Below are 121,896 nucleotides of genomic sequence, written 5' to 3'. Positions count from 1 at the left end.
TTAATAAACTCGTCTTTTATCATGATGCACTTAAATATAATATATGTTTTTAATTTGTTAATGAATAGTTGATGTTATTTATTTTGTCAAAATAATAATAATTGATATTATTATTTTACAATATTTTTTAAGATTATATTCCCACATTTAGTTTTTTAAGAAATGCCTTAGTCTTTGTTAACATTTTTTTGTTTTTGAATATTACTAAGGTGGATTTGTTAAAATCACAGTAAACTAAAGTGATTATGTAAAGCTAACCACAAATTTAAACATAGATCATAGTAGATCTTTGTTAGTTGTTGTATGTAGAGTAGTGATAATAATTAAACATCGTAATTAATATGACAACTATCAAATCATAGAAATGTAAGAAGAAGAAAATAAAATGGTCAACAAAAAGAAAAACGTAAAAGTAACGAATGGCCGAGATGACGCTAACCGTCACAGATCAACGGTACTCAAAGTTATAATACTGTAGTTTCGGATTCACTTTGTTTGTTAAGTAACACAACACAACACAACACAACACAAGAGTGAGAACATAACAGAACAGAACAGAACAGAGTAACAGGCAGACCAGACCCTGTCTCTGTCTTCTTTCTCTCTCTACAACTCTTCTCTTCTTTCTACCTGACTCAGACTCAGACTCAGACTCAGTCTCAGACTCACTCAACAAAATAAAATTCTCTGATTTTATCGTTTTCCTTTCCTTTCACCAGATCTCACTCTTTACAACCGGATCGAATGTCCGCACTCACTCTGATCACAATTTAATTAAATGGGTCAGTGTTACGGGAAAACCGTTCCCGGCGCCGGCAGCCACCGTCAACAAAACACAACCACCATAATTGATGGTGATGGTGACGGCAGTCGTACTCCTCTACCATCCTTCGCCAACGGAATTCCATCTGTCAAGAACACGCCAGCTCGTTCTTCTTCACACGCCAGTCCATGGCCAAGTCCTTACCCTCACGGTGTCAACCCGAGTCCATCGCCAGCTAGGTCCTCCACGCCCAAAAGATTTTTCCGCCGACCGTTTCCGCCGCCTTCTCCGGCGAAGCATATAAGGGAGTCTCTTGCGAAGAGGCTTGGGAAGGCAAAGCCAAAAGAAGGACCAATACCGGAGGAGCATGGTGTGGAAACGGATTCACAGTCGCTTGATAAGAGCTTTGGGTATAGCAAGAATTTTGGAGCTAAGTATGAGTTAGGGAAAGAAGTTGGACGAGGGCATTTTGGTCATACTTGTTCTGCTAGGGCAAAGAAAGGTGATCTCAAAGATCAACCTGTTGCTGTTAAGATCATTTCCAAGTCCAAGGTTACCTTCTACCTTAATCTTTTTTTTTACTTCAATTCTCTATTTCTATGCATATTCATTGTTTGGAGGAGTTGATTCTGATTACTTTCGACTAGTCTGATAACATTTGAAAAATTTAGGTTGATTTTATTTGGCCTTTGAGATTTATGAGATTTTTGAATCTATGAGATTTTTAGGCCATTGTTATCTGCCATTGTAGTTTTCGTATGAATTGTTTCTATGTGGAAATTGAATTGTGTGAACTGATTGGAAAGTTGTCTGGCATTTGCCTTAACAAATTTCCTTCCTTTTTGGAGTTTTGATGTTTGTAACGGACATGTCGCCTGTGGATTCTAAAATTTATTGATTTTGTCGATTGCTGTCGATTCGTAAAATATCATTGATTTTGTCGGTTGCTGTCGACGCATCAAATATCATTGATTTTGTCGGTTGCTGTCGATATGTTAAATATCATCAAGGGATGTAGACATTTGTGGAACATACTATAATTACTGTTCTTCATTAAAATTGACATCAAGACAATTACATGAGTTGTTTCTTTTTCATTCTTCTTGGAAACATATTTATTTATGAAAGTCTTGAGTGTGTATATTAAGGCTGTCAGAATAATTTGCAGACAAGGCGAAAACTCTTCCGATTTTGTTTAAAATAAAAAGTCATGAAGTATCTCGATTTGTAAGCCCAAGTGGATTGACCTAGTGGCACCACACTAGGTCTGAAGTAGAGGGAATGTGCATAGTAATCTCAATTGGAAAGTCCCTGGTTCAAACTCTGACAAATAAAATTTATGTCATGATGTTTGCACAAGTTTCTCCTTTCCTTCTCCCAAAATACAAAAGGAATGTGCTTGCAGTCCCTAGTGAGAGGCTAAAAACACATTTTGTTCAATGCAGAGTCTCAGGTTGAAGAAAATATAAACAGTGAACAAATCAAAACTTACCACTTGTACAAGATTGAAAAAACATACTTAACCTTTTTTGTCTCAACACACGGAACTTCAAAAGCAGTATCATTTTTTTCAAGTCTTCAGCCTTTTGCAATCCCTAGTATAATTCATATTGTGTTTGATTTTAAATATATGTTTTTTTTTTTTTGAATCGGGATTTTAAATATATGTGTTAATGCCAGTGGATACTCTCATGCTATTTTGTCGTTTGCATATTACTCATCTTCTGAATATCTTCAGTTAGTTTCTAGAACCGTTAGGGGAACATATATTTTGTCGTTTGCACGTTGTTTGTCTATTTTATCCCCACGTGCAGAGATACAGTGGTTAAGCTCATTTGTGCTGTAACGGGTTATATGATCGATTCCTTCAGGAGTATCTTTTATTAATTTTCCATTGTTAAAACTTTCTCTGAAAATAGCAAAACGCCTCTTGCTGGAATTGAACTCGTATCATTGCGCCTTGTTTCCAAAAAGATCGTTACCACCGTGCCACAACCAACATTATCAATAATATGACACATAAATTGTACTATAAAATGAAGGAATTTATGCTGTTTGAGCATATCTGTTACCTATTTTTACCCCCTGAAAGGAATTGTTTGAGAATATTACTTAGTTTGTTTATCTCGTACGTTATGAAACATATGTTTGGGAATGTCTTTAACTACATCCTCTATTTGGGCCATAATTAGTCTTATGATATATGCAACTGTAATCATGCTTATTCTTAAGTTTTTCAATATGTTAGATAATTTTTTTGCTGGATCTTATTAAGCTTTATTTGGCAGATGACCTCGGCAATAGCAATTGAAGATGTCCGTAGGGAGGTGAAGCTATTGAAAGCTCTGTCAGGCCATAAGCATCTTATCAAATTTCACGATGCTTGTGAGGATGCCAATAATGTGTACATAGTTATGGAGTATGTCATTCTTTCTTGTTTTCAGAATCTTCTATACTGATACTTTGGTGTAGGGATTGCCAGAGAACTGGATATTTGTTATTTTTAATTTGTACATATTTTTACCTAATGGATGTATTGAACTACAGACTGGGCATTGGTTTTCTTATACCCATCGCTTTTTTGTCAGTCTTCGCAATTTATTTCCAGTTTCATAGTTTTTTGTATCTTTGTGCCGTTTCATTGTCAGATTTTTTACATTAGGTTCAATCACAACTTTTTTATACTCTTAAACATTTTTAAGTATCTACTCAAAATATATTTTGATGGAGGATAATTTATGTTTAGTTATAGTGTAACACCCATCTTCTAATCGTGGTATCCTCATATAGTGATGATTATGTTTTTATTTTCTTATCAGATTGTGTGAAGGTGGGGAGCTTCTTGACCGAATTTTGTCAAGGTTAGTTTTTCTGATAACTGTGATTTCCAAAGAGGGTTTTCTTTGGAACCTTTTATACTAGTAGTTGGTCTTTTTTTTTGTGTGGTGGTTTTTAGCTCAATACACTCTTTTATTTTGGTTGAAAATTGTTCTCTTCTCTTCTAGGGGAGGAAGGTATACCGAGGAGGATGCAAAAGCTATTGTTTTGCAGATTCTAAGTGTAGCTGCCTTTTGTCATCTTCAAGGTGTTGTGCATCGTGACTTGAAGCCTGAGGTTTGTGCATTAAATCTTATTCCCCTTCACAACTTGTATCATCTAGCTCTCATTTTAATCTCATGCATGCTTAATTATATATTGATAAGAATGTAAGAGATTTTGATGATTCTTTGTTCGGTTTTGATTTTACAGAATTTCCTCTTCACTTCAAGAAGTGAAGATGCTGATATGAAGCTTATTGATTTTGGTCTCTCTGACTTCATCAGGCCAGGTTATAAATAGAATGATTCTCAATTTTCATTTCCTTGCAAAATTTCATATTTTTCCTCTAAATAGGTTATTTATGACTGCTGCTTCTTTTCATGCATGCTTTATTAGATGTTAACGGATATAAGTAAACTGAACTTTTCCCTTTGTCCGTGCTGATACGCAGAAGAACGGTTGAATGACATTGTTGGGAGTGCGTATTATGTTGCACCTGAGGTTCTTCACAGGTCTTATAGCGTGGAAGCGGATATATGGAGTATTGGTGTTATTACCTACATCTTATTATGTGGAAGTCGACCATTCTGGGCACGAACCGAGTCTGGAATCTTTCGTACAGTTCTCAGAGCTGATCCTAACTTCGATGATTTACCTTGGCCATCTGTGTCTCCAGAGGGAAAGGACTTTGTCAAAAGGCTCCTAAACAAGGACTACAGGAAAAGAATGACTGCCGCTCAAGCTCTAAGTAAGTTTTCCTATCAATTTAGACTAGTATGGCCATTGTTATATGATGCATGATATTTTTTATTGATCATCATGAAATTCTCAATGTGGTATGTCGCATCAAAGAATAATACTTTGACATTATTATAAAAGATTTTTGGTTGTGGAATTTCACGCTTCAAAGTCCTGCCTCAACGGAATGAAGAAAATAGATCAGTATAATGAAAAACTCATTATATTTGTGTTATGGTAGATATCCGAATATTACTCGGTAGGTTCTATTAGGAATAGTCATAGTGGTAGACTAGTGACAGTTTCATTGCAAATTGAATTTTAAAACTAATTAATGCACACTTGTGTGATTGCAGCTCACCCGTGGTTGAGGGATGAAAGTCGTCCGATCCCTTTAGATATATTAATTTATAAGTTGGTGAAGTCTTATCTTCACGCGACACCATTCAAACGTGCAGCTGTGAAGGTATTATTTATTTCATTTCCTAGAATATGCTCACACTGATATGAACTTAGGGGTGTTTATGATATCATTGGTTTAAGAAAATGTGCTATTTATATTACTTGTTTTCACCATTAAATGCAAAACGTTACTTTTGAAAAGAAAAAAAAATATCTGTACTGGAAACAGTGAAAATAATTTCTCACTGATTTTTGTACAATATTTGAAATTAGGATACAAAAATAAAGTAATATCTTTGTATTAAAAGTGAAATATATGAAATGAAAACAGAAAACTTAGAGCCTGTTTAAAACACTTCTCAAAAACTCTTCTTTAGTTTTTTAAAACTTGAAAATTAAAAACTTGTTTGCTAAACTATTTTTAAAATTACAGTTTTGGAAACTGTTTTAAATTTTTTAGTTTTGGGGACTAAAAAACTATAACATGTAAAAGGATAACCATTGTGAAAAGAGCACTTGTATATTTCAAAAACTGAAAACAAAAACTATTTCAAACAGGCCCTTATTCTAGGAATTTTGTTTTCATTTTCAATTTAATATTTCGGCTATAATTAGGATTGTAGATTAGGCGGGGGATAATCCACTAGTTAGAGATAGAAGGAAATGAAGGAGAAGTTAAACCATTTAGAATAATCTGATTTGAATGGTATGTCATTAGAGATGATTAATAAGAAGACATTGTGTTGTCATTTAGATGTGACCGACCCCACCCCCATAATTTGTGCACATTCATTTTATGATTTTGAAATTAGAGGATTGTTTGTCGATATTGATTTATTTATTTACTGCACTGGATCCATACTCATCTTTTCACTTAATTTATCCAGGCCCTTTCGAAAGCATTGACAGACGATCAGTTGGTGTATCTTAGAGCGCAATTCAGATTGTTGGAACCAAATAGAGATGGGCACGTCTCCCTCGACAACTTCAAAATGGTTATCTTTTGCTTCCCTGTTAAATCTTTTGGTCTTTTTATGGTGGACAAAAATTTCTGTGTTTTGTGTTCGTGGATTGTCATTTCATCGGCACAGCTTACTCACTAAGGGGCGCGCACACACACATACACTTATACACTTTTTTTTCTTTCTTCCTGTTCATATTTATGTGAGTGTGTTCTTTCCTGTTGAGAGTTTGTGTAAACTTTTGTGACTTTTGACCATTGACCGTTATTAATTAGTTTAATATTGAACTTTGTAGGCTCTTGCACGTCATGCAACTGATGCCATGAGGGAATCAAGGGTTCTTGACATCATACACACGGTTAGCCTTTATTGTTACATAATTTGCATGGACAATTTTTTTTTTTTTTTTTAAGGATGCATGTACAAATGTTTATGAGTGCAAGTTTTTCATGAAATTATTCCTATTGAGTCATAACAAGTTACTTATATACCCTAAACTTCTGCTTGTTGTCTTAATATTTTATTGTTTCATCGTTAAACTTATGGGAAACTGATGTACACCTTAGTTCCCTTATTTAACCAAACATATTTCTCTCTTGCTTTGTTAATTAATTTATAGATGGAACCGCTTGCATATAGAAAGATGGATTTTGAAGAATTTTGTGCAGCTGCCACTAGCACATATCAATTGGAGGCACTTGATGGGTGGGAAGATATTGCCTGCGCTGCATTTGAACATTTTGAGAGTGAAGGAAACCGTGTGATATCGATCGAAGAATTAGCAAGAGTAAGTGCTCTAATTTCTCTTCCTAACATAACAATGTACGCCTTTGTTTTCAGGTTTGATTAGGACATACTTTTTTTTTGAGGGAAGGTTTGATTAGGACATACTGTTATGCTGCTCTATGGTTTTTTAAAATATATTATTAATATGGCCACAGGAGCTAAATCTTGGTCCTTCGGCGTATTCAGTTCTCAGAGATTGGATTCGAAATACTGATGGAAAACTTAGTTTACTTGGATATACAAAATTTTTGCATGGCGTGACTCTGCGGAGTTCACTACCAAGACCTCGTTAGTCTTGAGCCCTTTGGCACATAAAGGCGAGAGAAAAGATTTATAGGTTTATTTATAGATTTATAAGGATTATTTTTTTCTTTATTTATTTATCTTTCGGGGTGGCGAAAAGTGGAATGTGTATAAATGAATGTGTTGGCAAATATGAGAAATGTTGAGTAAATTTTATGTTTTTTTTTTTTACAGTAAATTTTATGTTAAAATCCCCTCCTCTTGCCATATTTTGCAGATATATACTCCAATAGGTTTGAGGCTTTGAGCCCATGCTTATTCATTTGTTTGTGAATGCCAAAAATGACTACAAAGGCAAAATTTATGTAATCTGCGTCAATATGTTTTTTTTTTACTGCAATTATCTGGAAAATTAAAACAACTACAACGCCTCTTTAACAAGTGTATTGATATTTATTTTTTTACCAAGAATTGCATTATATGGTTGTGATATGTTAACCAACATTTAACAACCGATAGACTTTCTGATATTAGTGGAAGGATAAGATTTATTGTGGGGTTTATGGCAAAGATGTTGGCAATTAACACAAATCAACATCATGGTTGTTGAGATGTCAAGATGAGATGCTATGATGGCTAACTACAGCAACCTTAAGAGACATTTTTGAAATTTCACAATTTTTATCCTAACCATGTATGTACATGTTGGATTTGGATTTGTGTGCAATGTGACAGCTTGCAGTCAAGTCACATTTAGATAATCCAATTAAGATCGGATTGTCCAGATTTTCTGGACATATTTGATCTTGATCGAGCTGTCTAAATGTGACCGAGTGTATGCAGTTATAAGATCTTGACTGCAAACCACCTCCAAAAAGAACATTGGAAAGAAAACGGTGTTGTTGTTATATGGCGATATTGTAGAGACTATACATACGTGAATTGAATTCAGTGACTCAAAAGAAAGAAACCGTTTTGGCCCTACATTAAAGTCATTTCCTTCTTTTCAATTCTTTCCTTTTCCAAATTGGTAGTGTACCCATTACTCCAATTCCATTTAATGATAACAAATTCTTCAAAAAAAGAAAACAAAGTTAAAAGGAAAAAGAAAAGATTCATCTTTTCTTTCTTTCATTATTATTTATTACGATTTTCTAACAAAATTAGAACAAGTAACTACAATAGCATCATGTAGTTAATTAACATTGTGTCGTCATCATCATCTCATCTCTAACATCACCACTCAACTAACAAAGGAAAAGTAAGAAGAAGAACTAAGAAGGATTTACAACATCACCACCATCATGGTTGATCAGTTCAGATTCTCACTCAGAAACCAAAGCATCCAACATGATGATTGTGATGAAGAGACTTTTCCCTATCAATCAAACCTCTTATGTTTCTGAACTCCTCAACACGACAAGGGATGGTTATGGCTCCTTTATGATCAAAACCATATTCTTCTTCTGCCTCTTTGAGAAGCTGCATGAAGAGTGGATGATTGAAGTAAATCACTGGAACCACGAACCTTTGTTGATCTTCTCCTTGACCAACCTTGATTGCAAGACACCCTTTTGGTACACCTCTAAACTCTTGCTTCTTCCCATGCAGAAGAAATCCTTTGAAACTTCTCTCACCACTTCCCATCTCTGCAACAAAACCAGAAACAAAAACACAAAAAAAGAAAAGAAAAGAGAGAGACAAGTTTTGTGTGTGTGTTGAGTTGAGTGGTTTATGTAGAAAATCTCAAAAGAAAACAAAGTAATAGAGCCACGGATTTAAGGGAGTTGGAAAGTACATGCAGTAGTACATGGTTGATCTCATAACTCAGACAAAAACAAAAACATGGGAAACGCAATTCAAACGCAAAGGACTTTGTAGGGATATATACGACAACTGTGTTGTGTTGTGTGTCAACACTGATTTACTAACTTGGATTCTACACCGTTAGATTATAATCACTTTCATGATCCTAGGCATGTTTTGTGCATGCACTAATTAGGAATCTCCTATGTGTGTGTTAGTGGGTTAGAATCTGATGCAACCTTCACCTTTCCAATGTTACTTTATACCCGTACGATCAAGGACAGATGTGGTCATCATATGAGTCTCTTGCATGTGAATTCTTTAACTATTTTCCAAGTTTTAAATAAATTTTATTTTTACTTTTCATTTTTTCAATATATAAAATTACTTCTTTTAAACAAAATATAAAAAAAAAAATATTTTTTCAACTATAAGTATATTATTATATACCATTTTCTAAAATATTATATTTTACTTTGCATTCATGACGGTAAAAAAGACATCAATATTATTTTAATAAAACTGTCATGTCTTTTGACAACATTATCGTATTTCTTAATGTATGTATAAAAACTTGAAAAGTAAAAATATTTTTTCCAAATGTATGTATAAAAAATTTTAAAAGTAAAAATATTTAAAAAGTTAATTAAGTTTTCCAATTATATCATCTTAGTATATTATTATACACGCTTTTTTATAAAATATTAGTTTACATTTATGACGGTAAAAAACACATTGATATCATTTTAATAAAATCTACATTTCTTTTGACAACATTATTGTATTTCTAAATATACGTATAAAAACTTTAAAGAAAGGTTATTTTTTAAAACCGAAGGAGTAAATTTATTCATCAAAATAACCTTTCTTAAAATATATAGATGAAAATTTTATTTATAGATAATTTTAAAAAAGATACTTTTTTTTATTTGTCAAAAAAAAAGATACTTTTTTTAACATTTATATTATTTCCGAGAAATATCTTAAAAGAGTGATTTATGAGTGGTTACACATATTTTTTAATAAATTATTATCTCCTTTATAAAAAAAATCCATTTTTTTTAATAAAACAACTTTCACAAAAATCCTTTATATCTAACAAATAAAATTTAATAAACTTTAAACAAATATATTTCTCTTTATTCCTAGAATTATATAAAAATAACTTCAAACAAACACATTTTAATAGTATTATATTATCTTTGTCCTCGTGAGCTTAGCTCAGCTGGTAGGGACAATGCACAGTGGCGGAGACACCACCCAGCGATCCCAGGCACTCGCGCAGGCTCAATCGATATTTTCTTTATACTAGGTCCAACCCAATAACCCATTAACTCACTTAAAAAAACAAAAAAATGGGCAAACTCTAACATTTTTCCATTACGCACGCACAACACAACGAAAGCCAGAAAAATGCCCAAACTCTAAAATTTATAGCTTTGCCATTGACAATGCATAATATATGCAAAGTCCGGGTTCAAACCCCCAACCACCACAAAAACTTGTCTTATATTATCCTTAAAACAAATAGTATTATATTATGTTGTGTTATTAATTAATTTATTATATATTTTTCAAGAGTCAAAGCTCAAAATAAGAATGAAGAACTTCCATTGGTTTTTTTTTTTGTAAAATATAATTTTTTTTAACAAGACAAAAATGATATATATATATATATTAACACAACAAAAGTGGTTTAATATGTCTTCGTCCTACTGTGGTTTGTACTAAACGGTATTCCCCTTGCAAGAATATCTGTAAAATAATACTATATTTTTTTTTGAGAGAAACGTGCTTATAGCATTTCATTAATAATGATAGTCTCAATACAAGTGGGTATTTCATAATAAACGGCGGGACTAGCTGAACACGTGGCCTCTCGTGCAAGAGTATGAGCCACGCGTTGGCTTGTCGCCTAACAAACTTCACCCTAGAGTTAGAAAATAAATTGCGAAACAAAGAACGACAGGAAGAAATAATGCAACCAAATTCCGACAAGGTTTTCCTAGTAGACAAGAAGGCATCAACTGTTAATTTAGAGTCTGTTGCAAAGTCCACGTTATCAAACTGCAAATCACTCAACCACTGCAAAGCAGCGTGCAACCCTAAAGCTTCACCCACATCCACCGAAACATAACAGGGATATGTAAAAGTCTTAGCCAAAACAAAAATACCTTCCGAGTCGCGAACACAGACGCCAATACTTGTGCGGTTATGATGAGAAGAGAAAGCCGCGTCGATGTTACATTTATATCTACCTGACAAAGGGGGCTGCCACAAAATTCTGTTGCGTTGATGTGAGGTGGAGGTCCCCATATTCACGTCCATTGCATGCTGAGAAGGCGAATGAGATGCAAGAATATCCGGAGCATTCGCTAATTGCCAGTCTGTAACCATGTTCCTAGCCCGCTCTACAACCACAACACTTGTTTCTGTGACATTGTCCCAAACTCTAAGATTCCGGTGCTTCCATAGACTCCAAATGACGGTTTACAGACGTTGAGATAACTCAGCCGACAAGTTCTCTAATAGAGAGAAAATCGCATCTGTAGCTGAAACAGTATGAGAGAGGGCGTGTTGTATCGAGCCCCAAAGACCGGTCCTGTTCCACACCTGAATAGCAAAAGGACAATCGAAAAAAACATGCAAAAGATCCTCATGAGTAGAGTCACAGCTAGCACAAATAGTAGGACAAACAACACCTTTATCTAACAAACGGACACGGGTCGGTAAACAACCATGACACATGCGCCAAAGTAAATTCTTAACCTTTGGTGGAACTTTGAGGTTCTAAATACCAGACCAGTACCCCGGACGCCATAAATAAGAAGAGTCAATTAACTTCGTTACATACAACCTATAAGCACTACGTACCGAATAACGTTCGTGCCTTTCCGCTTTCCAAATAATTCTATCTTCCTCAACTTGAGAAATGAGTGGCGTGTGAAGTATTTTATGTGCAATATCCGCACTAAACACCTGTCTAACCACCTGTTCATTCCAGCTTTTGTCATACAAATTCATCAGACTATTAATGGTAAAATTATGAACAAAGTGAACACCTGGAATATCACTGCTGATGAACTCCCCATTTAACAACCAAGGTTCGTTAAGAATGGAAATAGTCGCACCTGAGCCTATGCTCCACCGCGCTCCCCCACGTACTATGAATCTAGCACGCATGATACTGCGCCATACATAGCTCGGGTTATGTCCAACAGTAGCCATGAGATAGGAACTAGCCGGGAAATATCGAGCTTTAAAAATTCGAGAAACCAGAGAATTCGGTTCTATAATAAATTTCCATCCTTGTTTCCCTAACATAGCTAAATTAAAGGCAGAGAGGTCCTTGAAACTTATACCTCCATGAATTTTTGGTGCCGACAACTTCTCCCAATTCATCCAATGTATCCCTCGTTGCGTCGTTTTACCATGACCCCACCAAAAAGAGTTCATCATCTTTTCTATGGAGTCAATCAAAGTATTGGGTAGCTGAAAAATACTCATCACATAAGTGGGAATAGCCTGCAAAACAGATTTTATCATTACCTCACGACCCACTTTTGAGAGACACTTACCACTCCAGGAATTAATTTTCTGCCAAACACGATCCTTGATATACGCAAAAGTAGCCTTGCGGTCTTGGCCTATCATAGAAGGTAGACCCAAGTATTTACCTGTTCCCAAAACAACTTGAACACCAAGAATATTAGTAATAGTGATTTTAAGATCGTCAGAATCATTGCGGCTACAATAAATCTCCGATTTTGGCAAACTGATCGCTTGACCCGAGGCTAGCTCATAAGTAGATAAAATATTTTTCATAACATGTGCTTGGTCCTCGTTTTCTTTAAAAAATAGAAAACAATCGTCGGCGAATAAAAGATGAGAAACAGAAGGTGCTTGGCGACAAACGTTTGTTCCCGTAAGAACACCTCTTGTCTCTGCGTCTCTGATAAGCGAAGATAAACCTTCTGCACAAATAATAAACAAATAGGGAGAAAGGGGATCCCCTTGACGGAGACTCCGTCCTGGAATAATAGGGCCAACCTGCTCACCATTAACAAGCACAGAATAGTCGACGGACTCAACACACATACGCATCGAATGAATCCAACGCTGATGAAAGCCCATTTTATTTAAAATAGCCATTAAATAATTCCAATCCATGCGGTCATATGCTTTACTAATATCAAGTTTTAGGGCAACATACCTATCCACCCCGCATGTCTTGGCTTTCATGAAATGTAGAACCTCGATGGCTACCATGGCATTGTCGAGAATGGAACGACCGGGAAAAAAAGCGGATTGGTTGTCAGAGATGCACTGAGATAATACATGCTTCAACCTGTTTGCTAATACTTTAGAAATAATTTTATATAACACATTGCACAGTGCTATTGGCCGCCAATCTTTCATGCTAACCTGCGAAGAACCTTTTGGAATAAGGGCAATATTAGTGATATTTAAATTAGGGGGAAACTGTCCCGTATCTAACCAACCACAACATTCCTTGAAGATGTCATCACTACATAAATTCCAGAAGTGTTGGTAAAAACCCGGACTATATCCGTCAGGACCTGAACATTTGTCCAGATGCACAGAGAAAATAGCATTGCGAAACTCGGCCTTAATGAAAGGTGTCGTATGCATATCATTGTCATTAATAGAGATAGATGGATTAATAACGTCTATGACAGAAGAGAAATCACTATCCTGTTGTTGAAATATATTCACAAAATATTGTCTTGCTACATCTTGCAAACCTTGTGCACTAGTAACTTTATTACCTAAATCATCATCAAGAGAGATTATACGGTTTACCTTTTTTCGTGTTGTTGCCGATGCATGAAAAAACTTTGTATTTCTGTCGCCATCCTTATACCAGTGAGTTTTTGCACGTTGGCGCTAATAGGCATCATCTTGGGACAACAACCGTTACATACGTTTCCTAAGTTCAAACATGCGAACCTGGTCCTCACCAGAAACTTGCAGCCGTGTTTCTTGCATTTGTCTACGACATTCCTCTATGTCATCTTTTAATTTATGGCAATGAGTTTTTCTCTAGATAGACATGTCCTCCGCGCATGACGACAACTTTGGAATAAGAGTATTGTTAGAGTGTACCTGTCAAGAATCAAACACTAAATCCTTAAAACCTGGTTCCAAGTGCCAAGCATTTTCATAACGAAAATGTTTTTTAGGCCGAGGCTTAGGAGAGCATTGCAATTATATAGGATAATGATCAGACGAGGGTGCAACAAGATTTTCCACAGAAGCATTCGGAAACATAGTAAACCAAAGGTTGTTAGCAAGAGCGCGATCCAACCTAATGACATGCTGTCATTACGTAATTTTTAGGACTTATTGTGACATTTTGATAGAGTTCTCATGCAATTTATACTGTTCTGGAGTGCAAAAAGCTGAAATATTGAAGTCTGTTTGAAGGAAATCGCGCCACGCCAATTTCAAGCCGTGCTACGATTTTGGAGAGCAAAGTGCGATTTTGAGACATCAGAGACGGCTAGAAGGGCGATTTCTTCAACCTTTTACCAATTCATGTATGTTTTAATTATTTCATTGATTATGCTATTTGTAAACTCGATTATGAGTAGCTAAATCTCTTAGAGATTAGATCCGAGATGAATCTTTGTAACCATAATTGACACATGTTGCTGTGAAACTCTATTTCGTTTATGAATTCAATTCTAGTTTATTCAATTCAATTGTTCTTAATGCTTTTTATATCTTGATCACATATAACTTGATTTTGTGAGAATGAATTACCACTGACCATGGCTTTCAACTTAGACCTAATTGAATTGTTCTAATAAACAGGGTTAGTCTAGGAATAGATAATCGTTTGTTAGTGATAATAGGTTAACGTTCGGTAAAACCTTCAAGAATTATTAGACCACCTAAGGAATTAGGGGCTGTAGTTTAAGAAGAGGGTCCTAACTCAAGGAATTGATTAGGGCTATTTTGTTAATCATCGTAAACTAGAAGAGGATTCATAACAAATAGGTGCAGTAGACCAATTAGAGGAACTTAGAGGATTCGACGGATCTGATCTCATCTCTCTCCATATTTTCGTAACAAATCTTTATTTTCTGTTTCTTGATTTAATTAAAATCAAACCAAATCTACTGCCTAGTGGCAAAACAAAATAAATTTTACACATCCTATTTTTATAACGCAATTGAATTATTGAAGTTAAAAACAGTCCTCGTGGGATCGATATTTTTACTACTTCGATAGTATTTGGTGCACTTGCCAAACCTCTATCAAGTTTTTGGCGCCGTTGCCGGGGACTGTTGATTATTTTCAACAAGGCAATTATGTTATAATTTAGGGTTTTTGCAATTTAATTTTCTTTCTTTAATTTTTATTTTTCTGTTTCAGTATTCATTTGATTACTCTTTATCGTGCAGCGCTACTAAGGTATTTTGCTGTTTATGCGAGGTAAACAGAGCTCTGACGACTTAGAGTACGATCTGGAAATTGAAAGGACTGCTAGAGCACTTCGGAAAGCTGTCCGGTCGCAAAGGTTAGCTCAGTTCGTTCCACCGGGTGTTCAAGAACAAATACCGGAGCCACTCTCAACTGAATCTGAAACATCTACTTCTCCTAAATCTGCAACTATGGAAGGTGGAGGAGTTGTACCACCGAGACCTAAGCTAGGAGACTACGGGTTAGCCACTCATCGCGGTCAACTGACCCATACTTTTCAACCAGCTAACCCCGTTGCTTTCGACATCAAGACAATTGTCCTCAACGGTTTGAGGGACAAACAATTCGATGGGACTGAAGCTATGAGTCCTCATGAACACTTGAGCCGCTTTGCTGAAACTTGTGAATTTTGTGTGCAACCAGCCACCGTGACTGAAGCACAAAAGAAACTAAGGCTATTTCCTTTCACCTTGACGGGGAGAGCAAAAGATTGGTTGCTAACAATACCAAACGGGACTGTCCAAACATGGGAAGAGTTAGAACTGAAGTTCTTAGAGAAGTATTTCCCTATGTCTAAGTATTGGGAAAAGAAGATGGAGATCTCTAACTTCAAGCAAGGAGAAGGTGAGTCATTATATGATGCTTGGGAGCGATTCAACTTGCTTCTTAAGAGATGCCCTAATCATGAGTTCACCGAGAAACAATACCTCCAAATCTTCACTGAGGGGGTAACACCAAACACTATAATGTTCTTAGATGCTTCCGTGGGAGGTAGTCTCAAGAGCAAAACTGATCATGAAGTCCAGGCTTTGATAGAAAACATGGCTGGAAATGAGTATCGTGCTGAAGCTAAGAAGAAGGAAAGATGAGTGTTTGGGGTGAGTGAACAAACTGCTATCCTTGCTAACCAAGCAGCTATGAACAAACAAATCGAGGCTTTAACTAAGGAGTTTCAAGGCTTCACTTTGGCTCATAAGCAACAACAAGTGGCTGCAATCAAGTGTGATCTATGTGGTGAAGAACATCCCAATGGTGAATGTGTACCAGAAGGATCAAGTGAGGAAGCTAACTACATGGGAGGATATCAAAGGCAAAATCAGTACTACACTCCAGGAATCAACAAGCATCCCAATCTAAGCTACTCGAATAACAACGCTTTGAATTCTTAGATGCTTACTCCTCCTCAACAACAACAAAGAAAGCCATCGGCTCTTGAGGAAACTATGATGAATTTTATGAAGATGACTCAAGGCAACTTCGAAGAGATGAAGAAAAGTCAAGAAGCTAAAAGAAAGAACAATGAAGCTTCTAGGAAGATGCTTGAAACTCAACTGGGGCAATTAGCTAAGAAAGTAAAGGCGGATTCTCAGGTAACACTAAAGACAACCCTAAGAATGAGTCTTGTAATGCTATTGAATTGAGGAGCAAAAAGGTTTTGACACCTTTAGTTCCAAAAGCTCCAAAGAAGGTTGATGATGTAGTTGAGGTGGAGGAGAATGGTGAAGTTGAAAAAAATAATGAGGGTGTAGTTGAAAAAGAAAATGATCATGAAGTAGTTGAAAACGGAAGGAAGAAAAAAATAGAGGGAGAAAAAAGTGAGAAGTTAATTGATGAAGATTCAATCTTGAGGAAGTCGAAGAGTCAAATATTGTAGGATGGAGACAAACCACAAGTTATTCCATCATATGTGAAGCTTCCATACCCCCACCTTTCAAAGAAGAAAGAAAAGGATGAAGGTCAATTCAAGAAGTTCATGCAACTTTTCTCACAACTTCAGGTGAATATTCCTTTCGGTGAAGCTCTTGATCAAATGCCGTTGTATGCTATGTTCATGAAAGACTTGTTGACTAAAAGAAGGAAGCCTAAGGATGATGAGAACATAGCACTTTTTGAGAATTGTAGTGCTATTCTTCAAAAGAAGCTGCCACCTAAACTGAAGGATCCTGGAGCTTTCACTATCCCTTGTTCAATTGGATCGGTAGACATTGGTAGAGCTTTATGTGACTTGGGAGCAAGTATCAACTTGATGCCTCTTTCAATGATGAAGAAGCTTAAGTGTGGGGAACCAAAACCAATAAGAATGACCATTACTTTAGCTGATCGGTCAATCTCTTATCCTTTCGGTGTGCTTGAAGATGTGCTAGTCAAGGTTAATGACTTGGTGTTTCCAGCAGATTTTGTGATCTTAGATATGGCTGAAGATGAAGACATGCCACTCATTCTAGGAAGAGCTTTCCTTGCAACCGGTCGTGCTTTGATTGATGTTGAACGTGGAGAGCTAATGTTGAGGTTCCATAAGGAGCAGGTAGTTTTCAATATCTTTGAGGCAATGAAGCACCAAGATGAGAACCACAAGTGTTACCGGATTGACGTTGTTGAAGAAACAGTCGAAAAGAACTCCCTTGAATCTCAACCTATTCAACCTATGGAAGGAGAAATTGTTAAGCCTATTGAAAGTAAGGAAGTGGCTGAAGATGTTGGGGTAACAGAGTGTGTTAAGCAACTTGAAGCAAGCACAGAACTTATGCAACAACAATCATCAGGAGACATCCTTGACAACAAATATGGGGGATTGGGAACTTGGAACAATATGCCTAAGACTATTTTTACTAATCCTTGTGGTGTATTTGCTTATAAGAAGATCCCCTTTGGAATGCGTAATGGGTCGGCTACTTTTCAATGGTGTATGCTTTCTATCTTCTCCGATACAATAGAAAGAGTTAGGAGGTACTATGACAAAGGGGTGGTAAGGAACAAGCCTTTTGATGAAGCTGTCGATTTAAGGAAGTCTGGTGCACAAAGAACTTTCAAGGGTAAGGAACAAAAGCCGAAACAGTATCGTGAAAGAGGACTCCCAAACAATGAAGAGGGAGAGACATCCACTGATCCTTAGGGATCGTCATCAGTCAAGCTAGTGACGGTAAAGAAGCGCTGGGTGGGAGGCAACCCACTGTTTAATTTTCAGGTATGATTTTATTGCTTTCAAAAAAATAATAAAAACACAAAAATATTTTTCTTTTCTTTTAATACAAGGCAGGAAAGTTTAAAAATTTGTTCAAAATATACCTCTTGCCAAGAAATCATGCAAGGTACTGATGTCTTGCATAATTCTCTCCTCAAAAGCTTTTCAAAAATTCAATGAACTCAGGCATTTTTCAAGAAAGCAAAAATTTTTGGCCTGAGGAAGAAAAACACACTCCCTGTTTCATCAAAATCGCGCCGCTCTGTGTATTTTGGCGTGCCGCGATTTTGAGGAACAGAAAAACACTTCCCCTGTTTTAATGAAATCGCGCCGCGCCTTGTATTTGGCCACAACGCGATTTTGCTTGGAAGCTGCCCATATGTTTCAAAAACTAGCCGTTACAAACCCACCATTTCCCAACCGTTGCAAAAACTAGCCGTTACTAGCCGTTTCAACACAAAATCGCGCCGCGCCTTGCATTTTGGCGTGCCGCGAATTTCACCAAACAGGCCTATAAAACCAGCCTTTTTCACCATTCTTCCCATTCCCATTTTCCTACCGTTACTCTGTCAAAATTTCCCTAGAAACCTAACCACGAAATTCCTTCATTATCATCATCTTTTTCACTTTCTAAACATCATATACCCATAATCATATCACAAATTCATCAATCCAAACTACCATCAAACCACCATCATTCCCAACTTTCCCAAACTTCACAAAACTTTCCTTTCACCATCTTCCCAAACCACAAATGGCCTCCAACCAAAGAAACACCCGCTCAAAGAAAACCACCAACCCCAAACCATCCACAAGCAAATCCAAACGCCCTCGTGCCGCATCCGAACCACCCGAAAACGCCATCCATTTCATCAATGACCAAGCCCAAGAGTTTCATCAATCTATGAAGAGTTTCGAAGTCATAGGGGAGAGGAAGTTTGATTTCACAAAGCTTGTGAAGTATCCTTTCTTTGAGGCTGAATTACGAAGGAGGGGGTGGACAAGGTTGAATGAGATGATCGACGAAGCAAACAACAAAATGGTGATCGTCGAATTCTTTGCAAATGCAAGGGTGTCCGATACACCCTTTCAATCTTTTGTTCGAGGAAAGTATATTGATTTCAGCCCGGATGCTCTCAACGCATAGCTGAATGTTCAAGCACCGGAGGAGTATTGGGTTGAAAAATTGAGGAGAGAGCGATTTGGCATTACAGAGGATACTTTTGATGAGATCATTACAACTATGTGTAGGCCTGGGTCAACTTGGAAAAAGTCCCGGATGCTTACCTATGCGGAGATGTTGCCGATACCCAAGGCGTGGGTGTCCTATTTGGTCCAGACTCTTGAGAGTGCATCTTGCACTTCTGAAATTCCTCTCAAGAGGGTGCTTGCTGCCTATGCCATCATCAAGGAGTACCCTATAGATATTGGCCGCATCTTGGCCAATAGTCTTCATGATCTAGCAACCGAAAACACCACACAATTGGGGCATGGAAGTCTAATTAATTGGTTGTGTGAGAAAGAGTTTGTGCCGGCTTATGATAGTGATCTCAACACCAGCAATATGAAGCCAATCACCGACTCAGTAATGGATGGATTTGTGAAGAAATATGAGGGCTATATGAAGGAGGGAGAGAGGGAGGCAGCAAGGCAACAACAAATGGAGCAAGGAGGGAGTAGTAGCCAAGGGGGTTACGCTCCTCTTCACCCAAAGCTTGAGGAATTCATGCATGTGCAAGCTAATTGGATGAATGAGACTTCAGACCAGCTGTGGGTGAACCGTCCTAGGTTCTCAACTGCGTTTGCTGCGGAGGCTCAATTGCATATGGGTCCGATTAGTGGGTCTTATGAGAGGTTTGGAGGCTCCCGTGAGCGCATGGAGCAATATTTTACACATCAAGAAGAGTATGGTCTGCGCATGAGGAGGGAAATCACTGATGATTTCAATGCCACCGAGCAAGATCAAGGGGATGGCATCTTTGAAGGATTGAGAACACCGGGGGCTGGACACTCGGATGATGACGTGAACATGGGCTGATCTACTGATGGATTAGCATTTTCTGCTTTGTATTTTATTTTCAGTTATTTTTCTTTTTGATTTATTATCTTTATTTTCTTTTAATGTCAAAGTCCATTGAACTTATTTCCCTATTGTAATTACTCCTGCACTTGTTTATTATTAATGAATTTGTTTTGTTTCATGTGACCTATTCCAGTTTAGTAACAGTTGTTTGATGAAACGGTATTCCAAAAGTTCTAAAGGAGGGGTGACTTGATTCAAAGGCGAAGTGTACGGCGTTGCTAGGTAGTCACATACTCCCAGAAATCTCAGCCATAAGGTTCATTGCCAAAATTTGTTTTTCAATTTACTTATATTTAGATTAGTTTTCCATGCAACTACATTTCTAGAACTTGCATTGTTTCTCTATTATTGATTGGTCTTTGTCAATTACACACTGAGGCAAAAGTGCTTGGTCTTGTGAGCCTTTTTGAAGCCTACCCTGTTTTAATTTGTTGAATTTATCCTTTCTTAACCAATTGTGAGCCGGTAGGATTAGAACTTTTTGTTCGGTGACAAACTACATTACAAGCCTAGAGACTTTTAGGACTTGTCCCTTAATGTATTTTCTGAGTTAAGGCATTGTAGAATGTTGCTAAAGATTAAGTTTGGGGTTGCTATTGGAATTTGAAACCAACTAAGTTTGGGGTGGGGGTACTAGAGAATAAGAGAACAAAAATGAAAGAAATATGAAATTGTCATGCAAGATATACACAAAAATGGTGTATAAAAAAAAAAGAAATTGAATGCTGAAAAAGGGACAAAACATTGAAAATCCGAGTAACTTCAAACTCGATTGTCCCTAAATGTTAAAAATATTCTCTAGTACCTTTGCATTGATTGTATTTCCACAAGGTGAATGATTGAAGGATTGAATTTTGTGCTTTAACTTCCGTAGGAATGCCTAACGCAAATTTTGTGTAGCCTACTTATCCAAATATATCCCACCTTTCACCTAAGCCCCGTTATAACCCTAAAGACCTCAAAAGTGTGTAATGATATTGACTTTGATTGATGTTTAGAAACTTTTCAAGCGTATGGTAATATGTAGACCTGCATGTCGACTGGTAGAACCCTATTTCAATTTGATGCGAGGAGTTGTGAATTGGTGGATGCGAACAAGTCAAACTAGCTCATCTTTAGCTAGAAGGAGAATGAACTTTTGGGTACTATCGTTTTTTCAGGTAACTGTTATTTTACTGTCGTTTGTCACTGTTGCAAGCAAATTCCTTAAGGACAAGGAATGGTTTAAGTTTGGGGTTGTGATGACATGCTGTCATTACGTAATTTTTAGGACTTATTGTGATATTTTGATAGAGTTCTCATGCAATTTATACTGTTCTGGAGTGCAAAAAGCTGAAATATTGAAGCCTGTTTGAAGGAAATCGCGCCACGCCAATTTCAAGCCGTGCTACGATTTTGGAGAGCAAAGTGCGATTTTGAGACATCAGAGACGGCTAGAAGGGCGATTTCTTCAACCTTTTACCAATTCATGTATGTTTTAATTATTTCATTGATTATGCTATTTGTAAACTCGATTATGAGTAGCTAAATCTCTTAGAGATTAGATCCGAGATGAATCTTTGTAACCCTAATTGACACATGTTGCTGTGAAACTCTATTTCGTTTATGAATTCAATTCTAGTTTATTCAATTCAATTGTTCTTAATGCTTTTTATATCTTGATCACATATAACTTGATTTTGTGAGAATGAATGACCACTGACCATGGCTTTCAACTTAGACCTAATTGAATTGTTCTAATAAACAGGGTTAGTCTAGGAATAGATAATCGTTTGTTAGTGATAATAGGTTAACGTTCGGTAAAACCTTCAAGAATTATTAGACCACCTAAGGAATTAGGGGCTGTAGTTTAAGAAGTGGGTCCTAACTCAAGGAATTGATTAGGGCTATTTTGTTAATCATCGTAAACTAGAAGAGGATTCATAACAAATAGGTGCAGTAGACCAATTAGGGGAACTTAGAGGATTCGACGGATCTGATCTCATCTCTCTCCATATTTTCGTAACAAATCTTTATTTTCTGTTTCTTGATTTAATTAAAATCAAACCAAATCTACTGCCTAGTGGCAAAACAAAATAAATTTTACACATCCTATTTTTATAACGCAATTGAATTATTGAAGTTAAAAACAGTCCTCGTGGGATCGATATTTTTACTACTTCGATAGTATTTGGTGCACTTGCCAAACCTCTATCATAACCTTTCTTCAACCGCACGTGGTGTGCCAAGACTCTTGAACCAAGTAAACGGATACCCATCGAAAGGTACATCTGACAAACCGGAATCAAGTACTGCATGACAAAAACCGTTCATAAGCCATTGAGGTCTGGTGGTGCGCCCCCTCTTCTCACTTGCATCTAGAATGTCGTTAAAATCACCAAAAATACACCAAGGACCTGCAAAACGATTAGAAAGTTGTCGGAGAAAATTTCAAGCAGCAGTTCTACGACCACCATTCGGGTAACCATAACAACCAGTAATTCTCCAAGCACCAAGAACAGTGTCAATAATTTCAACAGTTATATAATTATTGGAAAAATCAATAAGTTGACAATTAAAAGAATTGCGCCAAAATAAAGCAAGACCCCCGCCTCTACCGGTGCGGTCTACACGAACACAAGAATCGTAACCAAGCAAATAACGTAGTTCTTCAATTTTATTTCGGTGAGCTAGAGTCTCACTTAAGAAAAGGATGTCCGGATTGAAGTGCCGAACTAGGTATTTTAGGTCGGGAATTGCACTCGGGCTACCTACACCCCGGCAATTCCATGCCACTAGATTCATTTACCTAGGCAGGCCTGATCATCAGGACCTGCCATTACATCTTTGTCATCAAATACAAGATTAGAAATTACATTCATTTCAACATCCCCCCATGACTAACATTTGTACCTATTACAATGTTTCACTCATCCCCATCAGCAGCAAATGATGATTCTTCACCATTCTGAAGGGCCAACATTCTCTTCCTTTTCTTCAAATCGGAACCAGTAAAATCATGAGACTCCTCACAACCAGCATTAAGAAACGGACCAGCAGCCAAACCCAGCACAAATTCACCGTCAGACAGCAAGTTTGAGGCTGAATTACCTGTTGAGGAAGAAGGTAAGAGATGCACCTGACAAGAACCACTAGCACCTGAACCGTGTTTAGCCTTTGCAGCAATTTGGGCAGCGAGAACATCATGTTTTATAGCAGTTAATTGACTCTGGACAGCAATCATTCTGTCGTTGAAACTTGGTACAACCTGACCACCATCTGTTGCATTTCGACCAGCAGGAACAACAACATCCTTTGTGTGTCGTGGTACTGAAGCAGGAATAGGGTCCTGTAGCCATCAGTTGGTTGCAGCAGAACCTATCCTTTGAGTAACTAGCTTAAGGTAGGCGCCCCAATTACGAACACCGTCATCAGATTCCAGCTCAAACAATTCTGGGCACACTTTGTCAGTATGTCCCAACAGACCGCACCTGTGACAAAAAACACCCAGCTTTTCATATTTAAAAGTAACCGTAACAAAGGAACCGTTACTAGCACGGACACGCCATTCTTGTTTCAAAGGGACAGTAACATCAATGGCAACACGAATACGCATATAAGAGCTATGGATTGAGTTACGACTATCATAAGACTTAAAGGTACCTAAAAAGCTACCTATACCTTGACCTACTTTCTGTTGGATGAAACCAAAGGGTAAACCGTGGACTTGCACCCAGAAATCAATGTGATTCAGTGGGACAAAACTGGGTACGACACCAGGGGCAATCCGGTCCATGACAATATGAAAGTTATCATACAGCCACGGGCCTTCATCAAGGATGCGTGCAGCATCGACCTTGTGGTGAAATTGGAATAGGTAACGATCAGACACACACTTAGTAATTGTAACTTTCTTGCCTGGCTTCCAAGCACGAGACATACGCTCACTGAAATAGGCGAATTGAATTTCGCGATCAACAAGGACACGACCGATTAGGCAATGTTCGAGAACAACAACGGTTTCTGGCTCAGATGCGAGGTTTATGGTTAAACCCTCCTCTGATAAGGTCAGACCATCGATGTTAAGGTTGTTGGGATCCATGGAAACGGTTTGGAAATAGGAAACGATGAAGAAAGTGACAAGGAAAACTGACAGACCGAAAACAGAAACAAGAAAACGCATACAAGTTTACACAAGAAGACTAGGGTTTGTGAGGGATGACATCAATCTGTGTTGGAGAAGGTATAAATATGCCTGAATAGAAACATCTAGATCATGGATCAGATGAGAATCAACATCTCACAAGATGGATCCGGCCCAGGTGCGGCGGCAGCTCAAAAAAGGGAGGCGCTGGAAACCCTAGCTGAGGAAACCCTAGGAGACAGAGAGAATTATACTATATGATTAGAGCTTTTTCGAATTTGTTTTATTAAATCTAATTATCAAATTTAAGGGTTTAATAGTTATGGTTACAAAATTACAAACAAATATTCAATCATAATATTTTATTATAGTATCATATCATAGTATTATTTTTTTAAAAGAGAATAATTTCTAAAAAAAAAAGAGAGAATAATTTTTAGGTGTTATCATTATAAACCGTTTTGTATTGTCGTATCATATCTAACTTTTTCTTTTGTCAAAAATAAAAGTTAAATATAACCAAGCAATTAGATTTGAGTGGTTAATAAGTTCCACTAATGACAAATTAATTAAAATAATTTGAGTTGGATTTTTGAGTGGAATAATTATTGACTAGACTTTACTTAATTTCTTTTGTTTTTCTTAAAAATTAGACGATTAACACAAAAAATAATAAAGGACAAAAAAAAAAGAGTTAAATACTTTCCCAAAAAAAAAAGAGTTAAATATGATAACCGTCAATTTTTTTTTTTTGAATCATTGTGATGGATTGAAAAGTAATTTTTTTACAATATCAATTAATATAAATTAAATCTTTTTTAATATGGAGTTTAATGGTGGTGGGTTGACGGTCCAAAACAATTTTGCACTCACAACCAATCAAAATATTTAGAATCGTCACATCAATTAATGTTTTTAATTTATTTGGTAATTCAAAATGTTTTTATTTTTTTGGTGGTGGTCGGGGTTCGAACCCCGGACCTTGCATATATTATGCATTGTGCAAAGTTGTTTTTGTACTGACAACTCATCATCATTAAACTCTTTAATATATTTGCAAACACATTTATGTAAAAAGAAAGGGAAATAATTGGTTGTGTAAAAACGATTTCGCACATTATACACATAAATTGTAAATTCTAAAAATTCCGAAAAAAAAAGAGTGGCAAATTCTAAATTAAAATTAAACTCAAGATTCAATGTACTACAAGTACGTTCCTACCTTTTTTGTTTTTGTTTTTGAGGGGTACACTCCTCCTACCTAAAATGTAAATGAAAAGATTATAGGTTATTATCCATTAAAAGATGTAAGAAATTTGAATCAAAAGCTAATGAGTGTTTAATTTTAGTTGATTAAGAATCTGTTAACTGAGGAGTGTTACAAATTGGTCAAAGGAACCGTCCTTTATTTAGAAAAATGATTCTTGAACTGGCGTTCCTTCTTAAACGAGAACCCATCACCTCACGGTGGTATTTGATGAACAATATGAAATGCAAACAAGAATATCTTTTGGGATATCTGTATTCCTATGACTTATATTATTCTAATTTTGAATTCCATATGAAATTTCCATGTTAGATATGCTTTTCTTTTTCGTTTTCTTTTTTTGACTAGACATATGCTTTTTTTCTTTTACAAAAATGTTATACGTATACCATAAATTGTTGACAGGTGCTAAATTTTTATGCATTTAATTAATTAAGTATAAGCAAAAAAATCATGGAAGTCGAGGCTGTATCTAATTCCCACTACATTTGCGGATTGCCTACTCTACTATTTGACCGATTCTTATTATTACGTGGCATTGCGTGCTGGCAATGGCTGAAGCAAAGTCAATAAAGTGAGTATGAAAAAGTTAAGGGAAATGCTAACTGGTGTCCGGGGAACTGGTTAAGAATATTAAAAAAAGAAGTTATATAGTATTTAATGCTTTGAAATTATGTAATTAATATACAACAAGTTAAAAAAAGTCATAAATTACCTTTTTAGTATTCTTAACCAGTTTCCCGAGGCATCGGTTAGCGAGACCCAAAAGTTAAATACCTTTCAATCTTTAAGGAGGGAGGCCATTAGAGCTTTGAAATCGGGTTGGGCTGGGCGGCCCTAGCCTTATAAATCTAAAAATTGATTTTGACATATTAGATTGTTTTTGTGCATAAATAATATTTGTATATATAATTTTGATTCTACTTGAAGTTATAAATTGTATTTTAGATTTATTGTTTAACTCCATTTCAAATGAATATATCCAAATAAACGTTAATTTCCTTTTAACTTACTTTTATATAGAATCAATTTACTTAGGGTCCGTTTGGTTCGAGAGTTTTGGAGGGGAGGAGAGGGGAGGGGAGGGGAGATTTTCAATTTGATGTGTTTGGTTCAATTTTTAGAAGGAGAGGGGAGCAAATCTCTTTAAAATTTTATTACATTGCCATAATTATCCTTAAATTAATTTCAAATCTCAATATTAACCTTGTAACAACTTTTATTATTATTAGATTATATTATTTTCGTAACAATCTTATTATTATTAGGTTATCTTATTCTTGTAACAATTTTTATTATTATATTATCTATCTATCTCTCTTATTTGTTACATGTACAAACCACTGCTACTACTACTTTATTGCTGTCAACAACCATATTATTATTATTATCTTATTTTAATTCAGCTTATTATTACTTGTTGTTTCTTTTTTTTACTGATAATTCACCTATTCATGTCTTGTTGTGCAACATATATGAGCTAGTTTGAGATAAAATAAGCAGCTTAGATGTGTGCTTGTCTTTCGTCGATCTCTGAAATCGTAAAAACAAGTAGTTTCTTTTATTTAATTAAGTTTAAGGGTAAAACGGTAAAATAATTTTAAAATCCCTCCCCCTACCCTCCCCTCCTCTTGCAAACCAAACACATTTTTAATTAAAATATTTCCCCTCCCCTCCCCTCCGTTAAAATCCCTCCTCTCCCCTCCCCTCCCTTCCTAATTCTCGAACCAAACGAACCCTTAAAATCAGTTCTTGTCATCACAAAATCAAACATACACCAAACATGTGTTTGGTTTTACGGTGATAAAAAATTATTGAGTATTACTTTTCCCACCCTAAAGCCTTCTCGCGCGCCCTATTTTTTTGACCAAAATACCCTTTATCCGGATAATATATTCCGGACAATATTCGGAATGTATAATCCGGACCGTTTGAAAATCACCCTGTCTCGTGAGGACTTGCGAAACTTGGGGTTGGTCAGTTGAAATACAATCCGGATAACATAATCCGGACATAACAGATGTATTCCGGAGAAGATATTCCGCACGCCCTGTATTCCGGACACAACCATGGCATGACAGATGTGTTGAAAGGTCATAAAACCGCCGATCGTCTAAACCCAAATGAACGTGTTCACCTTGAAGAGATGGTGGAATCTAATGTTCCTCTGAGGCAAATGCTTACCAACTTAAAGAAGAGGAACCGTACCACTTCAACTACCATCAAACACGTTTATAATGCTACTTACAGATATAGGCGGTCCATTAGGGGTACGAGGAATGACATGCAACATCTCTTGAAGTCTTTGGTTGATAATGGTTACATTTTTCATTGTAGGAAGTATCATGATTCTGATGAAGTCAATGATTTTTTTTTTGGCACATCCAGAGTCTATCAAGTTGTTTAACACTTTCTCCACGATGCTTGTGTTGGATTCCACATACAAGACAAACAAGTATCGTCTTCCATTGCTTGAGTTTGTTGGTAACACCTCTACCAAGAAAACATTCTCCATTGCTTTTGCCTATATGATGTCTGAGAGGCAAGACAATGTTTATTGGGCTCTTGAGAGGTGTCGTGAGATGTTGCACTCCAAAGATCTCTATCCCTAAAGCTACTACTTTGTTGTGCTCATATCACATTGGACAAAATGTGAGAGAAAAGTGTAAAGTGGATTGCAAAGTGACGGATCTCAAAGGCAAGAATGGGCAACCGATTAAGCCTGGTTCGGTTGTGAAGACTGTGATGGCTGCATGGATGGATATTGTGGACTCCGACACGGAGGAAGCATATATTGATAATTGGATCCGGTTCAAAGTTGTATGCGCAAAATTTCCCAAGTTTTTGGATTATGTTGAAAAGACAATTTTGGATCCGGTTAAGGATAAGTTTGTGAGGTTTTGGGTTGACAAACACCTTCATATGGGGAATACTACAACAAACAGAGCTGAATCTGCACACGCTCGGTTGAAAAAGTATCTGAGTAGTAGTATGGGTGATTTGAGCACAAATTGGAAATCCGTTCATGCCATGCTAGAGATGCAACATATCGCAATACATGCTTCGTTTCAGACGAGCATTATCATGCTTGAACATCGGTTCAAAGACAAGGTGTTGTGGTCTAGGTTGATCCGAAACATTTCAAGGGAAGTTTTGCATCATCTCGTAGTGGAGTACAATAAAGCACTTGAAATTGGTACGAATAAATCAAGATGTGGTTGTTTGAGTTTGATCATTTACGGATTACCGGGTGCGTGTATGCTAGCTTTGAAGATCAAGAACGGCACTGCCATTCGTTTGGAAGAAATTCACACCCACTGGAAGAGGTTGGGGTTCGAGTACGAGGTTGACCCGAAGCTTAAAAAAGAAGACATCTCTCTATTGCCAGAATGGGATATTCTCCAGGTATTTTTTCCCAACACTGTGTTAGTTTATGTTCTGCCCAGGATTTCTGTTTCTGTATTCTGTACTGGTGCAATCCGGATTACATAATCCGGACATAACAGATGTATTCCAGATTATGTAATCCGGATAAGTAGCATTTACGCCCCATGCAAGTGCATTTAAGGCTCATGCAAAGGGTGTATCCGGAAGTTCCGGATTATACAATCCGGATTACCCTGTCTATTTCGGATTGTATAATCCGGAAGACACCAGTAGTAACAGAATGGCATGTTTTTGACTGGTTTTCTTCTGACTGTTTTGTTACACATTGTAGGCGCGGTTCAAGGACGTCGATTACAACATGAAAGTGCATTTGAAAGAACAATTCCGGCAATTTGTTTTACCGGAAACCACCTCTATGCGTCCACCGTCAAATAAGGTCACCACCAAAGGAGCTCCAAAGAAAGATAAGCAAAGCATTCGATCGACAAGGCGGTCCCCTTTCCTATGGGAGATTGTTGACTCCCAAGAGCAAGAACCACAGAGTTCACAGACACGGTCAACGGGGACAAGTAGAAAGAGAGCACGGAAAAGCAACATGTCTCCTACTCCTCCTAAGCCAATTCCAAAAAATCCCAAGAAGCCAACACCCGTTGAGGTCCACATACCAAACAAAGACCAAATCCCAATTTGGATGCATGGCTTTATTCAAAAGGTTACGGATGTACCCGGTGATGGCCATTGTGGGTTCCGAGCAGTTGCGGTCCTACGTAACTTGACTGTTGATGATCACATATTAGTCTGGTACAACCTTTACAAAGAGCTTATCGGTGTAGAAAATGGCCGCTATCGGAGGATGATTAATGATGATAGGCGGTATAAAGAGGTCTTGGACGCTCTATCCTACTCCGGTATTGGCAATGCACCACCGGATAAATGGATGACAATGCCGGATATGGGGTTCCTCATCGCACAGAAATTCAACCAAGCGGTTGTTGTGTTGTCCATTGGGAAATCAGAAACCTTTTTCCCTCTATGTGGTCCACCGCCGCCTCCAACTATCGATCCGTAGATATGTCTGGCATATGTGAATGACAACCATTTTATGGCCTTGAAATTGAAGGATGGTTGTCCGATTCCTCCCACTCCTGCTCTATGGAGACAATACCATCGAGAGGATGCAGACACATGGCCTGATAGATATGTCAGTCGTATGGCAGATTATAATGAGCTAAGTCGGGCGGCGGGTGTAGAGGTCATAGAAGATGATGAAGAATTGTACGTTGTTGAAAATCTTGATCCCGATGAGAGGGTTGGTGCTGGACCTGCTCCTGTTGTGAAGGTTGAAGTGGATGATAGTCCCATTGATCTTTCGGCGCCATAGATTAGATATATATCATTAGTTTAGTTGAAATGTATATCATTAGGTGAAATGTGTAATGATATAAATTCAACTCTTTTTTGGTATAATGATATATATATATATATATATATATATATATATATATATATATATATATATATATAATCATTTTTTGAAATAATATTTAAGTTAATTGTCTTTTATACAAACATATATAATGATTTATTGAAAAAAAATGATAAAAACCACAATGACATGAAAATCTGTTTCAGTTCTGTGCACTGATTCATTCCGGATTATATAATCCGGAAATCCCCGAGGGTAATTTTGGAAAAAAATAGGGCGCGTTAGGAAAGTCATAGGGTGGGAAAAGTAATACTCAAAATTATTTGAATGAATTGAATTCATATAATTGATTTTGTTAAATGACTTACGATAAAGAAGGATATTTTTGAGGTATTATTTACTTTGGATCTTGTGCAAGTTTCATAATTTTATTCTTTGCTAAAGAAAACTCAATGGATAGATGAATAACGGAAATGCTAATCTTTTTCGCCTTGATCTAAGGCAATATGAGACTATTTGATGCACGAGAACAATATTCGATACTCATCGCTAAGAGACTAAAGGATTGGGCTTAGGTTTCTACCTAGCGCGTCCATATTCCGATCTCAAGGCCAACACATGGAATTTTGCTCTCCACCCAGCAACTTTTACTCGCACCCTGCACTGCTTCCAAATATACCCTTGCGTTAGTTGAGTCACGCAGCGTGACTTAACTAACGCGCGTTGTATGCAATGCGTGACTTAAGTCACGCACGTTGTAAGCAATGCGTGACTTGTCACGCACGTTGTAAGCAATGCGTGACTTAAGTCACGCACGTTGTAAGCCATGCGTGAGTTAAGTCACGCACGTTGGCCGGTGGTCAGAACTGAAGAACAAACGTTTTTTTGGTCTGTGGTCAATGTTTCAACATTCAATCCACACGTTTTCTACCAAATTTTACATGTTTTTTGACCACATTAATGGTATTTACCACATATACTACCATTTCTACCTATAAATACATCTACATAATGGTATTTACCACATATACTACCATTTCTACCTATAAATACATCTACATATTTCCCTAATTCCTCACACCATCTCACTTTCTCCCCCTCATCACTCTCTCCCTCTATTTCTCTTCTTTCTTCTTTTTCTTTTCAATATTCTCTTTGGGGTAAAAGGTGATCAATTTTCGTCGGGCTAAAATAGTGAGTAGCCGACTTGGGGAAATGATCGACCCTTGGGATAATTTTAAACCTGTTTTTTTAACCGCATAAACTTTTTACCGTGGGTAAAAAGAACTTCGTGTGGTAAAAAAAAACAGCTTTAAATTTAGCCCAAGGGTTGATGATGTATTTTCCCCAAGAAGGCTGCTCACTATTTTACCCCACGAAGATTGTTCACTTTTTACCCCAAGAAGGATAAAATAAGTAGATTTAGTGAATAAGTAGATTACTTTTTATCATATGAATTATTGTAATGTAATTTATGAATTATTAATAAAATGAGAGATTATTTATGCCTCAATTTTGTTCCTTTGTTTTATATTTGTTGTATTTACCTTTATTTATATTTGTATTGTATTTACCTTTATTTATATTTGTATTAATATAAAGAATAATATTGAATCAATAATTTAGAATAAAATTAAGAAAATAATTTAGATTAATGTAAACAAAATAATTTCAAAATAAAGTTAATAAAATAATTTTGAATAAAGTTAATAAAGTTAAGAAAATAACATAATTTGAATAAAGTTAAAATAAACAAAATAATTTCGAATAAGTTAATAAAAATAATTTGAAAAAGTATCCTTGCGCCACTTAACTTGCGTTGCGTAAGTTAACTTGTGCAGAAACTTACACTTGCGCAAGTTAACTAGCGCATGAGCATTTTCGGCATGGCTGCAGGGTGCGAGTAAAAGTTGCTGGGTGGAGAGCAAATTTCCAACACATGACATTTATGAAGTATTGTCCACTTAGTCTTTATGTATACTCATGGTTTTACTTTTTTTAAAAGTGTCTTGGTGGTAGAAAGTATTTGTTCAGAAATTACTATGAATCTGTATGTGAACCACAACAAATATTTTTACTTCAATATAATGGTGGGAAATTGATTGAGTAAACCATCATTTTGTTCATTAAATTTATAAAGCACTATCATCAATTTGTTTCCTAAAATTAAGGAAACTAAATAAAAATAATCAATCTAACTTCTTTATCACGTTAGTACTTGACTCCATTCTAGTGATGCCAACCCGTGAAATTGTGTAGTTTAATTAATTTGAACTAAGAATTAATAAATAATATGACATGGACTCAAATCTTTTTGTTTCGACATAACATGGACTCAAATCTTGGTGAGTGAGAAAAATAGCAACCTAACAAACTCAATCGTATTTGGGTCTAAACTGAACCAACCCATGCAAACTCAATGATGTTTGGATTGGATAGTGGATTTGATATTTTGAACTCGTAAATTCAACCCACTGACATGTCGTACTTTATATATATAAAAATTATCTAAAACACACAATACTTACCATAAATTTACTTTTTTTATTATGTATATAGTTTTTATTAATCGTAAAAATCAAAGGATAAATTTAATTTGAGAGACCTCTTGACACTGTCACTTTTGCCATAAATAATATGCATTTGCTTTTGAACTTGATTCAAATTGTAGAAGAAATTTTAAGCATTGGACGATGTGTCTATTCAAAATAAGTACCAAAATTTACGATTTTTTTACAGGTTAAGTACTACAAATGTGTTAATTGAATTACTTTTTTTATTTGAATTTTAAAATCATTCTTCAGCATGATCGGTGAACCCAACCCAATCTATTGACGATTGAGTTGGTTTGATTCCGTTTTAGTATAAAAAGTATGGATAGAACAATCAATGGAAATCAAAGACAAGTGATTGATTTGGATATTGGGTTTGGTCAAATTCGAGACAACCTAACTTGTAATGTAAACACCTTTAACTCAACCCTCAACCCTCTCAGGAAAAGGAAAGGAAAAAAGAATCAAACATAAAATCAAAATCAAATAAAAAAAGAAAATGATTTATATATTTTTTCTCTATACGACTACATACAGTCATTGACACAAAATTGTTTGGGGAGAAATTGAAGTTGCAAGCTAGAATCTTCATGTTCATTTATTTTCTACCTCATATAGATGATGAATTTGCAGTAGTTAATCAGGACCACTGATATATGCACGAAGAGAAAAAACTTACAAAAATTGTGTATACTACATAAAGTGTTTAATTACAACAAGATAAGGTAGCTAGAGAGATGAAGGTCTGAAGCAGCCAACAAGGTGATGTTGGTATTGGAGGGACTTATAATTATCAATATGAATCATGTGTTGAAGAATATCTTTAAACTCTAGCAATTGACAAGGTATAGTTATAGTACCCTGGTGAGAAAAACCATATTCTTCCTCTGCCTCTTTGAGTAGGTGAAGAAAGAGAGGGTGATTGAGGTAATTCACAGGTACTGTAAATCTTTGTTGCTCTTCACCATGACCTACTTTGATTGCAACGCATCCTTTTGGTATATCTTTTGTGCCAACGGTATGTCTTCTTCCTCCATGACCATGGTGCTGAACTTGCTTGTAGCTTTTGCTGAACATCATAAAGCAAATAATTAAGATAGAGAAGTGGGAAGGTATGCTTGAGAAGAAGAATAAGAATGTAATGGATTGGATGAATGGAAGGTAGAGGAGAGGGGGTATTTATTAAGATGAAGAATAAAAAAGGGAGGTCGAGCGGTGGTGGAAGCTGCATTGATCTTTCGGAGTTAGGAGCTTTTCGAATGTGGCTCAGCGTTGGTGTTCAGGACTGGGAGTTTATTTTTTAGGGGTGTTTTTCTTTGGGGGTGAGTAGTGATGACGGATGGTGTTTGATACCGTTTTTACAGTGGTCGTTTTCGTGAAGGAGTCTGTTTTAGGTGGTGACGTGTATTTTGGTGGGTGTTGTCCTCAGGGGTTGTTTTAGGGTGTTTATTTTCGGGTGTTCTACCTATATACGGCGTCTCTTGTTTGTATTTTCAGTTTCACCGGTCTCTGTTCGTCTTGAGCAGAGATCTGGTTGTTTAATAAAATTTGCTCTTAAAAAAAAACGATAGGATAGGAATAACACAATCAGTATCACTAGCTACGAAAGTTCAACGAAATAAGGCGGCCAAGAGCGTATTGAATTGATTGTTAAAAGTCAAAACAAGTCAGTTCACTTCTAAAACTAAGTCGACAGATCAATGGCTAGTATGACTTGCTCTAAATTCGAGATTACATAGATTATGACTTCAATTTTCTTATTACCCCTCTGTATCAAATTGTATGTCATTTTAGAAAAAAATATTTGTCCCAAATTATATGTCGCTTTATAATACCAATGAAATATTAATGTTACTTTTTCTATTATATCTTTAACTATTTATTACTTTCTCTTATTTCAATATTCCTTCGTTTATCTTTCCCATATAATTTATTAAAGACAATTTTGTAAAACAAATCATAATATCTCTTTCCTAGGGGTGTTCAAAACCGAACCAACCCAATAGAAAAACCGCCAACCAAACCAATCGAAACCGAAACCGCAAAAAACCGCACTTGGTTTGGATGAATTCGGATGACTTTTGCAATGAACCGCGCGGTTCGGTTTGGTTTGCGGTTTGCATCTCAGCAACCGAACCAAACAAACCAAACCGCAAGAATAATGAATATTACTTAAACATGTAATATCTCAATTACATAGCCCAAGAATAATCTCTTTTGATTCGATTTTTCCATTGTTGCACCATCAGATTTTATTCTAATTCCTTTCCATCTTATTCAATTCATTTCCAGTGATGAATTTGTTTCCTTTTCTTCCCAATAATTTGATTCATGCTTATGTTTCTTCTTAATTTTACCTATTTTAATATAAGTTTTACCTAATATTTTATCATGTAAACAACAAATAAAATGTCCTATGTTTATTTTGTAAAAAGTTGGCAATATTATAGTTAATGTAATATTTTTTTTTATCTCATGATAAACCGCACAAACCGAACCAATCCAATCCGCATTGGTTTGGTTTGGATGACTTTTTAAAAATCAACCGAACCGAACCAAACCACATGCTTTTTTATCTCGCGGTTTGGATGACTTTTATGCTCAAAATCGAACCAAACCTCACCGCGAACACCCCTACTCTTTCCCACACAATATTAATTACATTTCTTAATATATGTGAAATGCCCAAAACGTCATACAATTTGGGACGGAGGGAGTAAAAAAAGTTATTCAAAGGAATTTTTACTCTTTTTTGTTTGCTTCCCAATTTCTTTCATCAATATTAAAATTTATTTACACATCGTTGAAATTATCCATAACTAAAATTCACTCAAATTTTAACAAATACATCCTAATTTTAAATTCACTCAAACTTATTCCTCGATTATATATCCTAACCGAGTGTGGTTATGGTGCATAAGGAGATCCTTATGCACCGTGCATAATTGCTTTCTATACCCAACATAATTGCTTTCTACACCCCAAGTGAAAAGAATTATTTGGGGTCAAGCCCACTATAAAATCTATTTATTTGTGGGCCTAATAAAGCCTCATATTATAAATTTTTTCTCAACAATTTATTTATGCAAAATAGCTTATTCGAAATAGTTTATAAATGCAAAACAACTTATTAGAATGATTTTTTAAAAACCGCTTATTCAAAACAACTTATTTATGCAAAACAGCTTATTCCGATTAATTTTAAAAAACAACTTATTCAAAATAGCTTATTTATGCAAAACAGCTTATTCGAAACAACTTATTAGGATCACTTTTTTTAAAACCGCTTATTCAAAACAACTTATTTATACAAAACAGGTTATTTATACAACACAGCTTATTCCGATTTCATTTTAAAAAACAACTTATTCAAAACAACTTATTTATGCAAAACAACATATTTATGCAAAACAACTTATTCAAAACAGCTTATTTATGCAAAACAGCTTATTCGAAACACCTTATTTATACAAAATAGCTTATTTGTGCAAAACAGCTTATTCAAAACAACTTATTTATACAAAACAACTTATTTGTGCAAAACAACTTATTCAAAACAGCTTATTTATACAAAACAACTTATTCCGATTTCATTTTAAAAAACAACTTATTCAAAACAACTTATTTATGCAAATCAACATATTTATGCAAAACAACTTATTCAAAACAGCTTATTTATGCAAAACAGCTTATTCGAAACAACTTATTTATACAAAATAGCTTATTTGTGCAAAACAGCTTATTCAAAACAACTTATTTATACAAAACAGCTTATTTGTGCAAAACAGCTTATTCAAAACAGCTTATTTATACAAAACAACTTATTCCGATTTCATTTTAAAAAACAACCTATTTGTGCAAAACAGCTTATACAAAACAGCTTATTCGAAACAACTTATTTATACAAAATAGCTTATTTGTGCAAAACAGCTTATTCAAAACAACTTATTTATACAAAACAGCTTATTTGTGCAAAACAACTTATTCAAAACAACTTATTTATACAAAACAGATTATTCCGATTTCATTTTTAAAAAAAAACTTATTCAAAACAACTTATTTATGCAAAACAACTTATTCAAAATAGTTTATTTATGCAAAACAGCTTATTTGAAACAACTTATTTATACAAAATAGCTTATTTGTGCAAAACAGCTTATTCAAAACAACTTATTTATACAAAACAGCTTATTTGTGCAAAACAGCTTATACAAAACAGCTTATTCGAAACAACTTATTTATACAAAATAGCTTATTTGTGCAAAACAGCTTATTCGAAACAACTTATTTATACAAAATAGCTTATTTGTGCAAAACAACTTATTCAAAACAGTTTATTTATGCAAAACATCTTATTCGAAACAACTTATTTATACAAAAGAGCTTATTTGTGCAAAACTGCTTATTCAAAACAGCTTATTTATACAAAACAGCTTATTCGAAACAACTTATTTATACAAAATAGCTTATTTGTGCAAAACAGCTTATTCAAAACAACTTATTTATACAAAACAGCTTATTTGTGCAAAACAAGTATTTTGCACAAAATAAGCTGTTTTGAATACGCTTTTTATGAGTTAGAGAGAGAAATGAGTATGGATTATGAGTTTCTTTACTGGAACGTTGTTTAACATGTTATACACTGAAATTATTACTGAAACCATAATTATGGTTTAATGGTTTTGATAATCATGTATGTGAAACCAAGATAATTGTGTAATGGTTTTTAATGAAATTATTGTTGTTAGATGGTTTTGAATAATGATTAAGATGGTATACACTGAAATTATTACTGAAACCATAATTATGGTTTAATGGTTTTGATAGTCTTCTATGAGAAACCAAAATAATTGTCTAATGGTTTTGCTATGGCTATGGTTTCTGTGAGTTGGTTTCAAAACCATTTTGTTGTGGAAATGGTTTCTGTGAGTTGTACTCCAAAACCATTTTGCAGTGAAAATGGTTTCCGTGAGTTAGACTCCAAAACCATTTTGCACTGAAAATGGTTTCCGTGAGTAATGCTAACACCAGATCCGAACCGGATTGATCATAAACAACACAATTCATCACAACATTCTCAATAATTCATCAAATCCGAATTCCAGCTTATACCAACAGATTTCACATCGAAGCATTTCCTACTTCGCAAATAATCGACTGAACAGCTTCGTGAATGTTAATTAAATATAAAATACTCAAGCACAATTAAATTAACAATAAAAAATTACATTATCATGATCCATGTTATGCACTGAAATTATTACTGAAACCATACGTATGGTTTAATGGTTTTGATAGTTTTCAATGTGAAACCAAAATAATTGTCTAATGGTTTTGTAATAAAAAAATTGTGATAAACATTCAAATCATTATTAAGTAACCACTTAATAGTACACACTTATAACCTAATGTGAATTAATCAATAAGTAACCACTTTTTTGTAAAGTCTCGTCATCTCTCTTTTATTTCTTACGTTGTAAAACGAATTTCTGACTTTGTCTAAATATAATTGCGCTTTAATGGTTTTAATAGACTTGTATGTGAAAGAAAAATAATTGTCAAATGCTAAATAAAATAAAAGAATAGTGAAAATTATTATTGACAAATGGTTTTAAATAAAAACTATTACTGAAACCATAAGTGTGGTTTAATGGTTTTGATAGTGTTCTACACGAAACCAAACTAATTGTCTAAAAAATTAAATTGGTTGGATAATTTTTTAACAGCTTGAAGAATTAAAAAACAATGAAAGACTTTTATTGAGAGAATGGACGAGCTGAAAGAAAAGGGTTTTGATGAAATCATTCATAGAACAATATGATAGATTTTGGGATTTAGATATTATTACACAGATTGAGAGAGTGAGGTGTTTGATGAAGAATCAAAAAATTCTTAATTGGTGATGAATTAGTTGTTACCATGTCATTTATACAAAGTGAGTAAGCAACAAACTCTAAACTAACTCATTATCTGTAACACAAGTAATCTCACTTACTAACTTGTTTCTTATCAACCAAGTTATCTAACTAACATTTTTTTAGAGGAAGTTATCTAACTAACATACTAGCTAACTTTGAAAATGGAATCGTGTCTCTATATGCTTTCTTCTACCACGGCCAACTGAATGCTTTCCAGGAGGATCAATTGTTGACCTACTGTCCACCAGCAAATCTCATCTTCAAATCTTTAAATTCATCTTTTGCACCAGCGTGCTTAGCCATTTAGCCTGACATGCAAGAATATAACAGAAGCAATCTCAATAATTAGTAGCAGAAGCAGTTATTACTCTTCTAGATAAAATGACAATTAAAGTATCATTCAGTTCAAATTTCAGCATTTCAACTAGTGTGATAGTTAAGAATATAACAAGTGACATTTACTATGGTAAAGCAGTGAGTGTCTCAAAAGAGTAAGAAAGGAAGAGGGAATTTTAGAACATAGACTTACAATAGAGGCATATGACTTCTTCGACACTTCTTCGATTTGGGAAGCCAATCCAGCTACCTTCTGTGAATCATCAGGAATTTCATCAAGAACCACAGCAACACGAGCTTCCTCTTCTTCAACAGACACTTGCTCATTTTCTGGATTGTAGACGTCTAGTTTTTCCCAATCGCCATCCTCAACAGTCACATATATTTGCTCTGGAACTGGTGTCTCCAGTACAGGAGGATCTGACACTGAAAGAAGGTTGAGGAAATAGGCAACTTAAGTTAACAGATAAAGGAAACAAAAACCGTTAATAAAATCACACCTTATGCATCATATTACCATTGTTAAGAGAGACAGGATTTCTGATATCATGATCGGGTTCTTTGATTTCAATTTCATCAACATATCTGAAAACATCATTCAAAACAAAGTAGCCCTTCTTTTGAGGAGCAAGGAAGAAAGATTGAGTAAATTTCTGCTTAATGCCATCCTTTCCTATCATAAACCCGGTGACGAAGACAGCGACTCCCCCACCAAAAGACTCTTGTGCATCCACATATATGATCTCTGCACTAAGTCTACTATAATCCGATGACTGTATCTTCTTGTCAATTCCCTGCTTGGTGAAATGAAATAAGATTCGTTAAAGTATAAAATTTAGAGATATTAATATTAAGCTCATTGTTTTCAAATTCAACCACTTCTAATACCGAATCCATGTTTATTAGAATCTGAGTTAACAAATGGACATTTTAGAGGATCATACAATGGAAATAAATTAAAAAGGCATCAGCAAGTAATTACAATGGAGATATCAAGAGTAGTAGCTATTAACTCTTCAAGATGAGGTATAGCTGAATTACAATGGAGAAATCATATCCAAGTTCACAAAAATACCATTTTCATTTCATATATACATTAAAACAATATAACTGAATTACAATACAACTTCAATTATATTTTTTAATGGGGGTCTTAAGGATTTGTTGAGGGAATGGAATAAACTGGGTTGTTGAAAGTCTTGATACTTATTGGGGAATAGGAATAGAACTTGGTTCGAATGATTTGACCTTTGTAAATTGCTAGGAAGTTGTATGCAACTAGGCTTCAAGGTAACTGTAATAAACTTATTTTACATACTGAAAGTTTCACAACATTATACTTTCTACAATCTATATAATCACAATCACAACAGGGCCAGATTACAATTAAAAACACTGATTACCAAGTATGACACCAAATCAGAAGCTTTGACATCAGAGTCAAATCCAACGATGCTGACTTGAGTAGTAGTAAGCACTGAATCTTTTACACTTCCTTCTAAATCCATGTTACCAATAATCTGTAAATTCAAAATCACACAAATTGAGATTTCCACTATAAACCATACTTAATATAAAACAATAAGTTAGGTATTTGAAAGGGAATATTTCCATCTTGTAAAGAAAATTCAACAAATCAGTCATCAAACATTCTAAAATTGACAAAGACTATTGAGAGAAAGAGACAGAAGGAGAAAGACACAGAGATATGAAAATTTCTGCAAATTAATTAAAAACCTAGAAATGAAAATCATGTTCCTGAGACAATCACAGCGAATTCTAACTATACAGAAACAAATTGGTACCCAGAAAGGGGAACCCAAAAACATGTCTAAAACAATGTTGAGTCATTGCAGTTGATTTAGCTAATTTTGTTTTGATGTTATACATTGTTAGGGTTATTCATCGTAATAAACATAATGATAGGTAAGAAATAACAAAGAATCTAGAAACAATTTGACAAAAGACAAGAAACAAACCTAGCGTTTTCTTGGCGAAATCAAAGACTGTTAACCTGCATAATACATTGATGAAAATATATAAATACCCAAAATTGAAAACAGAACAAAGTAGCAAATTTAACACCCTTACCAATTCTCAGAAGAAAAAAAAAAGCCCCGTTAAAAAATATGTAAAAGTAGAAAGTGATTTAAGGAAGGAAATGCGGAGGAAGACAGTGGGATTGGAAGTTGAGAATTGACTGATGGGTCAAAGAGCGAAGTGAAGTTTGTTTCGGATTCTGTTGTCTTCTCTTCTTCACTTCACACACGGTTTGAGTGAGTGAGTGTCAATTTTAGTGTGACTTTCAATTACGGCGGTGAACGGTGGTTACCTTGGTGCGAGCTGCTTCCATGGAGTCGGCGCAATCCCGCCGTGAATCAACCGGAAAACGACGTCGGAGTTACGGAGGTTAAGGTGGCGCGCGAGCAAGGTTGAGTCGTATGAGGTAGGAGAAGATTGTGGGGACTGATTGTGGGGTCTGAGGTGAGAACCATAGGATCATTACAAGTGTCCAATTATCTGATGGTTGTGATTAACTTATGCATGGTGCATAAGTTATGGCTTATGCACCATAACTTTAACTTATGCACCATAACTTTTGTCATCCTAACCTATATCACTTTATATTTAACTCATTTTTAATAAAATTTAATTTTTATCACCTCATAAAAAAGTCTACTTTTTTTTGGTGCTTTGTAGTTTGTACAATACGCCACACATTTCCTTCGACGTCATGAAAGAGACAACGTAGCGGTATACTATGTTTTGCACCCACTATTTTTGGCCATTTGTGACATGTGACATTTTCGTGTTCATTTGTGAGCTTATCGGTTTTTTTTTTTTAATATATCTACAACGTAAAATACAATAATATTTAGAATAATTATTAAAGGATGAGCAGGTTACTTTAGGTGACAGTGACCCGGCGTAACTAGTGAAGATTAAAACCTCAATATCATAGTAAGATGAGGAGGATAGATTGATTAGCATGAAAATTTTGGTAAAGGTCATTCGTGTAATCAACATATCCTATTTGGGAGAGAGTACCCTGAAGTCAAGAGGATGATGGCTGCAATATGAATTGCAGCATCACTTCTCATATGGATAATTGCATATGTACAAATTAAATAAAATTAGACAGACATATAATCACACAACGAATAAGATAACATAGAACAAGTTAAGAGAGATGATAAGACAAAGTTCATTAATTATATCAAAGCTAAATTAGCAAAAAACAAATTTCGTAACAAAAATTAGGAGTAAATAGGTAATTATCCCCATGAAATTGTAAGCAGGAGGGACCAAGTTATCATTGTAGTTTTATTATGTTCATTTGAAGTCATGAATTCAATTGTTCTATATAAACTTACAACAAATTACTCTTATACTACATCCCAAACTGAAGAAGAAAGTTAGGGGGATTTATCGCAACATTAACAATTAGCTAACTGTTAATTGTTTGCCTTTAATATCTTTTGAGTCAATGATATATATATATATATATATATATATATATATATATATATATATAAATTTTCAAGTTGGGGGGCATTTTGCACATAAGTGCAAAACTTCAGGGGGGTAATTGCAAAACGTCATGTTGACTAACAGAAGAATTTGACGGAGGGGGTAAATTGATTAACGTTGTGCAATTTCAGAGGAGTAATTGAAGTTTTGTTAATTTCAGGGGGGTAATTGACGAAACTTACAATTTCAGGGGGATAATTGCCTATTTACTTCAAAGATTAGTAACTCTAACAACAATAAATATTTAGTATATATAACATAATTATCAAAAAGAAAATGCTAAATAGCATTAAATGATACATATATGATACTCCATCCGTTTCAAAATGAGTGTTACTTTAGCCAAAAAAAATTGTTTCAAAATGAATGTCACTTTACATTTCCAATACAACTTTAATTTGTTTCTTCCAACTTTACCCTCAATAAATACTTCAACTTTTCTCTCACACAATTTTCAATGCAACTTTAATTTTGTCTTTTTCTTATAAAGTAAGGACAGTTTAGTAAAAGCGCTATATCCAATGATTATTTCATTCCATTTCTTAATCTGTGTGCCAAAGCCTAAAGCGACACTCATTTTGAAACGGAAGGAGTATATCAAACCTAACAAATATGGGATACAAAGTATGTTGGGGAGTTCGTACAGCCAACATGTTAAAGACTTTGATGGGCAAGAGAATTTAATACCATCTCAACTGAAAACCTTGAGACAACGAGTATGTGAGTGAATAACTTATCTATTTAGCTCATTTCTAATCGAGATAAAGCTCGAACAATTCTCACTTAAATTCTAACAAATTACAAATGGAATGTCCATTGAAAACGCCAAAACTAATACCACATAAACTCCCATAACTCAAAAATCCAACATTTAAGGTACACACTCTAAAAAAAAATCCCATAATTCATTACCCTATTATTCACCTACAACATTACCAAGGGTTTTTTAGTTTGAGATGGGAATGGATCCTCTCATGTCACATGAGAGTCCATTGAAAACATGAGATTTAAAGGAGAAATAGAAATATAATTTACAAAAAAAAATGAGATTTAAAGGCAGAGATGTGGATACTTTAGAAAACATTAGAGAAAACAAATGTAGAGGATCCATTTCAGTATCAGACAGTATACAAGATGCTGGATCACATGGAGTATTCTCGTTCATCAGAAAAAGCTATAAAGGCAGGAACTTACAGCACCAGTACAAATCAACCAGCAGCCATGAGAAAGATGAGCAAAAACAGAAGTAGGTTCAACAACAAACACATCAAATCATTAGAATCTATTTAGGACAGTCAAAGCTGGAACCTGTAAAGAAATTACAATTGGCAAGAGAGCTATGGTTGCTATATGATTTTAGAAAAGAAGAGCTCCATGGAAGTCAAAGCAACATATTTCAAGCCAATTATAACCATTTGGCCTCACTGTTTGATGCTCTTAAGAAAGAGCACCAGGCATTGCTATTGCAGTTGGTTCTTAAATTAGACTAATTTGCATTCGATTATTTACTCATTTCATATTAGTGACTAGTTATTAATGTTTGTGATTTCCATATTAGTAAATAGATGCAATGTTGAATGATCGATTGCAAAAGCCAACAACACAAAGTCGGAGATGTACACAACATATGTAGTGAATCAGAAAATGCAGAAAGATCAGTGGTGTTCTCTAGGATGGTGACAGTAGCTTAAGGATAAAATATTTTGGTTTGGAAGATGAAACTGACCTTAGGAACTTGGTTGAAGCCAACCATCTGTTGATTATCAATGGGGTGATTAATTAATAAAACAAGGCCTTAGACGACAAACTCAGCCTATTTAGGGTAATGTATAAGATAATGAATAATCTTTATAAAATCCATTTCAAAATATGAGATGTTAAATCAATTGAGTCTAAATGAACATCTAGTATGATTGTTTAGCAAGACATCATGGTACATCAAGAGCCCTGCATTGTATTGGGCAGAGTAATGAATTTGATTCATACACAAAATAATTGTTGCCTCAAGTTCAGCTTTTATGAGTCGCTGACTTGTTTCTTTTTTCCGTAGTGCTGCATAGCAAACGCAAAGGCCAATATGAGTAGAGGCAACAGGAATTGCAATGTCTTTGCAACAAATCCTGATGATTGATCCCTAACGCTTTGTGCCTGTGTTTGTGTAGATGGTGGCGAATTGTGGTCAACTTTTGTTGGAACGGTGGACGTGTCGACATGGCCAACAAAGTACTTATGCATCATTTCTATTGCAGAGTCACTGTGACCCACGTCTTCAAAATCAACAGTAGCATCCTTCCCTGTAAGAACACATAACTTTATTGTCATAAACCAATCATATTGCTATAGTTTTTTTTGCCACTAGATTGCTAATATATTATGAACCAACCAACAAGGAGAAGTCAATTACCGGTTGTTGAAATTAAAGATTCGTCACCTCCTGGATGATCATCCAAAAATGGGGTCACGTCATACACCTGCAACGCAACAATTGAACACATCTTAAGTATGATCAGTCGATGGATAAGCACATTAGTCCTAAAAGCTTGCAGTTTTATTTAGAATCTTATTAACTGTAGAGAGAAATCAGACGTGGCATGCTTTTTGTGATAAGATATTCAATTTGAAGCTGTCGCATATTTCTTACAGTTAGAAAACAAGGTAAGGAACAAAGGACGAGTATCTCATTCTTTCTAAACTTTCTTTATTCCAGTTCTTTTATTCAATGCAAAGCACTAGAACATGAATTTTTTTATATACTTCAGTTAGCACTAGAACATGAATTTTTTTATATACTTCAGTTAACCATGATATGATCATTCCATTCAGTTTTTTTTTTGGTAGTGGCTGGGGTTTGAACCCTAGACCTTGCATATTTTATGCATTGTCCCAACCAACTGAGCTAAGCTCACGAGGACATTCCATTCAGTCTTCTGATATAGTTTAACAAGGGATGATAAAATTATTAGTCATTTTCCAATTAGAAATCTCTCTTTAGTGCGCTTCAAGATGGAGGCATCTGTAAAGCCCTATATGCCTAATAACAATAGAACCCCTAAAATTGCCAAGACAAATCATTAATGGTTCATTTTTCTCTAAGATGGTATAAAAATAAACATTGAAACAATGAAATAGCAGCAATGGGTGCTAATGATTCAATTTACAAGACATAAGTAAGTAGGTTCATTTTTTTTGGAAAGGGAAGAAGCAGTATCATTCTGAATGGTTGTAGAAGGTTATGCAGCAGTGTCTTCGATTGGATTGAAGACATTGTAGGATTTAAGGACATGAATGACACATTCCAATAAAAAAATTACGAGTATTTATGAAGCACGGACGCAGACACATACACCCGACATGACACTGACACAAACACACGTCGACACAGACAAAATTTAGAGAAAATAACATAATTTAATTAAATGTAATCATAGGTGTCGGTGTCGTGTCAGTGTGGACACGATACATGTCGGACACAGGGACACGCCTTCAAAGTGTGTAACCAAACCGATCATAATTATTTTAAATTATCTCATTATCTTACATCACATAAATGGATGGGTTATAGTCTTGCAGGTTGAATTAGAGAGTGAATATGATCAGCAAAATAGTTTTGGATCTCTTTAAAGAATGAATAAAATCAATTTCACCACTACTTTGACAACTATATCTGAGGTGTTACAAATTTACAATGATGCAACAAGTCTCACACATATTCATTGCATAAAATGTTGTTGAATCCAAAACAGTGATGGATCTATATATGCACATGCAATTGAAAAAACATATAATCAAGCAAGAGAATAAAATGATAAAGAAGAGAGAAAGAGAAAGAGAAGGACCTTTCCATTGATAATAATCCAGCAATCAGTTTTGTTGTTGTGTTTGGCGATCTCATCAAACGTAAATGTTTTAGCATTTGAAGAAGCCATTTGCTGCTAGCTGCTGCCTCTATCACACAATGTATGTATGTAATAATGTATGTCACAGTCACGAAAAACAAAGATCCAAGCGTGTAGGTTGGAACAAAAAGCGCACAAACTTGAAGACAAATTCTTTCCACTTCAAACTACAAACTTCAAAGTGCAAATAACATCTACAACCCCACCAATTATTATTTTAGAGTAAGTACAAAATCAACTATAAAAAATATAAAACTACTCAATTAGAATATGCATAATATTTTTAGAATGAAATTATTTCATGCTGTGTTTAGTTAACTATTTTTTTGTTTAATTAAAATATCAAATATTATATGTAAAATGTATTTATTTTGTTGCTTCAATATAAATATTTTCAAATGACCACATTTACATATTAACTTTTTAAATAATATAAATTTAAAACAATTATTCCTTAAGATTTTATTATTACATTTTTTATGGAACTTCTACATATTATGCTACATTTTAAAAATACCTATTTAGACTTTGATAACAAAAATAATAAATTTACAGAATCATTCTAAAGATTTTTTTATACTTCACCAGATCATGAACTATGTTTGACTTTAATAATAATTACTTCTAAAACAAATTAAACTAATAATGATTTTTTTTTTAGGTGGAATCAATTTAAGTAGGAAAATATTTCAAATTGTTTACTTTATTTTTATTTTTCATCACTCCATCCCATAAAAAGTGTTTTTTTAGTAAATAACATTTGAGATATTTATAAGGATCAAGAACTTATTTCACCCAATGATAAATTATTCATCAAAGGAAAATGCTAAAGGTTGCAAGAAAATACATAGCGACAATTTCACGAGGTTAAAATTCATACCATTGCTTATCGTTTTTTCCACCTAACCTCAGAGTTGAAATTTTGACTTCCTTTAAGAAAAAGACACGTAAGGTTTCGGGATAGATTCAGGAAAAAACTTTTGCTAGATACTAGTAAAAGACCCATGCTTTCGCACGGGTCGCGTAACATTGCGATAGTTATATAAAAAATAATTAAATTTTTAATATTGTAGAATGTTTATAGATATTAAATGAAAGTTATGAGTATCAATATAATGTTTCTATTAAATATTTTCCTTTTGTACATACACAAATTTGTTTTTTTGAAGGAATATATAAAAATTTGTTAAATATTCGAGTCACACCAGTTATTGATTTTATTTGCTTATATATGTGAAAACAAATTTTTATGTAGATATATGGTAAAGTTGATATGATAAAATTTTGAAAAACTAATGACTATTTTCAAAATCAAAATTAATGAAGTGTTTCTATTAAATAAATTTTTATTTGATATGCAAAAGACTGTTCAATGTTTGCACCGCACCCGTTGCAGATTTTATATACTTATATGTGCATAAACAAATTTTTTATACATATATGAAAAAGACAATATATTAAAATTTTAAAAACTAATGCCTATTTTCAAAATCAAAATTAATGTACTGTTTCTATTAAATAACTTTTTATTTTATATGCAAAACATTGTTCAATGTTTGCACCGCACCCGTTCCAAATTTTATGTACTTATATCTGTATAAACAAATTTTTATATACATATATGAGAAAGTCGATATGATAAAATTTTGAAAACTCATGACTATTTTCAAAATATCAACATCAAGGTAGTGTGTCTATTAAATAAATTTTTATTTTATATTTAAAACGACGTTAAATATTTAAACGACACTCGTTGAGCATTTTATATGGATATATACGCAGAAGAAATTTTTTATATACCGATATGTGAAAGTTGTTATGATAAAATTTTGAAAACTCGTGACTGTTTTTAAAATATCAGCATTAATGCAGTGTTTCTATTAATTAAATTTTTTATTTTATATGCAAATCACCATTCAATGTTTGCACCGTCTCCCGTTGAAGATTTTAAATGTTTATATCTTCATAAACAAATTTATATATATATATATATATATATATTTTGGTAGTGTTACAAAGTAACGAGGAAAAAAGAAAAAGAAAAAAAGGGAGAGTCGAAATTAAGTTCCAAGCTTATCTCTCAGGATGAGAGATTCCATGCCAGGCGGATGGCAGTTCCAGTGAGAAGAACACCTTGCATGTGATCCTTCCTTAGCCATAAAGTCTGCACACATATTTTGTTCCCTAAGAACATGCACCAATGTTGTATTCTCATTTCCATGTAAAGCATCTCTAATATGAAGGATGTCAGTAGCATAAGTGTGCAAGGTATGATCACGATCAGCAATAATCAGGTCCACTGCTTCCAAACAATCACTCTCACAAATAATGTTGACATACCCTTTATTACTACAAAAATCAAGACCTATCTGGATAGCACGTAACTCAGCTAATAACGCATCACCTCCAGCTTCATAGTGAGAAAAACCAGCTATCCAATCTCCATCGTGGTTGCGAACAACACCACCGGCACCTAAACAACCAAAATCTTCTAGAAAGCTACCATCAATATTGAGTTTTAGTGTACCTTCCGGTGGGGGGGATCCAATGAACTAAGAGGCGCGATGAGTGTGGGTCCAAACCGAGATTGGGATAGTAAGAAATGCATTCATCATGTAACAAAAAGGTCTTTCGCACCACATCTTGAATGCGCCAATGTTGATCCTCAAAAATAGTATTGTTTCTCCAACACCAAGCATACCATACTCTTGTAACAAATAGAATAGAGGAAGTACCTTTTGTCATCTCATGAAGCCAAGCCTTGACATCCAATTCAGAGAAAAAATTATTATAACGCCCCATATTCAAGCGGAGCCAAAGCTCTTTAGAGTGCGGACAATCTCGTAAACAATGAAGAATATCCTCTATGGGTGAAGAGCAATAGTTGCAGCTTGGAGAAGCCACCATGTTGCAATGATGCCGACGGGCATTAATAGGGAGAGCATTATGAAAACAAAGCCATAGAAAGTGTTGGAGTTTTGCTGGTACTTTAAGGCGCCAAAGCCAATTCATGTTACAATTTACATTCCAATCTCTATTTTGTTGAAGCAGCCAATAATATCCACTCGAGCAATTATATTCACCTTTCTTTGCATGCCTCCAAGTCCTCGCATCTTGAAGTCGTACATCCAAGTTGTTAGGAGCTGGAAGCTGATGAATATAACGAACAATATCGGTTAGTATCATAGTACCAAGACCTTGTAAGTTCCACCTACCATCCTCCCACACATCCTTCAAACACATAAATGAATCGCTGATGTTAACGAATGGAACCAATTGACATAGGGGACCAAGTTGTGTCCAGTCAGTATTTCAAATCGATGAGTCTCCGGAGCCTACACGAAAACCATACCCTGCAGCAAAATTTGTAATGGCATGTTGAATACCACGCCAAGTGATTGAAGGTTTATTATGTTTCTTGTTCATCTATAAAGACGTGTTGCCCATGTATTTATGAGAAAGAACTTTCACCCACAATTTATCTTTATTATGAAGCATGTTCCACACTAACTTACCAAGCAGAGCTAAATTAGTAAGTCTAGCTTCACGAATACCTAGGCCACCAAAGCGTTGAGGGGTTGTAACCATATTCCAATTAACATGATTCCAAGTTCGAGAGTTCCCATCACCCCCCCAAAGAAAACTCCTTGCCATCTTATCTAACCTGTTGCAAACATAAGTAGGAAGATAGTGAAGTTGCATGGTATAAACGGGAATTGCTGTTGTGACAGACTTCACTAGGCATGCTCGTCCTGCTTTATTCAAGATATTTCCTTTCCAAGTAGCTAGTCTTTTTGAAACTTTGTCAACTACGCCATTATATACATCTCGAGAAACTCGACCCTTGACAAGAGGAAAACCAAGGTAGTGTCCTAAATCCGCCACAAATTTAATAGTTGAAATATCTTATATCTCACGCTTTCTTTCCCCTTGAACCATCCTAGAACACATAGCTTTGGACTTTATGGTATTAATCCTTAATCCTGAAGCTGAACAAAACTCCTCCAAGGTATCCATAACCACTTTGACCTGGTCAATACTAGCTTCACAAAACAACATAACATCATCAGCAAAAAGAATATGAGATAATTTTGGGCCACCCTTAGATACCTGTATAGGTTTCCATATTCCACTTAGGGTTTTCTGTTGAATACTAAGAGATAGTTTCTCCATACAAATGACAAACAAGTAAGGGGATAAAGGATCGCCTTGGCGTAGACCTCTAGATGGAGTAAAATGATCAGTTTTAGCACCATTCCAGAGAACACTCAAATTGCTTGATCGAGCACAACTCATGATGAGAGATATAGTTGTCGGGGGGGGAAACCAAAATCATGGAGTGTGAGTTCCAAGAAGTCCCAATTAAGCCTATCATATGCCTTTTCAAGATCAATTTTGAACACAATAGAGCCTTTTTTTGCACGAGAATGATGTATGAAATGAACAACCTCCTGGGCCAGGATGGCATTATCAGTAGTACCTCGACCGGGGATGAAGCTACTTTGAAGAGGACTTATCAGGTCGGCAAGAAACGGTCGCAAACGACTAACCAAAACTTTTGTGATTACCTTAAAAATGACATTACAAAGACTGATGGGTCTAAAATTCTTTAACCTTTGTGGATTACTCTCCTTGGGAATTAGGACAATTAATGTCTCTGCAATTGAAGCGTTAATAGTACCCATATTGAAAGCCGCATGCACAAGATGTCATATGTCATCACCAATTCTTCCCCAAAAATGTTTGAAAAATATGGGTTGGAAGCCATCAGGGCCAGGCACTTTATACGAATTCATACTAAACACGGCTCTCCTCACCTCTTCCTTAAGGACCGATGTTGTAAGAGAATCTCTGCATTGTTCATTTAAACGAGGTATATCATTAACCAATAGAGTATTTGGAGTAGTGGAGTGATCTACCTCAAATAACTGTTTAAAGTAATTTATGGCTTCTGCTTGGAGGATAACATCATCGGTATTCCATTGACCATTTTCAAGAAAGAGACCTTGGATCTTATTGCGCTTTCTCCTCACTAGTGTCTGAGTATGGAAAAAACTCGTGTTACGGTCTCCTAGTTTCACCCAATTCTCCCTCGACTTTTGGTACCAAAGGATCTCTTCCTGTTTCAAAACATCATTATATTCTTTTTGGAGTGATGCTTCAATCATGTTGAGGTGGGTCGAATCAACCGTTTCTAACTTGTGTTGCACCTGCTTTAATTTCTCCGCAAGAGTACCCTTCCTTTTATGAATGTCACCAAACACCTCTTTGTTGAATGTAGTTGCATCGAACCGAACATGCTCAAGACTTGCAGGTACAATATGTTCACCTTTATCCCAAGCTTTATAGACTACCTCTGGAAAATCTTTATGAGTAAGCCAAGCAGCTTGAAAGCGAAAGGGTCGCACACGTTTAGCTGGAACAAAACCGACACCCCTTAAGAGTATAGGGCGATGGTCAAAATAATTTTGTGTCAAGTTTTCTACATAAGCTTCTGGAAAAGTAGTACGCCAAGCACAATCACCAAGGACCCTGTCCAACCTTTTAGCAACCTTTAGAATCCCTCGTTCCTTACGAGTCCAAGTATAAGTACTACCAGTCGCTCCAAGGTCAATAAGATTGCACTGCTCCATCATATTAGAAAATTTCTCGGCTTGTCTAGCTGTAAAGATGCCCCCCTTTATCTCAGAGGGATGAAGGACTTCGTTGAAATCTCCTATCATAACCCAAGGACTCAAAATATCTTCACGAATAGAAATAAGATAATTCCATAATTTTTCACGATTGACTAGTTGAGGGCTACCATAGATAACAGAGCAAAACCACCTATAATTAGCTTTTTTAATGCAAATGGTGACCGCTTGAAAGTAGACATCTATCACAGTAATATCATAATCACAACCTTTACTTTTCAGCACCCAAATACCTCCCGAGTGACCGGCCGCTTCAGAGAGAGTACATATCTCATAACCTAAACGATTCCAAAATAGTGATGCTTTTGAGAAAGGACAATGAGTTTCCATGATAAAAATAAAGAGAGGATGATGTTTTCTTACCAATTCCTTAGCATGTCGGCGACCCTCAAGACTAATAGCACCTCTGATGTTCCAGCTCAAAATAGTAAGATCTTCAAAATTCATGGTAAAACATATATTGTAGCGTGTCCTCTCACAACGAGAGAAAAATCAAAACTCTCACAGCGAGGAGAGAAAAATCAAAACTCTCACAATAAGGGGAGAAAAATCTCTCACAACGAGAGAAAAATCAAAACTCTCACAGTGAGGAGAGAAAAATCAAAACTCTCACAATAAAGAGAGAAAAATCAAAGCTCTCACAACAAGGAGAGAAAAACCGTATTTAATAAAAAAAATATAAGACCTCTGCAACATAAATAAATGCCACCAATCATAAGAAACATAAGCAGCCACCAAATCAACACTTATAGGCAGCAAGCAAATCAAGCACAAGCATCCAATTCATGGAGCAACATGATACAAACTAGAGGGAGAGAGAAACCCTTACCGTAAAAAAATTGAGAAAATATTAATTAGAAAACCAATTTGTTGTTGTATCGATTGTGGCAAGAATTTGAAGCCAACAATCTATCGTAGAAAGCCAACTAATTCAGACTCCATAGCATTGATCGATCACCCCTCAAGGAATTGAAATCGCAATCGCTGACAGGTTAATATGTTTGATCGTTATATATGAAATTATTGCAATCTCACCTGCTTGCGTCCTTGAGAAAGTTGATATGATAAAGTTTTAAAAACACTTGACTATTTTCAAAATATCAACAATAATGTAGCGTGTCTATTAAATAATTTTTTATTTTATATTTAAAACATCGTTAAATCTTTAAACCGCACTCATTGAGGATTTTATTTTCTTATATATGCAGAAGAAAATTTTTATGTACCGATATGTGATAATAGATATGATAAAATTTTGAAAACTCATGACTATTTTCAAAATATCAACATTAATGCAGTGTTTCTATTAATTAAATTTTTATTTTATATGCAAATCACCGTTCAATGTTTGCACCGTCTCCTGTTGAAGATTTTAAATGTTTATATATGCATAATCAAATTTTTATATACATATATGAGAAAGTTGATATGATAAAGTTTTGAAAACTCATGACTATTTTCAAAATATGAACATTAATGTAGCATGTCTATTAAATAGTTTTTTATTTTATATTTAAACATCGTTAAATGTTTAAACCGCACTCATTGAGGATTTTTTATTCTTATATATGCATAAGAAAATTTTTATGTACCGATATGTGATAGTTGATATGATAAAATTTTAAAAATTAACTCATGACTATTTTCAAAATATCAACATTAATAATGCAGTGTTTCTATTAATTAATTTTTTATTTTATATGCAAAACACCCTTCAATATTTGCACCGTCTCATGTTGTACATTTTAAATGTTTATATCTACTGCAACAAATTTCATATACATATATGAGAAAGTCAATATGATAAAATATTGGAAACTAGTGATTATTTTCTTTATGAACAACTATGTAGTGTTTCTATTGAAGAAATTTTTATTTTATATGCAAAACACTACTCAATATTTGTTGGACGAATTAAGGAGATAGTTTTAATAAGAACAATTATGAAATTTATTTGGACTTCAATTTGTATATATTATTAGTAGATCTGTAATTATCCGTAACTAATTTTTTAAAAAATAAATAAATTAGTTCTATAGTTATCCATAATTAATTTTTTTAAAAAAACAAATAAATTAGTTTCATAGTTATCCGTAGAAATTGGTTAGCATTATCCTTAATTAATTTTTTAAAAAACAAATAAATTAAATTTTGCAAAATGACCATTATGCACTTAAAATTAAGGAGATCATGAGTTTTAATAAGGACAATTATAAAATTTTGCTATACTTCAACTTTTATATATTGTTAGTAGATAATAAATAAATTAGTTCTATAGTTATCCATAATTAATTTTTTTTAAAAAACAAATAAATTAGTTTCATAGTTATCCGTAGAAATTGGTTAGCATTATCCTTAATTAATTTTTTAAAAAACAAATAAATTAAATTTTGCAAAATGACCATTATGCACTTAAAATTAAGGAGATCATGAGTTTTAATAAGGACAATTATAAAATTTTGCTATACTTCAACTTTTATATATTGTTAGTAGATAATATTGTTCTTCACCCAAAGTATAAAATAAAACATAGTTTAAGATTTATTTTTCTGTAAATTTGTAACACATTTTTTTCCGAAGGACAATATTGTAAAATATGTCTTTATATCAGAACTTAGTAAAAGAGTTTTTTTTTTTTTTTTTATGAACGGAACTTAGTAAAAGAGTTCTTCATTTCGTTTAGGAAATGAAGAGAATTGTTACTCAAAGAATGAAGTCGAATGGAATAAAAAATATAGTTGATTTTTTTTTTTTTTTTACAAGAACAATCTAGTTGTATTTTAATAAATGGTTTTATTAACGAGTGTCTCTGAAACACTCTTTAAGTATTTTAAATTAAGTAATTATTTTTTAAAAATGTTAAAGTTTTTTAATTTTTTATGTACTGATTACACAAGTCTTAATAAAAAGTTATCATATAAGGTCGTGCCCGGGGCACCAGTTAACATTTCCTTTTAAAAAAAATTATGTTTTCCCATTCACTCCAATTCATTCTACCTTTATACCACCAATTACATACCAGCCGAAAAATGCTAGAGTTCCCGAGAAAAAGCATCCCGACATTTCACTATGGTGTAAATTAATATGTGGGCACCACTTCCTTTTTTCAAGCACCCATGTATTCCTATAAAAAATACCAATCCAACGGCTGCTAGCTGTTCGGGAAGCTTTCGGGATTAACTGTGTCGGGATAAATAGCACAGCTGTTACATACCATAGTTTATCTTACTTTCTGTTCCTGTTTTTTTTCGTTTAATTTAATCAAAAAAAAAAAAATTTGCTGGCTAGGCTACCCAAGCATATGTTGGCCTAAATGAAAGGTCGCTAAAATGAGTCTGGAATATTAATATGCTAAAAATGATAGGTAAGGAATAAAGGCTTAAGTCCCATAGTATTTGAATAATATTACATCAACTTGAACAAAACACAATTTTTTTTCAATCAGAACAAACATATTTTAATTAAGTAACAACATTATTGGAGTTACAAATTTATTTCAAAACATCACTATTTCAATAAACAAATAAGGAGTATATATGAACCATATATCACAAACCACCATCCCCCTCTTAATAGAAAACTAAGGTAGCATCCGGTTAAAGTCATGCATGCATGCATGCATGCATGAGTCCATACATTTATTTTCCACTAATGAAGTGGGGAGAATCTTCAACCTTTATTCCCCATACCATAAGCCAGAAACAGAAAGAACCAACTACGTACAATCAATTCAAACACTATCTTCGAATCAAATATTGCGATCATCAACATGTTCCTTCACATGGTAGCCTTCACCAAATGGCTTCTTTGAGAGAGAAAGACGCACTCCTGGATCATGATGGGAGCAAGAAGCGTGATACAGTAGAGAGTTATTGACACACTGTACATTGCTGTTCATGTATGCAGCCACTGGAATTGAAGATTTTGTTCTTCCTTTGTTATTCTTATCTTTCTTGTTTATTTTTCCTTCATCAGCAGCACTTGAACTCTCTGATTCACCACCATCATCTTTGATTGAGTTCCCCTTCTTGTGAAGATAATTGGGTTGGTGTTTCTTTTGGGATTGAACTAGTTCCATATAAGCTCCTCTGTTTTCCCCTGCAATTGTTATCACTCTCATGCCAGAGTCCTCAGAATCTAAAAACTTTTTCTCCTTGCTGGTTTCTCTTCCTTTCACAGTAATGTGTTTTCCATGATGAGAAGAATTGCTGTGATTTTGAGTCTGCCTATGGAATTCACCATTGCTGTGATTTTGATTCTCCTTATGCAATTCACCATTACCATTGTGTCATGGCTTAGGCACGTCAACAGTTTTCTGAACTAGCACTGCTTTTGGCTCTGCCTCCACTGGTATCTTATTAGAATGTTCTTCACGAGTTTTGAATTGTGAAGGTGGGAGTGTCAAAGGAGAGGGTGGTGAATTAGTGGATCTGGCATTTGGTGAATGCATTGGGCTACGAACGTTCGGTTTAATAGTCTTTGGAGATTGAGTGGGAACCGGAACACGAGAAGTGTTGGGTGTAGTTTTCTCCGGGGAAGAACTGCTTGAATATTGTGTTGTCTTTTGAATAGGAGAAGATGGCATGGAAGATGATGAAGAAGAATTAGGAAACACAACCCTATGAGGTGGAGATGAAGGTGTTTGTTCTGTTTTCTTTTCTTGAGGTTGAGTCTGATTATGGGGTGATGGGGGTGCTGAAGCAGTCCTAAATGTGGGTAGAGACATAGTAGGGCGTGGTTCAGGTGCAGGTGCAGGTGGGGGTGCAGGTGCTGGTGCTGGTGTGGGTGTGGGTGCAGGTGCGGGGCGAATGGAGGTTAAGCGGAACCATGGACGAACCGGGGGTGGGTTAGCCATGGTGTTAAAAATTTGTGAAGAGAAGTTGAAAATGAAATATGAAGGAGACACAAAAATATGGGAGAGGCTGTGTTTTATTTATAGAACCGTTTTCACCTCATAGGAGAAAAGAAGAAAAATGATGAGTCTAAAACACAAGTTGTCGCAGGTAGGAAAAGAAAAAAGGTGAATAGAATAGACCATGAATTGGAGAGATGACCCGTATAAAATTAAAGAAATGGGGAAAGCATCGGATTCAATTGGCACTTCCAGCTGACACAAGCTCACAAAGTAAGATTGGTATCTCATTGGAGTAATTTAAGTTGAATTTTGTTTTGGAACCCACGGTGTTTATAACTTCTATTGTCACAAATACATCTACTTGAATTGAAAAACCTGTCTTGCTTCTTTAAGGATCAAACTTGTGTGAGCAAATACCTAATTTAGTATTTAGAATTGTAAGACGGTATCAATATATATAGTCCTCACATTATCTTTAAAATTGCAAAATATTAATCATATATTTGTAAGGACTGTAATGATATTATGTTCATAATGTGGAGGATAAATTCGACGTGAAGTGAATAATGTCGTCGTGGATATATTTGATAACAGATCCAATAGTTTAAAGGAAAATGTCATATTATTATCTTAAAATATTGATAATGTGAGAGATTAGATACACTCGTACATGACTTTATCTTTATTTAATGTTGTTCTTCCTATTGACTTTGCTTGGTGAGGTAGTGAGGTACCGATGCTTTCTTCTGTTTCCCCTTTTCCTCGCTTTCGTTCTTTTTAAGATGCTTCAGTTCATGGGACTTAACGTACGTAAAAGAGGTCCCAATGATGCAAACTATCCTAATTTCAGCGATACAGAAGAAAAGAACATATCCCATAATGGGAACTTATTTCTTGTCTTTGGTTGGCATCAATTTGTTTCTTTATTGGTCACTAGTACATATAAAATTATGGTTCAATTTGTATCAAAACATCCATCTTTATATTTCAATGGTGCATCTTTTTTTCTTTTATTGTATTTATTTATTTATGATTGAGACAATGATTGAGACTAGAGCTGAAGAACCGAGACTCAAACCCTAGTGAAGAAGAAAATACTAACATACCAACTTTTTCCTATTAAAAAAAATAGGCACCTCACATCTTAACTTTGAAATTGCATTTTTACATTTTCTTTCAGAAAAAAATAAAATAAAATTTAGAATACCACAAACTCAGGAATTCCATGAATATATATGATGCATTTTTATCTTTTGATTAACAGAGATCATAACAGCAAGTTTGTGATCAACGGAAAATATCTAAGGTTACAACTGAGAGCTAAGTAAAGAAGGAAAGTTTGCAAATACTCTCTTCCAAGATACATTAATGAGGTTGGGTCATTCTTGTTCAACATTTCTTACTCAAATGTACACAACAAGAGGCAAGCCTTAAAACAGGGGATGCACACAATCCGTCTCATCTCTATCATTGAACTCGACCCGGATCCATGATGTCCCTTTAATCAAACCTAAACCAAGTTATTAAGGTCGTGTCTAGCCTTGTTTCATGAAAGAAATTAAAACAAAGTTGAAGTGGATCATATTTCTTTGTTTGAGATATAGAGTCGGAGATGGGTTTGGGTTAATATTCATCTTACTCAACCGAATCCTCATACATAATACATGCATGCATATTATTACATTGTCCAGCTTCTTTTAGTAAGGTTATTGAGTTTAACTTTCCTTTATTTACGTCTAAAACATATCCTACATGCAAAATCATGTAGCTTTATATGACATATCTTTCCTTCAAATTTTCAACATAGTTTCAGTGACTTTCAATTTGAGCTGCATCTGAAGTATATACCTATAGAATATTTGACCTTGCTTGATTTAATCTAAATTCTGATAAGTTCCAACAATATTTCTAAACAATTGCCTACCAAATGACAAGGTGCTAGCACCATTCCTTTATGTAATAATTTGAACGTAAGAACATTTTTATTTACTACATTATACAAAAGAATGGTGTAATACAATTATGCAATACTTGACTGACACGCATTATGTTACGAGGTCAAAGGAAAATGCAGAATAGCAAATTTTGCATTTATTGATATTGCCAAATACTGATTTGAAAGTAAAATACCTGGGAACTTACTTACATATGAGAATCATACATTCAAGGCCATTTTGTGAACTCAAACACTTTCCATACAATATCAAGTCCAGTGGGAATCTGCCACACAAAGAGAAGAACATTCAATGTATTCAGAGCAATGTGAAGATTTCTGGCTGTTTCACTGCCTTTCTGCATCGGTGGTACTAGAGCTGCTGCCAGTGCCCATAAGACGGTAATGCCTGTAGGGAAAAATTATCCAAGTGTTATCAATTTTCTTTAAAACCAATACAATTCCCAACTCAGAGAGCTACAAAGATTCCCAACTTCGTCAGATTGAATATATTTCTTATCTTTATCCCAAAATTGGCAATCCCGGATCACATAAAATATTAGTTTGTTGGTACACTACACCGCTATAGCATTGTTATTGCCACTATTTGACAACACTTTGTACTAAATCGAGTATCTCTGAACAATAGGGGTTACTTAAAATTCGGTTACGCTATAGCTACTACTATTTGAAAAAATTGCTTTACCGTAACTACTTTCCATTACATCGACCTCATCTGAGATCTTTCAAAATAGCACAAACACCCCCTCTAATTCTTAAGTACATGCGAACCTCCCTTATTTTTCTCTCAATGTGACATTAACCTCCCTTTTCCTCTAACACCGTTAATCCCCTGTAATCTCTCTCAATTCACAATCATAACCCCCACTTTGGCGCACACAGAGAAAGGTTTTGATACTTCCGTGCACATGGCTTGAAGTTTTTGAATTGATTATCACTTTTCTGAATGGGTTGCTTTGCTAACCCCCTTGTTTAGTCAAGTTATGGATATTAAGAAGAACTTTCTCTCAGGTTTAAGGCATCAAAGTAGTAAAGTGAAGGTTGGGAGTTTTAAGTAACATGGATTGCTTTGCCAACCCACTAATAAGTTCATCTATGTGCTATTTTGTGCCTTAAGATTTAACAAGTTTGTGTTGATTTTCAATCTGTTTCTGTACAATTTGTTCAAACGTTCAAGGCTTTGACGAACATTCTACCTGTCGGTTTCAAACTCTTGGGAAGCTCCTTCTAGATTAAGTACGGCCAATGGTGACCGTGGCACTTTGGGACGAAGACATTTTTACAAGATGACAGGGTATAAATTTAGGGATTTAGTTTTATTTAACAGAAGCAAAAAGGTGTTACCTGTAAATGGAGGTAAGTACATTTAGAAAACAGAGGGGGTGTTTGTGCTGTTTAAAAATGCATCAAGGGAGGTAAGTGTAATTTGCTCTTGAATCAAATGGGAATTTAGTGTTTACCTGCTCCTGCAAATAAATGTGGACCTGGAAATAGCTTTCCTGTCCTTAACCATGTGTTGAGTCCTCCACCAACAGCCTCAAAGACACCAAATCCTAGAAGTATGGATCCAGCATTAAAGTGTTTATCCCTGTATGAACCTTTGATAAGCTCTTTCCTCTCCTGAATATCAGTAACCAACCAACAAATTAGGTACTCATCAGATTCAGCATTTTATGTATAGTTCCTCTCACTAATTACAAACTTAGTATTAAAATCCAGGATACCATAGTTAATGAAACTACCACTGATAAGAAGGCTTGTACTAATGATTCAAATAACACATAAGCTAAATTGCTCATCTAATGATAAAAATCAGTGTCCATTACTTAATCCGAAAAGTCCTTACATCACAAAAAAATAATAATATATATATATATCACCACCAAGAAGCATGCAATAATACATAAAGGGTACTACATACTACTGCTTACCTCAGTAAGTTTCTGGATTTCAAGTTCAACAGGTGATGGCGGTGAAATTTCAAGTGCTTTACCATCAGGGGCGACCGGTGCAGGTTTGAGTTGTTTCTTGAGCTCATTAATATCATTTTGAATAGTCCTAACTCGGCGCCATTGCCACCCCAAATAGCCAGCATATAGAGTATAGAAGAACAAACCACCCAACACAATGGGGTGAATGAGAGCAAATGTTCTTCCTTCAAATATCCCAAACTCTCCACCAACAGCAAGTGCATCCTGTTTCAACAACATTCATATCATGGATTGGTTAGAAAACAAAAGAGTAAAGATATGGATGAAAGAATAGGATGCTTGCTTGCTTGCTTGCCTTGGTATCCAATAAGAATGGAAATGTGATTGCTGTGAGGGATAGAAGAGAAGTTTGTTTGATATTAATTTGATGATCTAATGAAAACTTTAGTGGGGTGGGAGGGACAATATTGAATTTGGATGGAAGTGGAACAACATGTTTTGAGGTTGATTGGCGTGTCTTGATGCTTGAAAGAATGGGAAGCTTGACAAGACTGAGTGTGGAGGCCATACTCTCTGTCTCTGCCTCTGCCTCTGCATACGGGGTTCACAGTCAGGAAGAGGTTGAGGTTGAAGATCCTTCCTACCTCAAAAAGATAAGGTCCATATGTTTTTTTACTGGAGATAAGGTCTTCATGTTTACAAATTATATTCATCTATTTATTTTCACCCTTTTTATCTTCTTTAAATTTAATTTTTTTTTTTAAAGATTAAATTTAAATTCTAAAATCCAAAATATTTGAAACTAGAATATTTTAATCTTTTACTTAAATGTCTTCATTTAGAAATTAGAAGTAATAGTTCAAATTCATAAACTCAATAATAAATCATTCATCTCTAGTGTGAGATATGATGAATTGTTACTCGTTGATATCTCGTAATTTGAACGAAAATCGCCGTATGCACAAACATGAAATGTAACATAAAGAACCTTGGTGCAAGAACAATTGCGAAACCTCAGTGTACCATGTCGCTTAAGAGAATGTTTTTGTAGTTCATGCGAAAAGTATGCTTATCATAATACTTTTTTAAAATTATGTGAGCATTACGAAAACATTTAAAAAAATTTAGCAAATTTATCTAAGCTTCCTAAATCCTCCAGCATATTTTATGAATTCTTCCATATTAGAGAAATTTTCATTTTATGAAGGAAAATAAATCACTCTTTTAAGCTGACAGACTATCCTTCCTTCTCTCTCTTTTTTTTTTTTCTCCCAAGTTTTTTCTCAAAATTCGTCCATCCCCTCCTTCTTCTTTTGAAACTCACAATCCCTAAAGTTAAAACTCTTATATTTTTATTCGACTAGCTCTTCTCGTTCTTCGAACCCTGCTCCTTGTCCATTTTGCTTTCGGGTGCCTGGGAGGTAACTTACAATTCATCCGGCATGACTTGACTGCTTTAATCCCAAAACTTAACTCTATACCATAGCCTAAATCTTTATTCCAAGGTTTTTGATGACTATATCTAGGGCTTCCTTTCAAAAAATAAAAACTATATCTAGGGCTTAAACAAATTTGATATACTTATAATATTTAGATATTTGTAATTTTAGAAAATTTGTTTTGTAACTATTTTAATATTATTAATTTTATTTTGGATCAAAATGAAAATTTTCATTACGTAACCTATTTTGTCAATTTTTTAAACAAGTATCGTTCTTATTATGTGATTTTCGAACCAAGTCATTCAAACACTCAAAGCAGGTCGAGATCAAAATTAAAAATATGTTCATGTCATACTCGAGTCAAACACCAAACTAAAACGATTATTGAGTTTAAGCTAAACAAAATTTGAGTGACAAACTCATTTTCTATATTATATTCTTCTTTAGAGAAATGATATTTGTACAACAACTATGTGACAATTTTTGTGCAACTTTCTCTTTTATACTCATATTATGCTCTCTCTCTCTCTCTCTCTCTCTCTCTCTCTCTCTCTCTCTCTCTCTCTCTCTCTCTCTCTCTCTCTCTCTCTCTCTCTCTCTCTCTCTCTCTCTCTCTCTCTCTCTCTCTTTTGACCAATAAGAAGAGAGAAAAAGATGGTTGAAGTAAAACATGAAAATATTTACATCATACATCGTTACAGTTTTCTAGTTTAATTATATTATTTTTTCTCCTTGCTTGGATGCTTTTTCTCTCACATTAGATCCAACGTCTATACTCTATCCTACGGGTAAGGTACTACAGTGCCCTTATCCGTACTCGAACTCGTACCCTCGTGTGCAACAACTTTAGTGCCCTTCCCCATACTCTATGGGCACCTTAGTGTCCATACCCGCACCCATTACCCGCACTTTAACTGTGAAAAGACAATAAAAATATCAGAATCGAAATAAAATTATGGTTCAAAATATTTTAAATCAATTCATAAAATAATATGAATTGTAGTATTTAACAAAATAAAAACATCCAAATTATCCTTCAAAAATTGTATACCAGCAGGAGGGGCCGGTTATTGTATTAAGTAGTCTTTAGGTTTAGGTTTAAGCTTAAATAGTTAAATAAATAAATTAATTATTAACCGGTCCACAAGTCCTAGCTCAACTGGCAAAATGCCGAAATTGTTAGGCCGGACGCCATGACCGGGGTTCGAACACCGGTACCTCCACTAGTGTGTGTGAGTTTATAATGACTTTACCATTTCATCTATCTACCAAAAAAAAATTAATTATTAACCGAAAATAAATAAATTATTTATCATATTATGTAAATACGTATATGCGGGTTGCGGGGCTGAACAATATAGTACCTTTTTTTTTTGAACAAGCCAAAATGGAATATATTAAATTTCCAAAGGTGATTCATCTCGCACAAGATGTGCAAAAGAGAACACCCAACATAAACAGAGTTTAGTTACAGTCTTACTTCAAAAAATAAAACGAATAACAGAAGAACATAGACAAAAAGCTACACCAGCACACCCATGCATAATAAAGGATGGTGTCCCCAGTCATTATAACTGAAGGCAAAGCTGGGCATATTTGCCTTAAGCCAATTAAAAGACATAATCTTGACCATTTCTGCTAAACGATCCGAAGTCAATAACTTTTGCTGAAAAATCCTGTTATTTCTTTCCTTCCATATAACCCAAACACAAGCATGCCAGATTAATGTCATAAAAGAATGAGTAGACCTCGACAAACCTGCCAACTGATCAAATTGTTGAAAGTGGTCGCCTATTGTAGCTGGAGCAATAAAAGAAATGCCTACCCACCGATAAACATAGTGCTACACTGAACCGAAGACGTCACATTGAAGAATGAGATGAGCTGCAGTCTCAGAACAGCCGCACCCCCCAATGCAAAAAGTGCCATCCTGATGAATAATTCCCATACGAAGAAGGTTATCTCGAGTTGGAAGTCGTTGACGAAGGAGCCTCCAAGTAAACACAGAGACCTTAAGAGGGACTTGCCTTTGCCACACAACGTCGAACATACCCCGTTCTATGGAGTTAACAGATGTTGTAATATAGTACCCTTACCCGTACCCATACCTATTTAAATTTGCGGGTAATACCCAGACCCAAGCTCAGACCAATGAAAGCGGAGTTTTACACTATCCATTGTGGGTATTTTTTGCGGATACCCATCGGGCATGAGTCCAATTGTCAACTCTACTGTCTGGGCATGGCAATGGGGAAGGGTGGGAACAAGTTTTACCTTTTTCGTCCCCATACCCTACTCTTATACACTTACATGTTACCCTACCCATATCCAGCGGGAATGAGAAATCAGATCTCATCCCTGTCCCCGACGGGTTCGGGTATCCCCGCCCCATCCCCATCCCCGCAGTGGATAATTTTTTTAAATAAAAATCAAAGTATTTTACATCCCCGGATGCAATATTGTAATGCATTATCCAGCAAAAAGATGATGGTGATCGATGACTATGGTGAAGGAGAAGAGAGAGGTCGAGAGTGTGAGTTATGGAAGGAGAAAAGAGAGAACTATGATAAATGAGTGTCATCTGAAAGACTGAGACTCTGATTGTGTTAGTGAAATAATTTAGGGTTTATGTTTCTATTTATATAAAAGAGGTAATAAATTAATTTTCTACATTCGGGATGGGTTTGGGTATGGGTTCAAGGTGGGTACCTATACCCCCGTTACCCGTCCCGTACCCGTGTTATAAAATCGGTGAAAACCCAAACCCGTATCCAAACTAAGTCAAAGCGGAAAAAACCCGTCAAATTAGGTTTAGTTCGGACGGATACCCGTGGTTATGAGTTTTGTTGCCATGTCTACTGCTGTCATTGTGGAATGTCGAAGATTATATGTCAAAACTAGCATGATACCCGTGGGTACGCACGGATGAGCGCGTTACACTTTTTTTTTTTTTTTGAGATGCAAGTTGCAACCATGTAAAAATTACAAAATTAAATAGATCTTTGTATTGATATATTAATAAAAATATAGACCAATTATATAAATTATAAAAAAAAAATTGTATTAAATATGAGTAAAAATAAGACATGCGTATTTATTAAAAAAAATAGGTCCCGTATTAATAGAGATTAAAGAGTTCTTTAGTAAGATACTTATTTTGCAGCAAAAAAAGTTTGTAATTTAGTTCCTTAGTCTATGAAAAGTTTAAAAGTTGCAAATTTTAAATTAGACTAAACTATTCTTAGTTATTTTTTAAATTTTTGTTTCTCTTTTATGAGAAAATACCATTTTTAAAAATAATAATTCAATATTCAGTTTTAAGATCGACTAATCTGATTGGTCAAATTTCATCGTCCACTTGCAAGTGGTATTTAAGTCAGTGCAAAACTCTACATAGATTAACCCACAAAAATTAGCACCATGTGAAGAATCAACTCAAATGGGTTATAAGAAATAATCATCTTATTAAACACCATCAAAATACACAAAAGAAAGGGTATGGATTACAATGGGAAAGATCAAAGATGTCAAGCCACAAAAGTTGGGCTGACTTATAACTAAACATGATTGAGAGAGGCCAAGTCTATTATCTAATTATAAAACTTAATGTCTATCAAAAATATAATCTTACCCTTTCTTAATTTTTTGACACATCATCAAAATTATATCCTTTTGTGTCTTTTGCTTCAACCTCCCTCTATTTTTTCTCTTTTAAAAAAAAATTTAAAACAAACTCATTCGATAAAACACACTAACTTAATCTTTTTTAAATAACAAACAAACTTAATCTTTTATTTTCTAATTAGCTATTCTCTAATTATTAAACTTAACGTGTACCAAAAATACAATCTTACCGCTACTTAAGTTTTTGAGTCGTCATCAAAATTATATTCTTTTGTGTCTTTTGCTTCAACCTCCCTCTATATTTTCTCTCTTAACAACAAATTAAAACAAAATCACTTGATAAAACACTCTAACTTAATCTTTTTTTAAAGAACAAACAAACTTAATCTTAATCCCAATCAAAATAAATTTTTCTATAATTCAACTTCTAAATATCTAAAGAGTTAAAAACAATTTACAGTCTATTATCATTCTCTAATTATTAAAGTTAATCTTTCTCTAATTATTAAAGTTGATGTGATTTTGTAACAAAAAATCCATTTTTTTATAGTTGTATCCAAACAAATTAAATTATTTAAAACTTGTGATTTTAATTACAATACCCAAACAAAATAAATCGTGATTTGTATTATAAATTCTTTTAATTAATAGATATCGAAATCTCTTTTATTTTAATTTGTAACAAAATGGGTCCTGAATTGTTTTTTTTAAAGAGGTGGTTTTTATCATGATAAAAAAATCTATAAATTATTGAATGTCGTTTTTTTAATTCATAACAAATTTGTCATATATTTAATTTACATTTACTAAAAATAAACTTTATGTACATGTGATTTTATCTCATCGTGTGTTTCTAATGAAAAAACATTAATAAATACATTTCACTTATGAATAAAACAAAAAATATAGGCGAAACATTTTATACAGATACTTAAAAAAACACGGGAAAAAAAGAGTAAATAAAAAAGAAAAAAGCATAGGACTTTTTTTTGACAAAAAAAGCATAGGACTATTTCTCACTGATACATAATTTTCCATCTAAATTTATTCAATTATATCCAATTAAATGATCACAAATAATATAAATTTGAGAGAGTTACAAAATCTTTCTTATTTATAAATTGTACACGGGGTTAGTATTTATTATGAGAAATACAACTACTTTACATAAAATTACACATCTTCAAGATTAATTTTTTTGTATAAATGATTTTTATACATTTTTTGGTTTATCTTAATATCGTATTATAAAATTATTATTTTTAATCGTTATTCATTATTAATCATTATATCCTTTCAAAGAATGACTATATAAAAACACAAGACAAACATTACTCTCTAATTAATTAGACACTAACTAATATTGTTGTACAAATCATACATCGAACAACAATAAGTCACATATTAATTAGTTAAATTGATTTTTTTTATGTATTGTATCTAGGCATGGCAACAAAACTCATACCTGCGAGTACCCATCTGAACCAAACTCAATTTGACGGTTTTTTCCCCGCTTTGATTCAGTTTGGGTTTTCCCAGATTTCAAAATACGGGTACAGGATGAGTAACAGGGATATAGGTCTACCCACCCCAAATCCATACTCAAACTCGTCCCGAATGTAGAAAATCATTTTATTGCCCCCTTTTATATAAAAAGAAACTCAAAACATAAATCATTTCAGTCACACAATCAGAGTCTCAGTCTATCAAAGACACTCATATCTCAGAGTTCTCTCTATTCTCCATCACCATAGCCATGATCTATGATCGTCATTTCTTTGCAGGAGAATGCATTGCAACATTGCGTCTGAGGCAGTAAAATACTTCTATTTTATTAAAAAAAATTATCCATTGTTGGGATGGGGCGGGGATACCCTAACCCGTCAGAGAAAATGATGATATTCGATTTCTTATCCCCATTGGGTATGGGTAGGGTAGCGGGTATGTATATGGTAGTAGGGTATGGAGACGGGGGAAGGTAAAACATGTCCCCACCCGCCCCATTGCCATGCCTAATTGTATCTTTTTTTTTGGTACAAATATTTTCTAAATAATAGTGGGAGTAATTATAATATACTAATTATAATTTGATATAAGAATTTTGCACGATATAGAGATTTATTGTTTATAAATTCATATTAAAATAAAAAAATGCTAAAAAAATTACAAATATTTTTCAATGATATATGAAAATCACGGGGCTTATTAACGTCCCCGTTATCATTATTGTGATTTTATTATTTATAATATTATCACATATTTTTAGTCTACCACTTTATAATATTTAATAACAACTATTTCAATGTTTTTATTATTATCTTCAGTTTTATGATTAATTTTTTTTCTCTTATTTCTCAATGTAAATAATATTGTAAACACGTTTTGACGGATAAATTGCTATTTAAAGATCCGCCCGTGCGGAGCACGGGCCTGTTGCTAGTTAATTTAAAAAATAACACAGTTGGCTTCAATTTAATAGAGGTGCCTAATTTTAATGTAAAGTACTATAAATACTTATTTAAATAAGCAATTACTATAAATACTCAATGAAAATTAAACGCAGTCAGTGTATTTCAAAGAGTATAGTAGGAAAAATCATATTTATTTGTCTCTCTTTCAACTTTAATTTTTTTTTTTTAAAAATAATCGAAATTTTAGAGTAACTTCTGAATGGATTGGATTATTTGTATTTTTTATATATATTATTAATTAAGGGTTAAGTTTGAGTATCATATGGTTATATTTCCCCTGTTAATTTTTTTAGATTCACACAATAGATTACAATTTATACTTCTTTTATAAAAAAAAAAAAAAACAAATTAAAGTATTACACTTGAACTGATCCTTTAAACCAGGTTTATTTTTGAAATGTTATCATCCTTTTGGAATAAGACTTCATGTTTAAGTAATTTTGTTTTAAAACAAGAGATAAGATTTCAACGCGTAGGATAGAAAAGAAAGAAAGAAAAACAGAAATAACAATAATAATAATGGTATAAAACGAGGAAGAAAGAGAAACAAAACAAAATAGGGTTAAAAGCTAAAACTTAAAAGAGAACAGAAGAAGCGGGGTTGTTTGGTAGCCTCAAAATGCAATTAGAGAGTGAGACAAGGAAAGATTAGAGTAGTAGCATAACAGTACTTCCTTCCCATTCATTCCTATATTCATTCAATTTCATCAATCATGGTTATCTTTATTTGCACCCCCGTATTACTCAAAATCGCCATACTCTTATTCTCAATTTATGCAATACACATGATATTCGAAACAGGTCTTATACACGAGGGAAAGAAACTATGGAGAATCATCGAAGATTGGTTCCACGTGTATCAGGTTTTCCATGTTCCAGAACTAAACGACAACATGCAACACAACACTTTATACAGAAAACTCTCTCTCTACTTTCATTCCCTTCCTTCCCTCCAAGACTCACACTTCAACAACCTCATCACTTCCAATACTAACCAAAACGACGTCGTTCTCTCCCTCTCCCCTAATCAAACCATCCACGATCATTTTCTCGGTGCCACCGTTTCCTGGTTCAACCAAACCCAACCTAACAGAGCCTTCATTCTCAGGATCAGAAAATTCGATAAGCGAAGAATCCTTCGTGCTTATATTCAACACATTCACGCTGTTGTTGACGAAATCGAAAAACAAGGCAATCGCGATTTGCGTCTCTACATCAACGCCGCCGATTTCCGACGGTGGAGATTCGTTCCGTTTACTCATCCTTCCACTTTCGAAACAATCACAATGGAAACCGATCTCAAAAACAGAGTCAAATCCGATCTAGAATCATTCCTCAAAGGTAAACAATACTATCACCGCCTTGGCCGTCTCTGGAAACGGAGCTTCCTTTTATACGGTCCTTCCGGCACTGGAAAATCTAGTTTTCTCGCCGCCATGGCCAATTTTCTCTCCTACGACGTCTACGATATAGACCTATCCAGAATTTCAACCGATTCAGATCTTAAATCCAACCTACTTCAAACAACACCGAAATCAATCATCGTCGTTGAAGATCTTGATCGGTATCTCACTGAGAAATCATCTACAGCAGTAACTTCATCGGGGATATTGAACTTCATGGACGGAATTTGGAGCGGCGAAGAGAGAGTGATGGTGTTCACAATGAACAGCAAAGAGAACGTGGACCCGAATCTACTTCGTCCGGGTCGGGTCGATGTACATATCCATTTTCCACTCTGTGATTTTCCATCGTTCAAAACACTTGCTAGTAACTACCTTGGTGTAAAGGATCATAAACTGTTTCAACAAGTTCAGGAAATATTTGAAAACGGAGCGAGTTTGAGTCCAGCGGAAATCGGTGAGTTGATGATCGCAAATCGGAACTCACCGAGTCGTGCAATTAAATCAGTTATAACTGCGTTGAAAACGGACGGTGATGGAAGAGGGTGTGGATTGATCGAACGGCGAATAGGGAATGAGGGTGATGACGTGGATGAGGGTGCACGTAATACGCGGAAAGCGTACGGGTTTTTCAGATTGAAAGGTCCTAGAAAATGTTCTTCGTCACCAAACAGTGTATTGGCAAGTCCGTTGCGAATTTGCGAGGAATGACTGCGTTGGAGGACACGTGGCGAATGTTCGTTAGTCTTGGGAACAACGCTCAACTTTTTTTCTCAGCATAATTACAAAAGTTATTTGTACAGATTTTAAGTATTTTAGTATTTTTATAGGTACTTATACATTATTGATTCCATTGGATGGATGGATGGATGGATGCAAACACACGTTCAAATTTGTCCTTTGATTTATGTGTGTTTCGCATGGAATATAAATCGGTGGAAATTTGAAATTGAGTGATGGTTACGTAAAAGAATTTGCATAAGCGAAAGAAAATTATTAATTAGAAATGTGCTGATGTGTTTTTTATTTACTATGAAGTTAATCTTTTGATTTTTTTTCTATTGTTGATAGGAAACGCCACCTAATCATGAATTCTGTGAATCATTTATTTTTACATTTTTATGAATGAAATAAGAATCTTTCTTTTTCAAAAGGGCGCATATTACATTGTCACTATGTCACAAAAATCATCATAAAATACCAATATTATGAAGCTCGTATCAATCAAGTTGCAGTTACATACGTTGTTCGAACTTGTCTCTCCCGGTTTCCCTAATTTAAAGCATACATACACCATAGCTGAGTAGTTAGTTGGTCCGCTGCCTATCATCATCGGTATTTAATTTGTTGTATACTTAATCCCCACAGAGCTTGTTGAGGGCAATGCGGTAGCACGGCACACGGCACAATACACATAAGTATAATTCATGTATAAGTATTTTCCCTCAAAAAAAAAAGTATAAGTATTTGTCAATTCATTACATTTTAAATTTAACACTATATAAGCACGTTATACATGCATTTTGAACACAATATATAAAAATCCAACCGTCAGTTAAAAGCAAATTTTAAGATCCAAACCTTTAAACTTTTTCAGTGGGTGAGATCAATCCGCCACACTTCTGATTGCATAGAATCTATTTCCCTCTTCATTGACTATCTTACTTCTCTCCCCATAAATAAAGATACCTAAACAATACTACCATTTTTTGTTTTTGAAGGGAAACAATACCATTTGAATATTGTTTAACCTTGATCGGTATAATATCTTGGTACGTCCTCTCTAAACTCTGCGGTTATTACAAACTAGTTCAACACCCTCCGAAGTCAAACAAGGTTTTCCCATTGCCCAGGAACCAATTGAAGACAAATAACATTTTGTCATGTCACCCATGATTATATTTAATGTTGGACGAAGTTTATGGTAGAAAACAAGCTCTTGAAGTTTATTAAAAAGACAAAAAATTCAAATATGTAAAATTCATTGCTTTAATTCAATCAAAATAACTAAAAGCTCTTTAACTTTGAGCAAGGATCAGATGAAATTAATCTTCATCACCCACACCACATTACACACATTGATAATTACCGAGAATATATATTTTTTTTTTTTAAATATATGTACTTTTCACTCCGCGCTCTCTGACTCTCAACTTCAAAACTAGATCAACAAGAACATGAAGGTACGTTCTTCATTTCAGTAATTTCTAATTCAGAACCTGAAATTATATCTATTTTCGACCCTTTAAGTGTAGCAACATTGTTGTTACTATTATTAGATTCTAACGACCTTTTGGAGACAACCTTATTAATCTCTTCAAGCAATTTGAAAAATGCAGAGTTCACATTTTCACCACTGAACGCTGAAGTCTCAGAGAAAAAGAGGCCCTGATCCTCTGCAAACTCCACAGCATCTTCCGTGTGCACCACTCTTTGGTCCACAAGATCACCTTTGTTACCAATTAGCATGACGACGATGGAGTTGTCGGCGTGTGACCGCAGTTCCTCAATCCATCTAGCTACATGATCAAACGTTTGTCTTTTAGTTATGTCATACACCAGCATGGCCCCTAATGCTCCTCTGTAGTATGCACTTGTAACCGCTCTGTACCTATATTATTATTATATAACATTAGCAACAAAATCATGATAATTTATCCGAGACATGTCTTTTATATTATCATGTGCATGTTTGGTATTTCCATGGATTTGTTGAAATCACCTTGAACCAACATGATTTTGCAAAACCTGTAAATTTTCTTAATGAAAAAACTTATCTAAAAATGATTATTAATGTCATTTTGCTGATTTTTCAATTAGAGAAACATCTAATTGGATGTCAATAAGATAGCTCATTCGGAAATATAAATTAATTAGATGTAACTAAAGTTTTTTTTTTTATAGGCTGAAAGATAAATTATGAATATTTACCTATAAATTAACATAATCAGGCCTTTATTTTTTATATTTTTAGCTTAAGACAATCCATCTGGTTCCTAGTGAAAATTGGTCTTAATAATTCGGACTCGAATCAATAGTTGTTTAAGTCATAAATAGAACTCGAATTGCTCTGATTGATTCGATCTTAACAGAAATTTATTAATCACTTGGGATCAACAACCGGTTGGCTAGTTGTATGTGTTGCATTGCATAACCAAATTTTTTACTAACTAAATCAATTTCATTATTTAACATCCATTAGTACTTTCTACTATTTGAAAACAGATATCTATTTCAAGACAACCCAGATTGGGATTTTGAATACATTGGTTTTGGTAGTTTTTTGGTCTGAAGTTTGTGGGATGGTAAGTAGGAAACTAAATATGGCAATTATAATAGGATTCTTAATGTAGTATTTTTTTTGTCTAAAGTTTGTGGAATTTTCAAGTAAGAAACCAAATATGGCAATTATAGTAAGATTCTTAATGTCAAATTGAGATCACAATAACATTGTTATGCAATAAACTAAAAAAAGTTAAAAGTGATGGACAAGCAAGTAAAACAGAGAGGAAGAAAAGAAACCTTTCTTGGCCAGCAGTATCCCAGATCTGAGCTTTGATGAGTTTACCATTAATTGTGACAGTTCTAGTCTGAAATTCAACTCCAATGGTTGATTTTGAGTCAAAACAGAACTCATTCTTTGCAAACCTTGACAGCATTTGAGTCTTTCCTACTGCTGAGTCACCAATCACAACAACCTTAAACACATAATCTATTTTCTCTTGTGGCCTTTCAGCTTCCACACCATTCATTTCCTGATTCATTTTCTTCGATCAAGATCAAAAACACCTTCAAAGGATGCTAATAATAGTCTCTTCTCTTCCCCGTCAGAACTCAGAAGATATATTAGTAGAAAAGGAGAAATTAATAAAGTAAAGAAAAAGGAAAAGGAAAAGGGTTGAAAGAAAACATGAACTGGACAACAACAACAACCGGTGTTGAATTAGAATTACCAGTGTGAAAGAATTCTCCCCCTTTAATTTAATTTAATTTAATTTAATGCTTTACCAACTCAAGTGTAGTAGTACAATATATTATAGTATAATATAGAGATATTATTGTTTGCATATCATATTATTATTGCCTTTATATAGAATATAGATTACTAATCAAAATTTGTAGTGGTTATGATGCTTTGCAAGGGGATTGAAAATTGTGATTTATTGAGTGGTTGAAGAGTCAATTTTTTTCGATGACTAAAAATTGAGCTCTGTACTACGATATTCACTATTTCACACACATTGTGCACGACCTAGTTTGAGAGCAAGATAATTTTGGTTTTTAGTTTGTTTTTTTTTTTTCTTGAATAATCCACTATGTACTTACTTTTTAAATACTGATACATAATTACAAAACATTCAGTACCAGAAAGTGTACGAAGAAAACTTAATCAACCAAGTGAATTCATAATAACGGTATCAAGATAGTTAAAAATGAACAAATGAATGTCATCATCAAGCCAACTGTTTTGTTTTGTTTTGTGCATGACTTTATCAAACTACTTAATTTTTGTAAAAAAAACTAACAAAAATATTTCATATATAAAGTAGTAAATATTTAATGTTAGACATGTCAATGTTATTATAAGTTCATCCTTTCCTTCACCGCTGGGAATTCTAGTTTATTGTTCTCGGAAAAGAAAACATTGTGACCTGTGTAGCATGAGCATGGCCTACCATACCATTCAATCCAGCCAGCTACACATGACAGGGTCTGAAATAATTTCCAGCTCTCATTGCAGTGACCATATATAGGGCCATGCAACACAGAGACAAATGCAGTAAATGAACATTCTTTAATTCCAATGTAGTGACGGAACAATCAGGATAAAGTTGAGGGTTTTCACTTTCTGCACCGACAAAAATAGTATAATACTAGTAGAGATGTGGGTTTTTTTTTTTTTTTTTATATAAATTTTTTTTATGTTTTTTTACACAAAATTAAACTTCATTCAAGTGATAAAATAAGGATAGTATGTATACTTGGAATGACTGTGTTAGGACATTCCTCGTTCACATTATGAGGTAAATACTAGTGATTAATAAAGCCAATAATAAACTAAGGATGCACATGCACAATGAAAAAACCAATAAGGTCACTATCGTCACTTATGATCCATATATATCTTTAAGTCAAACTCATGCATATACTTCATATTTTTGAATGAATTTTTATAAAAATGTTCATAATATTGTAACATTGTCTCCCACAATTTGTAAAAAAAAAAAATACATTGTCCTCTCACAAAAAATTAGAATTTTTTGGCAAGATATGATTTAATTATGAATTTTTAAGCGTTAAAAAATTAAAATTTCATATTTAATTCATCCATTATTAAAAAAAATAAACATTTTTTGTAAGAGAGATACTTATAACGTGTTAAATATGACTGGAAAAAATAATTCAAAATTTTGAATGATACACATGAGTGTACTTGCAAGGACCAAAACTCGTGATAGAAAAATTTTTAGGGACAAAAAATTGATGAAAAAGTTTACAGCACTAAAAGTAGAAATTTAAAAATTTTATAGGGAGCAAAAACTTATTTAACCCTAAAAATAATCATGCACTATTAACTAGTTTTAACTTTTTCATCACTTGGTCTTGGTTTGGTTTGGTAAGAACTTCACAAAAAAAAAAAAAAAAAACTAGATGAAACAATGAAGGGAAAAAAATGAAATCAGATATTTTTTTTTGGCTTTAAACCTCCAATTTTTTAGGAAAAGGACCCCTTATTAATTCGAAATTCGACCTTGAGGTAAGGATAACATAACTAAAAATTGTTTTACACAGAAATCAAACTCGGGTTCTCGTCATCGATAAAGTTCATTTGCGGTTGAGTTCAATTGTTTGGTTAACGAAATCAAATTTTTGGTTAATCATTAATAACTGGCATTGAATTCATTCAGTTAATGTACATTATTGTCATTAAAATTCATACATATTTATGAGATTCTTTGCTTACTTTTTTTTTTAGAACAAATTCTTTGCTTACTTGAGAGAAGTCTATATATCATGAGCAATGCTATATCTATAGAAAAATAACATCAAGAATTCTTCAAGAATAAAGAATAGTCAATCACAATGCACTATTTGCCACAATTCAAGGAGGTGTGGCTGAAAAATAGGAAGTGGACAAATAAATCATCCAATTAAAATTTGCCAACTATTTCTTGAAAAATTCTTGAAGCTATTTTTCTTGAGAAGTAGCATTTTCCATATATCATATAGAAGTTTATAAATAACAAGAAAACTAAATACATTAAAAAACAGTCGAGATTAAATTCGAAAACATTAAACAGTTTGATTATTTTTTTTTGAAGACTTAAAATGATCTATTAGCATTGTGTGATTTAAAATTAGTTTTACATCATATAGATGATGTGAAAAAAATTCGAAAACATTTTTTAAATGCGGTAAAATTAATACTAGAAAATAAAAAAAAAAATGCCTGAAATGTACACAGTTTTGATTAGGTACTAGAAAAAACACGTAAGCAGTAATTATTAAACCTTTACATATAAGTCAAGTTTTTAAAAGCTGTAAAATTATACCGTGAAAAATAAAAGTTTCCTAAAATGTGCACAATTTAGATTAAGGCAGAAAATAGTTTACGAAAAACGGATCCAAATCCAAACCGCGTCCTCAGTATTATATATCCTTATCCTTATCCTTATTATATCAATCTATATATAAAAGTTAACCCAAAGCTAATGTTAGCCCTAATTTTAACCTAAACCCTAGAGCTAAAATTTACTGTTTTATCCCTATTGCCCTATTCCTTTCCATCCTTCCTAAACCCTAACGCATGTTTTCACCTCCAAACCTATTCCTTTCCATCGTTCCTTTCTTCTTTCAAAAAAAAAAACTATCGCTCCATCCCATATTCTCTCTTCACTTCCCGTCTCTCTCTCTCTCTCTCTCTCTCTCTCTGCATGAAATCTGCTCCATCTATCCATCTATCCCTCACCGATCCGATTCGAGTTCGGATCTCTGATACCTCGCCGCTGCCGCGAACCACCGCCTCCGGCGAAAATCAATCTATATATAAAAGTTAACCCAAAGCTAATGTTAGCCCTAATTTTAACCTAAACCCTAGAGCTAAAATTTACTGTTTTATCCCTATTGCCCTATTCCTTTCCATCCTTCCTAAACCCTAACGCATGTTTTCACCTCCAAACCTATTCCTTTCCATCGTTCCTTTCTTCTTTCAAAAAAAAAAACTATCGCTCCATCCCATATTCTCTCTTCACTTCCCGTCTCTCTCTCTCTCTCTCTCTCTGCATGAAATCTGCTCCATCTATCCATCTATCCCTCACCGATCCGATTCGAGTTCGGATCTCTGATACCTCGCCGCTGCCGCGAACCACCGCCTCCGGCGAAAATCAATCTATATATAAAAGTTAACCCAAAGCTAATGTTAGCCCTAATTTTAACCTAAACCCTAGAGCTAAAATTTACTGTTTTATCCCTATTGCCCTATTCCTTTCCATCCTTCCTAAACCCTAACGCATGTTTTCACCTCCAAACCTATTCCTTTCCATCGTTCCTTTCTTCTTTCAAAAAAAAAAACTATCGCTCCATCCCATATTCTCTCTTCACTTCCCGTCTCTCTCTCTCTCTCTCTCTCTCTCTCTCTCTGCATGAAATCTGCTCCATCTATCCATCTATCCCTCACCGATCCGATTCGAGTTCGGATCTCTGATACCTCGCCGCTGCCGCGAACCACCGCCTCCGGCGAAAATCAATCTATATATAAAAGTTAACCCAAAGCTAATGTTAGCCCTAATTTTAACCTAAACCCTAGAGCTAAAATTTACTGTTTTATCCCTATTGCCCTATTCCTTTCCATCCTTCCTAAACCCTAACGCATGTTTTCACCTCCAAACCTATTCCTTTCCATCGTTCCTTTCTTCTTTCAAAAAAAAAAACTATCGCTCCATCCCATATTCTCTCTTCACTTCCCGTCTCTCTCTCTCTCTCTCTCTGCATGAAATCTGCTCCATCTATCCATCTATCCCTCACCGATCCGATTCGAGTTCGGATCTCTGATACCTCGCCGCTGCCGCGAACCACCGCCTCCGGCGAAAATCAATCTATATATAAAAGTTAACCCAAAGCTAATGTTAGCCCTAATTTTAACCTAAACCCTAGAGCTAAAATTTACTATTTTATCCCTATTGCCCTATTCCTTTCCATCCTTCCTAAACCCTAACGCATGTTTTCACCTCCAAACCTATTCCTTTCCATCGTTCCTTTCTTCTTTCAAAAAAAAAAACTATCGCTCCATCCCATATTCTCTCTTCACTTCCCGTCTCTCTCTCTCTCTCTCTCTCTCTCTCTCTGCATGAAATCTGCTCCATCTATCCATCTATCCCTCACCGATCCGATTCGAGTTCGGATCTCTGATACCTCGCCGCTGCCGCGAACCACCGCCTCCGGCGAAAATGATAGCAATTTCGAGTGAGCGGCAAGGAGATTTCAGGGAGCGAGGGTGATAGGATCCTCCCTTCGTTCATCAGGAAAAGAGTGTTTTGTGGTAGAGAGGGTTTTCTGTTTCCAGAAGCTTCTAACAGAGTTTTTGTTACCTCATTAACACATGGTAATTTTTAATTTTACATTCCATTTAGTTTTTTATTTTGATTTGTCTCCAATATTTATTTTGATTTGTTTTTAGATTACAAAGTCTTTATAGTTCAAAGAATGTTTCTCTCTGAAATTTAATTGATTGTTGTTTGTTTGTTGCAAAAATACAGAACATATCCTTTAGAGTTAAACACTATAGAACAGGTAACGATGTTGTTTCAACGATTAGTGATGGTTTGGAAAACAGTCATGATTCCGTGGAGTCTAAAATTGTTTGGATAACGAAATCCTTCCAATGAAAGTTAACCCAAAGCTAACCCAAAGCTAACCCAAAGTTAACCCAAAGCTAACTTCTATATATAAAAGTTAACCCAAAGCTAATGTTAGCCCTAATTTTAACCTAAACCCTAGAGCTAAAATTTACTGTTTTATCCCTATTGCCCTATTCCTTTCCATCCTTCCTAAACCCTAACGCATGTTTTCACCTCCAAACCTATTCCTTTCCATCGTTCCTTTCTTCTTTCAAAAAAAAAAACTATCGCTCCATCCCATATTCTCTCTTCACTTCCCGTCTCTCTCTCTCTCTCTCTCTCTCTCTCTGCATGAAATCTGCTCCATCTATCCATCTATCCCTCACCGATCCGATTCGAGTTCGGATCTCTGATACCTCGCCGCTGCCGCGAACCACCGCCTCCGGCGAAAATCAATCTATATATAAAAGTTAACCCAAAGCTAATGTTAGCCCTAATTTTAACCTAAACCCTAGAGCTAAAATTTACTGTTTTATCCCTATTGCCCTATTCCTTTCCATCCTTCCTAAACCCTAACGCATGTTTTCACCTCCAAACCTATTCCTTTCCATCGTTCCTTTCTTCTTTCAAAAAAAAAAACTATCGCTCCATCCCATATTCTCTCTTCACTTCCCGTCTCTCTCTCTCTCTCTCTCTCTGCATGAAATCTGCTCCATCTATCCATCTATCCCTCACCGATCCGATTCGAGTTCGGATCTCTGATACCTCGCCGCTGCCGCGAACCACCGCCTCCGGCGAAAATCAATCTATATATAAAAGTTAACCCAAAGCTAATGTTAGCCCTAATTTTAACCTAAACCCTAGAGCTAAAATTTACTATTTTATCCCTATTGCCCTATTCCTTTCCATCCTTCCTAAACCCTAACGCATGTTTTCACCTCCAAACCTATTCCTTTCCATCGTTCCTTTCTTCTTTCAAAAAAAAAAACTATCGCTCCATCCCATATTCTCTCTTCACTTCCCGTCTCTCTCTCTCTCTCTCTCTCTCTCTCTCTGCATGAAATCTGCTCCATCTATCCATCTATCCCTCACCGATCCGATTCGAGTTCGGATCTCTGATACCTCGCCGCTGCCGCGAACCACCGCCTCCGGCGAAAATGATAGCAATTTCGAGTGAGCGGCAAGGAGATTTCAGGGAGCGAGGGTGATAGGATCCTCCCTTCGTTCATCAGGAAAAGAGTGTTTTGTGGTAGAGAGGGTTTTCTGTTTCCAGAAGCTTCTAACAGAGTTTTTGTTACCTCATTAACACATGGTAATTTTTAATTTTACATTCCATTTAGTTTTTTATTTTGATTTGTCTCCAATATTTATTTTGATTTGTTTTTAGATTACAAAGTCTTTATAGTTCAAAGAATGTTTCTCTCTGAAATTTAATTGATTGTTGTTTGTTTGTTGCAAAAATACAGAACATATCCTTTAGAGTTAAACACTATAGAACAGGTAACGATGTTGTTTCAACGATTAGTGATGGTTTGGAAAACAGTCATGATTCCGTGGAGTCTAAAATTGTTTGGATAACGAAATCCTTCCAATGAAAGTTAACCCAAAGCTAACCCAAAGCTAACCCAAAGTTAACCCAAAGCTAACTTCTATATATAAAAGTTAACCCAAAGCTAATGTTAGCCCTAATTTTAACCTAAACCCTAGAGCTAAAATTTACTGTTTTATCCCTATTGCCCTATTCCTTTCCATCCTTCCTAAACCCTAACGCATGTTTTCACCTCCAAACCTATTCCTTTCCATCGTTCCTTTCTTCTTTCAAAAAAAAAAACTATCGCTCCATCCCATATTCTCTCTTCACTTCCCGTCTCTCTCTCTCTCTCTCTCTCTCTCTCTGCATGAAATCTGCTCCATCTATCCATCTATCCCTCACCGATCCGATTCGAGTTCGGATCTCTGATACCTCGCCGCTGCCGCGAACCACCGCCTCCGGCGAAAATCAATCTATATATAAAAGTTAACCCAAAGCTAATGTTAGCCCTAATTTTAACCTAAACCCTAGAGCTAAAATTTACTGTTTTATCCCTATTGCCCTATTCCTTTCCATCCTTCCTAAACCCTAACGCATGTTTTCACCTCCAAACCTATTCCTTTCCATCGTTCCTTTCTTCTTTCAAAAAAAAAAACTATCGCTCCATCCCATATTCTCTCTTCACTTCCCGTCTCTCTCTCTCTCTCTCTCTCTCTGCATGAAATCTGCTCCATCTATCCATCTATCCCTCACCGATCCGATTCGAGTTCGGATCTCTGATACCTCGCCGCTGCCGCGAACCACCGCCTCCGGCGAAAATCAATCTATATATAAAAGTTAACCCAAAGCTAATGTTAGCCCTAATTTTAACCTAAACCCTAGAGCTAAAATTTACTGTTTTATCCCTATTGCCCTATTCCTTTCCATCCTTCCTAAACCCTAACGCATGTTTTCACCTCCAAACCTATTCCTTTCCATCGTTCCTTTCTTCTTTCAAAAAAAAAAACTATCGCTCCATCCCATATTCTCTCTTCACTTCCCGTCTCTCTCTCTCTCTCTCTCTCTCTCTGCATGAAATCTGCTCCATCTATCCATCTATCCCTCACCGATCCGATTCGAGTTCGGATCTCTGATACCTCGCCGCTGCCGCGAACCACCGCCTCCGGCGAAAATCAATCTATATATAAAAGTTAACCCAAAGCTAATGTTAGCCCTAATTTTAACCTAAACCCTAGAGCTAAAATTTACTATTTTATCCCTATTGCCCTATTCCTTTCCATCCTTCCTAAACCCTAACGCATGTTTTCACCTCCAAACCTATTCCTTTCCATCGTTCCTTTCTTCTTTCAAAAAAAAAAACTATCGCTCCATCCCATATTCTCTCTTCACTTCCCGTCTCTCTCTCTCTCTCTCTCTCTCTCTGCATGAAATCTGCTCCATCTATCCATCTATCCCTCACCGATCCGATTCGAGTTCGGATCTCTGATACCTCGCCGCTGCCGCGAACCACCGCCTCCGGCGAAAATGATAGCAATTTCGAGTGAGCGGCAAGGAGATTTCAGGGAGCGAGGGTGATAGGATCCTCCCTTCGTTCATCAGGAAAAGAGTGTTTTGTGGTAGAGAGGGTTTTCTGTTTCCAGAAGCTTCTAACAGAGTTTTTGTTACCTCATTAACACATGGTAATTTTTAATTTTACATTCCATTTAGTTTTTTATTTTGATTTGTCTCCAATATTTATTTTGATTTGTTTTTAGATTACAAAGTCTTTATAGTTCAAAGAATGTTTCTCTCTGAAATTTAATTGATTGTTGTTTGTTTGTTGCAAAAATACAGAACATATCCTTTAGAGTTAAACACTATAGAACAGGTAACGATGTTGTTTCAACGATTAGTGATGGTTTGGAAAACAGTCATGATTCCGTGGAGTCTAAAATTGTTTGGATAACGAAATCCTTCCAATGAAAGTTAACCCAAAGCTAACCCAAAGCTAACCCAAAGTTAACCCAAAGCTAACTTCTATATATAAAAGTTAACCCAAAGCTAATGTTAGCCCTAATTTTAACCTAAACCCTAGAGCTAAAATTTACTGTTTTATCCCTATTGCCCTATTCCTTTCCATCCTTCCTAAACCCTAACGCATGTTTTCACCTCCAAACCTATTCCTTTCCATCGTTCCTTTCTTCTTTCAAAAAAAAAAACTATCGCTCCATCCCATATTCTCTCTTCACTTCCCGTCTCTCTCTCTCTCTCTCTCTCTCTCTCTCTGCATGAAATCTGCTCCATCTATCCATCTATCCCTCACCGATCCGATTCGAGTTCGGATCTCTGATACCTCGCCGCTGCCGCGAACCACCGCCTCCGGCGAAAATCAATCTATATATAAAAGTTAACCCAAAGCTAATGTTAGCCCTAATTTTAACCTAAACCCTAGAGCTAAAATTTACTGTTTTATCCCTATTGCCCTATTCCTTTCCATCCTTCCTAAACCCTAACGCATGTTTTCACCTCCAAACCTATTCCTTTCCATCGTTCCTTTCTTCTTTCAAAAAAAAAAACTATCGCTCCATCCCATATTCTCTCTTCACTTCCCGTCTCTCTCTCTCTCTCTCTCTCTGCATGAAATCTGCTCCATCTATCCATCTATCCCTCACCGATCCGATTCGAGTTCGGATCTCTGATACCTCGCCGCTGCCGCGAACCACCGCCTCCGGCGAAAATCAATCTATATATAAAAGTTAACCCAAAGCTAATGTTAGCCCTAATTTTAACCTAAACCCTAGAGCTAAAATTTACTATTTTATCCCTATTGCCCTATTCCTTTCCATCCTTCCTAAACCCTAACGCATGTTTTCACCTCCAAACCTATTCCTTTCCATCGTTCCTTTCTTCTTTCAAAAAAAAAAACTATCGCTCCATCCCATATTCTCTCTTCACTTCCCGTCTCTCTCTCTCTCTCTCTCTCTCTCTCTGCATGAAATCTGCTCCATCTATCCATCTATCCCTCACCGATCCGATTCGAGTTCGGATCTCTGATACCTCGCCGCTGCCGCGAACCACCGCCTCCGGCGAAAATGATAGCAATTTCGAGTGAGCGGCAAGGAGATTTCAGGGAGCGAGGGTGATAGGATCCTCCCTTCGTTCATCAGGAAAAGAGTGTTTTGTGGTAGAGAGGGTTTTCTGTTTCCAGAAGCTTCTAACAGAGTTTTTGTTACCTCATTAACACATGGTAATTTTTAATTTTACATTCCATTTAGTTTTTTATTTTGATTTGTCTCCAATATTTATTTTGATTTGTTTTTAGATTACAAAGTCTTTATAGTTCAAAGAATGTTTCTCTCTGAAATTTAATTGATTGTTGTTTGTTTGTTGCAAAAATACAGAACATATCCTTTAGAGTTAAACACTATAGAACAGGTAACGATGTTGTTTCAACGATTAGTGATGGTTTGGAAAACAGTCATGATTCCGTGGAGTCTAAAATTGTTTGGATAACGAAATCCTTCCAATGAAAGTTAACCCAAAGCTAACCCAAAGCTAACCCAAAGTTAACCCAAAGCTAACTTCTATATATAAAAGTTAACCCAAAGCTAATGTTAGCCCTAATTTTAACCTAAACCCTAGAGCTAAAATTTACTGTTTTATCCCTATTGCCCTATTCCTTTCCATCCTTCCTAAACCCTAACGCATGTTTTCACCTCCAAACCTATTCCTTTCCATCGTTCCTTTCTTCTTTCAAAAAAAAAAACTATCGCTCCATCCCATATTCTCTCTTCACTTCCCGTCTCTCTCTCTCTCTCTCTCTCTCTCTCTGCATGAAATCTGCTCCATCTATCCATCTATCCCTCACCGATCCGATTCGAGTTCGGATCTCTGATACCTCGCCGCTGCCGCGAACCACCGCCTCCGGCGAAAATCAATCTATATATAAAAGTTAACCCAAAGCTAATGTTAGCCCTAATTTTAACCTAAACCCTAGAGCTAAAATTTACTATTTTATCCCTATTGCCCTATTCCTTTCCATCCTTCCTAAACCCTAACGCATGTTTTCACCTCCAAACCTATTCCTTTCCATCGTTCCTTTCTTCTTTCAAAAAAAAAAACTATCGCTCCATCCCATATTCTCTCTTCACTTCCCGTCTCTCTCTCTCTCTCTCTCTCTCTCTCTCTCTCTCTGCATGAAATCTGCTCCATCTATCCATCTATCCCTCACCGATCCGATTCGAGTTCGGATCTCTGATACCTCGCCGCTGCCGCGAACCACCGCCTCCGGCGAAAATGATAGCAATTTCGAGTGAGCGGCAAGGAGATTTCAGGGAGCGAGGGTGATAGGATCCTCCCTTCGTTCATCAGGAAAAGAGTGTTTTGTGGTAGAGAGGGTTTTCTGTTTCCAGAAGCTTCTAACAGAGTTTTTGTTACCTCATTAACACATGGTAATTTTTAATTTTACATTCCATTTAGTTTTTTATTTTGATTTGTCTCCAATATTTATTTTGATTTGTTTTTAGATTACAAAGTCTTTATAGTTCAAAGAATGTTTCTCTCTGAAATTTAATTGATTGTTGTTTGTTTGTTGCAAAAATACAGAACATATCCTTTAGAGTTAAACACTATAGAACAGGTAACGATGTTGTTTCAACGATTAGTGATGGTTTGGAAAACAGTCATGATTCCGTGGAGTCTAAAATTGTTTGGATAACGAAATCCTTCCAATGAAAGTTAACCCAAAGCTAACCCAAAGCTAACCCAAAGTTAACCCAAAGCTAACTTCTATATATAAAAGTTAACCCAAAGCTAATGTTAGCCCTAATTTTAACCTAAACCCTAGAGCTAAAATTTACTGTTTTATCCCTATTGCCCTATTCCTTTCCATCCTTCCTAAACCCTAACGCATGTTTTCACCTCCAAACCTATTCCTTTCCATCGTTCCTTTCTTCTTTCAAAAAAAAAAACTATCGCTCCATCCCATATTCTCTCTTCACTTCCCGTCTCTCTCTCTCTCTCTCTCTCTGCATGAAATCTGCTCCATCTATCCATCTATCCCTCACCGATCCGATTCGAGTTCGGATCTCTGATACCTCGCCGCTGCCGCGAACCACCGCCTCCGGCGAAAATGATAGCAATTTCGAGTGAGCGGCAAGGAGATTTCAGGGAGCGAGGGTGATAGGATCCTCCCTTCGTTCATCAGGAAAAGAGTGTTTTGTGGTAGAGAGGGTTTTCTGTTTCCAGAAGCTTCTAACAGAGTTTTTGTTACCTCATTAACACATGGTAATTTTTAATTTTACATTCCATTTAGTTTTTTATTTTGATTTGTCTCCAATATTTATTTTGATTTGTTTTTAGATTACAAAGTCTTTATAGTTCAAAGAATGTTTCTCTCTGAAATTTAATTGATTGTTGTTTGTTTGTTGCAAAAATACAGAACATATCCTTTAGAGTTAAACACTATAGAACAGGTAACGATGTTGTTTCAACGATTAGTGATGGTTTGGAAAACAGTCATGATTCCGTGGAGTCTAAAATTGTTTGGATAACGAAATCCTTCCAATGAAAGTTAACCCAAAGCTAACCCAAAGCTAACCCAAAGTTAACCCAAAGCTAACTTCTATATATAAAAGTTAACCCAAAGCTAATGTTAGCCCTAATTTTAACCTAAACCCTAGAGCTAAAATTTACTGTTTTATCCCTATTGCCCTATTCCTTTCCATCCTTCCTAAACCCTAACGCATGTTTTCACCTCCAAACCTATTCCTTTCCATCGTTCCTTTCTTCTTTCAAAAAAAAAAACTATCGCTCCATCCCATATTCTCTCTTCACTTCCCGTCTCTCTCTCTCTCTGCATGAAATCTGCTCCATCTATCCATCTATCCCTCACCGATCCGATTCGAGTTCGGATCTCTGATACCTCGCCGCTGCCGCGAACCACCGCCTCCGGCGAAAATGATAGCAATTTCGAGTGAGCGGCAAGGAGATTTCAGGGAGCGAGGGTGATAGGATCCTCCCTTCGTTCATCAGGAAAAGAGTGTTTTGTGGTAGAGAGGGTTTTCTGTTTCCAGAAGCTTCTAACAGAGTTTTTGTTACCTCATTAACACATGGTAATTTTTAATTTTACATTCCATTTAGTTTTTTATTTTGATTTGTCTCCAATATTTATTTTGATTTGTTTTTAGATTACAAAGTCTTTATAGTTCAAAGAATGTTTCTCTCTGAAATTTAATTGATTGTTGTTTGTTTGTTGCAAAAATACAGAACATATCCTTTAGAGTTAAACACTATAGAACAGGTAACGATGTTGTTTCAACGATTAGTGATGGTTTGGAAAACAGTCATGATTCCGTGGAGTCTAAAATTGTTTGGATAACGAAATCCTTCCAATGATTGTGACACTGCTTCTGTTTCAGAGGTCAATGTATCCGAGTCTCATGTAACTGGTATGGTATTTGTTGTATTGAAATTTCAATTAAAAGATATCATTGTGCAGTGCTAATTTTTGATATGCGAATATTTCCTCTGCCATTGCATAAAACTTTGGTGTGTGTGTATTTCCTTAATAAAACTCATATAACTCTCAACCTCGGAGCGATGATGAAAATGAAGAAGGTTGACTGATTATTGATCGATTTTATAATCCTTTATTGAAATTTATATTTGGTACTTGATTGAGTTGTTTAGTTGGAAAGTGATTGAAATTAGAATAAAAAGTGAACGAGTTCACATACAATTGTTTTTGTTCAATTTCCAAGTAAAAAATACTATTTTTGTCTTCTCTCATTTTTCCACATATCTCTTTAATCTCCACCATATACTCATTTGTTTCTTCAATTCATTTGATATTAATTTTGATTTCCCCCTTCATTTTTTGTGATGTTCGATTGCGAAAAAGTTGTTACCATGGTGGACATGACGAACACTTGATGCCGATGGCCATGCTCCATAACCTACCTCGCTGACATGCTTTATGAGAAGCACAAAAAAAATCTCACAAGGTTTTGTTCGCTCTCTCTCTCATCTTGATTTTTATGTTTGTTTTTACTAATTATTGCAATTTGTTTATTTTCATTAATGTTGTAGTTCATCGGAAGGGCGAAGAGGGTGTGGCTTCAACTGGATCCTCCTAATTTTCCTTCCTTCCAATTCGGTATATACTCTTTGTTACTTCCTCTGCCCTCTCTTTCTGTCTCTCTCTAACTAATAGGTTTCCTCTGATATATGTGTTAGGCATGGTTGGTGCAATATTCGTCAAGGGTGTTGCAGAACAAAGTATAAAAGGTGAGACCATGGAGTATCCTTAACTAATTTCTACTGATTCATAATCAATATACATGTATTTTATGATTTGTTTAACTCCTCACTTTGTCCTCATTATTAAACTAATTGGTACTCCTTAGTATATTGAAGATCACATTCTATAACATTTGTAAAATTGCTAACTCCTTAATTTGATTGTGTACTACATTACATAAACTTTTGACAGTATCCTGAATAAAGTTCAGTTGAAAAATACTTGCAATTCCTATTTTTCTTTTATTATGCTGTATTTTTATCATGCTAATGATTTTATTTTGTTGCACTTCCTGCTATTGTCAGAATCCCACTTCCAAAAATTGCTATTGCCACTAGGTACTTCTCTCTTTCATCCATTTCTTTACAATGAAACCCCATGATCTTTTAGTTGATCATTTGGTGTGTGAATCGTTACGTCCTTCAAGTAATTACATAATTATGGCTCTTATGTTAATACTGATTCATAATCAAAATTCCTAAAAAGTAAAGATAAAGTGAGATTCTGCAACTAATTGAAAGGCTATCAGAAGCAGAACTTATTCTGCAAGTCAATCATGATTCTTCTAAAAAAATTGTATGCCATGATTTCTCTTATGAATCATGATTCTGCAAGTCAATCATGATACATTTATTTTGGTTAATCATGTTGCTAATAGACAAGAATTGCTTTTTGTTTATTTGTTTTTGAAATTTAAGTGTAAATTCATGATTTTTCACCATCATCTTCGACATTGATGGCCATGTGTGTATTAGCTGCTTATTTATGGTTGTAAAATGCATTACTTCCAGAATCACATATGCTTCTAATAGCCTTTCAAGTTAATCACGATTCTTCTAAAAAATGGTTTGCATATGGTTCTAAAATAGTTGTGAAGATTTAGTGTTCCTTTGTGCATTGAACCTCTTGCTTTGTTTGATAGGGTGGAACCTGTTTTGTATAAATAGTTTTTCTTTTCTAAAAATTCTCCTTCGCCATTTTGTCGAGGCAGCTTCCTACACTTAATAAATTCTATGCTTGAATACTTGATCGTATGCTTCAGTTAGATATTTGTTTAGACATTACTTTCAATGGTTGCTCCATGAATATTTTAAGTATTTTGAACTTTTGATTGGCTCATGAAATACAAATATATCTCTCTGTTACATTTAATTTCATTAGTGTTGAGTATTTATATGAAGCACATATGAAGGTAAGCAAGATCATGTTCCTTATTGTGATTAAGTTGAATTTGGTGAAATGAAGTATGGCTAGCAAAGTTCTTTTATGTTATGAGGTGCTTATAGTTTTTGAAAGGCAGTCTTGATGATAAGCTGACTCATATGAAGCCTTAGAGGAGAACTTTAAGGATTACTTTTGTGTGTAAAAAAAAACTACTTTTTAGTGTGTGTGTGTGTGTGTGTGTGTGTGTATATATATATATATATTCTGTATTGATATTTGGTTACAAACTTTTTCAGTTCTATTCTAATTCATTTAGGGTCTGTTTGATAGTAATTTCAATGGATGCAATGTTTGTAATATGATTTCAATGAGATTTGTGATTTATAGCAAAAATAATCATTGTGCAGCCCTGCCCTAACCAGTTGGCTTACATAGTGAATCGTGTTTAAATTCTTTCTTAATTGTCTCTTTGCATGCTCAGGTGCAACTACTTCACTAACTAAACACATATCTCAATGAAGGTATGGATATTAAGCTAACTATTTGATTGGATATAGAAGAAAGCATTGAGAACGCATGGGGTAGGTCTGACCATCCTTTTAAGCATGCTTTGCAACTTAGCAGTATATGCAAGTTTTGGGATTTGGATTCATAATGATCATTATCAATACTTGAGTATGATGTTACTTATAAGGACTAAACAAATATAGCGGAAAAAATGTGATCCTATTAATAGGTTGTGTGCTCGAGATAAGCTAATTATAATTTCTGGTGTGTTGTCCTGCAGTTGGGGTTTTTCTTTGTCCGAGACTGAACTGTCGAGGCTTTGTAGTTGTGGCCTGCAGCTTTGGCAGCTGCCTGGTGGCTGGTTGTGTAGCTGGCAGTAGCTGCTACTACCTTGCGGCTCATCTGTTTTCGGCCTCAGCTGGTTTTCTGCGATGCCTGTTGCTGCTGGTGCAGTTGGTTGTGGTTGTTGCTTCCTGGTTCCTCCCTGTTTCGGCCTCAGTTTTGGCTTTTTTGGAGTGCTCGTCTTGGGCTGTGTTTTATGTGATCATAGGGGCAGAGCTTTGGGTCTGAAATCTGATGACTTTTATTGGATTGTAGGGTCAAAGCTTTCGCGTTTTTGGTTGGGTTGTTTTTGGTTGTTTTGTGGTGTTTTTTTTCCAATGATACGCCTATATGCAGCAACTTTGTGTTTTTTCACCGCCTCTTAGCGTCTTGCTAGAGTTTCGGTCTTAATAATATTTGTTGATTAAAAAAAGAAAATATGATTGGCCATATGTCATTAGCTAGCTGTAGGTTTGTTAGGTTGATGAAGTGACAATATTACTTGAAGAACCCAATGTATGCATGCTTATACTAAGTGATAAGCAAAATATTCATCCAGATATTTAACACGTCCAATGTAATCCAAAAAATGTGATACAAGCTTCTTCTGCATTGTCCAGATATTTGGCTGCAACTTACTGCACTGTTACTTAACTCGCACACTTATCAAACCTTGGTATAACCAATGGTGTGCTCTTATGCATGCATAATAGACATACTTCATTAACTAGCTTGATTAAGGAAAGAAGCCATGATCAGACTTCATTGTTTGAGTTTAATTCAAAGTTATACTGAATTAATTAAGTTGCAAATTGTGACATTATGTAAGTGATCAAACATAATTCCTGCTGCTATAATTCCTTCTACTATAATTCTTGCTACTGAAATATAATTAATAATTTACTAATATTTTCCTCTAAAGACACAAATAAATAGTCATACAAAACAAAAACAAAACTATTTCAATCTAATGTAACTAAGTCAAATTAGTTCCTGATACTATAATTCATCGTTCCTAATAAGATACATATTTTGTTGAAAGCACTTACCCAAATTTGTTAGGAAACATTGGTAAATCAGAATATTTTCAAAGTAGAGCAAAATTGGCACCAAAGAATACAATTGTTGATTAGGTTAATGATTATGGTGAGGAGAAAATTTATTTGAGTTATGATACACCTTATCATAAAAACCTAGGCGGTGACGCACTAGACGACATCCACACGCCTGAATTTATCAACACCATTGTTGCCTTCGGATTGCCAAACCATAGGATTCGATTGAAAGTAGGAGTACCTGTGATGTTATTGAGGACCATAGATCAAAATTTGGGCTTATGTAACGGTACAAGATTGATTATTACAAAGATGGGTAAATTTGTGCTCGAGGCAGAGATAATATCTGGGTCTAATATAGGTGAAAAGGTGTTTATTCCAAGGTTATCGCTAGAACCGTCTGATACTAGAATTCCGTTCAAGTTTAAACGAAGGCAGTTTCCGTTGTCCGTCTCATTTGCAATGACTATTAACAAGAGTCAGGGTCAGTCTTTGAAAAATGTTGGTGTCTATCTACCGTCTCCTGTTTTTTCACATGGACAATTGTACGTCGCAGTATCGAAGGTTACTTCGAGGGATGGTTTAAAGATGTTGATCAATGACGAGGACGGTCAAGATACTGATGTGACATCAAATGTGGTCTACAAAGAAGTTTTCCGTAATGTGTAGCCCTTGGTTTTGTAGTAATGTTTTTATTGCATTTTGGTACTATTTTTATGTCGACGGACGTTGGATTTTCTTTTTTTCAATAAACTATGTCATTAAATTTATATGTCATGTTACCGTAACAGGGTCGATGTCGTGGAAATTGTTTAATATGGTGCATTACAAAGGTTTCTGACAATTTATTTTATGAATTGAATTATACTATTTTTTAGTTTCAAGTAAAATGATCACTTTCACATTTGCGCTATAATTTTTCTTTCGTATGACCCGTGCGGTAGCACGGGTCAATGGTCTAGTAATCCTAATGTACAATGTAAACAAACCTTTCAAAACCCTAAACCTAGATTTTAAGCGGGAAAAATGCTCATTAAATTTGAATTTGAAATTCAAATCTCACTACTACCTTTTCAAAACCCCAAGGTGCATTTATACCTCTTGGAAAACTGATGTAGGTAAGGGTTTGTTGTTTACAATGCAACCATCAGTTCAAATTCAAATGCTATTAATAAACGTTGTTCCATTTCCTATGTGATTTACATCTTTCACTTTCTCTGACTCTCCCATTCTCTCACTCTCCGAACAAAGCTTCTTCCTCTACCTCTCCTCTTCTCTCTCATTTTCCATTTTCTCTCTCAATCGCTGCTCTTCTCCTCTCTAATCGCTGCTTTTCTTCATCCTCATCGCCTCCAGTTCCAGCCACCTCACCAGAAACCACCGCGTGAGTTGAGAGTGACCATACCTCGAAGAGAATCTCACATCAAATCTGGATATCAAAATCATCTGCATCTCGATTTGTTGGTTTCTACGACACGTTCCGTCGCGGCTAGGAGCGGTGGGCTGATTTTTTCCGATATAGTGGGCGGAGCAGCCGCTGTTGACAACAGAGGCGCCGTCGATAAAGTTCCAACCCAGGTATAACCATCTTCAACTTAGTATTGCTACTCTTGATTTTTATTTTCAATCCAAACACTTTCAGTTGCATCCATCAAATATAATAAAATCATATGTGGTCTATGTTAGTATTCTTATCATGTTTTTTTTTTTCCAACTTTCTTCGAGGATAATTTAGTGTTTTTATTACTTCGATTGAAAACTGATTTTGTATGTGACACTAATTTTTTTTCTACCTTACAAATTTCTTCAGCGATAGTTTATGATGTTTTTTATTTGGGTATTGTTTGAGGTCTGCTGCACTTTCATTTGCTCATTAGGTAACCGGGTGAAGAATTCGTTTTTTTTTTCTTTTTTTCAGCATTGGCAAAAGTTCATGGGAACAACAACAACCACTCGATGTGCCGAGATAAGCTACAAAGGTAAACTAAATCCCTATTTCTGAATCATTTTTTCGACTTACTTTTGCCACCACCACCTGTTTGATATAATGCTTCTATGAAAAGTGGTCATGCATTTTGATATTTGAAAATGGTCATGCATTTTGATATTTGAAAATGGTCATGCTTCTATGCATTTTTCAACAATTTACATTTGTAGGCTTATAGCCACCTGATGTTAATATACATGTCTAAAGACTTGCTTAACTGATAATATTCTTACTTTCTTTTCAAAAGTTTAATTGCAACCCTTTTTTTAATTTACGTTGCCACAAAAGATGAAGGCAAGGGAGAGGATGAACACAACTTTGGTTACTTTTATTCAAATTATTTCATTTACATTTTTATTGTCTGGAAGCTTTTTTCCGTATATTGTTTAAGGTAAAAATGTGCGTAGATATAGCTTTCAATTGACCTTTTCTTTCTCTGATTTTCTTACATGATTTAGTTGTTTTTGCTTTGGTTGGTTTTGCTTTCAGTGACTTACGATTCTTCTGTTATCTCTAATGTAGATACTTAACTGAGAAAAACTAAACCCTCCTTTTAGGTGAATATTGAAATAACCCATATCATAATAAAAAAAATTCTTTTCTATCTTTGCTATGCATTATCTTTACACACTTTTTTATAATAGCGTTCCTTCACATATATTATAACTTATTTCAGTACATCATTAATTGCATTCTTTTGTAAATCATACGAGTCATTTGTTTTGTCCTGCTTTTGTTTAGCTCTGCCACATTCTATAAGGGTGAGCTGCATTATAGTTAGTCGTTGAATAATGTTTTGTAGTGACAGATTCAGTTTTCTTAATGTTGATGTGCCACTAACTTTTTATAGTGCCACTAATGCAACCATGTCAATTGTGAGTGTTTTGTAAATGCCCATATGTATAGTGACAGATTCAGCTTGCTTAATGTCTTGATTTGCAGTGTGATTTACTCTTTGATTTTCATAAGTGCAAATGTGAAAAATAACTGTTTAGCTATTGTTGTTTATGATGGGTCAAACCTTTTGAGCCCTTTTCGATGATTTAAATCCCTGTGGTTGTTTTGCTATAGATAATATTTCACATCTCTTTTGATTTTATACTGAGCTTTGGTTATTGGCCTTATAGATTTTAATTATATTATGGTACAATCTTGAAATATTTAATGAAAGACAAAGTATAACTTTCTCAGTCTTTTCTTCTTTTACTTTTCAGATGTCAGTTGCTTAAATGTACAGGGAAGCCTAATCAAAAGTTTGGGTAGAACATGAGTTAAAGTTATATTGATCTCATTAAATTTTATTTTTTGCAATTGTGGTTTATCACCTAAAAAAGCCAGAGTTGAATATGATACTAAATGTGCCTCTACTGTTATGGTTGTTGAAGGAAAATTAGTTGTCGAAAATGCAAAATAAACCGCAATGCAATGATAGTTTTGGTTTTCATGTGATGATTGTAATACTTGAGTTTACTAACAATGCTCGATGTTTTCTTTCTGCTACTGTCCAGGAGCAGAAAAAACTTTTACTCATATATATCCAACTGTACTGAACAACAGCTCACCATGACACAAGGTCTGCAACATTATTTTGTCCATATAAAATTGAGTTTTTTATGTATCCAATTGTACTGAACAATGGTGTTTTCTTCATTAAGGTAAAAATTACGTCATAGGCTTCTTTGTTGACAACCGGACAAGGAGTTATTTGCAGCGGAAAAATGTTTCACGCCCGGTTACATGTCCAATAAGTGACAAGTAGGAAAAATATGAATGTCATGTGTTCTTTGGCTGCCAATATGCAGATGAAGTATGATGAGTGGCTGGTCTTTGGCGAAAGATGCAGAATTTCATCATGAAGCGTTTTTTTTTTATTAAGTTTTCTTTCCTATTATGCAGGGACTGAATCTGCAGGATCAGAAAACCTTTGCAGTGATGTTTTGGTGCATATGGCGTCGTTGAAATGAAAAAGTCTGGCACAATCAAACGAAGAAGCAATAATTTCAGTTCAGGACACGCATGAAGTGCAATCTGATTGGCAGCAGTTGCACGCTAAGTATAGTGCAGCAGCTGCAAACAGAACATCTCTTTCACAGTTACCGTATTTATCATATAACCATATAATCTTCATAACCTAAAGAGTGGCGATCACCGCAATTTAGGAGCAAATTTTTATTGTGTTATTCTTCAATGTAAAATCACCGCTATTCAGGATCATATTTTAACTGTTATTCTTCAATGTAAAATCACCGCAATTTAGGCTAAGATTTTTACTGTCTTCAATGTAAAATCATTGCTATTTAGGATAAGATTTTTATTGTGTCATTCTTAACTGTGTTATATGTGTTATTCTTCAATGTAAAATCATTGTTTTACGTACAAACATTGATTATGGTAATTTCCAATGCATCCATTATCTCAAGAATGTTATCATGTCATTGTATATAAAATCATGACTGATATCATGGTAGCTATGCGTAAAGGGCAGCTAATATCCTAAATAGCGGTGACTTAACAACTGGTGCAGTTTTTTTTGTGCAGGATAAATTCAGAAAGCACTGGATTTTTCATTTACGTCTACCTTATAATTCATGTCATTGTATAAAAAAACATTTGTGAAACCAGGTTAGCTATGTGTAAAGTGCAGCTATTATCTTAAAAAGCGGCAACTCTAAAACCATTGCAGTTTTTGTGCTCAGAATATTTTCAAAAAACATTTGCCTTTTAATGCTGAAAAATCCGTTATTCTACATGTTAGTATAGTAAAAATCATAACTGATTTCAAGTTAGTTATGTGTAGATTCCACCCAATATCCTAAACAGCGGCGACTCTCCAAACTAATGCAGTTTGTGTTTGAATGCATATCCAAAAACACATTTGCTTTTCTACTTCCACTACCTTATATTTCATGTCAGTGGAGAAAAATTCATTACTGATATCAGTTTAGCTATGCTTAAACTGCATCTAATATCTTAAATTGCGGCGACTTTCCAACCGAGGCAATTTTTGTGTTCAAAAATAAATTCAGAGAGCACTTGATTTTTAAGTTTTTGTGTACAAAAAAAAAAATTACTATTGAACCATGTATATACACGTGAAAGTAACAATTTAAGCAACCCCATATGTTATAACAAGTTGCATAGGCCATCCTATATTGGGCGAGTATGCAACCCCATATGCTAACGAGAATCCGAATAGACGTATGTGCAACGATGAAATGAAGGAACCTTATGTTCGTGATTCAGTTTCAGGTATGGTTGGAAGCATTTTGTCGATTCTTGCTAATTTATTATTATATAAATGTATGTTGATTGTTTTGTCTAAAATGTGTTATTTGTGGCTGCACTACACTTCAAATGTTGTTTACAAAGAAATTTTCCGCAATGTACCAACATGAACTCAATTTTAATTGTATTTTATTACTCACATTGTATTGGTACTAAAGCACCTTTTTTATTTATTTATTTGAATGTTGTATTTGCTGTCAATATGACCCGTGCGGCAGCACGGGTGCAAGGTCTAGTACTTACTATTCCCAGCCACTTTGCATAACCATTAACCACCAACAATACACCACTTCATGTGTAACAAGAAAAATAAAAATACCACTTCACTCTCAACACCAAACCCTATTATTTTTTGAACAAGCACCAAACCCTATTCTTCTTCTACAATCATCCTCCAAATGGTTTCTCACACCACCAAACCTATGTCTCCGAGTCCCAGAAGACGTAAACCCCTTCACAATTTCACTTTACCATTACCGAAGTGGGGTATTCAACGCATTCTCACATGCTCCAACACCGCCATTATTAATACCTTTGGTGCTTCAACCAACCCTTCATTACCAAAGTGGGGCATTCAACGCTATCTCGGATGCTCCAACACCACCATTATCAATACCGCTGGTGCTTCAACCAACCCTTCAAAAAAAGATATGAAACCACCAATTACAATCTCTAATAATGTGAAACACGATTTCACCTCTCCTACTAGAGTTGATGGCACTATGGTAGGCAACGAGAATGTTTCATCCATGTTGAGAAGAAATACTAATGGTAATAAGATTTGGCACTAGTAGGGGTTGCTACTACTGTTCATGAACAAGAATCTTATCATTATCATCCTTGGGTTTTATGGAAGATGAATAAATTTGTTCACTTTTTGTCGACTGGGGTGTGGGTGTAAAGGCAGCTGATCTTCCTAATGATATACCATTTGATATTGAAGATGATTGTTTCACATCTGCTACTTTCCAAGGATCTCCTATAGTCCATCAAAGAAGAAAATATGTGGCTGTTTTGCATAGGAAATTGATTCACAAGGGAAATGTTAAAGTTGTCAAGGTTTTGATTAAATGGAAGACTTTACCTCCTAAACATGGCAATTTTGATTATTCATCCTTGAGGACAAGGATGTTTGAATGGAAGGGTATTGTAACAGGAATTAAGTAGTAGACTATTATTGTATTTTAAATGTTATTTACATATATTTTATGTTTGTTACAAGTTTACTAAATTTTATTCCCGGGTATAAAATGTTCCTGGGAATAAAAAAAATTTCCCAAGGAAAAAGGTGGGAATAAAGTTCCCATGGAGATGAGAATAAATTCTTATAGGCTAATGTTAACTTGTGCCCTCAAGGCACAAGTTAAGAAGTAAAAGTAGAAATGTTTTGTTGTAATTAATGCATTTGAATTTAACTTTTTAACTTTTAACTAATTGAATGCACAAAATTTAAGAAATAATTTCTACATTTGGGTTGCTTAACATGTGCCCCAAGGGCACAAGTTAACATGACCCATTCTTATATAGTTACCTATTATAATCCCTATTTTTATGGTTCCAAGGAATATTATAAAGTTAACCAAACATATTTTTCCTAAATACCTTGGAATAAAATTCCCATCTTTATATTCCAAGGAATATTATTTCTAGGAATAAATTTTGTAAACTTGAAACAAACACACCCTTGGCTTTGTGCCTCATTCGCAATTAATCAAACATTTTAACAATTATTTTATTCTCTCTAAAACCCTAAAACTCATTCAAATATTCATAAAAAATCTCTCCTTTGTACCGGATTTTATTCTAAATCATTAGAATCCCTACTAGTGAGACTTGAATTTTATCGGTTCGTCCCTAGAATCCATTTTCCTATCTCAATGATGAAGCAGGACCAGGATTCTCTCCAGTGAGGTTTTTAATGGAGGGTGTCCAGTGTTAATCTCTACCATTCCTTTTGTTTTCAATTATTAAATATGCAATTAATAAACAAAGATGAGTGGACTGGATTCCACTGGACGGTGCAGTGACAGGAGAGGATCTCCTCCCGATGAAGCATATGAAGATGATATGACCTTGTCAAAGCTAGGAGGTGATACTCTTGTTTGGTCAAAATCTAATTGAGGGACTTTCGTAAAGAGGATAAAGTAGGGCTCAAACATGCAAATTTTTAACTACCTGTGTTATCCACAACCTTATTAACAATAATAATCACATCAAGAATTTGCTTACATTGGATAAAAGCGAATTAGAGATAACACTCCCAACAACTTTCTCAACCGATTAGCAAACACATTCGTTAAAATTTTATACAAACAACCAACCAACAAAAGAAAAAACCGAAATTCGCCAAACAATAAGAATTTTCAACTTTAAAGATGAAAGGTATAAAAGTATTGGTCAAATTTTGCGATAAAATATTTAAAAAAATCGAATCAAACCGAACTAAATATTTTTAGGCTTAAATGTGTGTTTGGTCCCTGCACTTTCACCCAATTTTAGCATTGGTCCCTGCGCTTTTTTTTGTTTGGCATTGGTCCCTGCAGTTTGTAAAACTTTTAGTTTTAGTCCTTCTGTTAAGTCTCAGTTAAAAAAAAAAAAAACCAAAACTAACGGTGTGCCACGTAGACCAATCATGCTACCGTTTCAAAATGAGTGTCGCTTTAGGCTTTGGCACACAGATTAAGAAATGGAATGAAATAATCATTGAATATAACGCTTTTACTAAACTACCCTTAATTTATAAGAAAAAGACAAAATTAAAGTTGCATTGAAAATTGTGTGAGAGAAAAGTTGGAGGGTAAAGTTGGAAGAAAAAAATTAAAGTTGTATTGGAAATGTAAAGCGACATTCATTTTGAAACAAATTTTTTTGATTAAAGTGACACTCATTTTGAAACGGGAGTATTTTGGATTTGTCCCTACTCACCAATCAAATTGTTGCTTTCAAGACCTGTTGGCTTAAACTTATCCTCTCGTTAGCTTCTTTACCTAAAATCTTTGTTCTTGGTCTCTTATTTTCCTCTCTCTGTTCTGTTCCATGGATGCTTTCTCAAGCTCTGTTTCAACCCTCAAAATCCCACCAACAACCAACCGTGAATTCTATCACTTCACAAGAACTCCTCATGCAACTGCAAACCCTTCTCATCCTCAACAACCAAAATCTCATTTCTCTTCCAACTTAGTCACCCAAAAAACAAAAACTTTCTCACACAACAATCATTCTCCTTCACTACCCTCAAAGACCCAACCTCTCAAACACAAACCATCTTCTTCTCAAGTATTCCATCACAAGCCTGCTACTGGCTATGCTGCTGCAATCATAGATGTAGCTCAAAAAACCAACACCCTTCCCTCGGTTCAAAGGGATGTTCAAAGACTCTTGAAGTTCCTCCAAAAACTGAAATTTCAATCAGTTGATGTTGGTGTTGACCCTTCATTGGTGAGGAAGGTGGTGGAGCAGAGAAAATTTGAAGGGCATGTGGTTGCTTTGGTGAAGATGCTGATGAAGAAGAACAAGCTGGGAATTGTTGAGGAAGTGTTGGAAGAGTTCATGAGGATTTATGATGAATTATGTGGAACTCAAGTTGTTTTGGTTTCATCAAAAAGAGAAATTGGTGAAGATGAAATGTTTGGGATTGCCAAAAGTGTGCAGAAACTCAGTGGTGCAGTGAGGGTTAGGGTTAAAAATTTGGTTCAAGAAGAGAGTTTTCCTTCTTCTTTTGCAGTGTAAAACTAAGAATTGAATTACCTATTCATGTTGATAACATTTGTATCTAGCCCTAAACAATATAATGTAATGCAAATGCAACTTTATAAAATTAAATTGTTAGTGGTAATTTTATTTGATTTTTTCGTTCATCAATCATCCAACATAAGTTTGTTTCTTTCGCCTCTTCTTAATGCCAAATGCTGACAGAACAAATATGGTACCTTAAAAAAAAAAGAAAAATAAAAATTCCGTTGCCGGGACTTGAAAAAAAAAAAGCTGACAGAACAAATATGGTACCTTAAAAAAAAAAAGAAAAATAAAAATTCCGTTGCCGGGACTTGAACCCGGGTCTCTCGGGTGAGAGCCGAGTATCCTAACCAACTAGACTACAACGGATTGTTAAAATAATGGCACACAGTGTAACATTTAATTAAGCAAATTACTTACAATACAAACTCTTGAATTGATGTCTCTTGAAATTTCGATTTCTTTTTTTTGATTAAAAAACTACTCCCTCCAGTCACTATTATAAACAAATTTTGACTTTTTAGATTCATTCAATAAATGATGTATGTGGTCTACAATATAGACCACATTCATCATTTATTGAATAAATCTAAAAAGTAGAAATTTGCTTATAATAGTGACCGGAGTTAGTAAATATTTTAGTATTGTGTCAGTACAAGGGAAAAGTTCTTAAGTTCTGTAAAAATTAATTAATCATTCTTAAGAAAGAGTGAAATACAACAAACTTTATAATATTATTATTTGGTGTCACACTGGATAATTTATGATATATATGGAATGTGCTTTTAATTATATAAAAGCTACAATAATTTGATAGTGTTTCAAATTAAAAAGGTCCAATGTGTTTCTTTCGAGCTTTAAAAATAGGTGCAGCAAGCAAGAGTGGTGTTGTAAGCGGTCAAAAATAAAATTAACTTTAGTGGAGTGTTATAATAATGTGAGATCCACAATTTATATTTTTTGACAAAACTTTATTTTATTTTTAGAGTATAAGAATTTGTAGAATCCTAAAAACCTGATGGTGGTAAAATATGAAATTAAAAAGTAAACTATTTTTCTATACACACGTGACACAAAGAAAATGTCAAAATATCAACCACAGTACAATGTACTAGTTAGTTATCAATATAATTTTGCAAAATACACCCTCCGGTCACTATTATAAACAAAAATCTACTTTTTAGGTTCATTCAATAAATGATGTATGTGGTCCATTAATAGACCACATACATCATTTATTGAATGAACCTACAAAATGAAATTTTGCTTATAATAGTGACCGGAGGGTGTATGTTTCAGTATTACTATTACCCAAAAAAGAAAACAGTAATTAATAAAAACAGTTGGGACTAACTAGCTAGCAATGATCACAATTTGAGTTGATAGGAGGAATAGTATAGGACAAAAAAAAGTGACGTTTGTGTGTGGGTGGGTGTAAAAAAGTTTGAGCGTTGTAGACATTGCAAGAAGAGAATGGTCAAAGGTAAAAGAGTTGCATTGACTTTGGACCATGAAGGAGTCTTCCCGGAAATATTGTATAGAGACTTTCATGTTTCATAAATTTATATCACCGTGTTCTTATGTTTATCTCTCCCACTTGTTTCTTCTTCCTTAATTCTGGTTTATGTTTCTCAACTTCCATGCTTTCATTTCCCCTTCACCTCCAGGTATCTCTCTCTCTCTCTCTCTCTCTCTCTCTCTCTCTCTCTAAGTCAAGTCAATTTGCCATAGTTACATTTGAGTTTTTTTAGTCATCTTACCGTTTTTTAGGCGTTAAATTTATTGCATAATAATATTGCCAAATCAAATGTTTTCATTTCTTCTAATTTAGCTTCCTTATTCTTATTTTTATTTTTTATTTTTTGTGTTGTGCAAATGATACATAATTCACTCTTCTTCCTTCTTTTCCAACAATGAAAATGAGCAAGATGGCTGTTTCATTCCCGTGTAATTTTCTTGGTTGGATGCTTAGTTGTTATTATACTTATACATGCCGGATATGTTTCTTAAATTTAAACTAAACATCAATTGTTGGATTAAATGATAACTGACTTTTTTATTCTGAAGCTGGAATGTTTTTCACATTTTGTTTAGTATTTAGTGTGAAATTGAATTCTCTGTCTACTCTCTTGGGTACAAAATTATGATGTCGATTTAATCCTTAGTTTAGTATCCTAAATATTATCTATCAATAGGGAATGGTTTTGATGATTTTCTTTTATTCTTACTGGATTTAGGCATTTGAAGTTGAACTGTAACTGGTATGGAAGAATTCCTTAATCAGAAGTTGCAAACAGAAACTTCTGAGATCATCTTACCAACATTTTCTACTGTTTTTGTTTCATGGGAGAAAAAGGGATTTTATTTTCTGGACTAATTGTGCCACAAAAAAGACAATGGCTCTCGATTCATTGACGTCTGGTCTTGCTTCGGAAGCTATTTCTCAAATTATAGATACCGTTTCCGAGATTGTATATTCTGCTGGTGGTGTCCTTGTGAATAAGGATAGTTTTAAGGAACTTGCAGCTTACTTGCAAAGAATTGCGCCTATCTTAAAACAGTTGAGCAAAGAAAAGGTCAGTGATTCCGAGACATTCAACTACGCTATTGAGGTTCTGGATCGTGAAATTAAAGATGGAAAGAAATTGGTTCAAGAATGTAGCAAGAAGAGCAAGGTATATCTTCTTGTGAATTGCAGAACCGTTTTTAAGCGCTTGAAGCACAACACAAGCGAGATTAGCAGGGCACTTGGTCTTCTTCCTTTGGCTACATCAGGCCTTTCTGCCGGAATAATTGAAGAAATCAAAAGGTTATGTGACAATATGCAGGCAGCTGAATTTAAGGCAGCCATATCTGAGGAAGAGATATTAGAGAAAATTGAGTCAGCGATACAGGAAAAGAATTTCGACCGCTCCTATGCAAATAATTTGCTTCTTCTCATTGCAGATGCTGTTGGAATTACAAAAGAGCGGTCAACACTAAAAAAAGAGCTTGAAGAGTTTAAAAGTGAAATTGAAAATGAGAAAGACCGGGCTGAAGCCATACAAATGGATCAAATTATTGCTTTGTTGGAAAGGTCCGATGCAGCCTCATCAACTAGGGAAAAGGAACTCAAGTACTTCGCCAAACGAGATTCTTTGGGCACTCAACCGTTGGAGCCTTTACAGTCCTTTTATTGCCCCATTACGGGCGGTGTTATGGTTGACCCTGTGGAAACTTCATCAGGGCAAACATTTGAGAGAAGTGCAATTGAAAAGTGGTTTGCAGAAGGAAACAAATTGTGTCCTCTGACTTTCATTACTTTAGACACGTTGATTTTGAGGCCTAACAAAACCTTGAAACAATCAATAGAAGAATGGAAAGATAGAAATGCAATGATCACAATTGCTTCAATGAGAGAGAAAATCCAGTCTGGAGATGAAGTTGGAGTATTACATTGTCTGCAAGCTCTTCAAGATTTGTGTGAACAAAAGGATCAACATAGAGAATGGGTGGTACTGGAGAATTATATACCTGTTCTTATCCAAATTCTTGCTGAAAAAAACCGTGATATAAGAAATCACGTCCTTGTCATCCTTTGCATGCTGGTGAAGGATAATGAAGATGCCAAGGTACTTAATTTGTAACATTTAAGTGATCTTATAAGTTTTTTTTTTAATAATCCTTTAGTTTTATCTTACATATTAATGTTTATTGTGTAAAACAGAGGTTCCTCTCCTCATGCAATAAGCAGCCCTAAATCAAGCCTACAAGCATTTACAGATAGGGCTAATGCAAAATATCATTATGTAATGGATGCATCACTAAAAATTGTTTTAAACGCTCTTACGAATTAGTATACTAATTCTGATGTCATTATTTTCACATATTTCATATAGAAGGACATGTGGCCAATGCTTAAAGAAATAGAATTGGTACAATACATACATTCTCCTCTTGACCTAAAAAAATAATAGCACAACAGATTGGTTAGGACCTTTACAGTCCGACAAAACACTACACGATATGCATTTCAGATATTCTCACTGCACTCTCATCTATAATTTTGATCTTTTTTTAAACACCCCTTATTCTTTATTATAAATTTACCATCATGCAATTAAACATGCAAATACCCTCCATAACTATGCACAATTTCATAGATATTGTCCCCTAACCCTGAAGGTTTTCCAGGAAAGAATTGCAAATGTTGATAATGCAATTGAGTCTATTGTCCGTTCTCTTGGGCGTCGTTTGGGGGAAAGGAAGTTGGCGGTGGCATTACTTCTGGAACTATCCGAATATGATTTGTTAAGAGAATACATTGGAAAAGTTCAAGGTTGCATACTACTATTGGTGACTATGTCTAGCAGTGAGGATAATCAAGCTGCAAGAGATGCAACAGAGTTACTGGAGAAACTTTCATCCTCTGATCAGAATGTTATACAGATGGCAAAAGCAAATTATTTCAAGCATTTATTGCAGCGCCTCTCCGCAGGTTTATCTTGAACCTTCAATTTTGAGTCTCTTTATCAGATACAGCTTCTATATGTTCAATGATCGATACACTATAATTGGTATTGATTGAATTTAAAAAGGGAAATTGATTTCAAGTTCCTTCCCTAAAGTACCTACATAGGTAGTGTTTATAATATTGAAAATTTGAAATTCACTTACGCAACGATGAGATGAAACCATCTTAATCGCACTAGGGAGTTTATGTAACTCCTTACAAAATAGATTTTAATGTTAAATTTTTCAACTAGGAACCATGTTCTACTCTACAGTTTTTGAGAGCTTCAAGGAGCAGTTTAAGTAAATTAATCGAGGAACTGCATCAATATCATTTACAAATGGACACTATAATTAATGCAAATGCCTTTATTAAAAAGTCAGGGATGGTGTGAGGAACAAGCCTTTTGCTTAACCTGTTTTTTTTAATGCAGGAACAGATGATGTGAAGATGATTATGGTCAAAATGTTGGCAGAAATGGAGTCAACAGACCACAATAAGGAGATCTTATTTGACAGTGGTATTCTGCCTCCTCTTCTTCGCTTGGTCTCACATAATGATGTTGAGATGAAATTGGTTGCCCTTAAAGCTCTTCAGAATCTATCTACTTTAAAGAAAAATGGACTTGAAATGATTCGACAAGGTGCAGCACGCAAACTATTTGACATTCTTTTCCAGCATAGCCTTCCTTCCTCAAGTTTGTCTGAACATGTAGCTCCCATAATTATGCAACTTGCTGCATCTACCATCTCCCACGATACACAGACACCGGTTTCATTGTTAGAGTCCGATGAAGATGTTTTTAACCTTTTTTCTCTAGTTAGCTACACAGTGCCTGATGTGCGACAATATATTATCCAGACATTTTATTCCTTATGTCACTCGCCCTCAGCTTCATATATCAGGAACAAGCTAAGAGAGGTATGCATCTAACTTGAACTAAAATTACATATCACATTTTGAAATATTTTTCTTCTGAAACACTAGTCTCCAAAAGTATTCATTCAATGTCGTCAAAGCAGGCATGTCTAAAATAGTTAAGCATCGCCATTTAAGTTCTTCCACATCCATCTTACTGTTTAGCATGCCAAAGATAAACAAAATTTAAACATCTATTAGCATTTAGCATAGTAAAAAATATTTTTAGCTAGCATCAAGGAAGCAATGACTATTAAGTATAAAGGATTGTGGTTCTTAGTTTCATTGGTACTGATTCCTCATGGTCCTTTTGATCACAGATAAACAGTTTACCATCTAAAACCAAATATCTGTAAAACAAGCATCAGTCAAATTGCTTTTCATCCCCCCTTCCTGCAAAAATTACATTTCTAATGAAGGTCCAGTGAGTCGTTGGAAACAATTTTCTGGTGTTTACTATCTGAGATTCTTGATCTATTATGTAGTGCAATTTGCAGATATTATATCATTTATACGTGTTATTAGCATGCAATATTTTCTATTACTTGATAACTAGAATTGCTAATGAAATTGATATTCTACCATTTTCTGTCTTGTGTGGTAAGCTAGCACCTGGCAGGTTGGTTATCTTTTGTCCTTACTATAAACCTTGATAATATTTATATTATAATATACCATAGCTACATTAGTCTACTTATTTATGTGCAGTGCCCATCAGTTCTAGTATTGGTTAAATTGTTTGAGAATCAAAGCCTAAGTCTTCGAGCAAGTGCTGTGAAGTTGTTTTCTTGCCTGGTAGAAAGTTGTGATGAAGACGCCGTACTAAAGCATGTGAATCAGAAGTGTATTGAGACTTTACTCCAGATGCTGAAATCTTCATCTGACAAAGAAGAAATTGTTTCTGCTATGGGAATAATACGATATCTTCCAAAAGTTCAACAGATCACTCAGTGGCTTTATGATGCTGGGGCACTGTCAATCATTTGTAAATATGTCCAAGAAGGCACGGATAAAGATCTCCAAAAGAGTAAGTTGGTAGAAAATTCTGTTGGTGCATTATGTCGTTTTACAGTTCCAACAAACTTGGAATGGCAAAAGAGTGCAGCCGAAATTGGGATCATAACTGTTTTAGTACAGTTGCTTGAAAGTGGAACTGCTCAAACAAAACAGCTAGCAGCACTGTCCCTAACTCAATTTTCTAAAAGCTCAAATGAACTGAGCAGTCCAATGCCAAAGCGCAAGGGATTTTGGTGCTTCTCAGCTCAAACAGAAGCCGGATGCTTAGTTCATGGTGGTGTATGCACCGTGGAATCATCATTTTGCCTATTGGAGGCTGATGCAGTGGGAGCACTAGCAAAGACTCTTGGGGACTCTGATCTTGGAGTGTGTGAGACTTCTTTAGATGCTCTTCTAACTTTAATTGATGGGGAAAAGCTACAGAGTGGTAGTAAAGTGCTTGCAGATGAAAATGTCATACCACTAATAATAAGATTTCTCGGTTCCCCTTCCCCCGGATTGCAGGAAAAGTCTCTTAATGCTTTGGAGAGGATTTTCCGGCTATTAGAGTTCAAACAGAAATATGGATCTTCAGCTCAAATGCCTTTAGTTGACTTAACTCAGCGGGGTAATGGTAGCATTAAATCCTTGGCAGCTCGAATATTGGCACATTTGAACGTGCTTCATGATCAATCTTCATATTTCTAATGAATGTTGATTCGATTAATGTACTGAGGAACAAAGTCAAGCTAACTAACCATAAGGTTCAATCTTCTCTTGATCCTTTGAGCGTGGCATGACAAAAACCGTTGCAAACTCCAACTTGGACAGGAAATGGTACTCTTTGACAAAGGAAACTATATTCATCTGTGCAGCAGCATGATATTGATGTGGTTCCTCATGCTGGTAACTATGGGACCAAGGTTGTAGCTCTACATTGAGCTATTTCTTCATGGAAAATCATATAGATCATGTATTCTAAGTGTTTTCATTCAATTTAGGCTACTGTTGTATTAAGGTAGGATCACCATTGGACATGTAGGGATTTATTTGGAGCTTGTATTATACGCCCCAAATATCTTGTACATTTGAGGATTTATTGGACTGTCTTGTTACTAGTGTAATAAATAAAATCCCTTTCTAGAATGATTGTGTTCTTTGTTATTTATGAGAACTCATTGTTTTGTGATTCTAAGTGACTTTTTTTTATTGGTCAAATACATTATAATATTTTTGAAAAAATAAAGAGATAATTTGTCATGTTATAATCACTTATTTAATTTGCTTATCCAAACCCAAACATAACCCTTTGTCACTTAAATTAAAGACTAACATTATCATTTTGAATAGTTAAAGTAAAAAAAGAAATCATAAAAATAAAAGTCTCATGCACACAAAGACATACATATAATACAAAAATAAATTAACAAGCATGAATTTACTTAATAGATAAAACAAACAGTGTCAAAATATTCACTTCTTGTATGTTTTCACGAAACCTTACAACAAGATGGTTTCGTGGTGTAGTTGGTTATCACGTCAGTCTAACACACTGAAGGTCTCCGGTTCGAACCCGGGCGAAGCCATAAGTTTTTCATTTCATAAACATTTTTTTTTTCTCTGTTTTTACAACCGCTATGTTATGTATGGTAGTTATTTTGTCGGTCGGAGAAATTGTTTCATTTTATGCATCTTGTTTTGGTCCCTGTCTTTTCTTAACAACAAGACAGACACTGTTAATTAGTTAGTGTTGTCGGAGAAGAGAAGAAAAGAAAAGAAAAGAAAAGAAAATGGAGAGAAGAAGAAGAAGAAAGGAAGATTTATCATCCTTAATGCGAAAATCATGGTACCATCTAAGATTGTCTGTACGCCGCCCATCTAGGGTTCCAACATGGGATGCTATCATTCTCACTGCCGCAAGCCCAGAACAAGCCCATCTCTACACTTCCCAACTCAATCGGGCCAAACGCATGGGCCGGATCTCCCCATCAACACTCACTCTCGCCGTCCCTGATCCTCTCGGCTGCCGTATCGGTTCCGGTGCCGCCACTCTCAATGCTCTCCATGCCCTTTCTCTTCATTATGCTACCACTGCTGCCAATGTGCTTGCTGGTAAACATGTGCTATTGCTTCATGCTGGTGGTGATTCTAAAAGAGTTCCTTGGGCTAATCCTATGGGGAAAGTGTTTCTTCCTCTCCCTTTCTTGGCTGATGATGAACCTGATGGTCCTGTTCCTCTTCTTTTTGATCATATTCTTGCTATTGCTTCTTGTGCTAGACAAGCTTTTCGAGATCAAGGTTTGTTTGTTATATTATATATGCATTTCATCTATTGTTCTATTTGTATTTTACACCTTATAACATTTGTTTGTGTTTACTATAAGCTATTTCTATAGTACATGATTAAATAAAGTCAAATTGTTTTCATGTTTGGTTCTGCAGTGACAAAAATTGATTTTGAATGAATTATTTATTTTTGTAAAATTCGTTTTACTTAAAAACAAGTTGACTGTAAAGTGGTTTTTGTTTGAATAATACACTTATGTAAATGTGAGTTGAACCATAAATTTTAGTTTAGAAATCATGTTTAGACTCGAAGCAATAAATCCTAGCTTTACAGGTGGAATGCTGACTATGACTGGTGATGTTCTTCCGTGTTTTGATGCATCTGTTATGACTCTTCCTGAGGACACTTCTTGCATCATCACTGTTCCAATCACACTTGATGTTGCTTCCAATCATGGAGTAATTGTTGCAGCTGAAACTGAAGTGCATTCAAATCAAAATTATGCACTCAGTTTAGTGGATAATCTACTACAGAAACCTACTGTAGATGAGTTGGTTCAAAGCAAGGCAGTTTTAGTTGATGGTAGGACACTACTTGACACTGGTATAATAGCGGTTAGAGGTAAGGCGTGGTTGGACCTTGTTGCACTTGCTTGTTCCTCTCAGGAAATGATTTCAGACCTCATAAGGAGCAGAAAAGAGGTATTATATGGTTGGTATTAACAATTGGTTTTATATTCATGGATACAAAGTTCATTCGAGTTTGAAAACATAGTTATGACGTTAATTTGTGTTTTAATTGATAATTTGAGACGTTGATGATTGAATCATTTGTCAGTTTAAAATAGAACTATTTATTCAGATATGTGCGAAAAGGTTGCACCTCTGATACACAATTTTCTGCATGTAGCAGACAAGAAACTTACATAACCAACACCCATCACCCAAAAAAGCAAAAAAGCAAAGCTACATAGATCACTAGCCTACAAAATTCAAATCCCCAGTCTCGTCAACATTGAAAAACTATTACAACCACAAAAATACACTCTAAACTGCTAACGCAGTCACCAAGACCATTTTCCTACTCGATGCCAAAACTGTCCAGCTAACATTTGCAATGAAAATATGTTGTGAATTTGACACCAAACAACCCTTAGTATGAACCACTAACAATCAGCCAATTGCCACACCACTTTCTGATTACGGCAAAATTTCCTTCAAGTCTACCTTGAAGGCAAAATATGGTAGGAACCTCACCCATCTACGAATTCCAAGAATTAGAAAGCTCTACAGCCCAAACAAGCCAAGAGTGTTTGTTTACCACTCTGCCAAACCAAACTCGAATCCTTTAATTCTTGCCCTAACCAACTCCAAACACAAGCAAACCAAAATGTCATTAAGCGAGTTGAAGCTATCCTACCCAAATTTAATAACCCTTCGAACTGAAGGAAATGAGATGTACAGCCAAATGTAGAACAGTATATATATACCCAGACAATTCAAAATAACTCTCCAAAACTTCGTAAAAACAGGGTAACCGAAGAATAAGTGGCTTGCGAATTCCGTTTCGCCACATCCTATTACACATTGAATTTGATTCCCAACAAGCACATTCCTCCTATTCAAGTTATCTTTCGCTGGTAATCTATCTTGAACTAATCTCCACACAAAAACCGTAATTTTATGAGGAATCAAACTAGGCCAAATGCTTTGATTTAGTTTTGTTCTTTTAAATAAAGGTCTTCTCGAAATCTTCCCATAAGCCTGAGTAGATTCAGTCTTATGTATATATTTATGAAGTCTGCACCATTTTCTCTACCGAAGCATTTAATGCTCTTCACTTTTGTGGCAAAATGAAGTTAATTTTATCTAATGATAAATGGCGTGTTGTCCAGATGAGTTTATATGAAGATTTGGTTGCTGCCTGGGTACCTGCAAAGCATGAGTGGTTGAGAAAGCGCCCTTTGGGTGAAGAACTGGTCAACAGGTTGGGAAACCAGAGGATGCTCAGCTACTGTGCTTGTATGTCAATCCCAATGGCTATCTTTTATTCTGTACTTATATCATTCCCCATATCTTTCTGTACCGAAATTGATTCTTTCGTATTTATTCCTTTGCAGATGATTTATTGTTCTTGCATTTTGGGACCTCAAATGAAGTTTTAGATCACCTTAGTGGTGTTGGTTCAGACTTGGTTGGTAGAAGACACCTATGTTCTATTCCCGCAACCACTGCATCTGACATTACAGCATCTGCTATTATTCTTTCCAGTAAAATTGCATCCGGCGTCTCAGTAGGAGAGGATTCTCTCATATATGATTCATCTATTTCTGGTGGAATACATATTGGCTCATTATGTATAGTTGTTGGAGCCAACATATCTTTAGATGATGATTATATATGCGCAGAAGATTCAGTGAAGTTCGTGCTTCCAGATCGCCATTGTCTTTGGGAGGTTCCCTTGGTTGGAAGCAGCGAGAGAGTCCTAGTATATTGTGGCCTTCATGATAACCCTAAAAGTTCACTTTCTGGGGATGGTACATTTTGTGGGAAACCTTGGAAGAAGATTTTACATGATTTAGGTATTCAAGAAACTGATTTATGGGGTTCCTCAGGCACTGATGCGAAGTGTTTATGGAATTCAAAAATATTTCCCATACTTCCTTATGCTCAAATGCTTAAGGTTTCAATGTGGTTGATGGGATTAGTTAAACAAAAAGCCGAAGACATGCTTTCTTTGTGGAGATCTGCTCAGCGCATCAGTCTGGAGGAATTGCATAGATCAATTGATTTCTCGACAATGTGTATAGGTTCTAGTCATCATCAAGCTGATCTAGCAGCAGGAATTGCTAAAGCTTGTGTTACCTATGGCATGCTGGGACGCAATTTGTCTCAACTATGTGCAGAAATTCTTCAAAAAGAAGGTTCTGGAGTTAAAATATGCAAGGATCTCCTAGCTATGTGTCCAAAAGTTCAGGAGCAGAACACTAACATACTTCCCAAGAGCCGCGCATACCAGGTGCAAGTCGATCTTCTTCGAGCTTGCAATGATGAAAAGACAGCATGTGAGTTGGAGCATAAAGTTTGGGATGCTGTGGCAGACGAAACTGCTTCAGCAGTAAGATATGGATTTAAAGGTGCGTGCTTTTATCAACACTTTTCCCTCCTTATCCTTATTCATCTCACCTGGTTAAAGTCTCTTGTTTTTATTTCCTATTTTCAGCAAGTCTATAGATACCTTGTTGTTCTTCTTCTTAAGTGCCTAAAGACTTGTATAGAGCTTCAGATGCTTTTGTTTTAACTGTACTGATCGACTTCTTATTTTTACATTACGATTATGTTTCACACCACGCTTTTAACTTTAACCTTTTGTTGTAGACTGTTGTTGTGATTGTCCCACCAGCAAGAACCTTTATCCCTTTGGCCCAATATTCTTTGATTTTTCTAGCGTCTGTTTTCCATCTTTCTACTCCCTCTAGCATTCTTATTCCACACTTCATTAGCACTTCCTTGTATCTCCTAAAATCCACCTGTTAAAACCTTTATCTCAAACAGCCTTTGCTTTTTCACTTATTCATGCAAAGTTTTCTATCCAATTTTCTAATAAAAAAGTAAGTAAATTTGAAAGCATACCACCCTACTCTTTTAAGATGCTTCAATCTTTTCTTAAAACAAGTGTGAGCTATAGTAAAATAAAAACCACAGTAAAACTTATATGCAACCATTCTTTTGGTGTCAAATGGCTCTAAATTACATTTATTGTATATATTTCATCCTCTCTATTCATGTATTTGGATAAATAGACAACTGCATTTTAATTCATGTGAAAATATAGAAAAGGGATTTTCTGAAGCTAAATTTACTCTCATCCTGCAGAACATTTGTCAGAGTCTCCCAGTAGCGTCTCCTGTGATGAACAGCAGATTAACAGCCATGATAATGGTCGCATTCATAAGCCTTTCCATCCTAGACAGGTAAAAGTAGAATTACCAGTGCGCGTAGATTTTGTTGGGGGTTGGAGTGATACCCCTCCATGGAGCATAGAGCGTGCTGGATATGTTCTAAATATGGCAATAAGCTTAGAAGGTTCTCTTCCACTTGGCACCATCATTGAGACCACTAAAACAACAGGAGTATTAATTAGTGATGACACGCACAACGAGTTATATATCAAGGATTATACATCTATATGTGCACCATTTGATGGCGACGATCCATTTAGGCTGGTGAAATGTGCACTACTTGTGACTGGCATTATTCACGATAACATTCTTGCTGATATGGGCATGCACATCAAGACATGGGCCAATGTTCCACGTGGTAGCGGATTGGGTACTTCTAGTATTTTAGCCGCTGCTGTAGTGAAAGGGCTTCTTCAGATAATTGATGGGGATGACAGCACTGAAAATGTTGCTAGACTTGTTTTGGTGTTGGAACAACTCATGGGTACAGGCGGTGGGTGGCAGGACCAAATCGGGGGTTTGTATCCGGGGATTAAATGTACCTCAAGCTTTCCTGGAATTCCATTGCGGCTTCAAGTTGTTCCCTTGTTGGCTTCACCTCAGTTGATTTCTGAGTTGCAGCAACGACTTCTAGTTGTTTTTACTGGTCAAGTAAGCATTTGTTTATTCACAAAAATAAGCATTCTGCAGGCAGCACAGAACTCTACACTGCTTATTAACAATGATATTTTTTGTATATTGAATTGTTCTGTAGGTTCGACTTGCAAAGAAGGTCCTGCAGAAGGTGGTAATTAGATATCTTCGCCGGGATAACCTTCTTGTATCCAGTATCAAGCGACTTGCGGAGCTGGCAAAGATCGGGAGGGAAGCTTTAATGAACTGCGACATCGACGAACTAGGCGAAATAATGTTGGAGGCTTGGAGATTGCATCAGGAACTTGATCCTTACTGCAGCAATGATTTCGTCGACAAGTTATTTTCTTTTGCCAGTCCATACTGTTGTGGTTACAAGCTGGTTGGAGCTGGTGGTGGGGGCTTTGCTCTCTTAATTGCCAAAGACACACAACGTGCCAAGGAACTCAGACAGAGGCTCGAAGGTGAGAAAGATTTTGAAGTGAAAATCTATGATTGGCAGATATCTTTATAGTATGATATGAACAGAATACCAACTTCTTGGAAAATAGTTGTATTGGTGACAGTCTATTTTATCATTCTTTATTTGTATACTTTACCCTATTTTACTATTATTAGTTATGATAGAGTATATGTAGTAATTTGTAATTATCATCTACAACACGCATATGGAGGACGGAGATATGTTAGAGTCTCCCATGTTTTACGTTTTTTCTATAAATGATTATAGTTGTTGGTGTATGTGACTCTCATAAACTTTCAATAAAAAGTTTCCAAATTTTTGTAAATGACCAAGGTGATTGTCAGATTGGTAACATTGCTACTATATATATTGATCAATTGGTCCAAAGATGTGAACTTAGTGGTTAGAGTTTGACTTGTAATTTCAAGGGTCAAGTTTGAATCCGGTAGAGCTGTAATTAGGGGTGTAAGTGGTTCGGACAAAACCAATGAAACCGAAAGTCTAAACCGAACCAAACCGAAAAAATATCCGATCTTGTTTGGTTCGGTTTGAAACCGATCCGAACCAATCAAAACCGATCTAGTTTGGTTTGGTTCATGGTTTTGTTGGAACAAAATGTGTTTAACAATAAACCTTAAAGAGTTTTGATGATAACAAGGTATTAAAAATTGTAAATTGGATTAGCTAATATTTGTTCAAGTGTACAGGACCATAAGTATAAAGTTACATCATCATTGGTTCTGAATGAGCAAATAAAGAGCTATGGAAACAACAAAAATTTGAAGCTTGGACGCTCCTGAAGGCAACTTGCTCCTGAAGAAAAAGCGCTCCTGAAGTCAAGCTGCTCCTGAAGAATAGTGCTCCTGAAGACAAGAGGTCCAGAAGTCACATCATCAGAAGCTGCATCATCAGAAGCTGCAGAAGTCATCTCATCAGAAGCTGCATCATCAGAAGCTGCCTCATCAGAAGTCATTTCACCAGAAGCTGAATATCAACTGGATTTGCAAAGAATCAAGAATTGAAGAATCATCAATGCAAAAGCTGTCTATTGGATTCGAAAACACAAACAAAGGATTAGTGGAGCTTGCAACGGTCATTTCAAAGGTGTTTGAAGGTGTGTGTTTGCAATTTGGACGAAAGCGTTGACATTGTACTTTGTACGAATTGTACAACCACGTTCTCCACTACTCTGTTTTGTGTCTGCACTTCAAGACAAGAAAACAGCTCCAGAATACGGTCTCGCCTGCATAGATGTTCCTTTGGATAAGGAATGGATTTCAAATTTGTTCTTCATAGGACAACAACCAAATCAGGCAAAAGATCATTGGTGAAAGATCAAGCTTCAACAACGACTCTTTGGTGTGCTGGCAATTTCACAACGTCTCTTTCACACCTCTATATAAAGGAGTGAAGACCTAGAGATTTGGAAATGCAAGAACGCTGAACGAAAGACTCACAAGATTTTCACAAGTACCAAACCTCTGCTGAAATTGTTCTGCATTCACTTAGAATTTCTGTGTCTCAAAGTCATATCTTAGAAATTCTTAAGTCCATTGAGTCTGTATCTGATTTGTATTGCGAGCACCTCTGATTGTATATCAAGTGTTCAACCTTAAACAATTTTCTGTGTAATTTTGTTTAGTTAGGAAGTCTCTTGCAGTTGTGCTTGAGCAGGAAGTCTCTTGATTGTGTTCTTGAGCAAAGGAAGTCTCTTGCTTGTGTGCTTGAGCATTGGAAGTCTCTTGCTTGTGTGCTTGAGCATTTGTAATCAGATATTACTCATAGTGAAATCTCCTTGGAAGTGCAAGGGGGACTGGACTACTTCCGGATTGTGGAAGGAACCAGTATAATTGCTTTGTGTCGTTCTTCTTCTCTCTCTCTGTTTTATTCCGCTGCATTTAGATTCTGATCATCACTTCAGAAGCTGTCTCACTTAGCTTCTGATCAGTGTATTCAGTTGTTTAGAGAAACGAAGAATTTTTCAAAACACAATTCAACCCCCCTTCTTGTGTTTTTTCTCACCTTCAATTGGTATCTAGAGCCTTGGTCTGTTGTGTATCACTTAACCGTGCAACAGTCAAAGATCTGAGAAAAACATGACTACTCCTCCTCCTGATGGTGATACTAGCTATAAAAATGTCTCACATGATTATAGTGATAGTAAGAAAACCAGTGTTGGAAAAGTTCCAAAGTTCAATGGAGATGCTGAAGAGTTCTCTTGGTGGAAGACCAATTTTTACAGTTACATCATGAGCCTAGATGAAGAATTGTGGGATATTCTGGAAGACGGCGTTGGTGGTTTAGTCCTTGATGAAGAAGGAGCTGCTGTGGATAGAAAGAAACATACTCCAGAACTGAGGAAACTTTACAAGAAGCATCATATTATCAGAGGAGCTCTTGTCACTGCCATACCCAAAGCAGAATACATGAAGATGAGTGACAAATCCACTGCTAAAGCTATGTTTGCTTCTCTCTGTTCAAATTATGAAGGGAGCAAGAAGGTCAAAGAAGCAAAGGCTCTCCTGCTTGTACATCAGTATGAGTTATTCAAAATGAAGGATGATGAAACTATTGAGGAGATGTACTCAAGGTTTCAAACCTTAGTTTCTGGTCTACAGATTCTAAAGAAGAGCTATGTTGCTTCTGATCATGTAAGCAAGATTCTCAGAAGCTTACCTGCCAGATGGAGACCGAAGGTGACTGCCATTGAGGAAGCTAAAGATTTAAACACTTTAAGTGTCGAAGATCTTGTTAGTTCTCTCAAAGTTCATGAGTTAAGTCTTAATGAACATGAGTCTACTAAGAAGAGTAAATCAATAGCTCTTCCATCCAAAGGCAAGTCATCAAAAGCTCTCAAAGTGGTTGAATCTGAAGAGGAAGAACAGTCAAGTTCAGATTCTGAACCAGATGCTGCAGAAATGGCCATGCTCTCAAACAGACTTCAATATCTGGCCAAGAAGAACAGAAAGTTTCTCTCCAGAAGGGGTAACTCCAGAAGCTCAAGGAAAGAAGATCAGAAGGGATGCTTCAACTGTAAGAAGCCAGGTCACTTCATTGCTGAATGCCCTGATCTTCAAAGAGAAAAGTCAAAGGACAAGTCAAAGAGGTCTACATTCAAACCAAGCAAATTCAAGAAGCAGATTAAGCAGAGTTTAATGGCAACCTGGGATGATTTGGGTAGTGAATCTGGATCTGATAAAGAGGAAGCTGATGAAGATGCAAAGGTAGCTGTTGGGTTGGTAGCAACAGCAACTTCAGAAGCTGGGTCAAATTCAGACTCAGAAGATGAAAATGAGGTATATTCCAAAATTCCCAGAGATGAACTTGTTGAGTCACTTAAAGAACTTCTTACACATTTTGAAGTAAGAACCAATGAGTTGAAGGATTTAAAAGAAAAATATGCTGATTTGGTACAACAGCAAAAATCAACTTTATTGGATCTGAAAGCTTCTGAACAAGGACTTAGGGGCTTTGACTTCATGTGTAAAACATATGAAGATCAGCTCAGGTTCTTATGTCAGAAGCTACAAGAAAAGTGTAATGAAAAACCTTTAAGTAACCATGAAATTGCTCTTGAAGATTTTATTATATCTGGCATTGACAGAAGCAGAGTGGCTTCTATGATTTATAGCATTTACAAGAACAATGGCAGAGGAATTGGCTTTCCAGAAGTGAAACTGGAGAAAACCAATCTAAAGTCTTGTTGTGAATGCATCAAGGAAGGTCTGAAAACATTCTTTGTACCAGAAGGGGCTGAGTTGGAAACTGTTGTTCAATCAGAACCTGAAGCTTCTAGCTCTAAGGCTAAGATTACTTCAAAGCCAAAGAACTCTAAGTCAAAGGCTATGATCAAATCTGATTCCAAAACTTCAAAGGTTAGGATCCTGAAAAGATCAGAACCTATTCCTCAGAGTCTGGTGAAACCAAAATCTGGGGTTCTGAAGTCTAAGTTTCAGAAGAAGACAGTTACTACTTCTGAAGTACCAAAACCTAAGGTGATGGTTAATCAGAAGCAATCCAACTCACAGCACAAGGTACAAGAAGTGAAGAGTAAAGCCTTATGTACTAACCTTCCAGGACCCATAGAGCAATGGGTACCTAAATCTAAAAATGTCAATGATGCAGGTATGTCTAAGAGCAGTGCCAAAGCAAAGATCATGGTACCTAGACAGTGGTTGCTCAAGACACATGACAGGAGACAAGTCCATGTTCCTCAGCCTAACAATGAAAGAGGGAGGAAATGTGAAATTTGGAGGCAACCAGTCAGGCAAGATCATAGGTACAGGAACTATTGGTAACTCCTCTACCTCGATTAATAATGTATGGTTGGTAGATGGTCTTGAACATAACCTTTTGAGCATTAGTCAATTTTGTGATAATGGTTATGATGTGTTTTTTTGAAAAACCCAACTGTACAGTAATCAACAAGGAAGACAAATCCATTGTGTTCAAAGGAAAGAGAGTTGACAATGTCTATAAAATCAATTTTTCTGAACTGGCTGATCAGAAGGTGATTTGCCTACTATCAGTGAATGATAAGAAATGGATGTGGCACAGAAGGTTGGGACATGCTAACTGGAGGTTAATCTCTAAGCTTAGTAAGTTACAACTGGTGAAAGGGCTACCAGACATTGACTATCATTCAGATGCACTCTGTGGTGCATGTCAGAGAGGGAAAATTGTGAAATCATCTTTTAAAACAAAAGATATTGTTTCAACCTCAAGACCTTTAGAATTACTCCATATTGATTTATTTGGACCAGTAAGTACTGCATCCTTATATGGAAGTAGATATGGATTAGTCATTGTTGATGATTACAGCAGATGGACTTGGGTGAAATTCATAAAGAGTAAAGATGTTGCGTGTGATGTATTCAGTAGCTTCTGCACTCAAATTCAATCTGAAAAAGAATCAAAAATTTTGAAAGTCAGAAGTGATCATGGTGGAGAATTTGAAAATGAGCCATTTGAAGCTTTTTGTGAAAAACATGGAATTTTCCATGAATTCTCTTCTCCTAGAACACCACAACAAAATGGAGTTGTAGAGAGAAAGAATAGAACTTTACAAGAAATGGCCAGAACCATGATTCATGAAAACAATTTACCAAAACATTTTTGGGCAGAAGCAGTGAATACAGCATGCTATGTTCAAAACAGGATCTATATTAGACCTATTTTGGAGAAAACAGCATATGAACTCTTTAAAGGAAGAAAACCCAATATCTCTTACTTTCATCAATTTGGATGTACTTGTTACATTCTGAACAACAAGCTCTACCTAAAGAAATTTGATGCCAAGGCCCAAAGAGGAATCTTTTTAGGTTACTCTGAAAGGTCAAAGGCATACAGAGTGTATAATTCAGAAACACTCTGTGTTGAAGAATCTATGCACGTTAAATTTGATGACAAGGAGCTTGAAGATAAAACTTCAAAGCAGGGTGAAAGTTTTGCAGAGATACAGGTTCCTGAAGCTACTCCAGAACCTGATCAGATAGCTGAGTCTGAAGATAGTCCAGAAGCTGAACCCACATCAGAAGCGCAAGATGAAACTGCTTCTGATGAAGCACAAGATGGCTCACATCAAGAAGATCCTCCCAGAAACACATTCAAACACAAGTCTTCACATCCTGAGGAGCTAATCATTGGAAACAAAGATAGTCCAAGAAGAACAAGATCACATTTCAGACAAGAAGAGTCAATGATTGGACTAATCTCAATGATTGAACCTACAACAGTTGATGAAGCACTTTCAGATGATGGATGGATCCTAGCTATGCAAGAAGAGTTGAATCAATTTCAAAGAAATGATGTGTGGGATCTGGTACCCAAACCTCAGCACAAGAACATTATTGGAACAAAATGGGTATTCAGAAACAAGCTGAATGAGCAAGGTGAAGTAACAAGAAACAAAGCCAGACTTGTTGCACAAGGGTATAGTCAACAAGAAGGCATTGATTACACTGAAACGTTTGCTCCAGTTGCAAGATTGGAAGCAATCAGGTTACTTCTTTCCTATGCAGTTAATCATGGCATAATATTATTTCAGATGGATGTCAAGAGTGCATTTCTCAATGGTGTCATAGAAGAAGAAGTGTATGTTAAGCAACCTCCTGGATTTGAGGATATTAAATATCCTGACCATGTTTTTAAATTGAAGAAATCACTATATGGCTTGAAACAAGCTCCCAGAGCTTGGTATGATAGACTAAGTAATTTCTTAATCAAAAATGATTTTAAGAGAGGACAGGTTGACACTACACTCTTCAGAAGGACCCTTGGGAAAGATATTCTTGTTGTGCAAATATATGTTGATGATATAATATTTGGTTCTACTAATGCATCTCTTTGCAAGGAATTTTCTGAGTTAATGCAGGATGAATTTGAAATGAGCATGATGGGAGAGCTGAAGTTCTTCCTTGGCATTCAAATCAATCAATGCAAAGATGGAGTCTATGTTCATCAATCAAAGTACACAAAGGAGCTTCTGAAGAAGTTCAAACTTGAAGATTGTAAAGTGATGAACACTCCAATGCATCCTACGTGCAATCTGAGCAAAGAAGATGAAGGAACTAAAGTAGATCAGAAGCTGTATAGAGGTATGATTGGTTCTTTGTTATACCTCACTGCATCTAGGCCAGATATTTTATTCAGTGTATGCTTGTGTGCAAGATTCCAATCAGATCCTAGAGAATCTCATATGACTGCTGTCAAGAGAATCTTCAGGTATTTGAAAGGAACAACCAATCTTGGACTCCTTTATAGGAAATCCTTAGATTATAAGCTAATTGGATTCTGTGATGCTGATTATGCTGGTGATAGGATTGAAAGAAAGTCAACCAGTGGCAATTGTCAATTTCTGGGCGATAATCTTATATCCTGGGCTAGCAAAAGACAAACAACTATTGCTATGTCTACAGCAGAAGCAGAATACATTTCAGCTGCAAGTTGTTGTACACAACTACTTTGGATGAAACATCAGTTGGAAGATTATCAGATAACTGCTAACAGTATTCCCATTAATTGTGATAATACTGCTGCTATTTGTTTGTCTAAAAATCCAATTTTGCATTCAAGAGCGAAGCACATTGAAATCAAACACCATTTTATCAGAGATTATGTTCAAAAAGGAATTTTAGATATACAATTCATTGATACTGAAAATCAATGGGCTGATATATTTACTAAGCCTTTAACTGTTGAAAGATTTGATTTTATAAAGAAAAATTTGAACATGCACTTTGTATCTGATTAAATGCTTGCTTGCTCCTGAATAGGATTTTAGGTTCTGAAGTTAGTTCAGAAGCAGTAGTCCATCAGAAGCTCTTTATTGAGGTTCTGAGGAAAACTCGCTTCTGATGATGACGTCAGCATCTGAAGTCCAGAAGCTGGATTTATTGCTTCTGAATAGTTGAATTAGTGGAAACGTTGGAAGTTACCTTTTAAAAAAAAAAAAAAAAAAAAAAAAATAACTTCTGGCCCACTAACTTGGTAGTTACTCTGTGAACTTCTTACGTGGCCTGTATGTGTTGGTGTATAACTAAAAGGGCAATGATGATTTAAAAAGCTTTGAAAGTACTTTTCACGCGCCCCCAATTTTGTCATTAATGTTATGTTTGTTTGTCTCTTTTGAATTGCAATCGTTTTACTTTTAACACTTTGTCAATTCACACACTACTCACTCACAACAAACACATTTGCTCTCAAACCTCTTGCGAAGTAAGCGCATTCTCTCAACCTTAGAACCCTAAAAATCTTCATCTTCTTCAAATCTTCGTCAATCATCAAATGGCATCATCAAGCTCAAAAGTTTCAGAATCTACATCAAACAAGCAAAGCGTATCAGAATCTGGGTCCATCTACAAAGAAAAGACTATGGATATTCCATGGGAATCCTTGATAGTCCAAATAGAGTCACCAGTGGATTTTACTTCACTCAAGAAGTACGAAGTAAACATGGAAGGTTTAATAGAAACACAGGAGCTGTCTGAGTATTTCAGAATGCTAAATGGGCCAACATATGTGAATTTGGTCAAGGACTTTTGGTTAAAAGCTGAAGTGTACAATGAAAAGCCTGCAAAAGTTGTAAGCAAACAAGCTGGGTCAAAGAAAGGGAAAATGGTCATGGGTATGAATCCTACATCATTTGACAGCTTAGAAATAAGGTCTGAAGTGATGGGCATTCCTATAACCATCACTGAGGAAGTTATAGCTAAAGCTTGTAGAAGGCATGCAGAGGGAAGATTCCAAGAAATAGTCAGGAAGGAAGATGTCCTGCTACAAGGTTACTACAACACTCTTTTGGGTGGGAAGAAGGATGCAAAGCCTTCTGAAATGGAGATTCACAACAGGATGTTGGTGAAGTTCAGTAATGATTGCTTCTTTCAAAGAGCAGGAGGATCTGA

The 121,896-nt window shown here is 35.2% G+C and overlaps 13 protein-coding genes, 1 long non-coding RNA gene, 2 other non-coding genes and 1 pseudogene across 29 annotated transcripts; 10 read left to right on the top strand and 7 right to left on the bottom strand.

Moving 5' to 3' along the window:
* The first annotated feature begins 529 nt into the window (after positions 1 to 529).
* Positions 530 to 7,184, top strand: CRK3 (CDPK-related kinase 3). Its single transcript, XM_085726619.1, has 11 exons — positions 530 to 1,315; positions 3,052 to 3,182; positions 3,583 to 3,624; positions 3,769 to 3,877; positions 4,013 to 4,091; positions 4,254 to 4,550; positions 4,897 to 5,006; positions 5,830 to 5,937; positions 6,200 to 6,262; positions 6,524 to 6,691; positions 6,846 to 7,184. The coding sequence occupies exons 1-11, from the start codon at positions 779 to 781 to the stop codon at positions 6,981 to 6,983; spliced, it is 1,782 nt and encodes a 593-aa protein (XP_085582745.1). The 5' UTR covers positions 530 to 778; the 3' UTR covers positions 6,984 to 7,184.
* Positions 7,185 to 8,027: 843 nt separating this feature from the next.
* LOC146911722 (auxin-responsive protein SAUR32-like) lies at positions 8,028 to 8,789 on the bottom strand. The gene has a single exon (XM_085726620.1). The coding sequence runs from the start codon at positions 8,578 to 8,580 to the stop codon at positions 8,263 to 8,265; it is 318 nt and encodes a 105-aa protein (XP_085582746.1). The 5' UTR covers positions 8,581 to 8,789; the 3' UTR covers positions 8,028 to 8,262.
* An 18,909-nt stretch (positions 8,790 to 27,698) lies between these two features.
* LOC146911721 (uncharacterized) lies at positions 27,699 to 30,080 on the top strand. Its single transcript, XM_085729542.1, has 4 exons — positions 27,699 to 27,894; positions 28,013 to 28,201; positions 28,284 to 29,029; positions 29,343 to 30,080. Exons 1-4 carry the CDS (start codon positions 27,699 to 27,701, stop codon positions 30,078 to 30,080), a joined length of 1,869 nt encoding a protein of 622 aa, XP_085585668.1.
* Positions 30,081 to 38,856: 8,776 nt separating this feature from the next.
* LOC146911720 (nuclear transport factor 2-like) lies at positions 38,857 to 40,065 on the bottom strand. The gene is made up of 3 exons (XM_085726655.1): positions 39,761 to 40,065; positions 39,437 to 39,669; positions 38,857 to 39,215 (listed from the first exon to the last, which is right to left on the bottom strand). Exons 1-3 carry the CDS (start codon positions 39,921 to 39,923, stop codon positions 39,168 to 39,170), a joined length of 444 nt encoding a protein of 147 aa, XP_085582781.1. The 5' UTR covers positions 39,924 to 40,065; the 3' UTR covers positions 38,857 to 39,167.
* A 4,539-nt stretch (positions 40,066 to 44,604) lies between these two features.
* LOC146911719 (cytochrome b5-like) lies at positions 44,605 to 46,808 on the bottom strand. The gene is made up of 3 exons (XM_085726654.1): positions 46,611 to 46,808; positions 45,179 to 45,245; positions 44,605 to 45,068 (listed from the first exon to the last, which is right to left on the bottom strand). The coding sequence occupies exons 1-3, from the start codon at positions 46,698 to 46,700 to the stop codon at positions 44,791 to 44,793; spliced, it is 435 nt and encodes a 144-aa protein (XP_085582780.1). The 5' UTR covers positions 46,701 to 46,808; the 3' UTR covers positions 44,605 to 44,790.
* An 8,985-nt stretch (positions 46,809 to 55,793) lies between these two features.
* LOC146911718 (uncharacterized) lies at positions 55,794 to 57,269 on the bottom strand. The gene has a single exon (XM_085726653.1). It carries the CDS (start codon positions 57,216 to 57,218, stop codon positions 56,652 to 56,654), a length of 567 nt encoding a protein of 188 aa, XP_085582779.1. The 5' UTR covers positions 57,219 to 57,269; the 3' UTR covers positions 55,794 to 56,651.
* A 1,170-nt stretch (positions 57,270 to 58,439) lies between these two features.
* LOC146911717 (plant/protein) lies at positions 58,440 to 61,726 on the bottom strand. Of its 7 annotated transcripts, none has more exons than XM_085726647.1 (5): positions 61,459 to 61,726; positions 61,104 to 61,367; positions 60,633 to 60,792; positions 59,349 to 59,560; positions 58,440 to 58,728 (listed from the first exon to the last, which is right to left on the bottom strand). In XM_085726647.1, the coding sequence occupies exons 1-4, from the start codon at positions 61,669 to 61,671 to the stop codon at positions 59,382 to 59,384; spliced, it is 816 nt and encodes a 271-aa protein (XP_085582773.1). In that variant the 5' UTR covers positions 61,672 to 61,726; the 3' UTR covers positions 58,440 to 58,728; positions 59,349 to 59,381. The 7 variants fall into 7 exon arrangements, with proteins under 7 accessions (XP_085582773.1, XP_085582772.1, XP_085582777.1 ...); XM_085726646.1 differs by having other exon boundaries at positions 58,440 to 58,716; XM_085726651.1 differs by having other exon boundaries at positions 59,361 to 59,560.
* Positions 61,727 to 69,172: 7,446 nt separating this feature from the next.
* LOC146911716 (AAA-ATPase At2g46620 pseudogene) lies at positions 69,173 to 71,013 on the top strand (annotated as a pseudogene). The gene has a single exon (XR_015019029.1). The product of XR_015019029.1 is annotated as an AAA-ATPase At2g46620 pseudogene (transcript).
* Positions 71,014 to 72,008: 995 nt separating this feature from the next.
* Positions 72,009 to 74,150, bottom strand: LOC146911715 (ras-related protein RABA3-like). The gene is made up of 2 exons (XM_085726581.1): positions 73,566 to 74,150; positions 72,009 to 72,654 (listed from the first exon to the last, which is right to left on the bottom strand). Exons 1-2 carry the CDS (start codon positions 73,805 to 73,807, stop codon positions 72,210 to 72,212), a joined length of 687 nt encoding a protein of 228 aa, XP_085582707.1. The 5' UTR covers positions 73,808 to 74,150; the 3' UTR covers positions 72,009 to 72,209.
* An 11,862-nt stretch (positions 74,151 to 86,012) lies between these two features.
* Positions 86,013 to 90,120, top strand: LOC146911714 (uncharacterized). Of its 5 annotated transcripts, none has more exons than XM_085726660.1 (6): positions 86,243 to 86,503; positions 86,658 to 87,394; positions 87,480 to 87,546; positions 87,627 to 87,677; positions 87,996 to 88,028; positions 89,642 to 90,120. In XM_085726660.1, the coding sequence occupies exons 4-6, from the start codon at positions 87,629 to 87,631 to the stop codon at positions 89,929 to 89,931; spliced, it is 372 nt and encodes a 123-aa protein (XP_085582786.1). In that variant the 5' UTR covers positions 86,243 to 86,503; positions 86,658 to 87,394; positions 87,480 to 87,546; positions 87,627 to 87,628; the 3' UTR covers positions 89,932 to 90,120. The 5 variants fall into 5 exon arrangements, 3 of the variants coding, with proteins under 3 accessions (XP_085582785.1, XP_085582786.1, XP_085582787.1); XM_085726661.1 differs by lacking the exon at positions 86,243 to 86,503 and having other exon boundaries at positions 86,615 to 86,839; positions 87,292 to 87,394; XR_015019081.1 differs by lacking the exon at positions 86,243 to 86,503 and adding an exon at positions 89,376 to 89,435 and having other exon boundaries at positions 87,260 to 87,394.
* A 929-nt stretch (positions 90,121 to 91,049) lies between these two features.
* LOC146911713 (uncharacterized) lies at positions 91,050 to 91,406 on the top strand. The gene has a single exon (XM_085729540.1). The coding sequence runs from the start codon at positions 91,050 to 91,052 to the stop codon at positions 91,404 to 91,406; it is 357 nt and encodes a 118-aa protein (XP_085585666.1).
* A 368-nt stretch (positions 91,407 to 91,774) lies between these two features.
* LOC146911712 (uncharacterized) lies at positions 91,775 to 94,986 on the top strand. Of its 2 annotated transcripts, XR_015018552.1 has the most exons (5): positions 91,775 to 92,315; positions 92,656 to 92,716; positions 94,233 to 94,297; positions 94,380 to 94,531; positions 94,621 to 94,986. It is a non-coding gene; the product is annotated as an uncharacterized LOC146911712 (long non-coding RNA). The 2 variants fall into 2 exon arrangements; XR_015018551.1 differs by having other exon boundaries at positions 94,380 to 94,986.
* Positions 94,987 to 98,958: 3,972 nt separating this feature from the next.
* On the top strand, positions 98,959 to 99,844 carry LOC146911711 (ATPase, F1 complex, OSCP/delta subunit protein). Its single transcript, XM_085726532.1, has one exon. The coding sequence runs from the start codon at positions 99,046 to 99,048 to the stop codon at positions 99,736 to 99,738; it is 693 nt and encodes a 230-aa protein (XP_085582658.1). The 5' UTR covers positions 98,959 to 99,045; the 3' UTR covers positions 99,739 to 99,844.
* Positions 99,845 to 100,040: 196 nt separating this feature from the next.
* On the bottom strand, positions 100,041 to 100,113 carry TRNAE-CUC (transfer RNA glutamic acid (anticodon CUC)). Its single transcript has one exon. It is a non-coding gene; the product is annotated as a tRNA-Glu (tRNA).
* Positions 100,114 to 101,308: 1,195 nt separating this feature from the next.
* On the top strand, positions 101,309 to 107,296 carry LOC146911709 (U-box domain-containing protein 43-like). 2 transcript variants are annotated; one of them, XM_085726529.1, is made up of 5 exons: positions 101,309 to 101,411; positions 101,982 to 103,355; positions 103,918 to 104,221; positions 104,676 to 105,157; positions 105,863 to 107,296. In XM_085726529.1, the coding sequence occupies exons 2-5, from the start codon at positions 102,141 to 102,143 to the stop codon at positions 106,856 to 106,858; spliced, it is 2,997 nt and encodes a 998-aa protein (XP_085582655.1). In that variant the 5' UTR covers positions 101,309 to 101,411; positions 101,982 to 102,140; the 3' UTR covers positions 106,859 to 107,296. The 2 variants fall into 2 exon arrangements, with proteins under 2 accessions (XP_085582655.1, XP_085582654.1); XM_085726528.1 differs by having other exon boundaries at positions 104,670 to 105,157.
* Positions 107,297 to 107,662: 366 nt separating this feature from the next.
* On the top strand, positions 107,663 to 107,736 carry TRNAV-AAC (transfer RNA valine (anticodon AAC)). The gene has a single exon. It is a non-coding gene; the product is annotated as a tRNA-Val (tRNA).
* An 85-nt stretch (positions 107,737 to 107,821) lies between these two features.
* FKGP (L-fucokinase/GDP-L-fucose pyrophosphorylase) lies at positions 107,822 to 113,819 on the top strand. The gene is made up of 6 exons (XM_085726512.1): positions 107,822 to 108,448; positions 108,771 to 109,138; positions 110,332 to 110,458; positions 110,557 to 111,573; positions 112,313 to 113,049; positions 113,153 to 113,819. Exons 1-6 carry the CDS (start codon positions 107,941 to 107,943, stop codon positions 113,543 to 113,545), a joined length of 3,150 nt encoding a protein of 1,049 aa, XP_085582638.1. The 5' UTR covers positions 107,822 to 107,940; the 3' UTR covers positions 113,546 to 113,819.
* The last annotated feature ends 8,077 nt before the right edge of the window (positions 113,820 to 121,896 follow it).

The sequence above is a fragment of the Medicago sativa genome, chromosome 7 (genome assembly GCF_051527215.1).
Source record: "Medicago sativa cultivar Bolivia chromosome 7, Bolivia_mono, whole genome shotgun sequence".
Taxonomy (NCBI): Eukaryota; Viridiplantae; Streptophyta; class Magnoliopsida; order Fabales; family Fabaceae; genus Medicago; species Medicago sativa.
The sequence above is the reverse complement of the archived record's forward strand: the minus strand, read 5'-3'. Positions and strand labels throughout refer to the sequence as shown.

Excerpts from the sequence above, each read along its gene's own strand:
- CRK3 (XM_085726619.1), top strand. The coding sequence starts at position 779 with ATGGGTCAGTGTTACGGGAAAACCGTTCCCGGCGCCGGCAGCCACCGT. Across the intron at positions 3,878-4,012 it reads ATCGTGACTTGAAGCCTGAG|AATTTCCTCTTCACTTCAAG; the intron begins GTTTGTGCATTA and ends TTGATTTTACAG. Across the intron at positions 4,092-4,253 it reads CTCTGACTTCATCAGGCCAG|AAGAACGGTTGAATGACATT; the intron begins GTTATAAATAGA and ends GCTGATACGCAG.
- LOC146911722 (XM_085726620.1), bottom strand. The coding sequence starts at position 8,580 with ATGGGAAGTGGTGAGAGAAGTTTCAAAGGATTTCTTCTGCATGGGAAG.
- LOC146911721 (XM_085729542.1), top strand. The coding sequence starts at position 27,699 with ATGACAGATGTGTTGAAAGGTCATAAAACCGCCGATCGTCTAAACCCA. Across the intron at positions 27,895-28,012 it reads ATATAGGCGGTCCATTAGGG|AGTCTATCAAGTTGTTTAAC; the intron begins GTACGAGGAATG and ends TGGCACATCCAG. Across the intron at positions 29,030-29,342 it reads CAGAATGGGATATTCTCCAG|GCGCGGTTCAAGGACGTCGA; the intron begins GTATTTTTTCCC and ends TACACATTGTAG.
- LOC146911720 (XM_085726655.1), bottom strand. The coding sequence starts at position 39,923 with ATGATAGGAAAGGATGGCATTAAGCAGAAATTTACTCAATCTTTCTTC. Across the intron at positions 39,670-39,760 it reads TCCTGTCTCTCTTAACAATG|TGTCAGATCCTCCTGTACTG; the intron begins GTAATATGATGC and ends ACCTTCTTTCAG. Across the intron at positions 39,216-39,436 it reads AGAAGTCATATGCCTCTATT|GCTAAATGGCTAAGCACGCT; the intron begins GTAAGTCTATGT and ends CTTGCATGTCAG.
- LOC146911719 (XM_085726654.1), bottom strand. The coding sequence starts at position 46,700 with ATGGCTTCTTCAAATGCTAAAACATTTACGTTTGATGAGATCGCCAAA. Across the intron at positions 45,246-46,610 it reads GGATTATTATCAATGGAAAG|GTGTATGACGTGACCCCATT; the intron begins GTCCTTCTCTTT and ends GTTGCGTTGCAG. Across the intron at positions 45,069-45,178 it reads ATCTTTAATTTCAACAACCG|GGAAGGATGCTACTGTTGAT; the intron begins GTAATTGACTTC and ends GTGTTCTTACAG.
- LOC146911718 (XM_085726653.1), bottom strand. The coding sequence starts at position 57,218 with ATGGCTAACCCACCCCCGGTTCGTCCATGGTTCCGCTTAACCTCCATT.
- LOC146911717 (XM_085726647.1), bottom strand. The coding sequence starts at position 61,671 with ATGGCCTCCACACTCAGTCTTGTCAAGCTTCCCATTCTTTCAAGCATC. Across the intron at positions 61,368-61,458 it reads CATTCTTATTGGATACCAAG|GATGCACTTGCTGTTGGTGG; the intron begins GCAAGCAAGCAA and ends TTGTTGAAACAG. Across the intron at positions 59,561-60,632 it reads ACATTTATTTGCAGGAGCAG|GCATTACCGTCTTATGGGCA; the intron begins GTAAACACTAAA and ends TTTTCCCTACAG.
- LOC146911715 (XM_085726581.1), bottom strand. The coding sequence starts at position 73,807 with ATGAATCAGGAAATGAATGGTGTGGAAGCTGAAAGGCCACAAGAGAAA. Across the intron at positions 72,655-73,565 it reads GATACTGCTGGCCAAGAAAG|GTACAGAGCGGTTACAAGTG; the intron begins GTTTCTTTTCTT and ends ATAATAATATAG.
- LOC146911714 (XM_085726659.1), top strand. The coding sequence starts at position 87,629 with ATGGTTGGTGCAATATTCGTCAAGGGTGTTGCAGAACAAAGTATAAAA. Across the intron at positions 87,678-87,995 it reads TGCAGAACAAAGTATAAAAG|AATCCCACTTCCAAAAATTG; the intron begins GTGAGACCATGG and ends TGCTATTGTCAG. Across the intron at positions 88,029-89,641 it reads AAAATTGCTATTGCCACTAG|TTGGGGTTTTTCTTTGTCCG; the intron begins GTACTTCTCTCT and ends GTTGTCCTGCAG.
- LOC146911713 (XM_085729540.1), top strand. The coding sequence starts at position 91,050 with ATGGGTAAATTTGTGCTCGAGGCAGAGATAATATCTGGGTCTAATATA.
- LOC146911711 (XM_085726532.1), top strand. The coding sequence starts at position 99,046 with ATGGATGCTTTCTCAAGCTCTGTTTCAACCCTCAAAATCCCACCAACA.
- LOC146911709 (XM_085726528.1), top strand. The coding sequence starts at position 102,141 with ATGGCTCTCGATTCATTGACGTCTGGTCTTGCTTCGGAAGCTATTTCT. Across the intron at positions 103,356-103,917 it reads AGGATAATGAAGATGCCAAG|GAAAGAATTGCAAATGTTGA; the intron begins GTACTTAATTTG and ends AAGGTTTTCCAG. Across the intron at positions 104,222-104,669 it reads ATTGCAGCGCCTCTCCGCAG|GAACAGATGATGTGAAGATG; the intron begins GTTTATCTTGAA and ends TTTTTAATGCAG.
- FKGP (XM_085726512.1), top strand. The coding sequence starts at position 107,941 with ATGGAGAGAAGAAGAAGAAGAAAGGAAGATTTATCATCCTTAATGCGA. Across the intron at positions 110,459-110,556 it reads GATGCTCAGCTACTGTGCTT|ATGATTTATTGTTCTTGCAT; the intron begins GTATGTCAATCC and ends ATTCCTTTGCAG. Across the intron at positions 111,574-112,312 it reads AGTAAGATATGGATTTAAAG|AACATTTGTCAGAGTCTCCC; the intron begins GTGCGTGCTTTT and ends CTCATCCTGCAG.